Source organism: Aethalodelphis obliquidens, unplaced genomic scaffold, assembly GCF_003676395.1.
Source record: "Aethalodelphis obliquidens isolate GAN/ISIS:26980383/991018 unplaced genomic scaffold, ASM367639v1 scaffold10, whole genome shotgun sequence".
NCBI lineage: Eukaryota > Metazoa > Chordata > Mammalia > Artiodactyla > Delphinidae > Aethalodelphis > Aethalodelphis obliquidens.
In genome coordinates this window covers 28,608,024-28,752,202 of record NW_020837954.1, presented here as the reverse complement: position 1 = coordinate 28,752,202, position 144,179 = coordinate 28,608,024, and the positions used below count along the sequence as shown (strand labels likewise).

General features: G+C 40.7%; 5 protein-coding genes across 14 annotated transcripts in view; 2 read left to right on the top strand and 3 right to left on the bottom strand.

The window, feature by feature from the left end:
• The window catches only part of SAMD4A (sterile alpha motif domain containing 4A), a 240,408-nt gene extending 233,224 nt beyond the window's left edge, over positions 1-7,184 (bottom strand). Inside the window, exons 1-2 of one of the 6 annotated variants that reach the window (XM_027111287.1) lie at positions 6,876-7,184; positions 5,030-5,668 (exon numbers count right to left, since the gene is read on the bottom strand). In XM_027111287.1, the coding sequence (XP_026967088.1) occupies positions 5,030-5,225 (196 nt within the window). In that variant the 5' untranslated portion in view covers positions 5,226-5,668; positions 6,876-7,184. Of the gene's footprint in view, positions 1-5,029; positions 5,669-5,805; positions 6,019-6,271; positions 6,365-6,875 lie in introns of those variants that run through there. The other 5 variants (XM_027111290.1, XM_027111291.1, XM_027111292.1 and 2 more) reach the window with 5 other exon arrangements.
• Positions 7,185-27,599: 20,415 nt separating this feature from the next.
• CGRRF1 (cell growth regulator with ring finger domain 1) lies at positions 27,600-57,303 on the bottom strand. Of its 2 annotated transcripts, none has more exons than XM_027111285.1 (6): positions 57,072-57,303; positions 45,223-45,362; positions 36,002-36,179; positions 35,702-35,849; positions 29,398-29,505; positions 27,600-29,171 (listed from the first exon to the last, which is right to left on the bottom strand). In XM_027111285.1, the coding sequence occupies exons 1-6, from the start codon at positions 57,173-57,175 to the stop codon at positions 28,851-28,853; spliced, it is 999 nt and encodes a 332-aa protein (XP_026967086.1). In that variant the 5' UTR covers positions 57,176-57,303; the 3' UTR covers positions 27,600-28,850. The 2 variants fall into 2 exon arrangements, with proteins under 2 accessions (XP_026967086.1, XP_026967087.1); XM_027111286.1 differs by having other exon boundaries at positions 56,812-57,190.
• Positions 57,304-69,606: 12,303 nt separating this feature from the next.
• GMFB (glia maturation factor beta) lies at positions 69,607-84,372 on the top strand. 3 transcript variants are annotated; one of them, XR_003433645.1, is made up of 7 exons: positions 69,607-69,733; positions 74,093-74,189; positions 75,565-75,614; positions 76,518-76,567; positions 77,057-77,141; positions 78,181-78,254; positions 84,255-84,372. XR_003433645.1 is itself a non-coding variant. In XM_027111282.1 (7 exons), exons 1-7 carry the CDS (start codon positions 69,731-69,733, stop codon positions 79,895-79,897), a joined length of 432 nt encoding a protein of 143 aa, XP_026967083.1. In that variant the 5' UTR covers positions 69,608-69,730; the 3' UTR covers positions 79,898-83,554. The 3 variants fall into 3 exon arrangements, 2 of the variants coding, with proteins under 2 accessions (XP_026967083.1, XP_026967085.1); XM_027111282.1 differs by lacking the exon at positions 84,255-84,372 and adding an exon at positions 79,826-83,554 and having other exon boundaries at positions 69,608-69,733; positions 77,056-77,141; XM_027111284.1 differs by lacking the exon at positions 84,255-84,372 and adding an exon at positions 79,826-83,553 and having other exon boundaries at positions 69,609-69,733; positions 77,059-77,141.
• A 24,393-nt stretch (positions 84,373-108,765) lies between these two features.
• CNIH1 (cornichon family member 1) lies at positions 108,766-127,351 on the top strand. Its single transcript, XM_027111281.1, has 5 exons — positions 108,766-108,945; positions 114,064-114,132; positions 118,284-118,396; positions 119,480-119,623; positions 123,123-127,351. Exons 1-5 carry the CDS (start codon positions 108,865-108,867, stop codon positions 123,148-123,150), a joined length of 435 nt encoding a protein of 144 aa, XP_026967082.1. The 5' UTR covers positions 108,766-108,864; the 3' UTR covers positions 123,151-127,351.
• Positions 127,352-129,007: 1,656 nt separating this feature from the next.
• CDKN3 (cyclin dependent kinase inhibitor 3) lies at positions 129,008-143,590 on the bottom strand. 2 transcript variants are annotated; one of them, XM_027111280.1, is made up of 8 exons: positions 143,467-143,590; positions 141,013-141,095; positions 139,660-139,715; positions 139,121-139,165; positions 136,514-136,601; positions 132,520-132,551; positions 130,713-130,816; positions 129,008-129,248 (listed from the first exon to the last, which is right to left on the bottom strand). In XM_027111280.1, the coding sequence occupies exons 1-8, from the start codon at positions 143,473-143,475 to the stop codon at positions 129,162-129,164; spliced, it is 504 nt and encodes a 167-aa protein (XP_026967081.1). In that variant the 5' UTR covers positions 143,476-143,590; the 3' UTR covers positions 129,008-129,161. The 2 variants fall into 2 exon arrangements, with proteins under 2 accessions (XP_026967081.1, XP_026967080.1); XM_027111279.1 differs by having other exon boundaries at positions 136,514-136,736; positions 143,467-143,586.
• Between the last annotated feature and the right edge of the window lie 589 nt (positions 143,591-144,179).

Here is a 144,179-nt window from a genome sequence, read left to right as displayed (position 1 = left end):
TCCTTAAGAAACTAAAAATAGAACTACCATACGACCAGCAATCCCAGTACTGAGCACATACCGTAAGAAAACCATAATTCAAAAAGAGTCATGTACCACAATGTTCACTGCAGCTTTATTTACAACAGTCAGGACATGGAAGCAACCTAAGTTCCACTGACAGATGAATGGATAAAGAAGATGTGGCACATATATACAATGGAATATTACTCAGCCATAAAATGAAACAAAATTGAGTTATTTGTAGTGAAGTGGATGGACCTGGAGTCTGTCATACAGAGTGAAGTATGTCAGAAAGAAAAACAAATACAGTATGCTAACACATACATATGGAATCTAGGGGGAAAAAATGCTTCTGTAGAACCTAGGGGCAGGAGAGGAATAAAGACGCAGACATAGAGAATGGACTTGAGGACACGGGGAGGGGGAAGGGTAAGGTGGGACAAAGTGAGAGAGTGGCATGGACATATATACTACCAAATGTAAAGTAGATAGCTCGTGGGAAGCAGCCACATAGCATAGGGAGATCAGCTCGGTGCTTTGTGACCACCTAGAGGGGTGGGATAGTGAGGGTAGGAGGGAGACACAAGAGGGAGGAGATATGGGGATATATGTATATGTATAGCTGATTCACTTTGTTATAAAGCAGAAACTACCACACCATTGTAAAGTAATTATACTACAATAAAGATGTTAAAAAAAAAAGAAAAAAGAAAAAGCGAAAGAACGAACTACAAACAAGATCTTATCCAGGAAATATCATCAGGAAAGCCTATACTCTTCTGCTTTCCTTTTACTCAATTTATGATCTAAAAAATCAACTAAGGTATGGCATACCTATACCATGGAAACCAAAAACCATAAAAACATAGGACCCACATCTTTGCCCTCTAATGAGAGTAAATACACCCACAAGCCCTTTTCAATCTCCACAACTAATTTTGTCTTTAACACTACCATTTCAGATAATCCTTTCTCTTGTATTTAATTATGAGTAACAATCTCTTTGCCATTTATTTACTACAAACATACGCAGTTTCCCCACAAAATATGCACTGTTTTGTGAATTAATAAACTTGCGGATTCACTTGTGAATCTCCATTTATTACACTATCTCCACTGGAAAAAATATTTCAAGTTCAAATGACAAAAGTCCTAAACTAGTGCCACACAATCCATTTTTCTTTGAAGATTTCCAAGTAAACTCAGCAGGTTCCATCTTTAGGTATCAAATGACATTTTAGCACCAAAAACAGACAGCTACAAACTGAGACTGGCCAGAAATCTCAATGTTAACCTGGGCTGGTGGCTGAAGGGCACGTATCTAAGGTTATGAGCGTTCTGGAAACAAGCCTCTACTTTACAGAGCTGAGCATGACCAGTACCCACTGACCAAATCCGGAGTGAAACACACACACACACACACAACACACAAACAAATCCACAAGGACTAACTCAGCCATGTTCTTTGGATCTCAGATGACCACGAACCTGAGGCAAAGGATGAACCAGTGAACCACTAGAATCTCAGTAAATGCTAAATTTAAGAGAACAAAAAGTTAGTATCAAAATACATCCCATGGATCTCAAATAAACCATGTTTAATGTGAAGGATTATCTATTTAAAGTTAGTCCGGTAGAAAACAGAGCCAAGTTTGCACTATTAGTAATTTTTTGGTTGTTATACTGAGGTCAAGCCCCAGATATGAATTTCGTTCTCATGCACCAAGTTTTAAAATCTCTGAACACCAGAAGAAATACATGTTTGTTTAGTTGATGATTACAAAATAAAGTAAGTCACACATGATGATTCTGGTATAGGAAACCTCAGCCAGCCAATAAATGAGTCATTCTAAACAGCCTAGTTTTCTGAATGGGTAATAGCTTCACATGCCAAAAGAGCTCTGGAGGTTAATTACCTTGAGTGTTAATATTTCCAACGTTTATGGCATATTTCCCTCTCTTCTCAAAGAGTGTATTTAAAAATTTATCTTTTTTGGTAGTTCACTCTCATTAATGGTAAATAGCAATTACGGATTTATGTTATTACAAAGTAATGTCTGCAAGTCCGATTGAGGGTTCCTACCTTAATATTCCCAAACCTTCAGGGATTCTGTTCCCAACTCTCGTATCTAAAGTTATAATTTTTCTGTTTCTTTCCTAGTTGTCAAGCTGTCAGGGGTCACTTTTCACCATTGGTTACAGCAACTCCTCACCCCATTCTAAATGTGCTACCCCATATATTCTATGGATCATTTTTCAAATAAAATAAAGTTAGGATTGTTATCTAAAATAAGAGTAAGTTCTGAAAGAGCATCTGAAGCATTCTCCCAGACTTTATGCGATCTATTCCAATGCTGAGTAGGCATTTTTGCCCCTTGCCTGGTTCTTGGCTAGGTTCCAGATACGTAAGAGAGCTGTGCTCCAGACAGGCATTCTACGACAAATCTTGACGTTCCTTGTGATCCCTTAATGCAGAAGTAAACCAAACCATCACATGACCTCACTAATAAACTTCTGTCCTGGCCACATAACAAAAAGTGCAAAGTTTCCAAGGAAGCAAAATATCCAGGTTGAAAGATTAATCCAGAAACTGGAAAATGGTCCCTATCTTACATAAGGGTTATGGTTTCACATATCTACAGCATTTAGCATCATGAATAGGTAGGCATACTTACATAAGTATGGTTAAAAAAGATTTTTTGAGGGGAAAAATAACCAAATTATGTTGTTAAACTCATAGAAGTTCAATTTTTTTATTGGTTTATTAAAGTAAAAGATTTTTAAGCTAAGCAACTTCTTTTTAATTCCATACATCTAATGGCTTCACTTACTAAACAGATGGCTGCTATGTTGGGAAAAGTCTTCTCCTTTACTCAAAGGGAAAAAATGTTCCTCTAACATTTGAGTAACCTAAGGATTAATTATCATTGTTTTAAACAGCCCCTACAAGCAATGAGGTCAAGCATTCAACATAAATCACTGTACTTAAATTCTGTGCATTCTATAAAACGCAAAAGTTTACACAACCTTGCTTGTCAAACCTGAAAAAGCAAAATCAAGCAGGTGATCCAGGCTACCCTGTCACATTAAGAATGGAAGTACAGAAGTAGGGCTTCCCTGGTGGCACAGTGGTTGAGAGTCCACCTGCCGATGCAGGGGACACGGGTTCGTGCCCTGGTCCGGGAAGATCCCACATGCCACGGAGCGGCTGGGCCCGTGAGTCGTGGCTGCTGAGCCTGCGCGTCCGGAGCCTGTGCTCAGCAACGCGAGAGGCCACAATGGTGAGAAGCCCACGTACCGCAAAAAAAAAAAAAAAAAAAGAATGGAAGTAAAGAGGGACTTCCTGATGGTCCAGGGGTTAAGACTCCAAGCTCCCAGTGCAGGGCGCCGGGGTTCCATCCCTGGTCAGGGAACTAGATCCCGCATGCCACAACTAAATAAGATCCGGCACACGGCAACAAAGATCCCCCGTGAGGCAACTAAGACCGGCGCAGCCAAATAAATAAATAAATAAATATTTAAAAAAATAATAATAATAATGGAAGTAAAGAGAGCAGGTCATCAGTTACCCTAGTTATGTTTCCACACCCTTATGAAGGAGACTGGCCTTTCAGCTATTTATAAACACAGAACTGAAAGGGAAGGGGGCCCTGCCACTGCCACCCTTGTGAGTAACCAACAGGGTGGGCTGTTCGGCTCAGGCTGAATCCCAGTGGGACCCGTGGGATCTCCCTCAGGATGGCCCACCACACTAGGCAGCACCGGATCCTCTGGGTGCAGTCCTGTCTGGTCAGGAAAAGGGCTGTGAGGATTTCCAGCAGTCACTGCCAGCCTATGATTCTATATATGGAAACATCCCATCCTAGTGTTTCCAGCACCACGGGCACCACACCAGGGAGGAGGAGGGAGGAGCAGGCCAGCCCTCCTCTTGCTGTGCTGCCGGCACACTCACTTTCGTGTCTCCCAGGCCCTGCTGCCCTGGACTGGACCCTGTCATCAAATGGCAGCCCAGCCCTCTGCTGAGTCTTGCAGGCTGGCGGCTCTAACATGGAACAGCTGGAAGAGGACCCTGCATTCTTTTCTCTGTGTAAACACTGGGGGCTCTGTTCACCCTCCTGCTGCAGCATGAACTAAAGAATTTTCCCCATGCAACATTACAACCAACAGACCTTTCCCCATCCCCCATCCTCACCTCCCACCCCCAGGCCCGGATATAATTTCAGTCTGTCACCACCCATGCTGGCAAACAGCAAACTGCTGAACCTTTCAGTACATTCACTTTCTATGCTAGTCGAGGTGTCTGTAAATACACTAGCAGGGTAATAGGAAACAATTCTGTTATGCTCAATAAAGTTTCCTGACAAAAGCATTAATGACCCTGATTCATGCCTGCTCCCTATGAGACCCTTTCTACAAGATGTATATCAATATAAATAATGTCGTGATAGTTAAGTATAACCACGTAGTATACGAACTGCAAATATGTTAATAGTCTATAGCATCACCTACAAATTATTCTGAAGACAGAGCTCTAAAATTGGAATATCCGTGGGGAAAAATGAACACAAAATTGGATTTTCATGTATTCCTCATACAGCCTCATCAAAGCTTGTCTTCTGAAGGGCAGTCCCAGGCTTCTTCATGTGTTGCTGAAATCCAAAGAGCCACGTTGCCCAAAAGAAGAAAGGGGGGGGGGTAAGAGCCCAGAAAATCCAGACTCTACGTGACCTGACTTACTTATTTCCCAGGAAACTGCATGAGAGAAAAATCAATCATTCATGCTACCGTAGCTACCACATGGAATGGACTGAGGGAGTTGACAGTGGGCAAAAAAACGAAGCGGCCAGCGGAGGTTAGTGGGTGGCAGGGCCTGGGGCGGGGGCCGGTGGCGGGAGACGCCAAGGACTCAGGGGCCTCGAGGTTCTGTCGCCACGGACCAGCGGTCGGGGGGCGGGGCCAGGCCCGAGGCTGGGAAGGGGGGGAGGGCGTGGACAGGACAGCGGGACAGCGGCTGCCGCGCACTTACCGGGACTGTTGGCCTCGCCTTCTAGGACGTGCAGCTCGGTGCAGTCGGCCAGCGAGTGCTCCAGGCAGAGCTGGAGGAAGCGGGCCTGGGTCTGGCTCACGCGCTTGAGCAGCGACAGCAGTGCAACAGTCTGCTCGCACTCGTTCCAGCCCTTAAACCAGCCCGCCAGCACCCCGACCTGGTCGCGAAACATCATGGTTAGGGGGCGGCCCTCGGTCTACAAAGCCCCCTCCGAGCCCCAGCCCGCCCCGCCCGCCCCAAAGTTTGGCGGAGCCGCAGCCCAGCGGCCGCCGGAGACGCGTTCCCGTTCCAAGGTGGCTCTGGTGCCCGGACGCTGCAGGTACTGCCTCGGCTCCTGCCTCTCTCGTCTGGTTTCAGTTACGTTCTGGTGGTTCTGGCTGATTTCCCCAGAGATGATGACAGACAGTAGCACGGAAATGTTTGTTGTTGTTTTTTTTAAATAACGATTTAAAAAAAAATTTTTCCCCACAAGGCACACAAACTGAAGAATGCTCTTTCCCCCCTCCCCCGCCTTCTTCTCGCAGCTTCGGGATGGTGATTTCCGGCGTCCCGGGGTCTCTCCCCCGCTGGGCGGCAGCTCGGACCCTTCACACCCGCATTCCCGAGTGGCGATCACCACTGGAAGGAGAGAAAAGGCTGCAGTGAGACCTCGGCCGGCGAGGGAGCGCGCGCGGGAAACGAGTGCATTAGAGGGGGTGGAGGGGGGCGCCCCGCGGGGGGTTTGGTCCCCCAAATTCCGGCCGCCCCCTCCGCACCCGGATGCTGGAGAGGAGCTATTCCCGTTCTGGGAAAAGCAAGAAGCTTCCTTCCCAGGTACGTGAGGAGACCGCCCGGCTTCCTGTTGCTGCCGCTGCGAACGGCTAGTGCTCCCCACACACCCCACCCGGGGTGGCCTCGGGGACTGTGCCTGCAAACGCCCGCACCAGCAACAGATCTTTCTCGCGCAGAAAACTTGCAATGCGGCTGCGGAGGGGCGCGGGGGTGGGGGTGGGGGCTAATGCAAAGCAGAGGCGGAGGCAGCAGCAGCCCGAGTTCCTTCCTCCTCCTCCTCCTCCTCCTCTCCCGCCTCCTCCTCCGCCACCTCCTCCTCCCGGAGAAGCAGCCGAACGGCTGCAGCTCCATCTACAGCAACAGCCAGCATCTCCAACGCCAGGCGCCCCTCTGGATTTAGGCCGTGAGCAGCCGCGGCAACAGCTCGAGACAAAAATAAACTCTCCCCACCCAAAGCTCAGCGTCCAGCGGGCGGAGGCGCAGCCGGAGCCCCGGCTACCCCGCGCCGCGCCGCTCCAGCCCACCCAGGAGGTCTCCGAGGGCCTGCTTCGCCCTGAGCGATCAGATGTGTGCGTGCGTTTGCGTCTGTGTGTATGCGAGTGTGTACGCGTGTGTGTGCTGTAGGCATCCTGCCCCCGCTGCCGCCGCCTACGGGCGGGTCTGTCCGGTCCACCGCCTCGCCCGCGCGTCCCAGGCCGAAGGCAGCACGGCTATGGGCGAACGCCGAGCGCGGAGACAGCCGAGCCTACAGCACTGCCTCCCCCGGCGGGCAGGGCGGCTCCGCGGGAACTGCGGCTCCGCGCCGCCCGCACACGCCCCCGAAGCACCGCAAAGAAGAAAAGTTCGGTTTCGGGGGCTCCCCCAGTCCTAACCCTGTTCGGGTGGCAGCCAGCGGACGGCGAAGAGAGCCCAGCGACTCAGCCAGCCCTCGAGGGGCGGCTCGCTCCCAGCACCCCGTTTCCCGGCTCCCAGAACTTCGCGGCTCCCAGAACTTCTCCCCTCCGGGAAGGGGACCCAGTGACCCACTGGGGCAAAAGAGAGACAGGGCGCTCACCTGGGAGCGGCTCATCCTGGCTGCTCGCGGCCCCAAGCGCGGGTCCGGGACCGCAGCGGCTCTCAGCGAGGTTGGGGGCGCCCGGAGCGCGGGCTGCGGGCCATGCCGTCGGGGCGGGCGGCGCTGAGAGAGTGCGGCGCTGCGGGTCCGGGCCGCCGCCGCCGCCGCTCCTGCCGCCTCCAGTGTCGGCTCGCGGAGGACTGAGCCGCCCGAGCCGGAGCTCCCCACATGCTACTGATTAACATACACCATTACATCATGGGCTTGGCAGGGAGCGCCCGAGAAGGGGGGAGAGGAACCCGGGCGGCGGCGGCAGCGGCGGCAAGCGGGGGGAGTCGGGGGAGGATCCCCGGGCCCGGCCTGCGGCGGGGGTGGGGGGGCGGATTCCTAAGTGGGGACCAGAAAAGGGGAGGGGAGCGGAGAGGGAGGAGCCGGATGGCGCAAAGGGGTCGGGTTGGAGGAACGGCCTGGCGGAGGGAAGAAGTTTGGGGAAGGGGAGGGGTCCAAGTGAATGCCTGCCCTCTGCTGCTTGCGTGTTCCGGAGGGGCCGGGGCGCTCGAGACACCGGAGTGCGGGCCGGAGGGGACCCAGAGGGCGCTTGAGCGGGGACGGTGCTGCCACCGGCTGCTCGTCCTTGGGAATGTGGTTCGCCGACTCGGGTGACCACTCGGCCCAACTGGGGCCCGGGGGTGACAGAGACCTGGGGTCAAGGGCGCTGCAGGCGTGGACGGGTTCCGGGGGTCGAGGACGCGAAGGGCGGAGGAGGCCGAGGGGCGGTACGCAGTGCTGGAAGAGCCTGGACGCCGGAAGGCCCGGGTCCGAGAAGAGCGAGAAGTTCCCGGGTTACTCACCCCTCGCCTGGGTCGGACCTTGGATGCCCTTTGCTCCTGTGGGCGGCCTCGCCGCTAGCCCCACACCCCTCTCCGGCCTTGCTGTCCCCTGGGGAAGCCGCCTGACTTCTGGGGCCAGCCGGGGAGCTACACCTGGCGCGCGGGCTGCGGCTGCGGCTCCGGCTGCGGGCCTGGAGCGGAGAGGAGCGCCGCCCCAGGCGGCTGGGAGGCGGGCGAGGCCACCTGTCAGCGCGTCTGAGTCGCCGGGCTGGGCAGCCTTTATGTGGCCCTGCAGAGTGCACGAAGCCGAGGCCGGGCAGGGGGCTTCAGAGGTCCTCGCCGCGCACAAGAGGATGGGGGTGGAGGTGCAGCGCCGAGGCCATGCAGTTCAGGGAGGGCTGGGAAAGTGCCCTCGGGTAGTCTCGAAAGTAGAGGATTGGTTTAAAATAACCTAAAACCTAACAATCGCTGTGCCTTCTAATAGTAATCGAATATTCACAGGAGGACTTGATGACCAAATCCAGGCTGTCTCTGTGTTTTCAGTGAAAACAGTGAGCCCTGGAACATTTCTCCAGCAACTTGAGGCTTTCTTTATAAGAGTACTTCTGATAAGTTAGTGAAGCCTATGCTTCAAGTCCTGCCTCCCCTACTCTGGCTAATACAGGATTTCTGAAGATAAAGTATCTGAGATATTATTCCACTGATTTACCACTTCCTTCTTTAACTCCAGCATATGTTCCTGGATTTTCAATCATTTCTTCCTTCCGTCCTAAGTTACTGCACCGCTTAATTCCTGTGAAACATGTGACAGCACCTAACCATCTGTTGGGGTATTGAAAGGTCTTGTGGAGCTGCAAAAATATAGGTGTTACCATTAAAATAGACGGTGTGTGGATGGATAATTTTCTTAAGCTCATCATTAACCAGCCAGGAAAGGTATCTGCATAATTTAATGAATATTTTGCCCTAAAAAAATTCTAGAGTCAGTGTTTTAATTTTGTTTTGTTTTATTATTACAGAGGCAGGAAATCTTGAAATATTTTCTCCAAAACATTATTATCATTAGCTAGTACTTAGTAATAACTTCTATCAAGAAATGAGGAGAAGGTTTAGAGCATGGTCTATCTCAATATATACCTTGCTATCAACTGCAGCCAAAGCAGAAGTTCCCCACCTGGGGATTTTAGAAGCCTCCAAGAGTGATTTTTTAAAAGAAAGTGGGAAAAAAATCAGTTTCATTAACTTATTTATTGTCACCTGCAGTTTACTAAGCGAATAGTAAAACTAAGAAACAAAAACAACAAAACCTTGAGGCAAATTGAATTCTGCTTAAGCTGAAGAAAGAAAATACTGCCATCTACTGGAAAAGTGTACTTCTTACAGCAGCCTGTGACCTAAGAAAAGATCTTGATTTAGCTAATTTTTGAGCTATTTTTTAAAAAATACAAAGAGGAGCATGACTCATGAGTTGCCATCCTGCCTTGTTTTTGGGGTTCACAATACTTGTGATTTCCCTCACCTCTGGGCCTTTTCCCTGACTGGAAAGGGAGTGGAGATAAAACCCAGTGATGCTGCTTCACCATTCCTCACAGAGTGAAGTCAGGACTGAAGGAAGGAAAGTAATACTATCAACTAAATATATATGTTTGTCTAAATATGGACTTTCCTATTCCAAACTTTACCCAGTTTTTATGGATAATTAATAAGTGGCTTTGGGATTGACATGTACACACTGCTATATTTTAAATGGATAACCAATAAATTTTTTTGTAAAAAAAAAAGTGGCTAACAAGTACTAAATATCCACATGACTTGGAGTTTTAGAGCAAATTCTAACTTCCAAAGAACAGTTGATTAGGCAGTAATCTGGGAGGAATGGGATTTAGGTGAGCTAGAAGCATGGCTGGCAGGCAGGGAAACCATTTCTTGGTTAATGGAGACAAGCCCAGGTGCTTCTCCGTACTCTGTACACAGGAAAGGTGCAAAACCACTGATGAGCATGGAGGCAAGAGTAGGCTACTCAGGCCAAGATGTAGAGAAGGAATTGACTACGAAAAGATTACACTTCGGGGCTTCCCTTCCCTGGTGGCGCAGTGGTTAAGAATCCGCCTGCCAATGCAGGGCACACGGGTTCGAGCCCTGGTCCAGGAAGATACTGTATGCCGCGGAGCAACTAAGCCCGTGCGCCACAACTGCTGAGCCTGCGCTCTAGAGCCCACGAGCCACAACTACTAACGCCTGCGCGTCTAGAGCCTGTGCTCTGCAACAAGAGAAGCCACCGCAATGAGAAACCTGCGCACTGCAACGAAGAGTAGCCCCCACTCACCGCGAATAGAGAAAGCCCACGTGCAGCAATGGAGACCCAACGCAGCAATTAATTAATTAATTATTTTTTAAAAAGAAAAGATTAGACTTGGGTGACTGAACAGAAGTGCCCAGGAGTGAGGAAATTTGAAGACTGGTTGAAAGTGAGCCAAACTGGCATCTGCATCAGATAGAACTCTATCTGTGTAATATTTGCCACTGGGATCTAGTGTGCTTCCTGAAGAGCAGGCACAGCTACAGTAAAGTAGTTTCTGTGTTAAGAATATCATTTAAAAATAATTGTAATGCCTGCCCTCATAAGGTCTGAAAATAACTGGCACATTACTTGGCACATAGGAGGTACCTGATAAGTATTAGTTTTCCTTCTTTGTAGGTACAAATCAGAGTATGTTAATTTGCCTAATTTACATCTCGGGTCTGCCTCACATAGAAGCATGCTTTTTCATTCTTCAAAGACATGCCCTCTCAAAAACCAGGTAATAAGGCCGAGGACAGGATTGCCAGGGCTTGAATCAGGATTCAAGGGGATGAAGAGAGAGATGTGGAGGAAGAAACTGCAGAACTGGTGACAGATGGAATGTGGGAAGGCTAAATCAGGAGTCAGGTCTGCTAAGATAGCAACAGTGAAAGGCAAGCTGGGTGAGGCCCAGGAGCCATGGCTTAGGGAGACTAAACTTGAGTTCAGATCTCATTAGAAGAAGTTCAGAAATATCTCAGTGTTGGGAGGGGCACACATTCAGATAGGAAGCTGGTGTTCTGTTAGCCCAGGGCAGAGTGCTAATGGCTAGCACCAATTTCCTATACCCCTAGCACGTTTTTATACTGACCGGATCGTGACTGATAACCGGCCCAGGGTAAACCTGGCTGGGCAAGCCTCAGGGAAAGCACTGGGACTCCTGAGGAATCTGCTTTCACTTTTCACTGAAGTTCTTACCACTCTAAGGACAGTTTTCAAATTTTCTTCAGTTCCTCAATTTAGGGAATTTTTCCAGAAAAGAAAGACTTCTTAAACCCAGTTTTAGGTAAATAGAATGCCACTACCCAAAGGCCATAACAGGTGCGATTAGTTACTCTTCAGGAGTGAAACAAGAATATGAATTGGATGGGCATGTTGAATCCATAGGGAAAAGGTCTTTTTTTTAAATTTTGGTAAAATATGTATAACATAAAGTTTACCCTTTTCACCACTCTTAAGTCTAAAATTCAGTTGCATTAAGTACATTCACATTGTTGGTGCAACCATCACTAACTATCCATTTCCAGATCTTTTCCATCTTCCCAAACTGAACTTCTGGGCTTGTTAAACAATAAACCCCCATTCTTCCCTCCCCTCAGTCTCTGCTAACCACTATTCTAGAGTTTCTAGAGTCTCTGCTAAACACTATTCATAGAGTTTTGTCTCTATGAATTTGTCTGTTCTAGGTACCTCAGATAAGTGGACTCGTACAGTATTTATTGTCCTTTTGCGTCTAGCTTCTTTCACTTAGCATAACGTTTTCAAGGTTCATCCATATTACAGCATGTATCGGAATTTTATTCCTTTTTAAGGCTGGTTAATGTTACACGAAGAAAACTTTTGAGACGGCTTTCTCTAGCATGGAGTTAGATAAGAAAGGTGAACTCCAGTTTTTAGAACATTTAGTCAGGTACACTGTCTTTTTGACTGATTTCTAAAGAGTATAATCCAAACCAATTAACTGGTACTTAAATAAAATATAAATTCAAGCAATTGAACCACAATTTCAAACTCAAATGCAGATGGATTCACACTTTTTAAAAATAAGCAAATGTGTGAAATATTAAATTATAGTTTTTTATGGTAAAACAATTTATAAGGCGTCATAGATAAATTTTCAAATAAATACGGTCAAAAGGTTAAATGTAAGTGCTGCAAAACTACTCCTATTTATAGGATTTGTATAGGTCAGGATTACAAAAGTAGGAACTTAGACCTTTTAGAGGGATAAGTTGTCCCAGATTGGCATGAGAGAAAGAAAGTAAAAATTACTCATTGTAGAAATCATCAAATCCTAATTCTGATCTTTGTTGTTGATTAAAGGATTGCCAGTATCTTTTCCAGCTGAAAGTGCAATTGAAATGTGTCCACAGTTTTAAATAGCTGAAATTTTTAAATGTACAAGTCTAAAGTCATATTTCTATAATCTAAACAAAGATCAGACTCCCCTTCTCCAGTATTCTTTAAAGCAACCTCTGTGATGAGAATATTCCAAGACGGCTGGCACCAACAACTTTCTCTTTACCAGGTACTATTGTTGCATAGGATACATTAAATATTGATTAATCCCACATTTTTCCACATCCTTGGAATATCCCCATTCCGAAAGCTTATGAGAAACTGCCTGTTTATACATTGAAATTTTATTGCAAGATTTCTCAGAGCCTTCATTATGCTAATGTTCATTCTGCTCTCCTGGAGAGTACAGTATATGGCAGGTCCTAAAGTTACTTGAGCCCAGAACACATTCTTCCTAGGTCTTGTAGTATAGTGTTGCCTGGGATATGTTTTGGGAAATGCTAGGTGTGATAATGGGTTCAAGAAAAGCAATAAAAATAATGAAAGAATTTAAAATTGTACCCACAGTTCAATGTTGAAAAACCATGTGCTTTTCATACAATGTAGGAAGGTGACTAGTGATTAAGAGCACAAGCTTCAGGCAAAGCAAAACAAAGCAGAACTGGATTCAAATCCTAACTCTACCACGTAGTAGATGTGTGATACGGGCTATTTAACCTCAGTCGGTCTCAGTTTTCTGTCTACCATAGTAAATTGAGCCAGGTATATAGGAGATAAGATCTAATTGCTATCAATTAGAGTAGCCAGGAGAGAGACAACACCAATTATTTTATCAGAGGTCATGAATATAAAGAGTTGGTAACTGAAGAGTCGAAAGGAAAACATTAAGGTATCTCACAGGTAGCAACTGCAGGAAGCAGCTACCATCCACAGGGCTAGGGAAACAAAATGAAGTTGGAATTATAAAAACTTAGAAGTTTGGAGGACGGGCCCTCAGAGCTGGAACGCTCAGCCCTCTGAGGACGGGGTGTTGCTAGGCTGGGGCTGGCGTCCTGAGGTGGGGATGAGGAGGCAGGTTTGGCAAATGTTGGGACAACTGCAATCTGGATTCAACTGCTGCTCCTGGAATTAACCACCATTACCAAGGTAAAGAAGCGAGGCTCCGGTGGTGCTCACAGGAACAGGAAGCCAACATGAAGCCCACAGGAAACAGACAGGAAGGAGCAAATCCCTCCTTCCTGTCTTCCAGTTTCCCTCTATTGCTCCAGTTTGCAAAGCCTCGTAGGGAGCCCACTGGCAAAGCATAAATGTGGTTTGCGGAGTGTTACCCCAGCATCACAAAGCCGGTTGTAGAAGGGTGGGTTTGCAGCTGAGACGCAATAGCTTAACTGTTGGCACAAATACAAAGCGCTCAGAGCAAGGAAAGTATCTGACAGCTATTCCTCCTCCCCCAGCCTAACTGACTCAGTCCTATGCCTGGGGCGGATTTGCAGAATTTCCATAGGACCTAGCTACAGTAAAGAGAGAGGAGAGTAAATGACTGGAGGCTCAACTAAATAAATAAAACAAATAAGGTAGGCTTAACATCACAGCTCAAACTTCTAACAACTAAAACTGAACTCCTGGTTCTGCCCCCTTCCTCCCTCCCCAAGATGCATTCCCCCTCAGTCTTTGAAAATTGCAACATGGACAAGGTTACCTCCCTTCTTTGGCTCTCCAAGGTCTTCCCACTGCACAAAAGACTGTCCTGACTCCTGCCCATGACAACACTTGCCCTCTCTCCAGCCCCATCCACATTGCTCCTTCGCGTTTATTCACTTCAAGTCACATAGGCTTTTTCTCTCCCTCTACCACCCAAGCTCTTTTTTACTTTGTGCTTTTTGTTCCTTCCATCCAATATGCTGTGCCCAGCCTCTTTTTTTTTTAACATCTTTATTGTAGTATAATTGCTTTACAACGGTGTGTTAGTTTCTGCTTTATAACAAAGTGAATCAGCTATACATATATCCCCATATCTCCTCCCTCTTACATCTCCCTCCCACCCTCCCTATCCCACCCTTCTAGGTGGTCACAAAGCATCGAGCTGATCTCCCTGTGCTATGCGGCTGCTTCCCACTAGATATCTGTTTTACATCTGGTAGTGTATATATGTCCATGCCACTCTCTCACTTCGTCCCAGCTTACCCTTCCCCCTCCCGGTATCCCAAAAGTTCATTCTCTACTTCTGCGTCTTTATTCCTGTCCTGCCCCTAGGTTCTTCAGAACCATATTTTTTTTCTTTTTTTAGATTCCGTATATATGTGTCAGCATACAGTATTTTTCTCTTTCTGACTTACTTCACTCTGTATGACAGTCTCTAGGTCCATCCACCTCACTACAAATAACTCAATTTCGTTTCTGTTTATGGCTGAGTAATATTCCATTGTATATATGTGCCACATCTTCTTTATCCATTCATCTGTCAGTGGACACTTAGGTTGCTTCCATGTCCTGGCTATTGTAAATAGAGCTGCAATGAACATTGTGGTACATGACTCTTTCTGAATTATGGTTGTCTCAGGGTATATGCCCAGTAGTGGGATTGCTGGATCGTATGGTAGTTCTATTTTTAGTTTTTTAAGGAATCTCCATACTGTTCTCCATAGTGGCTGTATCAATTTACATTCCCACCAACAGTGCAAGAAGGTTCCTTTTTCTCCACACTCTCTCCAAAATTTATGGTTTGTAGATTTTTTGATGATGGCCATTCTGACTGGTGTGAGGTGATACTTCATTATAGTTTTGATTTGCATTTCTGTAATGATTAGTGATGTTGAGCATTCTTTCATGTGTTTGTTGGCAAACTGTATATCTTCTTTGGAGAAATGTCTATTTAGGTCTTCTCTCCATTTTTGGATTGGGTTGTTTGTTTTTTTGATATTGAGCTGCTTGTAAATTTTGGAGGTTGATCCTTTGTTGATTGATTCATTTGTAAATATTTTCTTCCATTCTGAGGTTGTCTTTTCGTCTTGTTTATGTTTGCTTTGCTGTGCAAAAGCTTTTAAGTTTCATTAGGTCCCATTTGTTTATTTTTGTTTTTATTTCCATTTCTCTAGGAGGTGGGTCAAAAAGGATCTTGCTGTGATTTACGTCATAAAGTGTTCGGCCTATGTTTTCCTCTAAGAGTTTTATAGTGTCTGGCCTTACATTTAGGTCTTTAATCCATTTTGAGTTTATTATTGTGTATGGTGTTAGGAAGTGTTCTAATTTCATTCCTTTACATGTAGCTGTCCAGTTTACCCAGCACCACTTATTGAAGAGACTGTCTTTGCTCCATTGTATATTCTTGCCACCTTTATCAAAAATAAGGTGACCATATGTGCATGGGTTTATCCCTGGGCTTTCTATCCTGTTCCATTGATCTATATTTCTGTTTTTGTGCCAGGACCATACTGTTTTGATTACTGCAGCTTTGTCGTATAGTCTGAAGTCAGGGAGCCTGATTCCTCCAGCTCCGTTTTTCTTTCCCAAGATTGCTTTGGCTATTCGGGGTCTTTTGTGTTTCCGTACAAATTATGAAATTTTTTGTTCTAGTTCTGTGAAAAAATGCCAGTGGTAGTTTGATAGGGATTGCATTGAATCTGTAGATTGCTTTGGGTAGTAGGGTCATTTTCACAATGTTGATTCTTCCAATCCAAGAACATGGTATATCTCTCCATCTCTTTGTATCATCTTTAATTTCTTTCATCAGTGTCTATAGTTTTCTACAAACAGGTCTTTTGTCTCCTTAGGTAGGTTTATTCCTAGGTATTGTATTCTTTTTGTTGCAGTGGTGTTTAAGGAGTGTTTCCTTAATTTCTCTGTCAGATTTTTCATCATTAGTGTATAGGAATGCAAGAGATTTCTGTGCATTAATTTTGTATCCTGCTACTTTAACAAATTCATTGATTATCTCTAGTAGTCTTCTGGTAGCATCTTTAGGATTCTCTGCGTATAATATCATGTCATTTGCAAACAGTGACAGCTTTACTTCTTCTTTTCCGATTAGCATTCCTTTTATTTCTTTTTCTTCTCTGATTGCTGTGGCTAAAACTTCCAGAACTATATTGAATAATAGTGGTGAGAGTGGGCATCCTTGTCTTTTTCCTGATCTTAGAGGAAAAGGTTTCCGCTTTTCACCATTGAGAATGATGTTGGCTTGGGTTTGTCATATATGGCCTTTATTATGTTGAGGTAAATTCCCTCTATGCCTACTTTCTGGAGGGTTTTTATCATAAATAGGTGTTGAATTTTGTCAAAAGCTTTTTCTGCATCTGTTGAGATGATCATATGGTTTTTCTCCTTCAATTTGTTAATGTGGTTTATCACATTGATTAATTTGCATATATTGAAGAATCCTTTCATTCCTGGGATAAACTCCACTTGATCATGGTGTATGATCCTTTTAATGTGCTGTTGGATTCTGTTTGCTACTATTTTGTTAGGGATTTTTGCATCTATGTTCATCAGTGATATTAGCCCGTAGTTTTCTTTGTGATATCTTTGTCTGGTTTTGGTATCAGGGTGATTGTGGCCTCTTAGAATGAGTTGGGGAGTGATCCTCCCTCTGCTATAATTTGGAAGAGTTTGAGAAGGATAGGTGTTAGCTCTTCTCTAAATGCTTGATATAATTCGCCTGTGAAGTCATCTGGTCCTGGTCTTTTTTTTTGTTGGAAGACTTTTAATCACAGTTTCAATTTCAGTGCTTGTGATTGGTCTGTTTATATTTTCTATTTCTTCCTGGTTCAGTCTCAGAAGGTTGTGCTTTTCTAAGAATTTGTCCATTTCTTTTTGGTTGTCCATTTTATTGGCATATAGTTGCTTGTAGTAATCTCTCATGATCCTTTGTATTTCTGCAGTGTCTGTTGTTACTTCTCCTTTTTCATTTCTAATTCTATTGATTTGAGTCTTCTCCCTTTTTTTCTTGATGAGTCTGGCTAATTGTTTATCAATTTTGTTTATCTTATCAAAGAACAAGCTTTTAGTTTTATTGATATTTGCTATCATTTCCTTCATTTCTTTTTCTTTTATTTCTCATCTGATCTTTATGATTTCTTTCCTCCGGCTAACTTTGGGTGTTTTTTGTTCTTCTTTCTCTAATTTATTTAGGTGTAAGGTTAGGTTGTTTATTAGAGATGTTTCTTGTTTCTTGAGGTAAGATTGTATTGCTTAGAACTGCTTAGAACTGCTTTTGCTGCATCCCATGGGTTTTGGGTCATCGTGTTTTCATTGTCATTTTTTTCTAGGTATTTTTTGATTCCCTCTTTGATTTCTTCAGTGATCTCTTGGTTATTAAGTAGTGTATTTTTTATGCTCCATGTTTTTGTATTTTTTTTACAGATTCTTTCCTGTAATTGATATCTAGTCTGATAACATTGTGGTCAGAAAAGATACTTGATATGATTTCAATTTTCTTAAATTTACCCAGGCTTGATTTGTGACCCAAGATATGATCTATCCTGGAGAATGTTCCATGAGCACTTGAGAAGAAAGTGTATTCTGTTGTTTTTGGATGGAATGTGCTATAAATATCAATTAAATCCATCTTGTTTAATGTATCATTTAAGGCGTTTGTCCTTATTTATATTCATTTTGGATGATATGTCCCTTGGTGAAAGTGGGGTGTTAAAGTCCCCTACTATGATTGTGTTACTGTCCATTTCCCCTTTTATGGCTGTTAGTATTTGCCTTATGTATTGATGTTCTCCTATGTTGGGTGCATAAATATTTACAATTCTTGTATCTTCTTCTTGGATTGATCCCTTGATCATTATGTAGTGTCCTTCTTTGTCTCTTCTAATAGTCTTTATTTTAAAGTCTATTTTGTCTGATATGAGAATTGCTACTCCAGCTTTCTTTTTTTTTTTTTAAATTAATTAATTTATTTATTTTTGGCTGTGTTGGGTCTTCATTTCTGTGCAAGGGCTTTCTCTAGTTGCGGTGAGCGGGGGCCACTCTTCATTGCGGTGTGCAGGCCTCTCACTGTCGCGGCCACTCCCATTGTGGAGCACAGGCTCCAGATGCGCAGGCTCAGTAGTTGTGGCTCACAGGCCCAGTTGCTCCACGGCATGTGGGACCTTCCCGAGCCAGGGATCGAACCCATGTCCCCTGCATTGGCAGGCGGATTCTCAACCACCGCACCACCAGGGAAGCCCTCCAGCTTTCTTTTGATTTCCATTTGCAAGGAATCTCTTTTTCCATCCCCTCACTTTCAGTCTGTATGTGTCCCTAGGTCTGAAGTGGGTCTCTTGTAGACAGCATAGATATGGGTCTTGTTTTTGTATCCATTCAGCCAGTTTATGTCTTTTAGTTAGAGCATTTAATCCATTTACATTTAAGGTAATTATTGATATTTATGTTCCTATTACCATTTTCTTAATTGTTTTGGGTTTGTTATAGTAGGTCTTTTCTTTCTCTTGTGTTTCCTGCCTAGAGAAGTTCATTTAGCAGTTGTTGTAAAGCTGGTTTGGTGGTGCTGAATTCTCTTAGCTTTTGCTTGTCTGTAAAGGTTTTAATTCCTCCGTCGAATCTGAATGAGATCCTTGCTCAGTAGAGTAATCTTGGTTGTAGGTTTTTCCCTTTCATCACTTTAAAAATGTCCTGCCACTCCCTTCTGGCTTGCAGAGTTTCTGCTGAAAGATCAGCTGTTAACCTTATGGGGATTCCCTTGTATGTTATTTGTTGCTTTTCCCTTGCTGCTTTTAATATGTTTTCTTTGTATTTAATTTTGATAGTTTGATTAATATGTGTCTTGGTGTGTTTCTCCTTGGATTTATCATGTATGGGACTCTCTGTGCTTCCTGGACTTGATTAACTATTTCCTTTCCCATATTAGGGAAGTTTTCAACTATAATCTCTTCAAATATTTTCTCAGTCCCTTTCTTTTTCTCTTCTTCTTCTGGCACCCCTATAATTCGGATGTTCGTGCATTTAGTGTTGTCCCAGAGTTCTCTGAGACTGTCCTCAATTCTTTTCATTCTTTTTTCTTTATTCTGCTCTGCAGTAGTGATTTCCACTGTTTTGTCTTCCTGGTCATGTATCCATTCTTCTGCCTCAGTTATTCTGGTACTGATTCCTTCTAGAGAATTTTTAATTACATTTATTGTGTTGTTCATCATTGTTTGTTTGCTCTTTAGTTCTTCTAGGTCCTTGTTAAACGTTTCTTGTATTTTCTCCATTCTATTTCCAAGTTTTGGATCATCTTTACTATCATTACTCAGAATTCCTTTTCAGGTAGACTGCCCATTTCCTCTTCATTTGTTTGGTCTGCTGGGTTTTTACATTGCTCTTTCATCTGCTGTGGGTTTCTCTGTCTTCTCATTTTGCTTATCTTACTGTGTTTGGGGTCTCCTTTTCACAGGCTGCAGGTTCATAGTTCTCATTGTTTTTGGTGTCTGCCCCCAGTGGCTAAGGTTGGTTCAGTGGGTTGTGTAGGCTTCCTGGTGGAGGGGACTGGCGCCTGTGTTCTGGTGGATGAGGCTGGATCTTGTCTTTCTGGTGGGCAGGACTGTGTCTGGTGTTGTGTTTTGGGGTGTCTGTGACCATATTATGATTTCAGGCAGTCTGTCTGCTAATAAGTGGGTTGTGTTCCTGTCTTGCTAGTTGCTTGGCATAGGGTGTTCAGCACTGTAGCTTGCTGGTAATTGAGTGGAGCTGGGTCTTAGTGTTGAGATGCAGATCTCTGGGAGAGCTTTTGCAATTTGATATTACATGGAGCCAGGAGGTCTCTGGTGGACCATTATCCTGAACTCAGCTCTCTCACCTCAGAGGCACAGGATGACACCCGGCCGAGCACCAAGACCCGGTAATCCACACGACTTAGAAGAAAAGGGAGAAATAAATACATAAATACATAAATAAATAAAAAAGTTATTTAAAAAATAATTATTAATAATTTTAAAAATTAAAATGTAATAAAAGAAAAGAAAAAAGCGAGCAACCAAACCAAAAAACAAATCCACCAATGATAACAGGTGCTAAAAACTATACTAAAACAAACAAACAAAAAACGGATGACAGAATCCTATGACAAATGGTAAAAGCAAAGCTATACAGACAAAATCACAAAAAGAAGCATAAACATACACACTCACAAAAAGAGAAAAAGGAAAAAATATATATTTATCTACATATTAAAAAAAAAGGAGGAAGAGAGCAACCAAATCAATAAACAAATCTACCCATGATAATAAACTCTAAATACTAAACTAAGATACACATAAAGCCAGTAACAAATTAGACGCAGAAAGCAAACCCCAAGTCTACAGTTGCTCCCAAAGTCCACTGCCTCAATTTTGGGATGATTCGTTGTCTATTCAGGTATTCCACAGATGCAGGATACATCAAGTTGATTGTGGAGATTTAATCTGCTGCTCCTGGGGCTGCTGGGAGAGATTTTCCTTTCTCTTCTTTGTTCGCACAGCTCCCAGGGTTCAGCTTTGGATTTGGCCCCGCCTCTGCGTGTAGGTCACCTGAGGGCATCTGTTCCCCGCCCAGACAGGACGGGGTTAAAGGAGCAGCTGATTCGGGGGCTCTGGCTCAGTCAGGTCGGGGGGAGGGAGGGGTACGGAATGTGGGGCAAGTCTGCGGCAGCAGAGGTCAGCGTGACATTACACCAGCCTGAGGCCGCCGTGTGTTCTCCCGGGGAAGTTGTCCCTGGATCACGGGACCCTGGCAGTGGCAGGCTGCACAGGCTCCCAGGAGGGGAGGTGTGGAGAGTGACCTGTGCTCGCACACAGGCTTCTTGGTGGCGGCAGCAGCAGCCTTAGCGTTTCATGCCCGTCTCTGGTGTCCGTGCTGATAGCCGCGGCTCGCGCCTATCTCTGGAGCTCGTTTAGGTGGTGCTCTTAATCCCCTCTCCTCACGCACCCCAAAACAACGGTCTCTTGCCTCTTAGGCAGGTCCAGACTTTTCCCCGGACTCCCTCCCGGCTAGCTGTGGTGCACTAGCCCCCTTCAGGCTGTGTTCACGCAGCCAACCCCAGTCCTCTCCCTGCGCTCTGACGGAAGCCTGAGCCTCAGCTCCCAGCCCCCGCCTGCCGCAGCGGGTGAGCAGACAAGCGTCTTGGGCTGGTGAGCGCTGGTCAGCACCGATCCTCTGTGCGGGAATCTCTCTGCTTTGCCCTCTGCACCCCTGTTGCTGAGCTCTCCTCCGTGGCTCCGAAGCTTCCCCCCTCCGCCACCCGCAGTCTCCCCCTGCAAAGGCGCTTCTTAGTGTGTGGAAACCTTTCCTCCTTCACAGCTCCCTCCTCGAGGTGCAGGTCCCATCCCTATTCTTTTGTCTCTGTTTTTTCTTTTTTCTTTCATCCTACCCAGGTACGTGGGGAGTTTCTTGCCTTTTGGGAAGTCTGAGGTTTTATGCCAGTGTTCAGTGTGTTCCGTAGGAGTTGTTCCACATGTAGATGTATTTCTGACGTATTTGTGGGGAGGAAGGTGATCTCCACGTCTTACTCCTCCACCATCTTGAAGGTCTCCCTGTGCCCAGGCTTTTGACAAGGCTTTTGTCCTCAACCCTCAGGGCTCGGCTCAATTGCAGGCTCTTCAGAGAGACCTCCACAGACACCGTCCTATCTAGTTACCTGCTAACTTGCTTTTTTCCTTCAGAGTATGCAGCATAAGCAGTATCATCTTATTTTTTTAATTTACTATTTATTGTTAGTCTCCTCCAGTCATCCAAGTGAGTTCCACAAGCGCAAAGATCTCACATGCCTTGTTCATCCTCTACCTCTAGCACCAAGCAGAGCAGCTGATCCATGTAAGACCTTCTAAGTATTTGTTGAATGAATGGATGGTGTTCTGGGTGTACAAACATGAATAAGACAGCGTCTTCCCAGTTTTCCTGACTCACTTTACCCAAGCCAGAAGCCTAAGAGCTATCCTGGACTCCTCCTCTCCATGATCCAATTTGATGAAGTCCTTTGGTCCTTATTGTTTCTCAGCTGGATTACTGTAATAGTATCTCGATCCTGATTTTTCCACATTTAGTCTTCCCCACATTTCAAACTCCAGACCATCTTCCAAACTTACATATCTATTTATAAGTGATAGTCATGTTCTCCAGCTAATCCAAGATTAGTAAAATGTGATTTCTCATGCAGATAAAAATAAACACGAGTTCCAATATTTTCCCCACATTCCACTTTGTAGACTGCTACATTCAAAGCACCTCCAATACTGACATTTCCAAAATGCATATCTGATTATATTGCTCTGTTTTAAATTACTGCAGCAATTCTTCAGTACCTTTAAGATTTGATCGTATGAATTTTATCCTTTGTTTTGTTAATATGGTGTGGCACATTGATAGATGTGCATCTGTTGAACCATCCTTGCATCCCTGGAAAAATTCCACTTGATCATGGTGTATGATTCTTTTAATGTATTGTTGAATTTGGTTTGCTAATATTTTGTTGAGGATTTCCACATGTAAAAGAATGAAGTTGAACCCCCTTCCTCACACCATATACAACATTTGACTCAAAATTGACTATAGACCTAAATGATAAAACCCTTAGAAAAAACATAAGAGTAAATCTTTGTGACCTTGAGTTAGGCAAAGCCTTCTTACGCATGACAACAAAAGTGCAGTAACGGAAGAAAAAATAGGTAAGTTGGACTTCGTCAATATTAAAAACTTTCATGCTTCAAAGTCACCACCAAGAAAGTGAAAAGACAGCCCGCAGAATGGGAGCAAATATTTGTAAATCATATATCTGCTAAAGGCTTTGTATCTAGAATACAAACACTTACAAATCAATAACAAAAAGTCTACTCGATTTTAAAATGGGTCAAAGATCTGAACAAATGGCTAATAAGCACATGAAAAGATGCTCCACATCATTAGGCAAGTGCAAATTAAAACCACAGTTACACTGTAGAATGGTAGTTGCCAGGGACTGGGGTGAGGGGGAAATAGGGAGTTGTTATTTAATGAGAGTAGAGTTTCAGTTTTGCAAGATGAAAAATTCTGGAGGTCTATTTTGCGACAGTGTGATGTACTTAATGCTACTAAACTATACATTTTTAAAGGGTTAGGATGGTAAACTTTATGTTATGTATTTTTTACCCAGTTAAAACATTTTGATACCACTTCACACCCACTAGGATGGCAATAATAAAAAACATAATAACAAGTGTTGGTGAGGATGTGGGAAAACTGGAACACTATACATTGCTGGTAAGAACATAAAATGGTGCAGCTGCTTTGAAAACAGTTGGGAAGTTCCTCAAAATGTTCATTGTAGAATTTTGATATGAACCAGCACTTCCACTTGTAGGTATATACCCAAGATTAATGAAAACATATGTCCATGTGAAAACTTGTAGCCAATGTCCACAGCAGCATTTTTCATAATAGCCAAAAAGTGAAAAAAATCTAAATGTCCATAAATTGATGAATGGATAAACACAGTGTGGTATACCTATGCAATGGAATATTATTTGGCAATAAAAAGAAATAAAATACTGATTTATGCTATAACATGGATGAACATTAAAAACATTATGCTAAGTAATGTTCCATGGCCAGTCAAAAAAGGCCACATACTGTGTGTGATTCCATTCCATGTAATGTCCAGGACAGGCAAATCTATACTATAAAGAAAGTAAATCGGTGGTTGCATAGGGTTGGGGAAACATGGCAGGGAGTGGGGGTGATGGCCAATGCACACAGGGTTTTTCGTGTGGGTAATCAAAATGTTCTAATATTGACTGTTGGTTGGAAAGCTTTGTGAGTACATTAAACCCTTGAATGGGGCAATTGTATTGATACGGTATTTAAACTATATCTCTATTAAGCTGTTAAAAAGGAAAAAAAAAGGCAAAAACAAAAAAGGCCATGCAGCTTTTGCCTTGTGCACTAAAAACACTTACTCTTGGAATCCTGAGCCCCCATTTAAGAAATGACTATCCTGAGGCCACCTGGCTGTGACAAAGTCCAAGCCACATGGAGAGGCCACAAGTTGTCCTAGCTTGGCCCGGCTTTCAAGTCATCACAGCCCAGGCACCAAATACGTAAATGAAGAGCCTTCAGATGATTTTAGTCCTCTGGACTTTGAGTCACTTTAGTCATTTGGGTCTTCCCAACTAAGGTCCCAGACAGGCCCATCCCTGCCATATCCGGTCCCAATACCTGACTACACAATCTGTGAGTATAATAAAATGGTGATGCTTTTATACAACTCCATTTTGGGATGGTTTGTAAAGCCCACGCTTCTGGTTTTCCTCCTACCTCACCGTCTACTTCTCAGTGTACTTGTTCCTCCCAATCTCCCTGAATGCTGGAGTATCCCCTCAGTCCATGGACCACTTCTATTCCTGTGCTCACGTCGTCGGTGATCTCATGCAGACTCATGGCCTTAAATGCCATGCTGCTGACATCGCATCAAGAAAAGATGAAATCTATCAGCCAGATCTTTCCCCTGAACTTCAGAGTACTATATTCACCTGCTTATTTGAGATCCCTACTTGGATTTCCAACCGGCATCCAAAATGGAACAAAAACAAAATTGCTCTTTTCCTCCAAACCTACCTTTTCCCAATTGTTTCCATCTCAGTAAATTGCACCTCTCAGCCTTGCAGTGGTTAAGGCGTCTTTGTCTAGATATACACAGCTCACTTCCTGGCCTTCTACAGGTCTCTATTATCCTCGTGAGGCCTTCCTTGACCATCGTATTTGAAGTAGAATCCTCACTTCCATCCTTCACATTTCCCGACTCATTCATCCCAGCTTTGATTTTCTCCATAGCACTTAATCTCCACCTGATATATGGTATTGCTTACTAATTTCTCTCTCTCTCTACTAGAATGTAAGGCCTATGAAGGCACGGGTTTTTGCCTATTTTTTTCTACTGCCGTATTCTCATGCCCACACAACGTGTAATGTCTTTGGCACTCGTTAATTTTTCAATTACTGAATGAATAATTAAATGAGTTCAGGGAGCAAACAGAGATGAGATCAATAACACAAGCAGTGTTGGCCTCAGAAGTATCAATATATATAATATACCTCCTCTTTGGAGGAAGAGAGAAAAGAATGTCTACTGGCTTTGAACATCTAAACAAAGCAGTAATGGTAATACCTGTCACACATAGAGCTTACTATATGCTATGCCCAGGCCTAAGCACTTCACATGTATTAACTGGTATAAAACTCAACAGCCTATAGTTAGGTTCTATTATCACTATTTTTCTAGATGAGGAAACTGATCAGAGTGAGTGAGGTTAAATAATTTGTCCAAGGGACAAGTGGCAGAGCTGGGAAAAAACCCAAGATATATGACTTTGGGGGTCTATCATCTTCACCTACCTTTTTGTGTGTGTGTGTGTGCGGTACGCGGGCCTCTCACCGTTGCGGCCTCTCCCGTTGCGGAGCACAGGCTCCGGATGCGCAGGCTCAGCGGCCATGGCTCACGGGCCCAGCCGCTCCGCGGCACGTGGGATCTCCCCGAACCGGGGCACGAAGTCGTGTCCCCTGCATCGGCAGGCGGACTCTCAACCACCGCACCACCAGCGAAGCCCTTCACCTACCTTTTGAAGGTTCTTTTCTGAAAGTGAGACAGCAGTGGTGGGGTACAAAACTTGACAAGAGTGGAAGAGAAATAGCTATTGGGAGTTCGGTAGGGGGTCCATTAGGAAAACAATAAAAGGATTGTTGAGCAGCAGTGAAGACCTGGAAGCAACTAAGCAGAGAGGCTTCATGGTGGACTCCATAAATTGGTTAGACCACTTGACCTTCTGTGGTAACAGCAGGAAAGAAACATAGTTGAGGTAAGCCAAGCGTGTGGGTTGCTGGGGCAGGTAGAGTGGAGAGGCCAAGAAAGCAAGGCAACATGGTAACACATTTGAAACAGTTGAGCCAGCAACCCAGGAGCAAGTTCATGAATTATTAGAATAGACTCAGGGACCCAGGAACTAGAGGTCATGATGACAAGAGAGAAACGATTCAGGAGAAATATAATATAGGGAGATATGAAAAGAGAGGGGAATTCAGTGCTCAAAATCTAGGTAATGGAGTTAGGGAATTATCCAGTGGAATAAGGGCCATCTGAGGCAGGAATGAGTAGAAGAGGCTGAAATCACCTCCACCGACCCTTCCTAAACCCCAGATTACCTATATCAATGCTACAAATTCCCACAAGCCAAGACAAAATTTCATTCCACAATTAATGAGGCTTAAAAAATACAATAGTCCCAGTGGGAGATAATTCACGATTATCTGTGATGTGATGAGATGATTTGTGTTGTGTCCTTAAGCAACAGTTTTTAAGTTCCTCCCCTAGAGCTGGTTTCGACATTAAGAACCCTCATAGGTACCAAGTTGGGAAGAAAGGGTCACTGAAGGAGGAGGTGGCTACTCACCTATCAGGTCTGCTTAATGTATCCCTGGTTGAGATTTTTGGAAAGTACCAACTACTCTACATAAAGCAAATGTTTTATCTAATGATCCATAAAATAAATAAAATGCTTTTGTAGATGTTCTCACAAGATGTCCCTTATTCACTGCTATTGGCAAATTCTGCCATAAGCCTCTAAGAGACACTGTACTTGTTTTTACTTGATTACTTACCAAATTCCTCATATTTATTACTACTGAGGTCAGGGAAAACAATTCCTTTAGTTGCAGCAAGGGGAGCTAAGGGCAAATCATCTTTAAGAGTTATGAAAAATAATGGGTGAATGGATAAATGAAATGTGGTATATACATATAATGGAATATTTTTCAGTCTTAAAAAGGCAGGAAATTCTGATACATGCTGCAACACAGAGGAACCTTGAAAACACTGTACTCAATGAAATAAGCCAGACACAAAAGGACAAATATTGTATGATTCCATGTATATGAAGTACCTAGAACAGTCAAATTCATAGAGACAGAAAGTAGAATGGTGGTTGCCCAGGAGCTGAAGGGAGGGGTAATGGGGAGTTACTGTTTGATGGGTATAGAGTTTCAGTCTGGGATGATGGAAAAATTCTGAAGATGGATACTGGTGGTGGTCACATAACAATGTGAAAGTACTTAATGCCACCAAACTGTATACTTAAGAATGGTTAAAATGGTAAATTTTATGTTATGTCTATTTTACTACAATAAAAAAAAGTTATGAAAAACGGAATAAGATTGCAGGTGGAAGCTATCTCAGATGAGAAAGCAACCATGTATCTAGGACAGTTTAGGTACACATAGATCTGTAAAGGGAAGCAGGATGGATAGGATGGGCAAAATGATCCCTGAGTATTCCCCCAACTGACCTACAAAGTGAATTTCCCAGAGGAACTGCTATACAGCTAGCCAACTGCAGCAGGGACTGTAGCATTTGACCACTCTGCTTCCAGGGACAGAATTAGAACAGGGCCTTAGGAATTACTAAGATAGGGATGTGCTTCTAATAAGCCATCAACGCTTCTGTTAGGGACAAATACTTGGAGGTCAGGAGCCTTGTCTGATTCTTTGTAGCCCAGACTCCCAAAAGGTATCTGGCCCCTAGAAGGTATTTAGTACATAGCTATTGAACATAGATGAAATTTGATTTGGTTTATAAAATGGAGAATAGGTAATGTCTTTTTGAGAGTGTTATATTTGATGGGAATGAAATAATAGTACATAAACACACTGATACAAAGATAAGGCATTATTCTTAACACAAACAGGACAAAGGAGGCTTGGAAATCTCCCTGCATGTCACAGTTTACTTGCCATGATCTAATTTCTTAGTGAGTGAGAGGTAATTTCCACTGAAGAAACAGGAAGCTCTGATTTACTTTTTTCTTCTTAGTCATCTTGGGAAAAGTGGGGAATGGGGCTTTTTTGACTATCAGGTTACTCAACTCTTAAGAGGATGTAACAAAGGATGAACAAAGTGATTTACTATTCAGAAGGACATGGGGTTTACTTAGAATAAAAAACACCCTAGAAAAAAAGAGTCACTTGTTTCTTTTAGTGATTTTTCTGGCTCTAAACCCCTTCACTTTTGATGGGTTCGTGTGCAGGAGGAACTCTAAGGTAAGGCATTGAGAGCCTCACACATCTTCCCTGGTAGGTCACATCCAGCTACTCTAATCATATTGGACAATACATTTAATTATCCAATAAATTTTATTATCCATGTTTTATATATCTGCTTCCTATAAGTGAGTATCATTTAAGTCTATGATACACTGAGAACAGTCAAGAATTGTTTCTTGCATTTATGATTTAAGAAGCTATATTTAAAGATTAAGACTTGTGTTTATGTGACTATAATTATAAGGAAAATTAGAAACCGAACAGCTGGATATTTATAAAAATGGATATTTCAGGAAAGGATTTAAAGTTAGAAGCCCTTTCCAACTCTTTTGTAAACCAGAGAACATACAATTATTTTAAGAAGGATTTCATTTTTACCCAACTGCATTTTAGATTTCATCAAAGGAAAAACATTCAGAAATCTTAAGACTTTTACTTCCTCGAATTTTAGATGGATTGCTTTTCAAAATTTTTCTAATCAACATTACGTGAAATCCTCTAGCTGATAAAAGGCCAAATGTTTACATTCTTCTCAAGAGGTTGAATGAATTTTTATGCATTGACCCAGAATGGGATTCCAGTATTTGCCATACTGAACAGCAAGGAATAATTAATTTTCACCATCCACGTACCGTACAAATATGAAGTTAAAATAGAATTTTCACTGACGGTTAACACTGTAGATTCCATGTTATGATTAGTTCCAAGAACACAAGAACACCGCATCTTCAGTGGGAAGTGTACTTCTCAGTTGTAACAACATCCTCAGAGACTTTTCAGTTTGTCTTTACCTTGCTCTTTTTGACTGCAAAGTGCAAAAGATTCTCGAACAAACTGCCTGCACATTGGGCACTGCTGAAAATACTTAACACAGCCATCACACAAGCACGTGTGTCTACATGGCAAGAGCACCCAGTTCACGGTCCCATTCTGGCAAACCACACAGTCCTTGCTATTCTCTTCTGGAGGCTCCATTTCACTTTCAGATAGTCCAGCCTTTTCCAGCAAACTTCGGTCTGTGTTTTTTTCCTCTGGAGAGGAACTGCTGGAGGGAGTGGAATTATTATTTGCCGACATGAAAAGTTGCTGAAAATCAAAGAAACACATGTAAAGATATTACAAATGACAATTACACTTCAAATCCGGGGGTCATAAGACGTGCTAAAAATTTATGAGCTAGCAAATCCAGTAACAAATAATAGCTAACTTCTATGATAACTAACTGAAAAATATTATCTCTTTATAGATAGTCATTCTTTGAAACTCTGCAAACAAAAAAGACAGAGGATAAAGACTAGAGGGTACAACTTACCTTAAGATCATGAAATTGACCTTGAGCCAGGAGTAAATATTGATACAATATTCTACAGGAGAGTTTATAAGTCTCATCAGGAATATGAATTACTGACACCATGGAAATCTAAGATAAAAATTGAACACCAGTCAGTACATACCTCCTTATATTATTTCACAGATATGTGAAAAATACTTCTCAAATAAAAATAAGAGGTTGATAAATTAGAAAACTTACAATAAGTTCCTTAAATCACAGTCACAAAAGAGGACCCAGTTACATATTTTTACCAGAATTATTTTATTTATACTCAAATTTACAAATTCAATGTTATTTCAGCAAAAATAGCAATTAGTTTTTATACAGCTGTATAAGTTGACTAAAATTTTCATATGGAAAAATAAAACATAAGAACAGCTAGGAAAGGGGCTTCCCTGGTGGCGCAGTGGTTAAGAATCCTCCTGCTAATGCGGGACACGGGTTCGAGCCCTGGTCCAGGAAGATCCCACATGCCACAGAGCAGCTAAGCCCGTGCGCCACAGCTACTGAGCCCGCGAGCCACAACTACTGTGCCTGCGCTCTAGAGCCCATAAGCCACAACTACTGAGCCCGCACACCACAACTACTGCACCCCACGCACCCAGAGATTGTGCTCCGCAACAAGAGAAGCCACCCCGAAGAAAAGCCCGCGCACTGCAACGAAGAGTAGCCCCTGCTCGTTTCAACGAGAGAAAGCCCATGTGGAGCAACAAAGACCCAATGCAGCCAAAAATGAATAAATAAAATTTAAAAAAAAGAATAGCTAGGGAAATATTGAAAAGAAAGCTATGAGAGGGACTAAGCTCAGTCAGATATTAAAGCATACTACAAAGCCTCTAAAATTAAAACAGTGTGGTACTGGCACATGAATAGACAGGTAGATGGAACAGAATAAACAGTCCAGAAACAGACATAACTATATATACAAATATGACAAAGGTAGCATCTCAAATCATTAAACAAAGAGAGCCTTCTTAATAAAAAGTATTGGGGCAACTGGATATCTGTTTGGAAAAATATAAAATTAGATGCATTCCTCATTCCATACATAAGAATAAACTCCAAAAGCATAAGAAATCTAATTGTGAAAAATAAAACTATACAAGTACTAGGAAAAACGTGAATTTCTTTTTAGTTTCAGTGTAGAAAAAGACTTTCGAACTATGACCCAAACCCAGAGGCAGATAAATTTGACAAACCTAACTACATAAAAATATAAAATTTGCATGACAAAAAGCACTATAAGCAAAGTCAAAAGACATATGACAAGCTGAAATATATATTCACAACGTATATCACAGACTAGGGGTTAATATCTCTAATTTATAAAGAACTTTTAAAAATTGAAGAAGAAGTGAATAAAAATCCTATAGAGAAATGGGCAAAAGACATGAACAGATAATATACAAAAAGATAAAAACATGGTCCTTAGCCATATTAAAAGATGTTCATTTCACTCACAATATGATAAATGAAAATTAAAACTTGACTGAGATATAATTTCTTTCTCATCAGGTTAACGAAAATTGAAAAGCTTGTCAGTACACTCTATGGAGAAGTCATCACTCTCATATACTGCTGGTGGAAATGTGTTAAAAAAAAAAAAAAAACAACTCCAAAGGTACAATTCCAATGGAGGGGAATTTGGCAGTATGTAACAGAAAGAAATGTATTTACTTAGCCTTCAACCACATAACCTCAACAATGTTAAAATACGGACACACAGGTTATTCAGTGCAAGATTATCTGTTATTGCAAAATACTGGAAACTACCTGAATGTCCAACCACAGGAGATTGGCTGAATAACTGTCATACATGGATACCCTACATACAATAAAGTGCTAGGCAGCTATAAGTGAAAAAAGCAAGAACATGTATAGTATATATAGGGTGCTACCTTTTGTGTAAGAAAGAAGGAAAAATAAGAAGAAACAGAAAGATATCTGTATTTTCTTATCATTACAATAAGAAACATAGGAAGGATAAACCAGAAAACAACTTGATTATCTGTACAAGAATTGGGGTGTATGAGAATGGGGGTAAGGGATGAAAGCAACATCTGAGTATACCACTTTATATAGTTTTTTGACTTTTGAGAGAACTAATCTGAGTAATTCATGGACACAGTTTTTGACTATAAGTTCTCAGTTTGGGGCAGGAAATAAGGAAAGGGCAGTTTGAGGACCAAAATAATCATATTCAGTAATGAATTATAAACCACTGGGGGAAAAAGGAATTCATGAGGCCATGAGGATAACAAATAGATAAACAAAGAGGTAAATCGGAGGACTCTTGCTTGTAATAGAATGCTGAGGGCTGACTGGAGGAGGGCTGGAGTTGGAAAATAATCCTTTTTTTTTTTTTTTTTTGCAGTACGCGGGCCTCTCACTGTTGTGGCCTCTCCCGTTGTGGAGCACAGACTCCGGACGCGCAGGCTCAGCGGCCATGGCTCACGGGCCCAGCCGCTCCACGGCATGTGGGATCTTCCCGGACCGGGGCACGAACCCATGTCCCCTGCATCGGCAGGCGGACTTTCAACCACTGCGCCACTAGGGAAGCCCTGGAAAATAATCATTTTGCAACCATCATGGTAAAGATGAAATCTGGTAAGAATCATTAATGGATATTAAATCCAGGGGGAAAGTTTACTAAAGAACAGGATATTTGTATGGTCTTAAAGTGCCTCCCCACACACTGCTTATTACTTGCAAGGGAGGGAAAAAAAAGGAAACAGTGGAAAATTGGATAACACCTTGACTGAGAGATCAAAATTTACATCACCAATGAGGGAAAAGAACCTCCCATTCTTCTACAGGCGATGCCCTGAAACGCACACATCATCACCTGCGTGGTACACTGGCTGAGAATGCTCAACTCCAATCTAATCATGATGAAACATCAGATAAAATGAGAAATGTTCTATTTTACAAAAACAGTGTGTGCATGTGACTCTATTCTTCAAAAATGCTAATGTCATAAAAGACAAAAGAAAGGCTATGGAAATGTTTCAGATTAAAGGAGGTTAAAGATACATGACAAATACAACATCTGACTCTAGACTAGAATCTGTACTGGAGGGGAAAACATGTTGTAAAGAATACTGTTAGACAGACTGACAAATTGGAATATATATTATAATAGATTAGATAAAATATTATATCAATGTTAGATTTATAAAGTAGATAACCATATTGTAGTTATACAAGAGAATATCCCCATTATTAGGAAAACACATTTGGGTGTTTTTGGGTGTATTTGGGTGTAAAGAATCATCATGTATACAACTTATTCTCAATTCATTAAAAATATATATATACACATACACCCATAAATATGTATGTGGGCAAATAGTGAAAATGGTGCAAATGTTAACAATTAACAATAGGAGATCAGGGTAAAGGGTATATGGATGTTCTTCTACTTTTTTATTTTTGCAAGTTTTTGAAATTATGTCCATAAAGAAAGTTAAAAAACAACAACAACAACCCTATTATGGTTGTAAACATACAAGATCCTTTACAGCCTTATAAGGATTTATTAATTTGGCAGTGACTTCAGAGGCTTTTAATAGTAAATCAAAACGACAGGATTGGTAAAAGATAGTAATGTTATCGCCCACTACTAACAATCCTGCCATTTAATTTAACATGAAAAGCCTCTGAAGCTACTATCATGCTAGTTATGAATATATATATATAGTTGTAGATTAACATTTGATATGGAAAAGATGTTTAAAACATACTATTAAATGAAAGCAGATCCCAAAATAGTATGGACAATTTGATCCCATTTTTGTTTTAAAATTACATACATAAAGGTCTAGAAAGATACAAATATTCACAGTGGTTATCTTTGGATGATAGAATACAGGTGATTTTCCTTTTTTCCCTTTTGGCTTATCTAGATTTTCTACTTCTATTTCCTGCCACAAACATGTATCATTTGAGTAGTACAGAAAATAAACTAGTATAATTTAGTAAAAATGAAAAAAAAAATTAAGTCAAGGTCTTGCAGTGACAATCCCTACTTTCCTTAACTACCTAAAATAACAAACTGGTTCCTAACTACACAATCTGAATGTAATTTATTACTGTTACAATAGGAGTGAGAGAGTTAAAAAATTTCTTTTTTAGATTTAGAATTTCTGACCCCAGATAAAATACTGAAAAACCAAATGCCCAATTTGCTTTTAAAATTAAGAACAGAGAACATTCATACAAAATATACTAATATGCTTTAGTGCCAGTGTTAGGCCCCACCTGAGAGATAAGAAAGCGAGAAGCAAGGATTAACAGGAAAAAAAGAAGGGAACCTACTCATAAGAACAGAAGATACAGAGAAGGACCCAGGCAGGGAGGTGTATACAAAGGACCTGAGAGCCAGGTACTTTGTCTGCCCTGTGGGAATAAGCCTCCCCCAACCACAGCCGGGCCAGTAGACTTCATTCCAGTTGCATCCAGTTGCATCTCAAATCATCAGATTTGAGAGCAAATCTTTCCCTGTTTAGAATGCCACTGAACTGTACACTGAAAAGTGGTTAAAATGGTCAACTTTATGTTATATGTATTTTACACCTCCCAACACCAAACACACACACACACACACACACACTCACTCTCTCTCTCTCTCTCTCTCTCTCACACTCCTTCTCTGTTTAGACTGAGGAGGAAAGTTAGAAAATAAGGAAGAGTCTGAGTACTCACGTTGACAAAGAGCACCAGCAGCGAGAGGGAAAGGAACCACAGGGGAAGCTGAGAGGAAGGTGACAGATCTGACCCTTTCTGTTTCGAATGAAAGGAAAGAAGTAGGGGAGCTTAGAAGAGATGGGGGACACAGTGGTGAGAGAAGGGCTATCTTGCCCAGGTAGGCAGAGTGAAGGACGGAAAGGCTGGACATATCAAACACCAACTTAATAGGTCTTATTTATCTTCAGTTGAAAAGAGTGGGAGGGCCAAAGGGAGGGAGAGGGGAGACAGCCAGAAGAGCTCTCCTATGGACTATTCAGGAGCTTGGCTGTGAGGCTCTATATGGCTCACTAACACTGCTTGGTATGACTTTTTTTTTTTCACTTATCAAATTTACTGAGCACCTACTGTGTTTCAGGCACTCTGTTAGGTTCTGGAAATACACTGCTGTTAATATGACGTTTATTTAGAAAAAACAAACTGACTTCAGCTCAATGGAACTTCAATTTGATAAAATTAACCCCGCTCCCCAAAAAACTACAGAGGCATAACTTATTGAGCAGGGTCTAGATCTCCCAGTTAGGGTGTACACCTTCCAAAGCTCAATGTGTGCTGGTTTTGGTGAGATACTCCTGTTAAAAACAAAGCATACTGCCACAGGACTACAAAGGCTCAGAATCGAGCCCTGCTTCCATCTCTTATTTCCTGAATGCCTGGGAGTTTTCTTTAGTCTCTTTCAGTGTCTATAAGACAGATGCCCTAACACACAAAGTTGTTGGAAGGAATAAATAAGTTAATGGTAGCGAATGTACTTTGTATATTACAAAGTGTCATAAAAATGTTACCATATATTTATTCATCAACATATCTATTTCATGCACTTCAGAAAAGTAGTAAATTGTGTATAAAGCCATTCTAATCATGATAGGATTTCACCAAAAGTTTACTTCACGTACAAGCTTCTACCATACTTATAGGAATGTCAGGCTCAGGACCTTTTAGACCTCTAACATGCTTTTGTCTTCCTAATTGGGATAAACTACCAGACTAAAGAAATAATTAGCACATAATGAGAAAAGGAGATTAAAATAATTACTGAAAATATAGGGACCAAACACATATAAGATGTAGGTGCAGCAGGGGCTATGATGGAACCAAGATGACTGCAAACATGCAAAGAAAAGAGTGGATACTGTCTTAAAATCAAGCCCTTCAGATCATTACAATGCTTATTTATTCAGTGCTAAAAATGCTAGGAATAAACATGCTTCCCAACAGACCTTTTTCTATGTGGCAAAAATGACAGAATATAGGATGATGAAATTAATGTAATTCAACTCTATCTTTCATTTTCTAAATAAAATCATATTCTTGCAATCCATATGGAAAAAAACAAGTCATGCTCTGAAGGAGCATTACACATATAAAACGCATACAAGTGTACTTCCCATGTATTCATTTTCCAAAAAAAATGTGTCCAGGCCAAATGTATATCCTCAGAAATTAAAATAAACCTTTTTCTATTTCACCAAATAATTAAGACCCATCATCCAAATCACTTAAAAGTTAATGTTTCCACAATTTTAAAATTACTTACAATATCATAAATTTCTCGGTTATCTTCATCAGCTAGGGTCAACAGTGCTACCAATGGATAGCGAGATCTGGGCACTGTACCAAAGTCTTCAATTTTAGTATCTTTTGGTAACTGGCAATATATTTCTTCTTTGCTGTCCTTTTTAATACTTTTTGAAGATGTAAAGAGAAATTGCCACTATAAGCAAAAATACAATATACCAAAGGGGATAAATAATAACTTAGTAACACTATTTTATCCATAAAAAGTCTAAGGTCTAAAATTTTCATGTGCTAATGGATATATCAGATAAAAGGATACAAATACTGCTCTTGATAGAGATATTCACTATACAGAGCATCTTCTAATGCTTGAGGAGTGTTTATTCGGAAGCAATGAAAGTGCTTCTTCAGAGCTTCATATAATTTTTGAACACTGCACCCCCAGTAGCAAGTAAGGAGGCTATCTTCAAGGCAATCTGTTGTCAAAGTTATGCCAGCTGTGGAAAACAAACGAGACAAAGAGAAGAAAATTACCTAATGCTATGTCTACTACAATTATACATAGCCAGTAACAAAAGCTTCCTTTTGGTTGCTGGCCAGGCTGACGGCAGTTAAAGGAACTCATTAAAGGGTATGTGCCTATAAATGAAGGAAATGGTCTCTAAAACAAAAGATATAAAAACTTCAATGTCTACACAATTTTAAAGCGCTGTCAGTAAACTCTAATTTACATTATTTCATATTTATTCTTGGAAGTTACAAAGATTTTTTTGATGACTTCAAGACTCTTTCCACATAAATTTAAAAAACTGAAATACAGTTCACTATTGATAACCTACCACTCTAATAGTGTATATAATCCTAACTACAAGAAGTAATAGAGCTGTCTCTAAAAGTGGATGCATACCACCCATGCGGTCCAGAAGATGATCAGTGGAGTAGGAAAAATATTAAGAAGAAATTGAGCCTTACTAACGTTAACATACTCATTGACAACACTGATATACTCTTGCTACACAGTTAACGTCCCATGTAATATGCAAAATATCCTAAGGAAAGAGTGGAGATTCCAAAACATGGAGGGTTTAATAGTGTTACCCTCATTCATTTGTTTGCTTTCAGTATAGTAAAATATATTACAATTTAAGTAAACCTGATTAAGTGGATATATAAGTTATAAAGTGGACATTCAAATTATCTTATATAGTTTTGCCTATTTACCTAACACTTACATAGGACTTACTATGCGCCACCTATATGATTTTTTCCCTTGCTCATTGCAGTTGTAGCAATATAATTTCAAGGGCAGCAGCATCCAATGTCTCATACTGCTGGCAGTGCAAGCTGCAACATCTAGTGCTCGGTGGCCATGGCATACTTACCAGAGCAAAAGGGCATGGTTTTGGTCATTGTTCCTGGCTGAACAGCCTTGGTCTCTGATTATGGCTCTCCAAACCTACGGGCAATTCTGTAAGCTACTCAATGTCCTTGGAGTCATTTCTGTTGTTTGCAAATAGGAATTTTTATTGATACATTATGTATTTTTTAAAAGGTGATCAAGAGTATGAGTTGGAAGGAGATACACAAACACAAGCAGATGCTCTACAGCAGGGGTCCCCAACCCTGGGCCGTGGATGGGCAGCAGTCTGCCGTAGCCTGTTAGGAACCAGGCCGCACAGCCGGAGATGAGCAGCAGGCGAGAGACAGAAGCTTCATCTGCCGCCCCCCATCGCTCGCGTTACCGCCTGAGCCATCCCCCCAACCCTGCCCCGTGGAAAAATTGTCTTCCATGAAACGGGTCCCTGGTGCCAAAAAGGTTGGGGACCGCTGCTCTACAGGACACCAAAAATTGAGCTTTACACTTTTCTTCTCACTATTCAGTAGTATGTATACAGAGTCTCAGATTCTGAACATGTACAGTAGCAGCAACGTAGAGCAATTTCTAATCATTGTTAAGCAAAAATCTTAATTGGCAGGAATTTCACATAGGTAATTGGAACAGAATTTGATTTCAAATTTTTAAATAATGCCCAACATCAGGTATTAATTCAAGAATGGAAAATTCAGTTAGTTATTTTTCTTGATTAACTATTGAATAGCTGAAGAGGAACACTCTATTAATACAAATTATATATATATATGTATATGTATACATATATGTTAAAATCACACATACTTTCCTCTATGTCACTAAAGAACCACAAAACATGAGGAAAGGAAAAAAAGTTGGACGTAGACAGGAAAAAATATAAAAGGCATATAAAAAAAAAAGTAGAAAAAGAAAAAAAAAGGAACCCAGAAAATGATTTCTTAATATTATTGTATTACTGGCAAAAATGCAAAAAAATGTGAAAAGATCTATGTTTAGAGCACTAGTTATAGCAAAATGCTGGAACCCACCCAAATATCTATCAATAAGGGATTAAATGAATAAAATATGGAATACTTTATTTTTGTTTAACATCTTTATTGGAGAATAACTGCTTTACAATGGTGTGTTAGTTTCTGCTTTATAACAAAGTGAATCAGCTATACATATACATATATCCCCATATCTCCTCCCTCTTGCATCTCCCTCCCATCCTCCCTATCGCACCCCTCTAGGTGGTCACAAAGCACCGAGCTGATCTCCCTGTGCTATGCAGCTGCTTCCCAATAGCTATCTATTTTACATTTGGTAGTGTATATCTGTCCATGCTACTCTCTCACTTCGTCCCAGCTTACCCTTCCCCCTCCCCGTGTCCTCAAGCACATTCTCTATGTCTGCATCTTTATTCCTGTCCTGCTCCTAGGTTCTTCAGAACCATTTTTTCTTTTTAGATTCTGTATGTATGTGTTAGCATACAGTATTTGTTTTGCTCTTTCTGACTTATTTCACTCTGTGTGACAGTCTCTAGGTCCATCCACCTCACTACAATAACTCAATTTCGTTTCTTTTTATGGCTGAGTAATATTCCATTGTATGTATGTACCACATCTTCTTTATCCATTCATCTGTCGATGGACGCTTAGGTTACTTCCATGTCCTGGCTACTGTAAATAGTGCTGCAATGAACTTTGTGGTACATGACTCTTTTTGAATTGTGGTTTTCTCAGGGTATATGCCCAGTAGTGGGATTGCTGCATCGTATGGTAGTCCTATTTTTAGTTTTTTAAGGAACCTCCGTACTGTTCTCCATAGTGGCTGTATCAATTTACATTCCCACCAACAGTGCAAGAGTGTTCCCTTTTCTCCACACCCTCTCCAGCATTTACTGTTTGTAGATTTTTTGATGATGGCCATTCTGGAATACTTTATAATGAAGTACTGTAACTCTTAAAAAAGAATTGAGCCATATCAAAATATCTGCATGTACTACCATGGAACAATCTTCAGAATATATTGTTACATGAAAAAAAACAAGGTGAAGGGAAGTATATATAGTATGTTACTGTTTATCTCACAGGAGAGAATATCTATATATATGGGTTTACTTACAGTAAAAAAAGAACAGTGGAAGGATAAACGTTAAAAAAGATATATAAAAACTCAACTTACAGAACATAGAAACCTACCCAGTGTGTTTGCTTTGTAAAAAGAATCAGAGTTCCAGCGGTTCAGAGCTGCATACAAGACTTGTGTACAGACTTTGTACATCTGACTACAATAGGGAGTGTCAGAGTCTACTCACCACTGGATATTATTCATACTTTAACATAATATGTCTCTGAAATTAATAAGTTAACAAAAAGAACTACAGAATCTATACAATTCTACTCCCTACAATCTTTCATAAACTCTTCCATTAACAGACTGACAAGAGAATGTCTCCCTTTAGTTCTTCCCACTTCTTTGCAAATAGAATTCCCATTCTTACATTTTCTTAATCTTCTATAATTCAGTGTGGACACAACGGCATCTTAGATCTGTTGATCTAACAGATCAATAACAGATCATTAACAATACTGGGACACAGCCATAAACCAGAAAATTCAGAAGCCAAATTAGGTGAGGCAGCATGGATGTGACCTCTCTCAACCTGCCCTTACGTGCCTAGCTGTAACAGCCAAGTAAAGCACAGCACAAGAGATAGCCTTGCAAAAAACTGGAAAAAAAAAAGGACTACAGTCAAATGAGTTGAGCCGTTAAAAAAGGAGAAACCCTAGGGCAGAAAAGCCACAAACCTTGAAGAAGCAGCCCTGAGAAAGAAGAACTATATACAAGGAGATCATGCATGAGGATAATAAAACCGGAGGGAGTACTGGGAGCTGAAAATTTTAGGTTGTAGGGAAGAGAGGTTCACAAATTCCTCCAAAAATGCTATGTGTGTCATCTTGCACAAGGGAGCTGTTTACAAAAGGACAGCAGAATTCCTGAACCACCACGGTTCTGCACATTTTAATCAGGAATGTTTTCTAAACAAGTTAGTTTTCTCTGTCCTATCTTGAAATTTGTTCTTCCTAAGTGCAAAATGTCAGAATGAACCCCTTATCTACCACTGGGGGAAAAAAAGGTCCTTAGTTCCCTTTAAGTCACTTCAACTCAACTAATATACCCTGAGTACTTACTTTTTTTAAAAAATAAATTTATTTATTTTATTTATTTATTTGGCTGTGTGGGGTATTTGTTGCTGTGCACAGGCTTTCTCTAGTTGCAGTGAGCGGGGGCTAGTCTTCATTGCGGTGCGCAGGCTTCTCACTGTGGTGGCTTCTCTTGTTGCAGAGCATGGGCTCTAGGCATGCGGGCTTCAGTAGTTGTGGCACATGGGCTCAGTAGTTGTGGCTCGCGGGCTCTAGAGCACAGGCTCAGTAGTTGTGGCGCACAGGCTTAGGTGCTCCGCGCCATGTTAGATCTTCCCAGATCAGGGCTCGAACCCGTGTCCCCTGCATTGGCAGGTTCTTTTCTTTTTCTTTTTGTTGTTTTGTTTTTGTTTTTCAGCAGTTTTATTATGATGTGCTTATAATGATTTTCTTTGTATTTATTCTACTTGGGGTTTGTAGTGTTTCTTGAGTCTGTGGCATCAGATCCTTTATCTGTTTTAGAAAATTCTTGGTTATTGTATTACTTTTACAACATTCTCTCTCAGCTTTCCTTCTGTAATTAATGGTGTGTGTGTGTGTGTGTGTGTGTGTGTGTGTGTGTATAATGCTCTTTTTTATCATTATTCCTGAAGTACAGTTCTTCAGAAATCCCTAACAAAAATCATCTGATACTTGTCAAATTCTCTATTCTTTGGAAGAATGGGACTCAGTATTTTGGTTCCACCTGTCCTAAGAAATTTCAAAAGCTCTGTTCAACTTCACAGCCTCTCAGCTACTGTTTTCTGCTCAGTTTCTCAGTCTCTTAATTACTCAATTATAAACAAAGAAAAACACCAAGCATCAGGCTAATGGCAGGTGGACTCTTAACCACTGAGCCAACAGGGAAGTCCCTGAGTACTTACTTTTAATGTCATTAAAGCTTCTACCCTGGGGACATGGAAGCATCATAAACCCACATATATTAAATAACAACAAAGCAATCCCAACAACCCACGCCTAGTAAACAGAGCTAAACAACTAAGATTAAAACTGATTCTCTGCTTTATTTTCAAGTAAATCAGGTCTCCAGATGTTCACCCTTCCTCCTCTATGTGCCAGGCATCTTAGGCAGTGAAAATAAAGACTTGCATTTTTAAACTACCTATCTACACATCAAATGAAATAACCTCTTACAATCTCACAATTATTGCTCAGAATATTATTTCAATGTTCTGGTTAGACACCTTCAATAACATCCGCCATTCCACAGTTTAAACAAATGAATTTTATTCTACTGAGTATAATTCCCAGCAAAACGTTCTTCTTATTTCCCCACAGAACATAGATAAAGAATGACATGCATTGCAAAACTACAATGAGGTACCACCTCACACCAGTCAGAATGGGCATCATTAAAAAGTCCACAAATAACAAATGCTAGAGAGGGTGTGGAGAAAAGGGAACCCTCTTACACTGTTGGTGGGAATGTAAGTTGCTGCAAGCACCATGGAAAACAGTATGGAGGCTCCTCAGAAAACTAAAAACAGAACTACCATATGATCCAGCAATCCCACTCCTGGGCATATATCCAGACAAACCTATAATTCAAAAAGATACATGTACCCTTATGTTCACAGCAGCACTATTCACAATAGCTAAGACAGGGAAACAACCTAAATGTCCATCAACAGATGAATGGATAACGAGGATGTATAGATATAGGATGGAATACTACTCAGCCATAAAAAAGAATGAAATAATGCCATTTGCAGCAACATGGATGGACCTAGAGATTATGATACTAAGTAAAGTAAGTCAGAAAGAGAAAGACAAATACCATATGATATCACTTATATGTGGAATCTAAAATACGACACAAATGAACCTATCAATGAAACAGAAACAGAATCACGGACATAGAGAACAGACTGGTGATTGCCAAGCGGGAGGGGGTTGGGGGAGGGATGGAGTGGGAGGTTGCAGTTAGCAGATATACGCTTTTATACATAGAATGGATAAACCTACTGTGCACAGAGAACTATATTCAATATCCTATGATAAACCATAATGGAAAAAAATATTTTAAAAAATGTTTATATATGTATAACTGAATCACCTTGCTGTACAGCAGTAATTAATACAACATGGTAAATCAACTATACTTCAATTAAAAAAAGAGGGACTTCCATGGTGGCGTAGTGGTTAAGAATCCGCCTGCCAATGCAGGGGATACGGGTTCAATCCCTGGTCTGGGAAGATCCCACATGCCGTGGAGCAACTAAGCCACAAGCCACAACTACTGAGCCTGTGTGCTGCAACTACTGAAGCCCTCACACTTAGAGTCCGTGCTCCGCAACAAGAGAAGCCACCACAACGAGAAGCCCGCGCACCACAACAAAGAGTAGCCCCCACTCGCCGCAACGAGAGAAAGCCCGTGTGCAGCAACGAAGACCCAACACAGCCAAAAATAAATCAATAAAATAAACAAATTTTTAAAAAAAGAATGACATGCATTAGTATTTGAAAAATTAAAATACTTCAGTAAGCATGCTACAAGTCTGCACACTTAAAATTTTTTTCACGTACTTCACTAATGCTACTGCTAGCATCTAGTGTGTTGGACATAGCAGAGAAGTCTTCTACTTACTGGGTATCTTTTCATTTGCTTCTAACATTTACAGGGTGGGCTCTATTTGAGACTTTTTCTGCATGAAAGACAGACTGATGGATTTCCTCACACATTCTAGCTCACAAGTGTCCTGTATTTGTTTGCTCATGATGTAACAATTCTTCTTTTTCAGTGTTTCCAGGTTTGTGGAACTGTGCTGCAGGAAGGACAGCTTTGTGCTGGTGGATTTTTTTTATTGGCAGTCCTGCTCAAAAGCCAGATGTGACATTATAGCAGGTCTAAGTACATGTCCATAGAGGTTAGCGATCAGGAAACCACCACAGTTCTGCACATCTTAATCAGGCATGTTTTCTAAACAAGTTAGTTTTCTCTGTCCTATCTTGAAATTTGTTATTCCTAAGTGCAAAATGTCAGAATGAACTGCTTATCCACCATGAGGGGGAAAAGAGGTCCTTAGTTTCCTTTAAGTCACAGGGTAATCATACAATATTTATAGGTAAGGAATAGGAAAAAGAAATTTTGTACTTTTTCAACGTAAATCAAGATTTACTTAAGGTTGGACTTCCCTTGTGGCACAGTGGTTAAGAATCCGCCTGCCAATGCAGGGGACACGGGTTCAAGCCCTGGTCTGGGAAGATCCCGTATGCCGTGGAGCAACTAAGCCCATGTACCACAACTACTGAGCCTGCACCCTACAGCACGTGAGCCACAACTACTGAGTCCGCGTGTCACAACTCTGAAGCCTGCACGCCTAGAGCCCGTGCTCTGCAGCAAGAGAAGCCACAGCAATGAGAAGCCCGCGCACCACAACGAAGAGTAGCCCCCGCTCACTGCAACTAGAGAAAGGCCCCTCACAGCAATGAAGACCCAACGCAGCCAAAAATAAAAAACAAATAAATGAATTAATTAATTAAAAAAAAAGATTTACTTAAGGTTGATAATCCCTGTTGACTATGTACACTGATGACAACTGATTCTAGAAGTTAGAGGCTGGAAGATGACTAGACAAGAAGGTCACAGGTGCCAAGGGAGAGGATGTCAAGAAGGAAGGCCTGGCCAACTCTGCTAAACACTGCAGAGAGAGCACTAACTCAGGCCAGAAATGCGTCCCCTGGATTTTACGACCTGGGGGGGACCAGAGGTGAGGGCTGAAGCAGTAATTAGTACAGGGATACAGCCAAAAATCAGACCGCAATCATCTGAGGCGTAAAAGGGAACGAGCTAAGAGGAGAAGGCAAATGCAAACCACTTTTAAGAAGCTTGGCTGCAAAGGGAGGAAGAGAAAGAGGATAGTGGCTAGAATAAGATGACAAGTTGAAGAAGTTTGGGGTTGTTTGTTTAGAAGGTACCAGAAATGTGAGCAAGTGTGAAAAATGATAGGGTCTTAGCCCAGAAATTCTTGTAGAGCTACAGAACTGTGTGGAGTACTGCCTACTCTATATCTCTACTTAACTGTCACAGAAGCATTTCAAAGTCACAATTTCAAAACTGAATTCATTACCTTTCTTCCAAAACCTGTTGCTCCTCCTGCACTCCTTACCTTGGCGATAGGATCTGTCTATGGAGGACCCACGCAAAGAACTTGAATTTTCCTTGACTATTCTCTCTTACCTGTCCCATCCTATGTTTTATGCATAACAAACGACTTATTGTTTCTCTAATGTATTATTCTGTTTATATCTCATTGCTGTGCTCGTGCTTCTCTCTCTACCTAGAATTTCTCCCAATCCCCAAAGATAAACACCTACTTATCTCAAAACTCTACTCACCAAAAAAAAAAAAGGGGGGGGGTGAGAAAAATAAGACAGAGGGAGACACACACACAGCACACTCCTCTTTACGAAGCTTTTCCTGTATATGCTTCCCCAAACTTAACCCTTTTCCTTCTTTCTTTTACTCCAGTGCTTCCTAGATGATCTTGCAGACAATTTATTTCCCCAAGTACAGAAATAAACAACCACCATTTATTATTACCATTTAATACCAAAATACCATAATTTCAGATGAAAAGATGGCTGTTCTTCAGAAGGGTAGCAACCTTACATTAGCTATACTTATACTACACTGCCTTACTTTTCTCACTGCACTGAAGAACAATGAAAATGGCACAGTGTCCTAACAGACTTCTCTTATTAACACCTGTAATACTTTATTTTTCTCATACAAATGCCTCTATTTACTAGTTGATAAGCTCCTTAGGAGCAAGGTTTGTGTATTATTAGTCTTTGTATCTCTGGTATGTAGCATAGCTCCTGGAACAGAATAGGGGCTCAATAAATGTTTGTTAAGTCTGAGGAAGAGAAAGCAGTAGAGAAAGAAAATTAAAGGGCTAAGCAGTAGAGAAAGAAAATTAAAGGGCTAATTAAAAGGCTATAGAAAGAGAGAAAAATCTTTGGAAAATAGCCACCAACTTGTAATTGAAGCTGAAGATGGACTGGTGATCTCTAAGCCAAAAGGATTCTTGACTTGTCTCATTTGCTTTTTGAAAACTCTTGTGTTGAACTGGGTCTCTTCCGAATTTCTCAGAATTACTGGAACATCCCAACCAAACCTGAAGAAAGGTAAAAATAAAATAAGACATAATTTTAATAAATATTGAAACTTTATATGTAAAGTTTGCTGTGCTTTATTAGTTATTTCTCTTAACATAAGTATCAGAAAAATAGATTCAGTTACTCAAAAGTTTACATTATATTGCAGAATTAATCCAAAACTAAGAGATATTAGAGGCCCCATAGAATTGCAATATATTGTTTGGCTGGCTGAATCAACATACTCTTGAAAACAGAGAGTTCTACTGTTAATTATTGTTGATTACAAAGGAGTGCCATGATTATAGATAAAATGAACCTAACACGGTAGCAAAAAGATAGAATTATTGAATTTTTTAAATGAAATGAAAAGCAAATACATATTTAATGTGCAGACTACTTGATATTATTTATGGGACAAGAGAACTTTTAAACACCAAATATAGCCCTTCATTAATATAACATATTCTCTACTTTTAAATTTCACGTAAAAATGTGATAATGAACAGACTTAGAGGGAAAATGGAAGGGATAAACTCAATTCCTTATAAAAGTAGAAAGCAGCTGAGTTTACCCAGTTTAAACAAAACAACTTAAAATGAAAACACATTAGTTAAACCAGGGGACTTTAGGTTAAGATAGCACAGTTAGATTCATGCTTTAATGCACTCTTTTCTCTCCACACACTTAGCAGTGATAGATGAAAAAAAAATAAAAAGAGAAATCAGAAGGACCGCACTGAAATGAGTAAACAAACAGCAGGTGTGTTTAAACAAAGCAATAGTACTGCTCAGCAATGAGAAGGAGTAAATTATTACCACAACCACATGGCTAAATCTCAAAAACAACATACTGTGCAAAAGAAGCCTTACATAAAAGAGTACATGCTCTATGACTCCACAATAGGAAATTCTAGAGCAAGCAGAACTAATTTATGGTAGAAATAAAATACAGAACAATGGTTCTTCTAGGGGTGCAGGAGTATGGACTGACTGGGAAAGGGCACAAAGAAACTTTCTCTGGTGATGGGAATGCTCTTACCTTGACTGAGGTTTGAGTCGTATAGATGATATGTTGGTAACACTTAAGATTTGTACATTTCACTGTATATAAATCTTACTTCAAAAGAAAAATACAAAGAAAAACAAATATTCAACTCTAGCTAAAAATATGCAATGCTTTAGTACTTAATGGATAAAGAGTATAACTTACTTTGAAGTAATCAAGAAATTAGCATGGATTGATGGGTAGATAGAGGAACAGATGGATGGACAGATATGTAATGAAGACATTATAGTGAAATGTTGATTGTAGAACTTAAGTGATGGGCATATGTGTGTTCACTATGTAATTCTTTTAAGTTTTCTGTATGTTTGAAAATTTTAATAATAAATTGTAATAAAAAAGAGACAGCTGGGTTAAAAGACAAATCTTTACGGATCTGAAAAGGAAAAGAAATACAAAGTAATGAGTAAGGCAGATGCCATGGTTTGATGGGTTCTGAGTCTGGCAGCGGGCCGTGGCAACTAAGCCTTCACACGGTAAGAGGGCTTACAGGTTGTCCACTCAAGACAAGGGCCAGAGCCAGGTTCACAACTTGAATCCAGGAGCTGGGTTAGGCTTATATCAATATGGGACAGAACTCTCATTATAAGACCTACTCCCTGATGAGGGGGTCTAGAAATCTGGTTAAACAAGCAAGGATGAGGACAAAGGAGGGGGGCAGGGGACTTCCACTAAAATTTAGGTTGCAAACTAAAATTTCAAAACACATGAATAAATCTAATGCTAAGAGAAAGCCAATAAAATTAACAAATGAAATAAAATTTCACTCTAAATGATTTTAATTTTATAGAACAGTTGGATAAGCCTGTTCTGTTCCTGCTTTAAAAAGCTGAAAAGCAAGCCTCTAACAGATCAAAGCATTCCAGGTAAGTTAACTGAATCCCAAAACAAAGTTCAGGAATATTTGTATGAATACAAAAACATCCAGCAACCAATAAGGTAAAATTCACAATGTTTAGCATCCAATAAAAAATTAACAGGCATGCAAAGAAGCAGGAAAATATAACCCATAATGAGCAGAGAAATGGTACAGATACTAGAATTAGTAAATAAGGATATCAAAATAATTTTTATAACTATATTCCATATGTCAAGAAAATAAGTAAAGATCAAGCATATAATACAGAGACATGGATGATATAAAAAAGATCCCAATCCATTTCTGAAGATGAAAAATATGTTTTGGGTGAAAAATACACTGGATGGGATTAGTAGCAGGTTAGATATTACAGAACAAAAGATTAGTAAATTTGAAGACATAGCAGCAGAAAGTATCCAATATGAAACACAAAGGAAAAAAAGGCTGCACAAAAGAACAAAACATCAGTGAGCTGAGGGACAAGTTCAAGCAGGCTAACATACATGTGACTGAAGTCTGCAGCGGAGGGGAAGAGAAAATACAGGAAAATTACAATACCACTCAGGAACATAAATGTAAAAATTCTTAACAAAATTTTGGCAAATTAAATCCAACAGTATATAAAAATATGTCGAGACCCAGCAAAGTTTATCTCGGGAATGCAAGGCTGGCTTAACATTACATTAAAAATGTAATGTAATTCACCACATTAACAAACTAAAAAAGAAAAACCATACAATCTTCTCAATACATGCAGAAAAACTGCTTGCTAAAATCCAATGTCTAGTCCTGATAAAAACTGTCGGCAAACCAGGAATGTAAAAAAAGAACTTACTCAACCTGATAAAGAGAGGCAATAAGAAAAAAAAGTACAGCTAACATCATACTTAATCAAAAACTGCTTTCTTCCTAAAGTCAGAAACAAGATACTTAATAGCCATGTATCCTTAAGCAATCACTCAACCTCTATGTAACTGTTTCCCCACCTGTAAATGTCTATAACAGGGCTTGGCACTATGTAAGTGCTTACAGTGATGATGATGATGGAGTGGACTTAGGGGCTGGAAGAGAGAAAACAGAAATCCAGTAACTTCTCCTCTTTGATTCTCAGAATCAATTACCCCACAGCTTTTGTCTCCACTGCTCACCATTGCCCCAGTGCCCTTTAGAGGTCAAGTCAGGCATACGGAGTGGTAGGACACAAGATATAACCTTCCTGTTACAGCCATAACACCTTCCCTTTCTTTCCTTCGTCCCTTGGAGTGAAAAAAAGCAAAGAAAAAAACACCACTCTATGCATACTCCTCATTATATTCCCTGGCCCTTTCCTCATTATTTAATTCTCCCTACCTCTCCCCACCCTTTTCTTTCTTTACCCATACTGCCTTACTCTTTATACCCACAGTACCAGCAGTAAAAACTAGAAGTTAGAGCTCATGGTGTTCATTTCTACTGTAGGTTCAAGTACTGTATTTCAGGTACTTTATAATGTTGTACCTAAAAATTTCAATTAAAGAATCCTTTAAGGCAGGGGTCCCCAACCCCTGGTACCGGTCAGAGGCCTGTTAGGAACTGGGCTGCACAGCAGGAGGTGAGCTGCGGGTGAGCGAAAGAAGCTTCATCTGCCGCTCCCCATCGCTCACATTACCGCCTGAGCCATCACCCCACCCCTCCCCGTCCGTGGAAAAACTGTCTTCCACAAAACCCGTCCCTGGTGCCAAAAAGGTTGGGGACTGCTGCTTTAAGGTACAGAAGCCAGAAACCACAAAAGGCAAGGCTTTGGGGAAATTTCTGGAAGCAGTCCATCGTGAGCATAAAATTCCTTTGTAAAATGCTTTTTATACTCCATAATATATTTGGTTTTAATATAAAAATATTATTTCTCCAAATCCTTACATAAAATCAATATTGTAGGAGGATATAACATATCTGCTCTGTGGCTTTGGATACACCTCAGAGTGAAACAAATAATTTGACATGTGCAGTGCTGCTTCTCTTTAAGCGTGCTTATCCAATACTCCTTGGCCCAGCATCACATCAACAGTTGGCAAAGCACATCTATTATTAAAAGAAATTCCTCTCTCGATTTTTATTTTTTTTGTGGTATGCGGGCCTCTCACTGTTGTGGCCTCTCCCGTTGCAGATCACAGGCTCCGGACGTGCAGGCTCAGCAGTCACGGCTCACGAGCCCAGCCACTCCACAGCATGTGGGATCTTCCTGGACCGGGGCACGAACCTGTGTCCCCTACATCGGCAGGCGGACTCTCAACCACTGCGCCACCAGGGAAGCCCTCTCTCGATTTTTAATTTCTCTGCCTCATGCTTAATCTTGGGTCTACATTTTCTAATATCCTAAGGTCCTTGATTTAACATCTTTTAAAGTTGTTATGAATCTTGCTCAATCTTTGGCCTTTTAATATTATATAACCTTTTTACTGTGAAGGATAACATACATATAAAAAGGTACACAAAGTACTTTTCTGAATAACAAAATAATTGTTATTCAGGTTAAGAACCAAAATAATATCCTCAGAAAGTCTCCTTGTGTCACCTCCCACATACTACCCCTTCCTTCTCTATCCTGATTTCAATTACTATAATTTAGTTTACCTGCTTTTGAACTTTCATATAAGTGGAAGCATGCTGTGTATACTTTTATTTCCTATTTTATCACATTATGTTGAAGATTCATTCTTGTATCTATACTTAGAGCATTTTTGTGGCTGTATAGTATTCTATTGTACAAACATGCCATAATGTGCTTACTCATTCTACTCTTAATGGACATTTAAGTTGTCCTCACATCTTGGCCATTATGAATAATGTTTATATGAACATTTTGTTCATATGCATTTCTGTTAGGAATGGAAATTCTCGGCCATAATGAATAATGTTTATATGAACATTTTCATAAGAGGCTCTCAATGCACATACATGTACATGCACTTCCGTTAGGAATGGAATTTCTCGGCCATAAGGTCTGTGCTTCTTCAACTTTGGAGGATAATCTTAACAACTGCTCTATGTGGTAGTATCAATTTACACTCCACCAGCAATGAATGAGGGTTCCCCTTGCTCCATATCCTTGTCAAAACATTATTAGATATCCTGGTAGGTGTGTGGTGGCACTGCATTATGGTTCTAATTTTTACTTTCCTGAATATTAATGAGGTTGAGCACTTTTTATGTTTATTGCTACTTGGATATCCTCTTTTGTGAAAGCCCTTTGAAATCCCTTCCCTGTTTTTCTACTGGTCTATTTTTCTTATTTATAGAAAATTCTTTATATGTTCTGAATACAAGCCCTTTATTGGATATATGTTCAGCTCTTCTACACTTTGCCTTTTCACGTACATAATAGTATGTTTTTGGTTTTTTGTTTGTTTTTTTACATAAATGGAGAATGCTTTTTTTGTGTGATTTATTTTTGGCTGTGTTGGGTCTTCGCTGCAGTGCGCGGGCTTCTCGTTGCAGTGGCTTCTCTTTGCTTCAGAGCATGGGCTCTAGGCACACGGGCTTCAGTAGTTGTGGCACGAGGGCTCAGTAGTTGTGGCTTGCAGGCTCTAGAGCATAGGCTCAGTAGTTGTGGCACACGGGCTTAGTTGCTCCGAGACATGTGGGATCTTCCCGGACCAGGGCTCAAACCCGTGTCCCCCGCATTGGCAGGCAGATTCTTAAGCACTGCGCCACCAGGGAAGTCCCATAATGGTATCTCTTGATGAACAGGGTTCTTAATTTTAACACAAAAGTTATTAACCTTTTCCTTTAAGGTTAATGTTTTTGCTCTTTGGCTTTTCATTACTGCCTTATGTGAATTATGGCCTAACACTGCTACACTTCTGAAACCATCTCAGACATTTTTGTATTCTTGTCCTCTTAGAGGAGTCAGCCAAGCATGGCTAGTGCAGCCAGCACTCAGTCAAGGCTCTGGGTCCTTATTTGACTTTGCCAGCCTTGCTCCCTTGATATCCTCATGCTTTGAAGGGAAAACAGGGGGTGAGGGGGATAGAGTTCACTGTGTAGCAGAGTGACATCACAGCCTGACAACACCTCTTGTCCTAAACATCACACTTAATGTAGTCTAAGATCATGTCAGCTGACACACTGATGACTCACGTTGAGCTTTCAGCCTAGAATAACCCTAAACCTTTTCACATAGCTGACCCATTGTGAACTTGCTCTTTTACACAAAAATCCACAACTTTCACAGTTTAAACGTATTTGATGTGGACCAATATTTCTATCTTTAATGTATTACTCAAAAGCCAATATGCAGAAATGATTTGGAATAAGGTTAAATGCTAGAGACTGTCTAAAGAGCAATCCATAATTGGTGCTGCCAAATGGTTCTATAAAATGTTAGTAAGTAGACTCTGTGATGTGTTTCTGGCCACCATCCTACATCTGGCCTTTTTCACATTTTTAGTCAAAAGCGTGAATAAAGACACTGATGCCCTGTGTATCAGATCATGGCTGATATGACATTAGAAGAAACAGTAAAATAGAAAACTGAGCAATTTTCTTTTCAATCAAATTCCATTTTTATCTTTTTCCACTCAAAGTCATTTTGGCAACTGTTAGCAATAGAATACCAACTAAATAAACGTTTCTTAACATTCATTACTTTCTCTTTTATATAAACTCAGCCTCCCACCCCTTTCTTTTCCATTAAGAGAATTTTCCATTCTCTTTACTGTTAAAATTTCATACTTAATCCTCCTGGAATTTTCTATAATTCTGTTTTTTTCCCATTTCTAAAGTGTTTGTTGCACTTGTTCATACTGCTTAAACTTCCAGCACAGCAGTAACCTGGGGACTTCCAATTCTGTCCAGACTTTTTCATATTGCCTGTACACTGTCTTACCCTGCACACACTTCCTAAGCTTCCACCCAGCAGCTCAATCAGAAGAACTGACCTCCTTTCCTTGTTGGAGTCTCACCGAGTCCCTCCTGAAAAAAATTTACTTTGAGGCTAAAGTGTCAAGCTCAGCAGTAAACAACTTTTATCACCCCTTCAGCCTTGAGTTCTAAAGTCAATTAGAAAACACACAGGCAGCTGTTAATCTGGGCGGGGGCGGCGATGAGGGGTAAGCTTCTCTCCTGTGCAGTCTCCCAAAGTTGGCCTCACTTGGCTAGTTGGATACTGAGATTGGATCAGGATATAAAAAACATTCTTGGGGGAATCCTTGGTAGAGGAGGAGGGTTGTTTCTGGGCAAACTGATGTGCTAACAGACTTCGAGTAAATTACTCAATCTCTAAAATTCTGTGCCTTTAATTGTAAAAAAGAAGGGTTAGAATAAGTTATCTTAAGGCCCTATTAAGGTTTGAAATGCCATTTCTAAGAGCTTTGTGTTTTCTTCTAGATTGTTCCAAGAAACTTCTTGCCAATAGAAGGGTCATATATTTTGTACCCTAAGCAAATACAAGATAACGCTATATTCTTTCCCTAAGAAGGAATCTGTACCTCATCACACATACACAACCTACTGCATTCGACAAGTAAGATGAGAAACAGTCAAGGTCAGTTTATCAGGAAGGGTTGGCAGGAGACAGCTATTTCGACACAAAGATTTTAATATACAGAACTATTAAAGTACTGGAGGACTGAAAAGCCAACAAGGGGACACTGAGGTACCCTAGCAAGAAGCAGTTATCCCTCCGAAGGCTAAGGAAACAAAAGGAAGAGTGGGGATTATTACAGTTTAGAAGCTGGGAGAAGGAATCCCCCAGAGCTGGACCCAGACTTTTCCAGTAGGAGTGCTGGCCAGCTGGTGATCATATTTCTGAAGGAGTGCAATAAGGCTGTTTCTAGATATGAGGAAAAACTGTAAACTAAAATAAACTGCTGCTACTCAGGCCTACTGTCACTGCCAGGGTGATGCCAGGGCTGCAGGAATGTAGACCAGGAAAAGGAAGCAAATGGTTAACAGGAAGTCCAACCTTATTAAATATAAAGCACCTCTGAGTCCAAGTTTCAGTCAACCAAGTATGAGTTAACACTTTAGAGTTAGAAATTTTTTTAGAATACACCCAGATAAATAAATGTAATCTGCTCTATTGTTACCTTCTATCCTCCTTGGCCTAACCTACTTACACTCCATTCTCACACACACTACCCAAATTCGCAATGATATAAATTAGCAAACTTTTGTAGTTCTTTTAGAGGCTAGGCTATTTCTGACTAGGTCAGATTTTTGTCCCTGTCCTGAGGAACATGAAGAGATCTGGGCCTCATGGCAAAAGGTAATAGAGGTACGTCTTGAGTATAAACACCCTTTGCAAAGCAACTGCCCTGGGAGAGGTTATTACAAGATCTTCAAGCAAGAGAAGCCTAGTTTTCTCAGACACGGAAAGCAGCCTGCTTCCACCAAGAAGGAAAGCTCAGAATGACTGGGGTTTCAAGATTCTCAGCTCTGTCCATTTAGATGTTGCCATTCCTAGTTTCAGGGAACTACTCTTTTCTAGTCAGTGTCCTAAATGAGACATTGACAAGGCTACGTAATTCTAATACCAGCACAAATAAATCTGTGTTCAATTTTTAGCTTTGTGGCATGAAGTAAAGTGCTATAAAACCATAAAAACTCTTGATTCTCTAAGACTTGATCTGAGAGTTTAAAGACATGAGCTTGTCATTTCCTTTCTGTTAAGTGTTAAGGCGCTTGGTCCCCCAAGGCACTTACTTCAGAAATCGTTTAATCACAATCACACAAAAGTAGTAAGTTGATTAATTATGAGGCCAACACATGCCATGGATTACTAGAATCTTATTTCCCATTGGTAAGGAGCTAAAGAAATGACCAAACCCAAATCACATCTTTGAAGGTCCCCCCCCACCCGCCAGGATCCCATTCTGAGTAACGATTTCTTATATATCAGTCCAGTCAAGAGACCAAAACCACACCAGTATTTTAACAGATAATTTAATGTAAAAAAATTGCTAAGCAGATGTTGAAGAACTGAAAAGGCAAAAAGGGTACACTAAGCATCAAAGAAGTAGTAACAGTGGGAAGCACCTATCACACCTAGGACAAGGAATAGAGCAAAGAGGATTACTACAGCTTAGAAATTTGGAGGAAAGACCCCCATGCACGTGGGACTCGGATCTGAGGAAGGGATATTGAAATCTTTAAGGGGGTTCAATAAGGCTGGTTCTAAGAGAGTGGAAAACTATAAACTGCGACCAACTGTTAATGCCAGGGTGAGGCACCATCACTATGGTGAGACAGAGGAAGACAAGAATCAAACAGAAAGCAGCAAGTCGTTTTGCCCTCCTCTAGCCTTCCACTCCCCTTCCCCTATAGGCAGGGCCTCATTGAGGCAGCGAGCTAGTAAAGAAGAAACGTGGTTTAGAGGTTCTGCCCCAGATTCATAGAGCAGAGTATATAAGGGTGGTATGAAGCCTAGAGATGACACTTTAATAATCTGCAGTCCAGAGGAAGCAGAGAGTAGCTGCAGAGTTAGGTTCACTGATTATTTGAAACCATTAAAGGATGTATATGGCATTTTGGTCTCCTTTCTGCACAGTGCCTGGTAAATAGCAAGAGCTTAATAAATGTAGCTAGTAGCGCTCACAGAAACCATCACACAGTTAAATAGAGATACCATACTTCCAGTTGCATGATTCTCTGCTATTGCCACTGGGATTCCAACAACCAGGTGCTCCTGTCTTTCTCCATTCCCACACAGTGCAAGTGGACAGCGGAAAAGTGGAAAGAAACGCAGAGCAGTACCGAGGTAAGAACCATGACAGAGAAAACAGATGACCAATTGAAATTATATTTGGGGAGGTTAAAAAAAATGACAAGCATAGTGAAAAAGCATAGTGGATTAATGGGTTTACCTTCTGCCTAGAGAACTATCAGATAGTTGATCTGATGAGATCTAGATGGTTTTCATTGTTTCTACTCAATGAATCTGTAGCCGTGGCTTAGGGCAGCAAATAAATACTAGTAAAAAGGTTATCTAGATGGGCAAAGCTAACCCAGATGGAGAGAATGGGTGGGTTAGGCTCAAGATAACTGGTTAGGCCCAAATCAGGATGGAAGTGAGTGGCACTTACATGGTCTTGTGTCCTCAGCAGTGCTTAGTTCAGACTTTTGAAAGTTCTACAATTACCTGGGTTTCCACCCCTTGTAAAAGTCATACTTAAATGGAGTGTTTAGATAATCATTAAGTTTTCAAACCAAGCCAGATTTGGCAGAGCCAGGATTTGACCTTAAGTCTGTCTGACCCCAAAGTCTGTCTCTTAACCACCACAAACATGAGGTTCCTAACTACCCTTCACCCACAGATGCCACCATCATTATCAGTATGGTCTTCACTTATTTTCCTCTTACCAGTACTAAAGATGGACATCTGAGATACCTAATTAGTTGAATTAGGCCGACTGAAAATTAATTTTAAAATAATTAGGCCTATTGAAAATTAAAATTTAAGGATATAATGTAATTATCAACTAGTTACTTATTTCCCTTAATGGAGGAAAATTACACTCTTGAAGACAATAACACTAACATTATAGTCAATAAAAGTCCTGTGTTAAGACAGCTTTTCTCACTTAGGCAACATCTTCCTAACTCCAATTACAAACTTTCTTGAAATGAACAATATCAAGAAAGTCTGATGGGTCAAGAATAACAAATTGTGTAAAACTGGTCTTATTCTTCCCCCACCAACCAACAAGGAATTTTATGATCTACTGCTGATAGGGTGGAAAGCAGTGTGAAAACATTAAAACTTTACTTAGTTCCTAAAGATGGCATATTTTTCAGAAATTGACCAGGGCTTGTGTCCTTTCTTTAACCTAATCACATATATGTGCTCAAAGGGTATTTTAAAACTCATTTTACACAGCCTGCTCTATTCGCTAGCATGTCTTCTCTGACCCTCTGCTCATGTATTCTCTGAAATGCTTTCTATTCTCTACTATACACCTTTAACTCCATTTATTTTTCAAAATACTCATTCTTCAAAATCCAGCTCATGTCTCTCTCCTCAATGGATGAGGCCTGTAAGATGGTTTCAAATAGCTGTATTTTTAAGGCTTGCCTAAACATGATACAATGGCATCTCCTCAAGAGAGAAATTTTAGAATTTCTGAGCTAGAATTGCTCAGGGATGAGCTAACAGTCTACTCTCCTTGTCTCCAATAGGCAAAGTGCCCTTACCCCTTACTGTAACTTATCTCTAAGGTCTCTTCCAGCTCTAAAATTATGTCTTTATGGTTCTATAGATCTAAATACTCCTTCAAAAGGTGTGAAATATGTGTAGAAACCATGAAACTCTCAAACGGTAACAGAGTTCAGTCAGTTATAACTTATACTGTAAGATCTGAGGCCAAGTGCTCAGTTCAGGTCAGAACAACAAGGATCAACTCGGTTTACTGTCCACGTCTGTGGACTGCACCGCGGATGACGGGTTCACTCGGGCACACAGTAGGCCCCAATTCCGGACAAAAGCCTGTTGTACAACCTCTCTATCCTAACACCAAGACCTGGCCCTTACTGGTTGCTTTATCGTCTAGAAACAAAGCTGGGTAAAATACCTCAATCAGGCACCACCCTCAGATGCGCGCAGCGACGGGGACCGGACGATGATGCGGAGCAGTGATGCAGGTGCGGTGTCCAGCTTGTTTTCCTCCCGGAGCCAGTCGGAGCCGTCGGAGTCCTCGGCACCGGCTCTCCGACAGCCCCAGGTGCCCCAATCCAGCAGCCACCCAGCTCCTCTGCCCCCAGTTGCCCGCCGCGACCCCACTCCCTGGCTGTCCGCCCCGTCGTCCCTTGCCCCTGGCCCTGGGGCACTTACCATCCCAACACCAGGCCGGTGGTCACGATGAAGCAGGTAAAGACCACCGCGATGTAGAAAAGCGGCGAGTACTCGTAGAGCGTTACTAGAAATACCGCAGCCATCAGGGTCTCCTAAGCTGAGCCGGACTCCAGCCGCTGAGCCCAGTATAGCCCAGCCGGGCCCTCTCGGCCAGGGTAAAAGCCACTACGGTGCCCCGGAGCGGACAAACTTTGTAGATCCGCACTAGCCTGGAGCTCCGGCAGACTAGTTAGGGGTAACCTCGCGGGCTGCAGGAGCCTGCGTGCCAATCACGAGGCGGCCTACAGGGCTCGCCCCGCCCCTCCCGCTCCCGTCCAGGGTTATTGGCTTCGCAGAGGGGCGGGGCCGCGACTCGCACCGCCCCTGGCTCACGGGCTTGGTGTCCAGCGAGCGACTTGTTTCGTGTTCTGCCACAGCGGTACGCGCTTGTCTGCGGCAAAGTCTGAATAGATGTTGGTGCCAACCCCGCCCAAGACTCAGGTAGTGTTTTCTGATGCCAGAGAGAGGAGGCACAGTCCGAAATCCACGTCACAGAGTCAAAATCCTGAGATCCTGCCTATTAGATCTGAGGCGGTTGTGGGAGGAAGAGGGCGGCTGCATCTACAAAGTAAAATAACCCCACACCTACTCTTGTTTTATGTACAAAACTTACAAATAGGCACTGTACGAAACACCAAAAAGAGTCTCACAAGCAGTTTATAGGAGCCTTGTCAGCCTTTTCAAGTTGGATATAATGCTAGAGGAAAATTAGCATTGGGTGTCAAGATTCTCAGAAATAAATCAACTGTCCTCCCATATCCCTTTCTTTTTTTCCTCCCCTATACCCCTCAAATTAGAATTAGATATTTGAATATTTTTTGCATTAATTTTCACTTTAATAATAATTTTAAATATATATTATGTGTATGTGTATATATGTGCATATATATACATATATACAGTTGACCCTTGAACAAACGCAGGTTTGAACTGCACAAGGTCCATTTATAGGTGGATATTTTTCAATAGTAAATACTATAGTACTACACAGTCTGTGGTTGGTTGAATCCGTGGTTGAGGTATCGCAGATACCAACTAAAGTTATACCCGTTTCTCTCAACACTTCCACTGAGATCTCATGGGTTTGCGTTTGGTCCCAAGGCCACACCTAGCTGCCACGGAGTCAGGGAAACGCAGCATCCCCGCTACAGATCAGGGATTTGTTACCACGGAAGAAAGGGACAGAGGACCTAGAGATAGATAACTAGTAGTCCCTCCACACTCCCAAATCACCAGTAAAATTACTGCTGGAGGAAGATGAGCTAAATTTGTCCTGTGGCTTTACCTATCCTTTGGTGAATGACAACATATTGGGTATTCTCTGGAGTAGTGCTGTGTGAGAAGCTTGGTTCAACAGCATAATTTTTTAAATTAATTAATTAATTTGTTTATTTTTGGCTGCATTGGGTCTTCGTTGCTGCTCACGGGCTTTCTCTAGTTGCGGCGAGCGGGGGCTACTCTTCGTTGCGGTGCGTGGGCTTCTCATTGCGGAGGCTTCTCTTGTCCAACAACGTAATTTTTTTTTTTTTTTTTCTGTACGCGGGCCTCTTACTGTTGTGGCCTCTCCCGTTGCGGAGCACAGGCTCCGGACGCGCAGGCTCAGCGGCCATGGCTCACGGGCCCAGCCGCTCTGCGGCATGTGGGATCTTCCCGGACCGGGGCACGAACCCGTGTCCCCTGCATCAGCAGGAGGACTCTCAACCACTGCGCCACCAGGGAAGCCCTGGACATTTTTTTTATTATTATTAAAAACAACACTGCAGTGATATTCTTAAAGCTAAATCATTTCCTTGGGATAAATTTCCAGAGGTGGAACTTTTGGTTCAAAAAGTATGTATGTCTTAAGCCTTTGAAGAAACACCGTTCTCCAGAAATGTTGTACCAATTTATGTTCCCTCCCTTTTATCCTCGGTTTTGTCATCATTTGATATTGTCACTTAACAAAATCTTGGCTAATGTGAAAGGCAATTTTATTTCAATAAACAATGAAGAATTTTCATAATGGAAACAAAAATGTAAGGAGTTCCAAGTGAAAGTGGTATATTAAACATATGCCTATAAGTTTGCTCTCTCCCAAAACTCCACTAAAACTACATCAAAGGGATTTTAAAAGTAAATCAACAAAAACAAGAACAGGAAATAAAATAACGGCAGCAACATATTGGAAGATGGAAAACAGCTGAACAAGGATAATTCACTAGCCAGGCTATTAAAGCCAAATCCCAAACCAGCAGTGGAGAAATAGACCCAACCTGACTCACACCAAAGAATTCTCAGAAAAAAGAACAGGAACTGACACAAATTTAAGACAAGCCCTTATTTTCCACTTGGATAACTGCTACAACCATTGAAACTTGTAACATTATTTCCAACATAGATTCTTTCTAGTACACTCTACACAGTGCTGGCAACATTTTTTTAACACACATATATATTTTTAAACACGTCTTATTTCACTCCACTGCCAAAACTTCTTGGTTGTCATGCTATATGTCCTTGAGAATGAAGTTCCAATTTCCTTATTTAGCATATCCATCTCTCCATGACCCAGCTCCCACTTACCTCTTACTTATTCATTCAGAAAATGTTTATTGAGGGTCAGATATGTGCCAGACACTGTAGAAAACAGTAGGGATACAATAATAAGCAAAAAGTGACACATCTCTGTTCTCATGGAGTTTATCATCTAATGGAAAAGACAAACATTAACCAAAGAATCTTGAACAAAATATAAAGGCAAAATTATAACTGCTATTAAAAATAGGCACATGGAGCTATGAGAGTAAATAATGGGGAAATGGGGAATATAAGGAAGATCAAGGAAGGCTTCCCTAAAGAACAGATGGTTGACCTGAGAGCTGATGGAAAGAGGTTTACCAGGCAAAGGGACAGGATGGGACAAAAAGCATTTAGGTCAGAAGCTACAGCATGTGCAAAGGCCCTGTGGTGGGAAAATCATAGCATACCTGAGAGAATGAAAGGCCAGCATGGAGAGGGAGGAGGAACATGCTATGAGATGAAAATGGAGACATAGGTAGGGCCCAGATCATACATGAGTCTTGCCATTTTAACTACTCAAATAACCTAAGAGCAATGAGAAGCCTCTGATATGACTGAAGAAGAGAGTTTTATGGACTGAATTGTGTCCCCTCCTCAAAATTCGTATGTTGAGGCCTTAACCCTGCAATGTGACTGTATTTGAAGATAGGGCTTTTAAGTAAGTAATGAAGGTTAAGTGAAGTCATAATGGTGGGATCCTAATCTAATAGGACTGGTGTACTTATTTAAAAAAAAAAAAAGACAAGACACCAGAGATTGCTCTCTGTGTACACGTGTGTACAGAGAAAAGGCCATATGAGAACACAGCAAGAAAGCAGCTGTCTAAAAACCATGGAAGAGAATTCTCTCCCGAAAGACTGCTGGCACCTTGATGTTGGGCTTCTGGCCTCCAGAACTATGAGAAAATTTCTATTGTTTTAGCCACCCAGTCTGTGGTATTCTATTATGGCAGCCCAGGCAAATTAATATAGGGAGTGACATTCTATTTGCATTTTATTTTATTTTATTTATTTAGTTTTTTTGCGGTACGCGGGCCTCTCACTGCTGTGGCCTCTCCCACTGTGGAGCACAGGCTCCAGACACGCAGGATCAGTGGCCATGGCTTACAGACCCAGCTGCTCCGCGGCATGTGGGATCTTCCCGGACCGGGGCATGAACCCGTGTCCCCTGCATTGGCAGGCAGACTATCAACCACTGCGCCAACAGGGAAGCCCCTATTTGCATTTTAAATCAATTACTTTAGCTATTGTGTAGAAAACTTATTGGAAGGAGGCTGGGATGGATATAAGTGAATATGGAGATACCAATTAATAGATTCTTTCAAAAGTCCAGAGAAGAAATATTGGTAACTCTGATTAGGAAAGTGATGAGGACTTGCAGCAAAGTGGATTATTAGTTAGAAGTGATTTCAATTGTGAGTGACTAAATAAATAAATAAAAACAGTATCTTACTTGAGATAGAAGTTTATTTCTCTTTCAGGTGAAAGTCCAGAAGTAGGTAATGCAGGACTGATACAGTGCTTCACAGTGCAAGGGACCCAGGCTTCTATTTTGCTCCACTATGTGTAGCCCCCATTCCTAAGGTCACCTCATGGTCCAAGATACCTGCTGCAGCTCCAGCCACCATGTCCAGATTCCTGCTAGCAAGAGGGAGGAAAAAGAGGAAGAATGAGACACCATTTCAATTTAAGGAAACTCTAAGGATATATGACACATTCTGTTGGCCAAAATTTAACTGGAAGGGAGGCTGGAAAATACAGTCTTTGTTCAGGGTGGCTGTGTGTCCAGCTAAAACTAGAAGGCTCTATTACTTACAGAAGGAGGAAACAGTTTGAAGGAGAGAACTCTTGTCACAGAAGAAGTATACAGGACCTAATGATGCATTGGACATGGGGCATGAGAGTAGCAGGAGTTGAAGTTTCTGGCTTCTTCTACCAGTTGAGTGGATGTGGCTGTCATTCACTGAAATTAGACCCTAAATCTCCAATCTCTCACCACTCATCCCTGTTCCTCTTCTCTCATTCCCTCCAAATACAAATCTTAGACCTATGGAATTACCAGTCTTCTAAAATACATTAGAGATGCAGGTATGTGAGGCCTGAAGCACATATCATTTGGGGGGCCCGTTCTAGGAGGGTGAATACATAATCACAAACAGTATTAACTGTAAGGCCTTGAAAGGGGCCTATGCAAGCAAGTGGCCCCCAAACTTAAACGTCATTCACTTTAGGGTGCTTTAAGCCTCACCTTTACTTTATGTATCACCAAGAAAAAAAATTGTAAGATGCCACGATTGCTAGGTGCATCCTGATTTCAGAGAAGTTAAAGTGTTGGGAGGAAATGAATTTTGAAATCAGTGAAAGAAAATATTTGCAGATTTCAGAATTGGCCATTGTATTAGTCAGGGTTCTCCAGAGAGGGAGGGAGAGAAGGAGAGGGAGAGAGGGATTCCCACAGTCAGTTCAGCCGTCTATAAGCTGGAGGGCCAGCCAAGCTGGTGGAGTAATTCCTGTCCAAGTCTGAAGGCCTGAGAACCAGGGGAGTCAATGGTATAAATCCTAGCGCAAGGGCAGAAGACCACTGTGCCAGCTCAAGCAGGCAATCAGGAAGAAAAAGGGGGCGGGATGGGGGGCGATATCCTTCCTCTGCCTTTTGTTCTCTTCAGGCCCTCAACGGATTGGATGATGCCCACCCACATTGGGGAGGGATATCTACTTTGCCAAGTGCACTGATTCAGTGCTCTTCTCATCCAGAGACACCCTCACAGACACACTCAGAAGTAATGTTTAATCTGAGCAATACGTGGAGAAGTCAACACATCAAATTAGTCATCACAGCTCTGTACATATGCTCTTCCCTTTGCCTGAAAAGCCCTTCTTCTTTCCTCTTCCCTCTCCCGGCGATCTTTTAGCCATTCTTTTTTTTTTTTTTTTTTTTTTTTTTTGCGGTACGTGGGCCTCTCACTCTTGTGGCCTCTCCCATTGTGGAGCACAGGCTCCGGATGCGCAGGCTCAGCGGGCATGGCTCACGGGCCCAGCCTCTCCGCAGCATGTGGGATCCTCCCGGACCGGGGCACGAACCCGTGTCCCCTGCATCGGCAGGCAGACTCTCAACCACTGCGCCACCAGGGAAGCCCCTAACTGCCCCTTTTGAGTAGCTGGTCTCTTTCAGGAAAATTCTTAGTCTCTCCTCCCTCTTCTCTTGCTTCTCCCTAAGATGGTATTCAATTGTACAGAGTATTCGTGTGATCTCATGGTAGGGCTGGGAAAACAAGGCCTCAGTTTGCACACCTTTGAGTCCTCAGTAAGGTGATGCAGGTTTCATCTGGCCTTTTGTGGCAACGGGCTAGCAACCACTCCTGAGATCCAGGGTTCTAGCCCTTTATCTCTGGTTGTAAAGCCCTCAAGCACTAGCTTAGCTGGTTCACCAGACTGTTCACCATTTCCAGTGGTAGTTCCTTAGGGAACTATGAATGTGTAGCTCCTCCAGCTTGTACCCTGCAGGCCACTGAGCACCTCAAGATACCAAACTAGGCCCCCTCTGCCATTGAACACTGTTGCTCCTGAGTCATATTCAAGGAGGCGCAAAGCTAAATGCAAGGCCTCTCCTCCTTTCTCATAGGAAAAGTGGACTGCCCATACCAATCTCCTCCTGCTTTCCTACAACCCCTCCCCACCCCCCATTCTGAAACTTCAGCCGGGGAGCCCTGCCAGAACAGGCTGGCTATGGCTGCCTGTCATACTTCCCCAAGCCCTTTCTTTTTTTTAATTTTATTTATTTTTGGCCGCGTTGGGTCTTCGTTGCTGCGCACAGGCTTTCTCTAGTTGCGGCGAGCGGGGGCTACTCTCCGTTGCAGTGCGCGGGCTTCTCATTGCGGTGGCTTCTCTTGTTGTGGCGCATGGGCTCTAGGCATGTGGGCTTCAGTAGTTGTGGCTCGTGGGATTCAGTAGTTGTGGCACATGGGCTGTAAAGTACAGGCTCAGTAGTTGTGGCGCACGGGCTTAGTTGCTCTGTGGCATGTGGAATCTTCCCGGACCAGGGCTCGAACCCATGTCCCCTGCATTGGCAGGCAGATTCTTAACCACTGCACCACCAGGGAAGCCCCCCCAAGCCCCTTCTTCTTCCCACGCTGCTCCAGATCGGAAGGGAGACTTTCTCTCCTTCCTACCCTCAGCAGGTACTTTCCTTATGTCATAGCCTCAGTTTTCTCTACCATATGGCGTATATCAAATGCCACTTTTAATTTTGCCAGGGTCTGGATTTTCAAATGTTAATGGAGCTTTACAGTTTTATAAAACCTTTCTCCCTTGGTAGTGTCTGGCTTTTTCAAGACTACTGTGTTTCTTCGGATTCAAAAATCCTATCGTAGTAGTCAAAAGCTGCTTGCTTTCTTTTGCATTCCTGACATCATGGTTCTGTTTATCCTTTGAGGCTAATAGATACTTCTGGGTGACCAAGGAGAAGGTCTCATTAGAAATGCTAAAAATATTAACATGTTTTTAAAAATTATTTCTTTTATACATTTTTCTTGGAGCTGCCAATCCCTTCATTCATTTTATATGGACTTTCTATCTCGCACATTATTTCCTGGAAGGTCAAATTTATCTCTGTTTTGGAGACACCAAGAGGAATGATAAGCATCATGACTTTGAGTTTCAAACTTTGAGACAATCCCTGCACAACAGAATTGAATGAATGTGCCATTTCGGTGTGATCTCATAGATGACAGGAACTGTGAAACATCTTATAGTCCTTTGGCAGAACCTAACCTTTTGTAGCCCGTCAAACTTCCAAGTCCCTCTAGTAAAAAAAAAACTTTCATGGTCTTCGATGTTGGGCTTTTGGCATCTGTATGTACTAAGTGTTAGGAGCCCACCTGAAGCCTGCTCCAACTGAGCCGACACTGATGACTAACGTGGTGCTTAGTCTGTGGCCCAAAGCTTAAGGCATTCACCTAGAACAGCCATTCTCAACTGGGGGTGAATCCTCACCTTTGGGCCCTGACACCATTTGACAATGTCTGGCCACATTTTGGTTGAGGGGCTACTAGTGGCTAGTGGGTAGAGGACAGGGTTGCTGCCAAACATTCCCCAATGCCCAGCACAGCCTACCCACCACAGGGAATTATCCAACTCCATATGTCAATATTTCTGAAGCTGAGAAGCCCTTATACAGAAAATTCTTAGTAGTTCTGGGCACTTCTCACCAAATCACTGTTTCCACTTTGGTCCAGGCCATGTATTCCCTGGATTACTACAATAGTTTCCTGGCTGGTTTCCTTGCTTCTCTATTTCCCACAGTTGGTTCTTTTTTTTTTTTTTTTACTTTTTAAAAATTCAATTTTTAATTTAAATACAGAAAAATTCATGATGTCCGGTGTACAGTTCCTATCACCACAACCAGGATACAGAATGGCAGCTCAATTTTCAACATCTTCACTATGCTGTTTGTGTCTGTTCGTCACATGAGCTACTCTGGACTTAATCTGAGTCTCGGCAGTGGTTTATATGGTAGTTAAGCTCTCAAAGTCTTTGCCGTGCTCCTGGGGGTGTGTTCTGCACATGTGGAACTTGGGTATGTGCCCAGTGTCAATCCCAGTCTCTCCTCTTCAGGATTTCCTCTACACCCTCTGACTCCCAGAGACCCCTTTCTCCGTTCTTCTGGCCTGAAAGATGGGGAGCTTCCAGATATTTGCCCTCTACACTGCTGGGTCAGTCTGCATGACTGAGCCTGTCCTTCAGCTAAAGTGACAAAAGAAAAGGGAGGAAAAAAATAACTGGGATACCGCCATCAATTTTTGTATAACAGGGACCTTTTTCCAAATTCCTCTATGCAGAAAAATGGATTTTCTCTCCTGGTTTTAGGTGCTTGAGCCCCTGCCCTGCTGTAACAGTGCCAACTTGATTGGTGTTGCCCTCAGGGCAGGGCTAGGAGAAAAAAAGGGAGTTTCCTTCCACACTCTCCTTTCCCAGGGGCCCCTTTTCGCCATCCCCAGGCTAGAAGGAAGGGTTCCTTTTGGAGGTTTTGCTGTCTCTGCTTCGCTGATTCAGACCACTCTCAAGTCAGGCAGTAAAGGAGGAAAAAGAACTAGAAAACTTACCAGCACAATACCAGTCATTTGTCAAGTTCTATGTTCCTGCTGTGTAAGGCCTAAAATTAAGGTGTAATATTATGTGTTGCCTTGATATCTGGTGAAATCGGGAATGACCTAACTGTGAGTTTCTATCCCCACTCCTCTCCCACGGACAAGGTCCCCTACCCAAACAACCCTCCTTATCAAGGGGACCAGGCACGGTGCCTGCTTATCCCTGAGTACCGGGTTTCAGTTTCCTTCCAGCTCCTGGAATTATTCAAATAAGCCAGTCACATCCTCCCGCAGGACCAGGGGGCACCTCACCCTCTTGATGCTACAAAGCCTGCCTCCCACAGCCTCTAGTTGTTCACTCTGTTCCCCAGGGCATGGCACTTGGTGTTCCCCTCCCCCAGACTGTGAGTATATGTGACTAAAAAACTGCTGTCAATTTCACCTGTCCAGTATTGGGTGTTGTGTGTTCAGCCATCTCCATAATCCTAGGGAGAGAATCCCTCCCTCACAGACAGGATAAAGAAGAGGTGATCAAAACACTTCCTTTCTCAATCCACTAGCTATTTTGCTATTATTTACTCTTCAGAGTCCTCTGGTAGTTGTTTTTCATATTCTCTCCAGAGCTTTTAGTTGTAATCAGTGGGAGAGAAAGACTGCAACTTACTTACTCCATCTTGGCTGGCTCTGGAAGTCACTTTATCCCTACAGTCTAACACAACAGAAGGATCCTTTTAGAAGGACACTGAAATCAGAATGGTTCTGCTAGGGGCTTCCCTGGTGGCACAGTGCTTAAGAATCCGCCTGCCAATGCAGGGGACACGGGTTCGAGCTCTGGTCCGGGAAGATCCCACATGCCACGGAGCAACTAAACCCGCGCGCCACAACTACTGACCCTGTGCTCTAGAGCCCGCAAGCCACACCTACTGAAGCCTGCATGCCTCAAGCCCGTGCTCTGCAACAAGAGAAGCCACCGCAATGAAGACTAGCCCCAGCTCACCGCAACTAGAGAAAGCCTGCGCGCAGCAACGAAGACCCAAAGCAGCCAAAAATAAATAGATTAAAAATATAAATTAATTTTAAAAAATTGTTAAAAAGAATGATTCTGCTAAAATTCATAACAGGTCACGTCACTCCCCTGCTCAGTCTCTCCAAGGGCACGTCCTTGTGATGATTTACAAGGCTGTACAGAATCCAGCCCTCTAATCCCTCTGACCACACCTACAACTCACTCCAGTTATTGGACTGCTGTTTTGTCCCCTGTAACAACATGCATGCTTCTGCCTCAGGGCCTTTACAGTGCTATTCCCTCTGTGTGGGATGTTCCTCCCACACAGGGATAGCAACATGCTTAATCCCCACAGTTTCAAATCTTTGTTCAAACATGACCTTCCTAGTGAAGACTAGGGCGACTTCCCTATTTAAAATAAAAATCCCTCATACACTGCACTCCCAATCTCCCTTTTCCAATTCTTTCCCCCAGCACAGATCACCTTCTAACTTATAATATTTACTAATTTACTGTGCTATTGTCTGTTACCTCCCCCCCCCCCCCCCCATTAGAATGTTAGTTCTAGAATGGTAGGGATTTTAGTGTGTTTTGGATCTTGGCACCAGGACAGAGCCAATGGGTCCTCAATAACTATTTGTTGCATGAATGAATATGTAAATAATAGAAACACTTTAGCATGGCTGCCAATACAGAGAATGGAGGACTTAGAAAAATTCAGACCAGAAAAGATTATTCTAATTCTGATCTTCCCTCGATTTTTAATTAGAATACTCCTTTCCTTTCGACCCTGATCTTGTCTTGACATCAAATGCTTCCCTGAGATAAAACACATTTCAGTGACCTCAACACAGCTTAGTATTTATAGGTTCTTGAGTTTTTACTAGGGGCTACCCAGGCAGAAAAGTGCTAGAATACAGTTTGAACTTTTCCCCCTCAGAATAACCCAAGCCCGAACAGCATTCCCAAACCTCATTTAAAATAGATGTAATTTTTTTGCCTGGTTCAAAGAATATTCTACAGACTGAGTTCAAGTAAAATTTCTGTACATAGTCTATATTCATTTTACACCTCCCACATAATAAAATAAATCATATTTTCATCACTGTCCTTTTCTTGTCAGTGTACTACTCTGCCCAACCTCTCTGGGTCTAACATGAGACCAGCCCATTTCATAGCCATTAACATTTAGGAAACATTAAAAGAACAACATAAGGGCTTCCCTGGTGACGCAGTGGTTCAGAGTCCGCCTGCCGATGCAGGGGACACGGGTTCGTGCCCCGGTCCGGGAAGATCCCACACGCCGCGGAGCGGCTGGGCCCGTGAGCCATGGCCGCTGAACTTGCGCGTCCGGAGCCTGTGCTCCACCACGGGAGAGGCCACAGCAGTGAGAGGCCCGCGTACCGCAAAAGAACAACATGAAAGAGGAAAACAATGACTTTACTATTTACCAGGCGAAATGTCATGTATCTAAATGTTAATTTTCTCACTTTTTTCTCCAATTCCTCCTGTACGTAGAGAGAAGAGATGGGAAAAGATGGGGGTGGGGGAGAATCTTTGTTAAAGTCTAATATAACGGCGCTTCCCTGGTGGCGCAGTGGTTGAGAATCTGCCTGCCAATGCAGGGGACACAGGTTCGAGCCCTGGTCTGGGAGGATCCCACATGCTGGGGAGCAACTGGGCCCATGAGACACAACTACTGAGCCTGCGCGTCTGGAGCCTGTGCTCTGCAACAAGAGAGGCCACGACAGTGAGAGGCCCGCGCACCGCGATGAAGAGTGGCTCCCGCTCGCCGCAAAAGTCTAAAATACCTGTTCATGGACCAGTAAAAATCATTTTCTCTTCCACCATTTCTTATATGGTACTACATGTCAAATTTACCAGTTCCCTTGTCATGGTAAAAAATATTGGGGCTGGGGGGCAGATCACTAAGAGAATGTAGTTGAGCTGTGGAACTTCTTATAGCTAATCCTTCTAGTTTTCTAACTTATGAGAAAACATAGGTATTGTATCAAATTAATTTATATATTTTGAATTCTGATTTAATGCTACTTATTAACATGCTAACAATTCATTAAATTTAATATTAAACACAAACTTTAAAAATTCTAGTAATTCAGTCTAATACTAATGAAGAAGGATGTAAGTGGGAGCATGTTCTGGAACTTTCTTTTTCTTTGCTTCTTTCACTCTTTCGGCAAATATGAATTGAGCATCTACTATGGATGGGGCATCATGCTAGCAGCTGGGGATAAGCTGTAAATACCGTGAGACCTTGCCTCAGGCAGCTTCTTTCATTGAAGGCACCTGTATGCATTCTGAGTTCGAACCTTACTTCTTCTCAACTACTTTCCCCACCACATTCAAAAGTAAACTTGCTCCAGTAAGTCGGCACCTCCTACAGAAACTTCTTAATGTGCGATTAGACAACGGCTCTAGATGAGAGCACTCATCTAGACATCAATCATCATTCAATCATACTTCAATAAATAAACACCATTGAGAAAAGAAATGTATTAATCAAGTCCCAGAAGCTGGTGGGAGTCTGGGGTAGGGTTTCGGAAAGGGTGGGAGGGAAGCCAGGGTTAACGCACACATTTACCACTGAAATCGTTGACTTAATCATGTCACCAGGAAATTGATCTCAGAGGAAAGTTAAAAGGAAGCAAAAACTGGCTTGAGTTTTAAGAGTGTATTTTGGCACGGTCGCCCACTCCCAATCAGACAGGGCATCCTCCCTTACGGTGGCTGAAGAGCAAGCGGGCGCTCGCGTTTCGGCTAATTTTGAGCCGCGCAGCCCGCCGTCCACCGTCACGTGCCGGCCTGCCGCTGCCGCGTAGCTTGGTGGGGGCGGCTCTGCCTGGCGCCGGGCAGGAAGGGAGGCGGCTGTCGTGCCATTCTTAAAGGGACCCGAGGGAAGGCGAAAGGCTGCTGACGGCCGGAAGGAAAATGGTGAGTTGCTGCCGGGGAGGGTGGGGGCCGGCCGGAGGGCTGGGCCAGCCCGCCGGGCTTTCCTGTTTGCCAGAACCGGTCTCGGCGGGCAGCGCCCGGGGTGGGTCGGCGCCGCTTCCGGCCCGGCTGCTGGTGGGTACCCCCAGTCTGAGTCTTGGCCTCCGCCCGCGGACGCTGCCGCCTCGCCTAAGGGCAGCATCCTCCTGCCGGGCCCGGGGTCGAATCGCCCAGCGGGCTTGGCGACTAGGGTGCGACCAGCGCGGGTGGGTGATTCTCACCGGGTCCTTCTGGATGGAAGGTTTTAGCTGCTGCTGCGCTGAAGGGTCGGAGGGGCCGTGGGTCTGGCCCAGCCGAGGGCTCCCCCAAACGCCGGCTTTTCTCCCAGGGCCCGGGCCAGGCCCAAAGGGCCGGCGGACGCCGAGCACTTTCGGCCTGGCCGCCTTTGCGGGGAAGGGCTCGCGAATTCTTACTCCATTCTCTCGGCCTCGCCTTAGTTTCTTTTTCCTCCTTCCCCTGGCCTGCCTCTAAGGATTTCTCTTTATCCATGCTTTCTTCGAGTTATGGTAGTTGGAAATCTTTTGACCCAGTGCTTTGACCCTTGGCCTTAAAGTAACTGTCAAAATCTTAGTTTTGCGCGGTCTGGGGGTTTTGGCTTCCGTCTCGTATGGGTTAGACCCCGCGCTCAAAAATAAAGTGTAGAATTAAATTAGTTACCCAACGAGGATCTCCTGCATCTTTCCCATCGGGTTTTAAAATATGCTTCTCGTGTCTTTAATTACAAGCAAAACACAAAACTCCCACTGTTCTATTCTCTGACCTCCCACTCATTGCTCAACCCACTTCCATCGAATAGATCTTGTCTTGGTCACTAAATCCAAGGGACTCACTCTTCAATTCTCACGTTTCCTGACCTTTCAGCTGCATTCTGGGTGTTGATCACGCTCCCCTCTTTGAAGCATTTTCTTCCCTTATGTTTCCCCCTTGGCTTCTAGGATACAGAACTGGTTTTTCTCCTACGTCGTCTCCTGTTGTTGGTCTGTCTGTCTCCCATGCATTTCTCCTATCCTGTAGATCACAAGTAGGAGTCCTAGGCTCCATCCTAATGCTTCATTTAACATTCTGTATTTTTTTCTCCTTCGTTTCTTACCTGCACTCATAGCTTCAATTACCACTTACCTATATGTAGATGACTTGTGAATTTGTAGTGCAGACCTTGCTTCTGAGATCCAGCACAGATATTTATATCCCACTATTTAGTTAACATCCCCTGGGAAGCTTTTCCCCTCTTGAGTGCCTCAAAGCCCCCTCAGTTTGTCCAAAATAGAACTCATCTCTTTCCCCCCAAACCTGGTGTTCCTCAGTGTTCCTTAACTTAGTGAAAGGTAGCACTGTTTAAGTCTTACACAAGCCAAAAAGCTTAGGAGTCACCTTTTTTACCGATCCACCCCTCCCAGTATTGTCTGTCACCAGCTCCTTTGTGGTGGTTAAGTGTGGGCTAAAGTCAGGCTGTCTGGCTTGAGTCCTGGCTCCCCTAGTTGCATAACTTTGGGGAATATACTTAACCTCTCTAAATCTTATTAATAAGTTTATTGCAAATTGGGTGTACTATAATACCCATCTAATGGGATTGTTTTGAGGATGAAGAGAGATCCATGTAAATTACATAGCACAGTGTTTTCTCATAGCCTTTAATACACGTTAACAATTATTAACAGAATTCACCTGCTTCTCTTTGTCCTCATCAGTCTGTCTAAGCTACTTTTCGTCTCTCACCTGGACTAGGCTTGTCAGTTAACTAGTCTTGGTCTATTCATCCAGGTGCACTGCCTGTTTCCTGCATGCAATCTGATCACTTTCCCTGTCACCACCTACTTAAAACACCTTAGTGGCTTCCCTTTGCTCATAGGATAGAGACCAAAATACTTAGTATAACCCACTGGGCCCTATGTGGTCCAGCCCCTGCCAGCCTCCTCTTGTACGTGTTACAGCTCGTTCTCTGTGCTTGAGTCACACTGGCCTTTCGTTATCTTAGATGTGCTGTGCTCACGTTAATCAAAGGGCCTTTACATAGGCAGTTTTGGTCCTTTAGATGCCTTTTTCAGGCAAGTCTCCTGTAACCATGCTGTTGTCCACTAGTCATAAGTTCTCATAGCATCAAGTTTCTCTCCTTTCCAGCTCTTATCCTAGGTACAAACAAATGTATATTTTTTTACCTGATGATTTTTATGTACGTCTGTTTTCTAATAGACTTTATAAGCTCCTTGAGGGGCCCATAGTTTTAATCTATTTATCTTATATCATTGTATCCCCAGCACTTAGCACGTGCTAACACTCATTAAATGTTCATTGTGTGGATTATCCAATAGATGACCACTTGAGTTCAACTCTCCACTTTGTATGTTAATATTTACCATACAGTGTTGTTTTCGGGGTGTTATACTGATTTTTAAATGCTTCTGTTGACTGGAAGCATTAGAGTTGGCTGAGCCGTGGTCCTTTTTCTTGTAGGAAGGAATTTTTGGCCTTATTAAGGTATTGGGAGGGGTGAAAATGAAAAAAAAAGCAATATAGATTAAATCACAGCATGTTTTTCACTTGGTTTACTATTCTTAGAGTGTCAGGATTGCACAGGCAGCTCTGGGTATCAGAACTGTAAGATAAGACTCATGACAAATTGCTCTTTGCCTACAAAAATCTAAAGTATTTATTAGTTTCTACTAAAGGGTTCTATCTTTGGTTGATGAAAGATTGGAAATTCTAGTTTTCTGATTTATATCTCTTTCTTGAAAGATAGGAAAAAATAGACTAGGCTTGAATACTGCATTCAGGAAGCTCCATATGACTTAGCATTTCTTTCTCTAAAGAGAAGTAAAAGGATGGACATACATGACTCCTACAGGAACCTAATTTATTGGATAATATGTATTGGTGGGATGTACTTTCTAATTGTATAAATAGCACATCCTATGGTATATCATAACTTATATGTTACCAATGTTATGAATTTAAAGGACAACTTAAAATTGATAGCTATTTACTGTTGTAACATATGCTCTTATTTACCCAACACAGGATGAAAAAGCAGGCTTTTCTTAAATTTTCCTTTTAACTTAAAATTTGAAGCCTTAATTCTTTCGGATTGTAATGAGACATGTATTTGGCATTGGTCTCAAAACACTTATAATTTTCTGAAGAAGTGGGTGGTGGGGGGAGACCCATATATGGAGAGACCAAAGAATGTGGACCTTGTTTGGAACCTGACTCAATCAAACTCACTGTTAAAAAAGAAAAAAAAAAAATTAAAACAATAGGGAAATTTGAACTTTGAACTCTACTTGAATAATTCACTGGAATTATTATTAGTTTTTTTTTTAGGTGAGATAATGTTATTGTCGTTATGTTTTTAATGGCACATACTGTCATTTTATTAATACATATTAAAATATTTATAGTTAAAATGACTTTGGGCCTTTCCTATATGACGGTCCATGGGGGCAGTATTGAGGTTTTTGGATGAAATAAGATTAGCTATGTGTTGATTATGGTTGAAGCTGAGTGTTAAGTGCATAGGATTTCACTATACTATTCTCTACTTTTGTATGTGTTCAAAGTTTACACATTAAAGAAAAAGATTTCCATCCACATGCTTGCAATCAATAGTGCATTTGTACCACTAAAAGAAGAGTGCTTTTGATAATTTCCTTGCCAGATTTCTGGAGAAGAGTTTCTAATATTTATTCATAATTTATAAAAGGTTCTTTGAGTGTTTATATTTGTTTCATCTGGTTTTGCTTTCATAATTCTTAATAGCTCCTTTTTTTTGATCCATGTAGTCATTTAATTAAGATATAAAATGTAATCGGTCTTTTATGGTTTATTTTTCATAACTTTTGCTTCTTTTTATTTTTTCATAGTTGTGAGACTCAAAAATGAACTAAGGCCTTATTAACTCTAAGTGTAATAAGATGATTTTCCTGTTCTTGCTGCATAGTGCAAAAATATTATACTTTCTAACAGCAATGATCCTTGACTTTTCCCTTATTCTTCCCTTCCTCTACAGTTCTGATGAAATTGCACATTATTATGTGTCTAGTTCTTTGAGATATTTAGTAGCCAAAGAGAAAGTATACCCTACATATAAGATGAACAAATGTGTATAATTTAATAACGTAGATACAAAGCTTGGTAGATTTAAAAGCTCTTTAAGTGTTCATGTGTTTCACATTAATACTTTCACATAATTATGACATTTGTAGGTGTCAGTATACCTTCATAAAGGTATTAGGTTTTATAACTTTAACATGTACATATGTATATTGAAGTCATGGCATTTGATAACATGATTTTTGTCTTTTCTAGAGTGAGTCTTTGGTAGTTTGTGATGTTGCTGAAGATTTAGTGGAAAAGCTGAGAAAGTTTCGTTTTCGCAAAGAGACGAACAATGCTGCCATTATAAGTAAGCTAAAAACGATTGTCTCCGTTACATGGTCTTAGTTTGGAGTTTGGCTTTATCCTATAGCTACATCGAATAACCTGAACCTTTAGAAAGTTACCTCCTCCAGTTTTAATTCCCCCCCCCACCAGCCCCCATCTGTTAGGTCACTTTAAAAAGTAGCAGCTACAGAGGCAGAGTGTCCTGCCTCCGCCCTCAGCTGCCTACACAGCTCTGGAGAAGATGATCATCTTCTTGGTCACTTGGTCATTTGTAGTGACCCATCCAACTCCATCCTTTAACTTCTCAGGGGACTAAAAATAGCCTGGCCATTAATCCTCAGACAGACATCTTTGCCTACACCTAAAGTGGTACAGTTCAGCATTATGTTCAAAGTGATTTGAGGTCTTAATTCAATTGTAGACTTGAACTCTAGTTTCATGGAGAATACTTTTAAGTGTCACTGACTTTTGACAGTAGAAAGAATGATTTGTATATTGCCTCTTCCACTGTGAACTGTATGTGATGTTATGCAGATTTCTTTTATATTCTTAGGTAATATTTAATATGTGGGTAGTGATTTAGAAAGATAAAGGAAGAATGAGGGGGTGAGAATGTAAAACTCTATATACTGTTAACAGGTGCATCTGGCAGATGTGAATTAATGAGGTGGTGACAGCTTGTTGAATTATGGTTCTTTTACAAACAAATACTACAACGTAGGCATACAGTTCATTAAAGTGACAATGTGCGTCAGTGCCACTTTGCCACAAAGAGTAAAGCTATTTGAGATCATATTGTGTCTCACAGGATTTACTATGAAATTAGTGCAAAATAAAAAATTAGATAACTTTTCAGAGTAATGGAAAAGAATATAGGCATAGATTATCTAAACGTATTTCAGTTTGGCTTTGGGCTCTGTTGCATGTATTTTAATAGAGATATCACTACTATTTGGTAATTCACTTTCTCAGAATACTCATACTGCACCGTGAAATCCTGACTCTGAAGAAGCTGGGAATCTGGCGGTTGTTCTGTCCTGACCCTTGGTCCACGTTTTGCTTGCAATTCTAACCATGTGCAATAAACCAGTCTCAGTCACAATGACCTTTTCAGACCTTTTCTTATCATCTAGGAAGTGCATTTGAGTTACGAAGTTCTTCATATACACAGTAAATGTAAGGAGTTGACATAAAGTTCTAAATTAGCAAATTAGGTGCTAGGAATTCTGGGTAAAAGCTTTTAAATGCTGACTGCTTGTAGAGTCAAGCTTGTGTTTTATGCTTGTGTTTCTTCCTGTTTTAATTTTGGATACCAAAAAAAGGGCTAGGACTCTGTGGGTTGGGTAGATCAAGTCACATCAGAATCACAGTTTACTCATACTATATTTTTATTTTAGTGAAAATTGATAAGGATAAACGCCTGGTGGTGCTGGATGAAGAGCTTGAGGTTTGTTGGATCAGCTAAATATAGTTTTATCATTAAGCAATTATTATTGCCCAAAAGATGCTATATTAGTTACAGTTACTTCTAAAGCGAGTTCTAAACCTTTAGACATGATCATTATGCATGAAAAGCATGTGCTAATTATTGTGTAGTGCATTGTCTTGGTAATATAATCACCTTCCATAAAACATTAATGAAATCCAGGGTAATAAGTAGTAGAAGTTAGGGCTATATGTCTGGGAAAAACTGAATCAACTTTTTTTTTTGTTGTACGCGGGCCTCTCACTGCTGCGGCCTCTCCCGTCGCGGAGCACAGGCTCCGGACGCGCAGGCTCAGTGGCCATGGCTCACGGGCCCAGCCGCTTTGCGGCGTGTGGGATCCTCCCGGACCGGGGCACGAACCCATGTCCCCTGTATCGGCAGGTGGACTCCCAACCACTGCGCCACCAGGGAAGCCCCAAAACTGAATCAGCTTTATAACTTGCTTCTAGATTGGTTGGCCAGTAATTAAAAAGTAAAGCCCTTTAACCTAAGTATTTAGTTTGTCAAGTAACTAATTTAGAGTGAAAAGAAATTAACTTTTTTCCCCTAAATCAGATATTGTTGTTGCTCTGAGGAGTTGGCTTATCTCACTATTTCCTGACAATTGGAACATGAGCATAGACTACTCTGCCTCTCAGCCCCATGTTTAGTTAATACACAGAGCTAAACTGAGTGGGCTGGAGTAGGCTTTCATTGCACTGAGGTTTTAACAACCTCAGCTTATGTACAATTTAGTAAAATAAAATTTTATGTTGTGGTATAAGGTTATGAATTTATACCTATTAGTAGAATAGGTGCTTGGTATATCTCTTAAGAATTTATGGGTAAGAAAATGTTTAAAAGTTGTTTTCTTTATGGTTCCAGGGCATTTCACCAGATGAACTTAAAGATGAACTACCTGAACGACAACCTCGATATCCTTTTCTTAGTGCTTTAGAAAGATTTGTTTTTTTAAGTGGTCACCATTTTATTTATGAAGTTCATTTGTTCAACTTCTAAAAGACATATTTTACACAATTTTGTTCTACACCATGATCATGACCAAATTATTCAATAAAATGTATGCTCATATTGGAAAAGAACCAAAAAATTAATATTATTTTTTAAAAGTTCCTTTTATTATTACATGTTTATAATAAAAATTGAGAAAGAGAAAAAATCCACATTAAATCTATACTTTTAATAAATTTATTTGTGAGAGAGTATAAGATGTTATAACTTTTGGCGGGGGGCCCATTTATAATTTTGTGGAAAGATAATGAATAATGAAGGTGTGGCCTAAATGGATAGGATAGAAATTTGCCACCCACTAGCTCCCCTGGTGCGTGTTTTCTTTCAGAACTTTGTTGATAAGTACTTGTCTCAAACAGAGCAGTAATTTTAGTTTCCTTAACTTGAGAAAAACCTTCATTGTATATAGTTATAAGTATCAACATGATGATGGAAGAGTTTCATACCCTCTGTGCTTTATTTTCTCCAGTCCTGTTGGTAAGTGAATTTCTTTAAAAAGTGCATATTTGGCTCTGATCAAATTAAACCATTTTTATACTAGACAAATTTTATGCTCGTTTTAAGGAGGAAAAGTGTTGAATAACCTAAATTGCAGTATGTGCGCACGCCCATACACACATGAATGCATCCCTAAAAGGATGTTACTATAAAGCATCATCTCTTGGAACTTGCTTTTCTTAGGATAGATTCCTAGAAGTGTAGTTAGGTCAAATTGTACAGATGTTTTAAGGAATTGATTTTAAGGAAAATGTAATGACATTTTAAAATATCAAAAGTACATTTTCTTCTGTATTTTAATTTTATTTATAAGTATGTGAACTATGTGTATGATTATGATATATATTTGGTGTTTATTTTTAAAATAGTACTTACCAGTGATATGCCTATAATCTTGAAAATAGTCCCAGAGTAGCTTACATTGGATATTAAAATGGCTTATTGGTATTTAAAGTATCCATTATCACCAGAACTCCCACTGCCACCACCATTCAAGCCCACAATAAAGTTTCTGCTCACTGAACTCCTCCCTGAACTTTATTATTTCTATCATTTATGTAGCACTTAAAATATACTGCAGTCTATTTTTTAATTAATACGTAAACAGACCGTAACCTTTTTTCAGAGTCAGTCTCCTGACACTACTGACCCAACAGCATCCCCAAACCTATATGTATTAGGCCTTTGTAAAATTCATCTTGATATTTACCGTCAAAACTAAGTGCCGAAATGTTTTAAAGTATTTGCAAGGCTCTAAAAGTCAAGATCTTTAGAGATCTAGCCTCATTTATTTTTGCTGACCTAAAGCCTTGTTCATTAGTAATATAGCTGTTTCTCTTTGTGCAGGCAGTATGCAGTGTAAGACTCAAAATACAGCCTTTACACATTTAGACAGAAGTTTTTGTAAACTTGATAGCATAGGAAATCCTAAATGTGTCATTTTTATAAAGTAAATAATGAAAACTCATCACTCTTTCAAAATTTAAGTCTCATTTCTACTCTGATCTGTCTCTTCCAGGATGTAAGCCTGAACAACAGATGATGTATGCTGGGAGTAAGAATAAGCTAGTCCAAACAGCTGAACTCACCAAGGTGGCATTTATATTTGACTAACTTGTTGAGACAATTTTTTCCCTTTGTAAATAGAGCAATACCCAAGTAATCTGAAGAGTTAAGTATTTCTTTATGTAGGTGAAAGTTATTTAGAACAGAGCAGTAAACTAGAGCTTTTTATTAGTTGGAAATAGAATGATAGAAGTCTTTAACCAAAAGTGTGTTTTCAGAATGAAAATTATAAGTTGATTACAAGAACTCATATTCAAAACATAGGCAGCTTTAGAAAACTACTCAATCTATTGAGAATTTTTCATCTTCCATAATGTAATTTCTAGTAGATAAATGCAGCATTTGAAGCTTCTCTGGGCCCTTTACCATAGACTAAATGAACCAAATTCTGTGCAGGAATTCCATGCTATGCAGTTAACTGTATTGTTTCCAAATCTAAAATTAAAATTTTAAGAATACGTATTAGCTTTATTAAATTAGAACATTCTGTTTCATATGAGACACCTGCTTCAAGATTTAACATGTTCCCATTGTTTTATGGCATTTTTGAAGGTTAAAGGTAAGAGTGGTACTTGCTTTCAAACTTTATTTAACTTCCATGCATTAGTTTGAGTTGAAAAAGTATATACATTTAACATTTTGAAATAGAATTTTACATCACTGGAATGGTATTAAATAATATTTCCTTTCAGTTTTTATTTTAAGGAGAGCAGGGTTTTCCCCTTGGGTGCTTAATTATCAACCCAGGTGATGTTTTTAAGTGCCCTCTGCTTTTTCCCTTTAGCCCACATGATTGTCATTGATACCACCAACTTATAGACACTACGTATCCTCATTTGTACCACGGGAATATGCTGGAGTTGCTCTAAGGGGATTGGGTGGTTAGGAAGGAGCTCTGTTAACAGGCTCATGTCTGCTCTAATCCTAGGCCTGCCCTAAAGTGCTGGAATTAAGGCATTACAATTTACAAGTTACTTTTACAAATAATCTGATTGAATCCTCACCACAGCTCTGTAAGTTGATGGTGAAACTCCTGTTCTTATCTGGGAAAACTGAGGTTCAGAGGATGAATGACTTGCCTAGGGTTGTATATTAGTACATTTCAGAGCTAGGATTCAAACTTTCATCTGGCCTCAAATGCCATCCTTTCTGCTCTATTACATTGTCTTACACAAATTGTCTTTTTATAGCCGTTATACTTTCTGGGCCTGTGTGTGTTCAGATTCTGGCTAGAGATTTGTGGCTGTGGACCACTAATCTATCCTTATAAAAAGAGCTGTATTCCCTCCACCTGTGAAGGATCAGCACCTGCTCTTCCAGTTCCTAACTGGATTGATTTTAAGTGTGTATACTTGGCTCTCTCTTTTAGTGGATAATATTTACAGAACTACTCTTTTAGAACATTTGTAGATTTGTGCTTTTAAGAGTTTTGATTTTATGCTGTCTTGATTGCTAAACTTTGGTAACTGAGGCCCTAGCACTTAAAGAAACGTAAAGGTATATCTAATTTACACAGATTAAGTCATGACCAACATGAAAGGAAGGAGAATTTGGTATTTAATACTCAAATATACAAAATATTTGATTTTTTTCTTAAGGTATTTGAAATAAGAAATACCGAAGACCTAACTGAAGAATGGTTACGTGAGAAACTTGGATTTTTCCACTAATGTGAACTTCTGTGTTTCTAAAGTATTTATGTATTAACCTGACCATACTGGAACCAGACATAAATACTTATTTATGCCTAAAAATGCACTGTTATTTACAGTCTGTTACCTGCAGTAAAGAAAAATTCTTCATTTGTTCAAAGTTTGAACAAAGGGGAAATCATCTTCATAGTAATGAAACTTTGTAAAGTGTTTCCTTATATTTGTAATTGTTAGGTGGACTACTTCTCTCCAGGGACTTTTTGCACTCTTGTGACTAATTTCTACAACTTATGGTTCAGAATTTGTTACTATTTACAGACACCATTGGAAAGTGGGTATTAGATTGTGATAGACAACAGTTGCCTCCTTTTGACAAATACTGGATATAGCAGTTTATATATGAAAATAGCATATTATCACTTGTCAAATCTTTGAAATCAATTTGGGATAAAAGACTTGAGTGACCCAATTTTGAGCCATGAATAATAACTTACTATAGTATAATCTGCATTACAAGCATTTTTTTCATCAATTCCATGCCTTCTTAATTTTCTGTATCCTTTTAATCAAGTCCAGAAACTTTTCATCAATTGCTTGTTCTTAAGGTCTGGAAGTTAGATTTTATAATAAAGTTATGACTATTAGGTTCTCTTCTTATGGAAAATAGCATTTTAGTCTTAGAAATTGATGGATTGTAACTAATTAAGGGCCTCATTCCTGGTTGTGTCATTTCTAGATAGTTTTGAATCTACGTTAATAACACTTTATTTATAAAGCACCTCTTAATGTCCTGTGAATGCTCGTTATTTTACATGTGTTAATACTGTGCCTTTGTTAGCTTTACATTTAGTTTAAGACTTATACGCTCTGCCAGTATTCCAGATTTGGTGAAATTAATACTTTTGTGAAGGGTCCAAGTAAAACAATTTTCTAATATGTGTATCTGGAATTTGTAATAAAATCAACTTGATATTTTAAAAATTCCAACTATCTACTTGCATTGGTGAATATATGGCAGTTGAGAGTTATAATTTGGGGCATATTTGTGATTAGTTTTGTGCCATAGGAAAAAAAATGGTTATCTTAAAACCTTGGCCATAGTTAATAACATTAACACATCAATAGAAATCTCATCTTACATCCTAAATGTCAGAAGATACTCTAAACTGGACACCTGTCTTGTTAGATGATGGTATCCTTGGCATTATTAAAGCAAGGATTCTGATATATAGTGTACTTTAAAAACATATGAGTAACTGTTTAAGATTATCTTGACATTAATTTGACAAAAGGTCTTGAGACTCTAAAGACTACCCAGATTTGGTGAGTGAATTCTTTTATTAAGAATATCTTAATCATTTCAAAACTAGCAAAGGCTTTTTTTTTAATGTTGGCGTATCTCCCATTCATATGTGCTTTGCATTTTTTTAAGCTTTCTGTGCCAACTTTAATAAAGAGGTGAAGATAGTTGGAATTTTCACAATATTGAATCTTCTATTCCAACACTGTTTGGCTTCACTAATCTAAAAAACAGGAAGCAATAGGAAGTTAGTTGGAGATGAGGAAGTGCTAGAGGGGGTATTTGTTTTGGTTAATGAATGGGAAGGGTTCTTTATTCCAGTTTCCTGAGAGAGAGAACGTCACCCAGGATGTTTAAGAATTCTTTAAACAGCTATTTTGATATTGGAGAATAATGCTTATAATTCTGCAGAAATGCAAATGTAATCCAAGTGACTGGACACTTCTTCTAATGTTTTTGAATGAAGGAAATGAGATTTTGTTTCATCAGGTTCGCAGCAATAAGAGAATCTAGGGCTGCAAGAATGTATTTTTTAGTGAGGTTCCTTATTTTGTCTTGCATGTTTTAGGTGTTTTTTTTTAAATTTAATTGGAAGGTCCTCCATAATGTCAGATAATATTGACCTCCATACACAGAACTCTTAGCTCCCCTGTTCTCTAACAGGGACAAAGAGCTGTGATAAACCATGCTTTTTTGAGCTTGTCTGACTCCTTATCGATAACATGTATTTTTGCAAGACAATAGATGAGGTTAGGGGATCAGTAGAACATTTTTTTCACTTCCTTGGTCCTATAGGGAGAGTTATAGATTCCTTGTCCTAGAGTGTTCTCTGTTTTTTATATATATTTCCCTTTCATCTAACCAAATTTTGCATTGTTCTTTTTGAGTATATTTCCTATTCAATCTCTTTTTCTGCCTTCTCCCTAATAGTAACTCCAGATTTTGTAATTCCAGTTTTTACATTCCATTTCTGGTACAGCCATTCCCATTCAGCCTTCAAACTTCATCTTTCCTTTTTGGCAGCAGCTTTTTTCCTGGGAACCTCCTTCATGGTCTTCTAAGTCACCATTAGTTTTGAAATTGTTGGCCTTGTATAAGTTCTGCATAGCATCTAATGTTGTCAAAATAGAACTGACTCGTAATCACAGCATGTTTTTTAGTATGATTTTTGTGGCAACATAAATGACATATGAAGCAAACTGTTCTCAGGTGACTATGCTGAAATTCCAAAATGTCAAAGAGTTTTGAATAGTATTCACTTTGTTCTGGTATTGAAGCAATTATGTTAGGAAAAAAGTTGTTTGGCTGTTTTTGTTTAATTGACTTCTAAAATAAATGTTCAAATTGTCTATTTCTAAAAAGTTTACTAAATGCCTAGTGCAGTTAAACATACTCTTGTTTAAGAGGGTGTTGCTGAATTTTGTATTGTCATTACTAAATGATCTTTGTAGCAAAATGTCAGCACTTTTCTCTCCCTTTTTGTCTCCTATTTTCAGGAGTCGAACGTAGCCATAAACTGTATCCTGGTCTGACACTTTAAAAATTTTCCAGTTAAAGGAGTTTATTGCCAAATTAAATTTGGCTGTCTTTGTTCCCCACTCATATAGATAGTAAGGAAGGGGTTCTTAAAAATATGTCTGGACTACCTTAAAACACGAGCAATGTCATTAATCCATAATGTGGACTAGTGATGAAAAGATATTTTCATAAGAGTTTAAATGCTGACATTTGGTGGAAGGTAGAGAGTAACTCGTAATCTATCAATTCAAATATTCTTAGTATGGTTGCTTTCCCTGTTTGTTCAATAGACTGATAATACTGGAACCTACAGAATTTGAGCCTTTACAACTTATGTGAAGAAGTGTCTCAAACATTTCTGGACGAATCTTATTTTGTATTTCTGGAACAATGTAACTCTTTTAGGCCACTTAACATCAGTGCTCCCAAGTTGAATATTCTTGAGAAATTTGTTTCTTATTATGCCATTTGACATTTCAAATCAGTGATCATCTCCCTATGATATTTAAAACAACTACATTAAGGTTGTGATAGAAACTGTGTTTTCTTGCTTTTTGGAGTATAGTTCATACACGTGTAATTACTTGAATATTGTTTGAGATCACTAACATGCCAGGGTAGTTCCCACTGATTTAGGTGGTCCGATGTAATCTCATTCAGGAGGCTTGAAACATTAATGGTTTAGTCTTGTGAATTTTAACAGTTTCCTGTCATCGTTTAACAAAATCAACAGCTGGCACAACTTCTGAAGCTGTGGTTTCAGTCTGTGCGAGTTCATATTGCATGTTTATTTTGGACAGTCTTCTGTTAAGCATGGTGCTTGTACTGGTTTAAATAAAATGTTAACATGAAAAGACTTATAGCTTTTCATTGTTTACTTGCCTCCTTTCCCTTTTGTTGTTATTTACTATTACCTGCCTGGCTCACTTGTGGCATCTGTGTGAACCACACAGATTCAGTTGTTTACTTTATCTGGAAAAACTGAGAGGCAAAATAAGTGGATCAGTTGGCGAAAGTAGGAACGGGGGAGGGAAAATATAACGAGATTATAAAAATTTCTAAAACTTGGTCTGATACTAAAATGGTTTGTTTGTAGGGGCAGAGGGCATTATTTCAAATGATGAACACTTGCTTTCAAAGGGAAGACTAAGTTAGAGGGTCTGTGTATTTTGTAAGAAATCAAATTAAATTGAAGGATCTTTTATTGAATATAGTTTATCACCATTTATTAAACGTCCGTTAAAGACCCATTCTGCCTATATCACAGACTGTTGTCCGTGGTTTGTGTGTCGTGGGTATCTATTGAATGAATACAAGTCAACAGTACTTAACATAGTATTTACACTTTACCATATACTTCTTGTGATTGACTATGTAGTAGTCACAGTTGGTTTACCGTTGTGAAAGGAGCTGTTTTTGCCTTCCTATATTCAAGAATCTCACAAGGAGAGTTGGCCAGAGGAAACATCTTCCTTATTTCTCAAATTTAGCCACTTAGCTACTCAGACGGCCAGCTCCTAAATTTTTTCACCTTCATTGTCTTTTTGTCCTTTTCAGTTTTCAGCATCAAAAAGCATTCCTGGGCTTCCCTGGTGGCGCAGTGGTTGAGAGTCCGCCTGCCGATGCAGGGGACACGGGTTCGTGCCCCGGTCCGGGAGGATCCCACATGCCACGGAGCGGCTGGGCCCATGAGTCATGGCCGCTGAGCCTGCGCGTCAGGAGCCTGTGCTCTGCAGCGGGAGAGGCCACAGCGGTGAGAGGCCCGCGTACCGCAAAAAAAAAAAAAAAGTATTTCTAATCACTTACCCTCACAGTGAGGGCCCACTCTCATTTGCATGAGGGCACACCCTGAGTGGATGCTCTCTCCTTGTGCGGTATATTTTTAGCTATGTTGGGAAGCCAGTTAGAGGAAAGATCTTATCGCTGAGCATCAGGGAGCTCTCTCATCCTTTGCTTGAGATCTGCGCCTAGCCTACATGAAAAGCTCCCTGCTGAGGTAACCCTCTCTTCCAATTACAGGAAAGAAAAAGCGGAATGTCTAGGTTGCATCCAAAAGCCACCTTGTGCTGCCCCGACAAAGCAGGGGAAAGGCCGTGTATGTGTGTGTGTGTGTGTGTCAGCGAGTGGGGGTAGGAGTGGGGATGGGGACGTGGGGGGGGCGGTGGATTCTAGACACTGTTACCTACACAATTAAGTATAGATTCTGTTACCCTGGAATTAAGTCCTGCTGTATTGTGACCTATTCCTTACCTGTAATGGATGGCGGATCCCAATACACCACAGACCTTTGTTAGGTAGAAATACCCCTGCCACTGCTCCTTGCTGAAGGGGCAAGCCTTTAGGCAGCCATGGTTTGTCCCACATGGCTGTACTCCTGTCTGCAGCTCCCTCCCCATCGTCAGTACACACAGGATCTCTCCCAAGGGCCACCAGCCTCTAAGATGTTGCCTAACTGGTACCAAAAACTGAGCTGGGCCAATTGCTTTCCCGGTGTCCGTCTTGTTACTTTATAAAGAGGTACAATTCAATTATAGTTCAATTCCTGATAGTGGGACGATGATCTCATTCTCTTGAATGAGGCCATTAGCAGTGGGAGCTGAACTTGGAAGAACACTGTTAGATGGAGAAGAGGCCAAGTGCAACCTACAGAGCAGAGGGAAAGAAGATGCCAGCTGGGGAGGTATAGAATGAAGCAGGTGTGCAGTGAGCAGCTGAATCATGTTAAAGATGGAGCCCTGAATTGAAGGGCCACCCTCCTGGCTTCTAGGTTCCTAGGGCCTCCTTTGATCCAGGGCCACTCTTCAGAGTCCCCCTCGTTCTGAGGCCTGGTTGGTTGGTCAGCTTTTTCTGCGTTCCTCTGCGTGTCTATCCTTACTAGAAACTCTCCATTACTTAAGTCAATATGGACATGTCTGTTCACTTGCATAAAATACCTAACCCCAGTTCTACCTCTGGTTTCATCTGCCCCTATTCCCTACATTTACACCATCTCCAGCCCAACTTTTATACAAACATGCCCTGGCCCTGTCCCCCACCAACAGAAACACCTCTTCCCCATGCTGCTGCTGCCTGCCAAAACCAGTGATCTTCAAAAAGCATCTCAAATGCCGTTTAAACCATGAAGTCTGCTGTTTGTTGGACTAAATATAGCATCTTCTTAAAACACACACACACACACACACACAAACTTTATGGCCAGGAGCCCATTGCCCAGGTGCACCCTCAGGACAAAACAACCAACCCCCCCAACCCCCCGCAGTCCCCATGGGGCCAGTTCTTTCCAGCTCTGTGGCTGTCTCCATCCCTTGAGACCTGGTAACTGGCTTTGACTGAAACAATCTCTGCTTGATGGCAGTATGGCTCCATAAATGCCAACTAAGTGCCTAACCCTAAGCAAAAGGTAGAAAAGGTCTACCACTCAGAGAAATCCTGTGACATTTTTGGTTACCTCTTCTCTTGTCTCTGGAGGAATTCTCTGGCTCCGTAGCTTTTCTGGTCGCTCTTAAGAATTATGGAATTATGCTCAGTTTTTCAGGTAATACAAATTCCAGTCTAGCCTAATGTCAGAACTTCAACATCTTACTTTCTTTAAAGCTCCCTCCCTCCCTCCCATCTCCCCTTCCTCTACTCTGCCTCCTTCAAGCTTGTTCCAGGCTGGGAAACCCACTGTGTGACGTGGGGTGTGGCCTGTCCCGCATTATTGCCCTGCTTCGCTCCTCCATTCACTAGGTGTTTTTGGGCCCTTGGAGACTGGAGGAAATGGGCAACATAAGGGAGAAGGAAAAGACTAATTAACCTGGTACAGATGTAACCTGGAGTTGGTGCCCTCTGGCGTGGTCAGTGTCAAATACCAACTTTTTTCCCCCATGGAATGATTTCATGGGTTTCTTGCCAATTCCCCCAGTGGGGGCTTTGGCTGCAAGACCCTTGACTTGGTCATGCCCCCTATGGCTGGTGACTTTACAACCATCCCTCCCAGCTCTTGGCTTCTAGCAGTCAACTCTGGTACCCTCCCTTTGTTTCTCCAGTCTGGCATTTTGAGCAGGGCCTGCAAGAAACACGTGTCTTTGCCTTGCTGCTGTCAGGGACTGTACAACTCTCTCGTTCTGCCATCAGGGTCAGCTCTCAGATCTAGCCCTGCGTACCTCTCTGATCTCATTTTGTCCTATTCTAGCCCACTACACCTGAGGCAAGCTGCCTTATTTTTGTTCCTCCAACAGTAAGCTCAGTCTTTCTCACTAGCTGTAGCTTCTTCCTGGGAAGATTGCCCGCTCTCCCCTCTGCACACCCCTCATCCCTTCCCCTGCAATATTCCTGTGGCTGGCTCCTGTATTCTGAACTGAGCTTAAATGGTGCCGCTCAGAGGCTTTCCTATCATCCTTCCTAAGGTGGCAACACATTGATACTCACGTCCCATCTGTTATCATTCTCTGCATAGCACTTAACCACCATCTGATATTTTTCTAATTTATGTAACTGGTCTGATGAAGGATTCTCAAACGGAATATTATAACAAATTTTGGGTTGTTTTTTAAAAAACTGTTACCTCTGTTCCTTGTCAAACCTCTCTTTTTCCCTCTGGTTAGAAAGCTTCCTTAATGATATATTTCCATAACATGTCAGTTGCTTATTTGTTAAAAGTGCCTTTTCTGTTACTAAGATTCCGTTCTGTTCCTTTTAAAAATTCCGTCTCAGATTTGATTCAGACCTTTTCTCCCCCTCAGCACAGGCTAAACTTGTGGCTGGCGGTGGTGGGGAGCACCCGTCCTCAGTCCCCTTGCACTGCCTTTCTCACTTATCCCCCTGGCTTGGGGATGGGGAAGAAGGAGACAGAAAAGGTGTTAGCTAATGCACCTGCCCAGGGCAAGCTGCCTCTGTTCTCCTAGAGGGGTTCTTTCTTTGAGCATCCATCCCGTGCTGCTGGTGAGTAGGTTGCTTACTTCTGGTTGTCATTGCTTCTTTATTTAACACCAACTGGCTGTGGTTCCAAGAGTGGGACAAGTATTCAAACAATGATTCTTTCCTACGGGTCATCTTTTGGATTTTAGATGTCTTTGGGGGGTTTCTTCATGATTACTCTTTCTACAAATTTTGTTTTACTGGATTAATAAGTATCATTTCCCCCCATTTTCTTAGTTTTTAATGTATTCATTGCTATTTTTTGCCCAAATACCCCAAGAGATTAATAAAAGGCCTAGAGCAATTCTTCCCAATACTTCAGCATATAGGAAAAGCTGTCAGTTCCCTTCTTCTCCTTGGAGCCCTACTTCCCCGCCTCCCATCTTCCCTCTAGATCTGCACACACACTGGATGCTCTGTAGGTATGAGGCCAGATGTCATCCTGAAGTTTCCCCCTCTTGCTTCTTAGCTGGAGCCCCTCGGTTGGATCCCATGTATTCCCTGTCTTGTTAACTCATGACGTTGAGGCTCACGGCACATGGGAGGAGAGCTTTTGTGTTTCTGAAAATGTTTTTCCTCCATACTCACAGTTAATTTGTGGTTTGGCTGGTGTGCCAGATAGTTTTGGTTTGCTTCTCCAGACCCACTCTCTGTCCTTCTCCACCCTGGTCTGTGCCCTCAAGGAGGCTGATGTTTAGAAACTATATCAACTGGCTCCTTTGCCTTCTGATTTCTTTTTGATTTCAGCCAATCTCTAAGAAGGATAGGGGGTGAGGATAGGGTATTTATTCCCTCCATCACTCCATTAGGGCTTCCTCCACAGGCTGTGGCCCTCTACTGAAAGTCATTCCTGCACTCAAGGTAGTTCTCTCTACATGATCTGCTTTTTCTGAATCCTGGTAACCACCACCTCCTCTTCATCCTTGGGCCTGGTGATGGGAACAGCAAAGCTTTGAGGACTCCAGCATCCCTTCCCACTCTTTAATATTAGCCCTTTTTCAAAACCTCCTCAACTTATTTGAATTTAGAGTGGCATCTCTTTTCTGGGTATTAAATTCTAGGATGGATCAATTTCCCTCAGAATTTTAAGGTCATTGCTCCTCCACCTTCTACCTTCAATGTGCTGTTAAGAAGTCTGATGGGGCTTCCCTGGTGGCGCAGTGGTTGAGAGTCCACCTGCCGATGCAGGGGACACGGGTTCGTGCCCCGGTCTGGGAAGATCCCACATGCCGCAGAGCGGCTGGGCCCGTGAGCCGTGGCCGCTGAGCCTGCGCGTCCGGAGCCTGTGCTCCGCAACGGGAGAGGCCACAACAGTGAGAGGCCCGCGTACCGCAAAAAGAAGTCTGATGCCCGTTGGACTCCAATTCTTTCATAAATTACATTCTTCTCCTCTCAGGAAGCTTTTGGGATCTTCTTATTTCTGGTGTTGTGAAATGTCTCTGTGATGCAACTCGGTATGGATCTGGTTTCATTCATTGTGCTAGATATCTGATGGACCATTTGAATCTGGGGATTCATATTCTTCAATTTGAGGAAAATTATTTCCCATTATTTATTTGGTACAAATTAGGTACAGGCTTAATTTATATGATACATACACAATCATAGTTGTCAGCAATATTTGTATTTGTATAATACTGATATTTTCTCTTTAAACATGTTTTCTATTCTAGAGAAGAATCTCCAAACAAAATCTCACCATGACTTAATTTCAGTACTAGCTCTTCATGTAGTTTGTAGATATGAGCTTTTATTTTATTTTATTTATTTATTTTTTGGGTGTGTTGGATCTTCTCTGGGTGCACGGGCTTTCTCTAGTTGCGGTGTGTGGGGGCTACTCTTTGTTGCGATGCACGGGCTTCTCATTGTGGTGGCTTCTCTTGTGGAGCATGGGTTTTAGGTGTGCGGGCTTCAGTAGTTGTGGCATGTGGGCTCAGTAGTTGTGGTGCACGGGCTTAGTTGCTCCATGGCATGTGGGATCTTCCCAGACCAGGGATCAAACCCACATTCCCTGCATTGGCAGGCGGATTCTTAACCACTGTGCCACCAGGGAAGTCCCTGGATATGAGCTTTTAAATTGTGAATGTTCTGTTCTGTGTGGCATGTTTTACTTATACAGTTGTAATAGGAGGTGTTGATTAATAGGAGGTTGTTGTCCTTGCTCTATGATCAACTAAACTAGAGCTATAAGACTACAAATGCCAATGAGTTAACTTCTATCTGGAGATTTTCTAAAAGGTGGCAAGGCTATTCTAATGCTTTCTTTCTCCCTTGAATTGCCCTTATCATCTCATCTAAGCCCAGGAACCAAGGATTGGTGGCTCTTCTCCAGTTTCATCTGCATTATCTCTTAACATGCAAGTACCTTTCTTTTTCTGAGATCTCCAAAGTTTGCCATTGTTCCCAGGCTGCCTGGAAGTGATATCCTTGACCACCTGTAAACCTGGAACCCTGTAAGTCTAGAACAAACTCCAGATCAGTTCCCAGTGAGGAATATGAAGTGGATTCCATAGTCCCATTAAAAGATAAACAGAGGCACGTTAAAATTGACAAGCGTTTATTTGAGCAAACAGTGATTCAAATCAGGCAGCACCAAACTGGAAGTGATTAGGAGCTTTCTAAGGGAAAGGCTTTTATAGAATAGAGGCTGAAGCAAAGCAAGGAAATTATTTGACTGGTTATACATACTTAAGCAATTGCCTTATTTGGAAGAGCCTAGCTAACTGTTTGAGACTGGTTGTTCTAGCCAGAGCAACTAGGCAAGAAAAAGAAATAAAATGCATCCAAATTGGAAAGGAAGAAGTAAAACTGTCTCTGTTTGCAGATGATATGAACTTAAACATAGAAAACCCTAAAGACTCTACAAAAAAACTGTTAGAACTAATGAAGGAATTCAGTAAAATTGCAGGATACAAAACCAAGATACAAAATTCAGTTGTATTTCAATTCACTAAAAACAAACTATCTAAAAAAAAGAAAACAACCCCATTTACAGTAGCATCAAAAACAACAGAATACTTAGGAATAAATTTAACCAAGGGGGTAAAAGATCTGTCCACTGAAAACTATTAAGACATTGATGAAAGAAATTGAAGAAGACACAAGTAAATGGAAACATATCCCATGTTCATGGATCAGAAGAATTAATATTGTTAAAATGTCCATACTACCCAAAGACATCTATGGATTTAATGCAATCTCTATCAAAATTCCAACAGTATTTTTCATAGAAATAGAAATAAAAACAATCCTAAAACTCATATAGAGCTACAAAAGACTCCAAATAGCCAAAGCAATCCTGAGAAAGAAGAACAAAGTTGGTGGCATCACATTCCTTATTTCAGACTTTATCACTAAGCCATAGTATTCAAAATAGTATCGTACCAGCGTAAAAACAGACACATAGACCAATGGAACAGAATCAAGAGCCCAGAAATAAACCCATGCATATACAGTCAACTAATATTTGACAAGGGAGCCAAAAATACTCAGTGAGGACAGGATAGTTTCTTCAATAAATTGTGTTGGGAAAACTGGATATTCACATGCAAAAGAATGAAATTGGACCCCTATCTTACACCACTCACAAAATTAACTCAAAATGGATTAAAGACTTAAATGTAAGACCTGAAACTATAAAACTCCTAGAAGAAAACATAGAGAAAAAGCTCCTTGACATTGGCTCTTGACAACAATTTTTTGGATATGACACCAAAAGTGGAAGCAACAAAAGCAAAAATAAACAAGAGGAACTACATCAAGCTAAAAGCTTCTGCACAGCAAAAGAAACAATCAGCAAAATGAAATGGCAACCTACAGAATGGGAGAAAATATTTGCAAACCATCTATCTGAGAAGGGATTAATAACCAATATATATATTAATAACCAATATAAGGAACTCATACAACTCAGTAGCAAAAAACCTCAAACAATTCTATTAAAAATTGGGCAAAGGACTTGAAAGACATTTCTCCCAAGAAGACACGCAAATGGCCAATAGGTACAAGAAAATATGCTCAACATTACTAATCATCTGGGAAATGTAGATCAAAACCACAATGAGATATGACCTTGTACCTGTTAGAATGGCTATCATCAAAAAGACAGAGATAACAAGCATTGTCAAGGAAGTGGAAAAAAGGGAACCCTTCTGTAATGGTGGTGGAAATGTAAATAGGTATAGCTACTATGGAAAACAGTATGGAGGTTCCTCAAAAAATTAAAAGTAGAACTACTGTAAGATTCAGCAATCCTACTTCTGTGTATTTATCCAAAGGGAATGAAACTACTTTCCTAAAGAGATACCTACATCCCCCTGTTCATTGCACCATTATTTATAATAGCCAAGACATGGAAACCACCAAAGTGTCCATTGATGGATGAAAGGATAAAGAAAATGTCACACACACACAAACACATACACAGAGTAATATTATTCAGCCATAAAAAAGAAGGAAATTCTATCTTTTGCAACAATAGGAATGGCCCTTGAGGGCATTATGCTAAGTGAAGCAAGTCAGACAGAGAAAGACAAATACTGTATGATCTCACTTATGTGTGGAATCTAAAACAGATGAATTCATAGAAATAGAGAGTAGAAAGGTAGTTGCCAAGGGCTGGGGGTGGGGTGCTGATGGAGCGAACTGGGAGATGCTGATCAAACGATACCAGCTACAAGCTATAAGATGACTAAGTTCTGGGGATCTAATGTACAGCACGGTGACTGTAATTAACAGTACTGTATTATGTACTTGAATGTATTGATATATTGTTGTACTGTTAAGAGAGTAAATCTTAAATGTTATCACCACACCAAAAGAATGGTAATTATGTGAGGTGATAAAGGTGTTAACTAACCTTACTGTGATAATCACTTTGCAATATATGTGTATCAAATCATCATGTTGTACACCTTAAACTTACATATAAGTCAATAATATCTCAATAAAGCTGGAAAAAGCATTTTAATATATATTAGTTTCCTTTCAATCATTTCCCATGTATTTAAAAAAGATAATTGTATATGGTATGTATCCAATTTCATGAGTAATGTAATTATACATTCTCCATTTAAAAAGGAACTATTTATAAACATAATTAGATAATTTTATAATATTTTTCTTAGTGCATATGTCACGGTTTACATAACAATTCTTTTATTATTGGGTATTTTGGTGGTTTCCAATACTATTGCTAGAGATATTTTTGTGCAAAAGGCTTTTCCATGTTTTGGATGATTTTCAAGAGGGTTATTATACTGAGAAGCTATGGACAAGGGAGGCTTGCTGATACCAAATACTTTCATTTATTTAAAGTACTACCTAATTTGATTTACCAAAATGGTAATCTTTATTTTTAAATTGGCTTTTTCTTTGATTACTAGAGAGAGTTTATTTTCTCATATGTTTGTTAATCAACTGCAACTGTAAACTGTGTGACCCTACCCTTTGTCCATTTATCAGCTGGGGGTTTAGAGTTCATTTTTAGAGAGATTTCAGTGTACTTATTCATCCTTTGTCTTTTTTTTTAAACAGAGTATTTCAGTTTTCTTCTTTACTTTGGTGTATTTTTATATATTGAAAATTTTATTTATTTTGTAATTGACTGTTGATTGGGTGGGTTTGTGTGTGTGTGTGTGTGTGTGTGTGTAAGATGTAACAGACTGGTTTTAGTTTAAAAAGTATACCCATGCCCGGAGATCTGACAATGCTATGCGTTCCTTTATTTTAAATGGCTAACCTTGAATTTACCTAATTATATGGTATCAAGAGAGAATTAAATTATTAATGTACCTCGACAAAGGTTTTAACATCATGAAAAATATTTTTTCCGATAATTTGGGATGCCTTCTTTAAAAAGCATTCAATTATTATGTGGAATTGTGTCTTTTTCTGGAATAATTATTCTAAGATATTGATATATTTGTTGATTTTTGTGCCTCAATCATACTTATAATTATTACTGCTTTGTAAAATGTTTTCAAATCTCATAAAGCTAATTTCTTTTCAGTTTTCTTTGTTTTCAAATATTTATTTGGTATTTTCAAGTATTAAGGTGAATTTTAAAATAACGTTCGAAATCTCATTTTGATTACAATCGTGGTAACATAAATTAATTTGGGAGAAAATGACATCTTTTTAAACTTCAATCAAGGAAAATCTTTCCGTTAGCTCTTTTATTTTTCTCAGTGAAGTGGTATCAAATTTTTTTTTCCATACTGGTGGCACACATTCCTTGTTGAAGCTGCTGGGTATTCATTTTAATCCATCTCTAGTCATGGGATTAATCGTGAGACTCCTCCCAACTGCTCCCAGTCAGAAGTACCTGACCCAGGGATGGTTGAAGAGGTGAGTGTCATTGAGACTGGAATATGGCCCAGGAACTGGAAGTACCTAGCTTGACCTGCAAGACTGAATTTTCTGGTTTTCATGTCAAATGCAGAAGTTTGTTGATCTTCTTCCATTAGGGTAACAAAGCACCTCTCTGCCTGTTGCTGCAGTTGAACTGCCTGACCATGGACTCTATTAGCCTTTTCTCAATCTCACCACTTTGGCTTTTGCTCAAAACCAGTTAGACTTCCCTTTACTCATGGGTCATCTTAGTCCTTCCTGCCTCATAGCCACTCACATTATGAATTCAGATTCAGTTCCTATTACAACCTTTTTGGCTTGGGGGTGGTAGCGGCTCCTGGCTATTTCGGGCTGCAGTGTACTGCACGCCCCCTTGTTAGTTTCCTTCAGCCCTGCCCACAGCACTGCAAACAGCCCAGTGCACTGCAATGTGGTGCGTGCCCAGGCTGGCACCTGCCCCAGCCTGGCCTGGCCAGGATGCGCCCAGCTTCTAAAGGACAGTCCTTATATCCTTGGATGTGAGAGGTGGAATCTCATTTCTGTTCTACTCACCTGGGGCTCTCTCTGAGAAACAAATGGAGCTGGTCCAATAGAACTGGAGGAAAATGAGTTCTTTTAAAGTTGTAAACCTGGGACTTCCTTGGTGGCACAGTGGTTACGAATCGCCTGCCAAGGGCTTCCCTGGTGGCGCAGTGGTTGAGAGTCCGCCTGCTGATGCAGGGGACATGGGTTCGTGCCCCGGTCCGGGAAGATCCCACATGCCGCGGAGCGGCTAGGCCCGTGAGCCATTGCCGCTGAGCCTGCGCATCCGGAGTCTGTGCTCCGCAATGGGAGAGGCCACAACAGTGAGAGGACAGCGTACCACAAAAAAGAAAGAGAAAAAGAGAAAAAAGAAAAAAATAGAACTGCCTGCCAATGCAGGAGACACAGGGTCGAGCCATGGTCCGGTAAGATCCCACATGCCTAAGAGCAGCTAAGCCCGTGCGCCACAACTACTGAGCCTGCGAGCCACAACTACTAAAGCCCGCATGCCTAGAGCCCGTGCTCCGCAACAAGAGAAGCCACCGTAATGAGAAGACTACGCACTGCAACAAAGAGCAGCCCGGGCTCACCGCAACTAGAGAAAACCTGCGCGCAGCCCGCGTGCAGCAACGAAGACCCAACGCAGCCAAAAATAAATGAAAAAAAAAGACATTTTAAAATAAATAAATAAAGTTATATACTTGTTACTTTAAAAAAAAAATTAAAGGGACTTCCCTGGTGGTCCAGTGGTAAAGATTCTGCCCTCCGGTGCAGGGGACGCAGGGTCGATCCCTGGTCAGGGAACTAAGATCTCACATGCCGCGGGGCAACTAAGCCCGTGTGCCACAACTACTGAGCTCCCAGTCCTCAATAAGAGAGGGAAAACCTGCACACCACAACTAGAGAGAAGCCCATGCGCCACAACGTATGATCCCGCATGCATCAATGAAGATCCCAGGTGCTGCAACTAAGACCCGATGCAGCAAAAAAAAAAAAAAAAAAGTTTCTAATGAGAAAAGTATATAAAGATCTTAAGAGGGTACAGTTTAAAGATTAACCACAAAAGAGCGTAAAATTCAAAGATTAACAAATGATAAAGCAGATACGCATGCACTCATTATCCAGCCTAATCACCACGTGTAGAAGCCCTGAGAATGGTGCTCCACGCTAGCTAAACAGCACTCGCATGCACCACAACTTGCTGTGTTATATCTGCAAGTTTGCTTTTTCTTTTCCTGTTTTCTGAGCCAGTGGAGTTACTAGACTCCCAACGTCAGGTTCTGTGGTGTTTCAGGTTCTAATGAGGTTGGCTTAGGATGACATGAACAATAGATACGACAGCAGCCAAGCAGTGAACATATTGAACTTTTGACTTATTGAGTTTGAATAACTTCCCATTCTTGTTTAGGAAGAGAAGCAGGCTCCTGTGGGGAAACCAGCTTCTTTACTTCTGCTTAGACATGGTTTTGATCAACTCATTCTTGTGCTGTTTATGGTTCCAGCTTTTACCCTGGGTTCTGTTGACTGCTTTCTCTTTAGTGTCTCTCCACTTGTGGCCTTGCCCCCGGTTGCTGAGTGTCCTTGTATATCTCATATTCACACTCCCAGAGACACAGGTTCTGTGTGATACCCTTGGGGATGTGGTTCTGGGAGGGCGGAGCAGCTCCCAGGCAGCAGTACCTGGCTCCTCTACTTCTCAGTCTATCCTTAGGATAAACTTCCCTAAACCCATGACACCTGGACATGACTCTGTTCCTTGCAACCCCAATGGGCCTGAATAACCACTCACAGATCCAATTGGCAGAATATCCAGTAAAGGAAATTTGAGACTGAAACACAGGGGGTGTTCCAATTACAACCTCAGAAAGTCACACCTAAAGAAGATCAAGCGCTCCCCGGCACTAAAAGGTGGCTAAGTAATTTCTTGAAATAATTATGGTGTTTTTCTCTCGTATTTCCTTCTCCCCCTACACTGTGAAGGTGGCTAGGCGGTTTAGGCTTCCATGCCTCGGGGATTTTTGCAGACAGGACAGAAAGAAGAAAGCCATTTGAAGCCAACCACTCTCCTTGCCCTTTATGAGAGCCCTAATTGCACTGAAGAGACTCTTCCAGGTGTCCCAGAAGGGGAGGGTGATGTGTGAAGGTTTTGAGGGTCCAGGAGAGAAAGAAGAGAGGATAGCTAATCAGTCTCCTAAAGTAGAAAGGGATGAGAAGCCTGTGAGTCTTGCACAGCTGTGGGAAGCTAGCATCTAGGCACTGGTCTGCTCAACCAGGACAACATCCCCAAGTGGACCACACAGACCCTATCTCTCAGGGAGTTTGAATGTGAGATACACAAGGACACTTGGCAACGGATGGCAAGGCCACAAATGGAGAGACACTAGGGAGAAAGTAGTCAACAGAACGTAGGAGTGGAGATCTGTGCCCTGTTCCGTGGGCCCTGGGGAGGTGCTGACATAATAGAAAGGGTGACCTTAGGGTGCGTGTGGGGGGACCAGAGTTTCCAAACTTGGCAATGATTCTAATACCTGCCAGTTCTGCCTCTGTGACCACATACATTTCCAAGACTCTAGTGTGACACTGGGAAGGGGGATCCCCAATAATACCTGGTACACAATCTTTCACGAATTCAGTGGAAGCAGAACTGGAGTTAGAATTAAGTGTTTTAAAAACAATAAAGAACATAGCACCTTCTCTATGACCCAGCAATTTCACTAATATTTACCTAAGAGAAATGAAAATATATGCCCCCAAGAAAAGACTTGTACAAGAATGTATATAGCATATTTATCTGTAATAGCTCCAGAATGGAAATAACCCAGATGTCCTTCAATAAGAGGATGGATAAACAAATTGTGATGTATTCACATGATGGAATATTACAGATCAATAAAAAGGAACGGACTACTAATACAGCAACAACATGGATGAATCTCAGAAACATGCTGAAAGAATCCAGACATAAGAATACATACTGTACTGGAGAACGGACTTGAGGATATGGGGAGGGGGAAGGGTGAGCTGTGACAGGGCGAGAGAGAGGCATGGACATATATACACTACCAAACGTAAGGTAGATAGCTAGTGGGAAGCAGCCGCATGGCACAGGGATATCGGCTCGGTGTTTTGTGACCGCCTGGAGGGGTGGGATAGGGAGGGTGGGAGGGAGGGAGATGCAAGAGGGAAGAGATATGGGAACATATGTATATGTATAACTGATTCACTTTGTTATAAAGCAGAAACTAACACACCATTGTAAAGCAATTATACCCCAATAAACATGTTAAAAAAAAAAGAATACATACTGTATAATTTTAATGATAAGGTGCTCTAGGTAAGACAAATCTAATCTGTAGACAGAAAACAGATCAGTGGTGGCCTTGGGCTAGGCATTGGGAAGGGGCACAGTGGAACTTTTTTGGGGTGTTGTAAATGTGGAACGCACTGATTATGGGTGGTTACCTGAGTGTATAATTTTGTCTAAATTCATTGACTGTGCACTTAAAATGGGGATATTTTATTTTATGTAAATCATACTTTAATAAAGTTGATTTTAAAAATGAATGAGGGACTTCCCTGGTGGTGCAGTTGTTAAGAATCTGCCTGCCAATGCAGGGGACACGGGTTTGATCTCTGGTCTGGGAAGATCCCACATGCCGCGGAGCAATGAAGCCCGTGTGCCACAACTACTGAGCCTGCAGACCACAACTACTGAGCCCATGTGCAACAACTGCTGAAGCCCACGCACCTAGAGCATGTGCTCTGCAACAAGAGAAGCTACTGCAATGAGAAGCCCGTGCACCACAACAAAGAGTAGACCCCGCTCGCCACAGCTAGAGAAAGCCCGCGCACAGCAACAAAGACCCAATGCAGCCAAAAAAGAAGGAACTCCTGTGGAAGAGTCTCAAAGAAAACCCCCAAATATTGTGCTGAGCCGAAACAGCCAGACACAAAGAATACATATCACAGGATTCCATTTAATGAAGTTCAAGAACAGATGAAGCTAATCTATGTTACTAGGAAGCAGGACGGTTGTTGCCTATGGGGGTGGGCCATGAGGGAACTTTGTGAGGTGATGGCCAAGTTCTCTGTCTTGTTTGCGGGTGGTCGTTACATGTGTGCATGCATGTACTGAAACTCCTTATACACTTAAGATCTGTGTTTTTCACCATTTAAAAATTTTACCTTCATGTGGCTTTATAAAAAAAAGACACACATTAGAAAAAGAATACCAGTAAAGAGAGATTTTGCACACATGAGATTGTTGAGTCATTTTTGTACATTGATTCCTCTCATAATGGTTGTATAACAGGCACTCCTAGGGCAAAGGGCAAGGTGGATAACACAGCCACCTGATGTGAGAAACCACATCCTGCTGGACAGCCTGATGCTGTCTATTTGTATATAGGGACTTCCCTGGCGGTCCAGTGGTTAAGACTCTGGGCTTCCACTGCAGCGGGTGTGGGTTCGATCCCTGGTCGGGGAACTAAGATGTGGAGCAGTCAAAAAAAAAAAAGATTGTATGCAGCCTTAACCCAATGATTTAGAAATGTATGTGGTAAACAGAAAATAACACGAACAGCCATCAGCTCTGCCCCATACAGAGCAGCTGGGAGTCAGACATCATTCTGGTGGGCAGGAGCTGCCTTTCCCTAAAACCTTGGGCTGGGGAAGGGCTCCTCCTTGAAGCACATGGGATGAGGGTCATGAACCCTTGAACAAACTCTGAACTCTGCCAACAAGAAAGAAGTGGGAGTGGCAACCAATACTTTCTGCTATACCTCCCATTCTTCTCAGCTCCACGGCTATTCTTCCAAGGCTTACATCTCAGACACATGTCCAGATCCAGGTGCCACCCACAATCACCGGGTGAAATTGATTTTCCCCCGAATATGCAAACCTCTTCTGGAACATTGGGAACCGCTGGCCTACCATTTTCTGTGCTCATTACTCAACGTAAGGTCCCAGGTCCTCCCAAAACATCATAGGTTCCTTATGGTATATGTCATCTGGATGACATGTTCTCCTCTTGCTCCATGCCTGTGGGAGACCTTGAGTTGGTTGAGGACAAATTCACAGTAGTGTTGGGACTCTCCCTTTATGTTACTACGATGTCTTTTTTTTTTTTTTTTTGCGGTACGCGAAACGGCCTTTCCCGTTGCGGAGCACAGGCTCCGGACGCGCAGGCTCAGCAGCCATGGCTCACAGGTGCAGCCGCTCCGCGGCACGTGGAATCCGCCCGGACCGGGGCACGAACCCGTGTCCCCTGCATCGGCAGGCGGACTCTCAACTACTGCGCCACCACGGAAGCCCTTCCATGGTGTCTTTGAGGAGCCTATTCATTCCCTCTTCACAGAGAGGGTGCGTGGTTTACCAGCCTCCTGGGCCAAAGAAAGAGGAACGTCTTCTCGGCAGGGACTGAATGTGGTGCCGAGCGGAGTGGTGAGCATCGCTCCCACTTGGAAGATGGATGTGTGAAGACGACCTGCTGTCGAATGGCAGTTCTCAACAGACACCAACGGAAAGGAAAATTGAGCTCAGCTGCCAGGCGCTCGCTTGAGTTTGGCAAGGCGGTGCTGGTTCCCAGGGAAGCTTGCAGCCTGCTTGAGCTCACGTTCTCCTGACTGCTCAGCACCTCCTCTTCCCTCTTCCTCAAGCACTGGCTTTCTTCATCTAGTCTAAGGGGCTGGAAAGTTCTCTCAGGTGTGTATCTGAACTTTCTGGATCCAATTCTTAGACTATATGCTTTGTATTTGTGGGCTTTGTTTTCCAGCTCTCTGGTGGCTGACCTCCGCCTGTCTGGGCTGAGGGCATGGGAGTAGAGGCAAACTGATGGGAAGACAACTTGAACAAAGGAAATTTGAGTGGGGGAAGAAGAGAAGGGGGGGGAGAGGGAGTGAGTGAGCGAGCATAAGATTAATATTTCTTTGCAATATCATCCAGCCCCATCCATATATGTAACTAGAAGCAGGAACTTAATTCACCATCGACTACAAGATTACTCCCACGGGCTAAAAAGGGTTAATGCAACTTCTTAAATTTACTGAGAATTGTTTGCACTTTCTGCTCATAATGGACCTCCAAAATGTCAAGTAAACCCATTCTTTTCCTCGACGACTGCCTTGTCTATGGTTGGTTCATCTAATTAGCCATTTGCCCTCATTAAAATCTGTGTATTTTCTAACTGATTACAGTTGTGTAATATTGTCTGAAGCAGTGCTGTCCAACAGAACTTTCCGCGATGATGGAAATAGTCTTTAACTACGTTGTCCAATAGGGTAGCCAGAAGCCACATGAGGCTATTGAGCACTGGAAATATGGCTAGTGGAGCTGAGGAACCAAATTTTAAATTTTATTTAATTTTAATCAATTTAAACAGCCACGCGTGACTAACGGCTCCTGTATTAGACTACACAGGTCTAAAATTTACCTGCGTGCTCTGGTAAAATGTAAAGGGGGCTTCACACTGCCCCAGCCTCTGAGCGAATCAGTCAGCATTCTATGTGACGTAGAATAAACCTTGTCGAGACACCTAAAATGCTACCCTTGAATGAAGTTCAAAATTTCTCTCGCCCATTTTTTCTACTTTCTCAGGTGAGTCGTCCCTTCTAGAGCTGAGGGTGGGTCCTCGGGAGGCAGTTCCCCTTTGTGTGATAAGGTGCTGGACATAGTTACCAGGCAAGGGAAAGATACATTTCAAGTATTGACCTGAAATAGATTGCCAGATGTTTCTCCAGCAAAGATGGGTTTATTCCAGATCAGTAGAGAACTGCGATTCGGGATCTGCATCCACATGCAAGTCCCCAAAATGGCAAGGGAGGAAGAAGAACACTTTTATAGAGGGGCAAAGGAAGTTGGGAGGACTATGGCAAACAAAGAGCCCATGACTTTATTTTTATTTATTTATTTTGCAGTACACGGGCCTGTCACTGTTGTGGCCTCTCCCGTCGCGGAGCACAGGCTCTGGATGCGCAGGCTCAGCGGCCATGGCTCACGGGCCCAGCCACTCCGCGACATGTGGGATCTTCCCGGACCGGGGCATGAACCCATGTCCCCTGCATCAGCAGGCGGACTCTCAACAACTGCGCCACCAGGGAAGTCCCAGAGCCCATGGCTTTTAATTGTTTGAGTCCTTGCCAGGAAAGAGGAGGAGTCTTTCATCTTCCTTTTGGGCTCTGCTGTTATCACAGGGCATGAGAGCTCCCTTGCTGGTCTCCCAACCCTATTTAATTCAGGTTTCTGTTTATTAATTTTTTACACAAATGAAGCTGGAGAGGAGCTTGTTGCCAAAAGGTAGGACCTCGAGGTATATGGTGATGAAACATTATTTTCCAAAGTGTAGATGGGATTCATTCATAAGGTGGCTGGATCTCATGGTCTGGCTGGGACAATTCCACGTAAACTCTTGTTTCCCCCGACATCAGGAAACTGCCTCTGCCCTCATTAGATCATGAGTTCCCCTGGACAAATATTGCCCAATGCTGTATTTTGCCATGCTTCTATGGCCTGTAGTACTGTATATGTCTTCTTTGATGCCTTCCTTTCTGTCACCACTGCATACAGTCAACCAAGTCCTACTGAGCTTATCTCCTAAATATTATCAAATACATTCACTCCTTTTCCTCCCAGCTTCCACAGCTTTAGTCAGAGCCACAGCAACTTTTGCCTGGATCATTGCTATGGGCTCCTTGCTTCCAGTCTCATGCTTCTCTAATGGGGGTCATCGCGTCCAGTTGAGCAGTTTGTATACTGCAAAAGGTGGCTGGCCAAGGAGGTTAGTGGGGCTGAAGTATCGCCTGCATTCTTGTGCACGGGTACAGGAGCTCTGTTTATCTGGAGAGAGTACCTTTGTAATTTGCACAAAGGTGCCACATAATCCTCATGGCTATCCAATATAGTAGCCACTAGCCACCTGTGGCTCTTTAAATTTTTTTTTAATAAATTTATTTATTTTATTTATTTTAATTTTTGGCTGCATTGGGTCTTTGTGCTGTGTGCGGGCTTTCTCTGGTTGCGGTGAGCGGGTCTACTCTTTGTTGCGGTGCACGGGCTTCTCATTGCAGTGGCTTCTCTTGTTGCGGAGCACGGGCTCTAGGCACGCGGGCTTCAGTAGTTGTGGCAAGTGGGCTCATTATTTGTGGCATGTGGGCCTTAGAGCACAGGATCAGTAGTTGTGGCGCACGGGCTTAGTTGCTCCGTGGCCTGTGGGATCTTCCCGGGCCAGGGCTCGAACCCATGTTCCCTGCATTAGCAGGCAGATTCTTAATCACTGTGCCACCAGGGAAGCCCTGGCTCTTTAAATTTTAATTAATTAAAATAAGTAGAATTTAAAGTTCAATTTCTCAGTCATACTAGCCACATTGCAAGTGCTCAATAGGCACAAGTGGCTATTGGCTACTATATTGAACAGTGCTGATAAAGAAAATCTCCACCATTGCAGAAAGTTCTGTCTGACAGCACTGGATAGACTGCTTCTAAACCATTCTCTATACAGTTTGCTGGTGTGAGCGATCTTTAGCACAAAGCTAAACATGTCTCTCTCTTGCTTAAGAGCCTTCAGTGATATCCATTTCCATCAGCAGCGATCATTTAGCAGGTGGTGAACCAATTTTGTGGGTGACAACCAACATTAAAAACAAGACAGCAGGGAAAAGCAACAAATAACATACAAGAGAATCACCCTAAGGTTAACACCTGATCTTTCAGCAGAAACTCTGCAAGCCAGAAGGGAGTGGCAGGACATATTTAAAGTGATGAAAGGGAAAAACCTACAACCAAGATTACTGTACCCAGCAAGGATCTCATTCAGATTTCATGGAGGAATTAAAACCTTTACAGACAAGCGAAAGCTAAGAGAATTCAGCACCACCAAACCAGCTTTACATCAACTGCTAAAGGAACTTCTCTAGGCAGGAAACACAAGAGAAGGAAAAGACCTACTACAACAAACTCAAAACAATTAAGAAAATGATAATAGGATCATACATATTGATAACTACCTTAAATGTAAATGGATTAAATGCTCCAACCAAAAGACATAAACTGGCTGAATGCATACAAAAACAAGACCCGTATATATGCTGTCTACAAGAGACCACTTCAGACCTAGGGACACATACAAACTGAAAGTGAGGGGATGGAAAAAGAGATTCCTGGCAAATGGAAATCAAAAGAAAGCTGGAGTAGCAATTCTCATATCAGACAAAATAGACTTTAAAATAAAGACTATTACAAGAGACAAAGAAGGACACTACATAATGGTCAAGGGATCAATCCAAGATGAAGATAAAACAATTGTAAATATTTATGCACCCAACATAGGAGAACCTCAATATATAAGGCAAATGCTAACAGCCATAAAAGGGGAAATCGACAGTAACACAATCATAGTAGGGGACTTTAACATCACACTTTCACCAATGGACAGATCATCCAAAATGAATATAAATAAGGACAAACGCTTTAAATGATACATTAAACAAGATGGACTTAATTGATATTTCTAGCACATTCCATCCAAAAACAACAGAATACACTTTCTTCTCAAGTGCTCATGGAACATTCTCCAGGATAGATCATATCTTGGGACACAAATCAAGCCTTGGTAAATTTAAGAAAATTGAAATCGTATCAAGTGTCTTTTCCGACCACAACGTTATGAGTTTAGATATTGATTACAGGAAAGAATCTGTAAAAAATACAAATACATGGAGGTTAAACAATACACTACTAAATATCCAAGAGATCACTGAAGAAACCAAAGAGGAAATCAAAAAATACCTAGAAACAAATGACAATGGAGACACGATGACCTAAAACCTATGGAATGCAGCAACAGCAGTTCTAAGAGGGGAATTTATAGCAATACAAGCCTACCTCAAGAAACAAGAAACATCTCAAATAAACAACTGAACCTTACACCTAAAGCAACTAGAGAAAGAAGAACAAAAATCCCCCAAAGTTAGCAGAAGGAAAGAAATCATAAAGATCATGTCAGAAATAAATGAAAAAGAAATGAAGGAAACAATAGCAAAGATCAATAAAACTAAAAGCTGGTTCTTTCAGAAGATAAACAAAATTGATAAACCATTAGCCAGACTCATCAGGAAAACAAGGGAGAAGACTCAAATCAATAGAATTAGAAATTAAAAAGGAGAAGTAACAACGGACACTGCAGAAATACAAAGGATCATGAGAGATTACTACAAACAACTATATGCCAATAAAATGGATAACCTGGAAGAAATGGACAAATTCTTAGAAAAACACAACTTTCCGAGGCTGAACCAGGAAGAAATAGAAAATAAAAAGAGATCAATCACAAGCACTGAAATTGAAACTGTGATTAAAACTCTTCCAACAAACAAAAGCCCAGGACCAGATGGCTTCACAGGCAAATTCTATGAAACATTTAGAGAAGAGCTAACACCTATCCTTCTCAAACTCTTCCAAAATATAGCAGAGGGAGGAACACTCCCAAACTCATTCTACGAGGCCACAATCACCCTGATACCAAAACCAGACAAAGATGTCACAAAGAAAGAAAACTACCAGTTTCACTGTATCACTGACGAACATAGATGCAAAAATCCTCAACAAAATACTAGCAAACAGAATCCAACAGCACATTAAAAGGATCATACACCATGATCAAGTGGAGTTTATCCCAGGAATGCAAGGATTCCTCAATATACACAAATCAATCAATGCGATACACCACATTAACAAACTGAAGGAGAAAAACCATATGATCATCTCAGTAGATGCAGAGAAAGCTTTTGACAAAATTCAACACCCATTTATGATAAAAACCCTGCAGAAAGTAGGCATAGAGGGAACTTACCTCAACATAATAAAGGCCATATATGACAAACCCACAGCCAACATCATTCTCAATGGTGAAAATGGAAACCATTTCCACTAAGATCAGGAACAAGACAAGGTTGTCCACTCTCACCACTATTATTAAACATAGTTTTGGAAGCTTTAGACACAGCAATCAGAGAAGAAAAAGAAATAAAAGGAATCCAAACTGGAAAAGAAGAAGTAAAGCTGTCACTGTTTGCAGATGACATGATACTATACATAGAGAATCCTAAAGATGCTACCAGAAAATTATTAGAGATCATCAATGAATTTTGTAAAGTAGCAGGATAAAAAATTAATGCACAGAAATCTCTTGCATTCCTATACACTAACAATGAAAAATCTGAAACAGAAATTAAGGAAACACTCCCATTTACCACTGCAACCAAAAGAATAAAGTACCTAGGAATAAACCTACCTAAGGAGACAAAAGACCTGTATGCAGAAAACTTTAAGACACTGATGAAAGAAATTAAAGATGATATGAACAGATGGAGAGATATATCATGTTCTTGGATTGGAAGAATCAATATTGTGAAAATGACTCTACTACCCAAAGCAATCTACAGATTCAATGCAATCCGTATCAAACTACCAATGGCATTTTTCACAGAACTAGAACAAAAATTTTCACAATTTGTATGGAAACACAAAAGACCCTGAATAGCCAAAGCAATCTTGAGAAAGGAAAATGGACTGGAGGAATCAGGCTCCCTGACTTCAGACAATACTGCAAAGCTATAGTAATCAAGACAGTATGATACTAGCCCAAAAACAGAAATATAGATCAATGGAACAGGATAGAAAGCCCAGAGATAAACCCATGCACATATGGTCACTTTATCTTTGATAAAGAAGGCAAATATACAATGGAGAAAAGACAGCCTCTTCAATAAGTGGTGCTGGGAAAACTGGACAGCTACATGTAACAGAATGAAATTAGAACACTCCCTAACTCCATACACAAAAATAAGCTCAAAATGGATTAAAGACAAAATTTAAGGCCAGACACTATCAAACTCTTAGAGGAAAACATAGGCAGAACACTCTATGACATAAATCACAGCAAGATCCTTTTTGACCCACCTCCTAGAGAAATGGAAATAAGAACAAAAATAAACAAATGGGACCTAATGAAACTTAAAAGCTTTTGCCTAGCAAAGGGAACCATAAACAAGACGAAAAGGCAACTCTCAGAATGGGAGAAAATGTTTGCAAATGAAGCAACTGACAAAGGATTAATCTCCAAAATATACAAGCAGCTCATGCAGCTCAATATCAAAAAACCAAACAACCCAATCCAAAAATGGGCAGAAGACCTAAATAGACATTTCTCCAAAAAAGATATACAGACTGCCAACAAACACATGAAAGGATGCTGAACATCACTAATCATTAGAGAAATGCAAATCAAAACTACAGTGAGGTATCACCTCACACCAGTCAGAATGGCCATCATCAAAAAATCTACAAACAATAAATGCTGGAGAGGGTGTGGAGAAAAGGGAACTTTCTTGCACTGCTGGTGGGAATGTAAATTGATACAGCCACTATGGAGAACAGTATGGAGGTTCCTTAAGAAACTAAAAATAGAACTACCATACGACCAGCAATCCCACTACTGGGCATATACCCTGAGAAAACCATAATTCAAAAAGAGTCATGTACCACAATGTTCATTGAAGCTCTGTTTACAATAGCCAGGACATGGAAGCAACCTAAGTGTCCATCGACAGATGAATGGATCAATAAGATGTGGCACATATATACAATGAACTATTACTCAGCCATAAAAAGAAATGAAATTGAGTTATTTGTAGTGAGGTGGATGGACATAGAGTCTGTCTTACAGAGTGAAGTAAGTCAGAAAGAGAAAAACAAATACCGTATGCTAACATATATATGGAATCTAAGAAAAAAAAAAAGTTTCTGAAGAACCTAGAGTCAGGACAGGAATAACGACACTGATGTAGAGTATGGATTTTAGGACACCCGGAGGGGGAAGGGGAAGCTGGGACCAAGTGAGAGAGTGGCATGCACATATGTACACTACCAAATGTAAAACAGATAGCTAGTGGGAAGCAGCAGCATAGCACAGGGAGATCAGCTTGGTGCTTTGTGTCCACCTAGAGGGGTGGGATAGGGAGGGTCGGAGGGAGATACAAGAGGGAGGAGATATGGGGATATATGTATATGTATAGCTGATACAGTTTGTTATACAGCAGAAACTAACACCCCATTGTAAAGCAATTATACTCCAATAAAGATGTTAAAAAAACAAATAAAAACCACCTAAGAATAAAAGAAAAGAAACAAACAAAAAAACCCTCCAGAAACAAGACAGCAAAAAAGAATAGAAGGGCAAGTACTCATGGATATTTAGTTTTGTGAAATTTTTGTTTGTTATATATGTATTTCTTTGTCTCTGTATCCAGATGTCCATGTCTCTATAATTCCAAGTGTGTATGATGTTCTGCTGTGTTGCAATGAAAAAGTCTAATTGTGTGTGGTGGGCAAAAGAGATTGAAAAACATGGGCTTATGGGATATGAAGTCTGGGCTCCTTAACCAGGCATATAAGGCCCTCTATGATGTAAACCCTTGATGACCCCTAACTCTCAGCACTGTCTTGTCCACTAATTTAGAACTGTTTAGGTGGTTTCACCTAAGACACCGAAATTTTTTTCTTTCTTTCATCTCTGTGCCTTTGCTCACGTTGAACCTTCTGACTGGACGGCTGATCCTACCTGGCTGATCTTTGCCTGGACAACTTCTACTCATGTAAGCCTCAGTTTAAAAAACATCTATTCCAGGGCTTCCCTGGTGGCGCAGTGGTTGAGAGTCTGCCTGCCGATGCAGGGGACACGGGTTCGTGCCCTGGTCCGGGAAGATCCCACATGCCGCGGAGCGGCTGGGCCCCTGAGCCATGGCCGTTGAGCCTGTGCGTCTGGAGCCTGTGCTCCGCAACGGGAGAAGCCACAGCAGTGAGAGGCCCGCGTATCGCAAAAAAACAAAAACAAAAACAAAACATCTATTCCAGGAATCCTTCCCTGAACGCCCCAGGGTGGGCTCGGCGCCCTGCTCTGACCTGTCATAACATGCTGCAGACTTCCGTTAACAGGGTAATAATGCTGTAATGATTTATTTACGTATTCATTTCCAGCACTATACTAACTTCTTTCCGTGCTAGTACTATTTTACTCACCTTTGTATCTCAAAGGAGAAGCACAAAAACCTGGAACATACTGGCACTCAGTCAATGAATATTTGTTCAAAGAATAAAGGAGCGAAGTAGGCAAGATAAATTAATCCTCTATGCAGACAATACAATTGCATGGCGGACTCCGGCCACCGGAGGGCGCCTTGCACCCGGGCTGGTGCGCAGGCGTGCTGGGAGGGCTGGCGCCCCCGCGGCGGCAGCGGCGGCGGTGTGGGTTGTGGTCGCGGGAAGTGAATGGTTTTACCCAGAGGGCTCTGCGCCGCCTTTCTCCGCTGGCGCCGGCGCTGCTCCCTGCTCCTCCTCCCCGGCCATGGCGTTCACGTTCGCGGCCTTCTGCTACATGCTGGCCCTGCTGCTCTCCGCCGCACTCATCTTCTTCGCCATTTGGCATGTGAGTAGCCGGGGCCTGGGATAGAAGGGCGAGGTGGCGGCGCAGCCTCTTTTCGCCCCGGGCCCGTGGTCTGGGCGGCCACGGCCCTCGGAGGTCCGCACGCCCGGGAATGGGTCCAGGCCGGGGCGGTGCCGGCCGCGCGGCCAGGGCCCTGCGCGCCCTCGGTCCGCGAACCGGGGGCTGCAGGTCCAGGAGGAGCCGAGGCGTCCGGCGGCTGGCTGGCTGCGCCCGCTGTGTCCCGGCGCAGGCCGCGCGCGCTGCTACTCCTCCCTCGCCGGGTGGGGCGGCCGCGGTCCTAGCGGGCCCTGCGGGACAGCGCTTCGCTGGCCGGCGCCGCATCCCCGCGTTCCCTCGTCCCTCGGGAGGATGTCAAGGCGCAGAGGGGCGTGCTACGTGCTGAGCCGGAGTGAAGTTTGCCGAAATATTATTTAATGCAGATTGCCTTTGTTTTCTGGTGTCCACAGGAGTGTGGCCCAAATGAGGTAGTTATAACCTACTTGAGATAAATTTCCAGCTGTACTTTTCAGGCACTTGTTGGGTGCTCTTCAGGTAGAATCATCGCCCCGCCCCCCGCCCCCGGCATTGTCTCCTGGTGAACTTTGATGCCGGTTGAATTGATTACTTTGTTGACCGTTATCTCCGAACTTTCCCCCTAAATCATACTTTGACCGACAGGTTTCTCGAGAGACTTCCTAGCCACCTCTGTGTTCGGAGTAGCTTGATTTAGTAGAGGTGGTTTTAATTCGATTTTGAAAATGCTCAGAAACCTTACGCTTCTCTAGGATAATTTTTTTTTTTTCTCTTTTACTCACATCATGTTGCAGGACAGAAGCACATCCTTACTGGCCCCTGTAAGGAACAAGTTAAGTTCCCTGTGAAATACAAGAGATTTTAAAGGATTCCTGTTTCTCTAACACAAAATTAGAAGCAGCCTTTTGGACATCAGCATTCATTAAAAATTTATCTTATTTTTGCTCTGCCCTCCATATTCTAGTACCTTCTGGAATATTGGTCTTAGTTTGAATGATTGGGTATGTTCACTCTTATGTAAATTTTCAGTAAGATTTCATCATGCCCATAGCAGGGATTTGTTGTGGAACATACAGAGGCAGAGTGATTTACGTGGTAGCAGTGTCTTGTGGGGAAAAAAAAAAAAACTCAAATCCATTCCCTTTTGCTAAGGAGTGTAATTACATTTATAATTATTTGAAACCCAACTGCTTGTGTAGTGGGGGAATGCTTATGTAGGCTGCTCCCTCAGAATGCTTTGTCGGTAGGAACCCATAACTTGAAGAGCATTTTGGGCTCTTTGGTGGAATAAAGACAATAAGTAAAGATAATTTGGGATGCAAACTAGCTCTGCCTTAGTAAGCCTCTGATGAAACTGAAATGTGTGGTTCCCTGCCATTTGTAGATGAGGATTTAATCACTTCCTGCTTGATGGGCACTCTGTTTTCTGAGTTGATGAGGATTCTTAGAAGAGAGCTGTGAATGGCTTACATTTTGAACTAGATTGTGTTTTGCTAAGAAAACCTGAACTGCACTTTAAAGAAAAAAATGGGTAATTTAAATCAATATGTATTTGGGTAATTTAAATGAATATGTGTTTGGGTGAAGTAGATGATTTTAAGTCCTGTTACAGAATTAAAAATTTGTTTGTACTCCACAGATTAGTGGAGAGCTTATACCCTTAGGGATTTCTAGTAGTTCAGAGGATTGTGCATCCTTTGGGGAAAAAAAAGAAAATTCTAAATAAAGATATAGTTTTAATTTTTCTGTTAACTATGTAACCTTCAGTTTCTTTTTTTTAACTTTTCTTTTTTTATTTTTAATTTTTTAAAAATAATTTATTTTTGGCTGCATTGGGTCTTCATTGCTGCACGCAGGCTTTCTCTAGTTGCAGCGAGCGGGGGCTACTCTCCGTTGTGGTGCGCAGGCTTCTCATTACGGTGGCTTCTCTTGTTGCAGAGCATGGGTTCTAGGCACGGGGGCTCAGTAGTCATGGAGCACAGGCTTAGTTGCTCTGCAACATCTGGGATATTCCCAGACCAGGGCTTGAACCTGTGTCTCCTGCATTAGGCAGGTGGATTCTTAACCACTGCCCCACCAGGGAGGTCCCCAGTTTATTTTCTTAGGTCATTTTAAGTATCTGTCAGAAGACGCATCTGGAAATTTCAAGTATAAATTCAGAAAATCCAGTTTATGTTAATTGTTGTACGGAGAATTTTTTTATGCTGATGGTTACGTCTGTCAGTTTAGTCCTAAATCATGTGATTGATGCTTTTTGGAGAATAGAGTTGGGAGCATCGGTTTGTTTGAAAGCTCAAAATGCAGAAGTCATTCCGCAAAGATGTGCATCGAATTTGAAGGTATCCTGAATTGTGTAGTTTGCTATCTTTAGGGATTTTTGTTTGTTTGTTTGTTTTGTTTTTGCACTTTTTTGGAAAACTTTGTGAATGCCCTTGTCCAGACCCACAGTCACAGAAGATTTGAAAACCACTAGTTTAAGAATCTTTTCAGAAGAGTTTTGACAACTCTAGCTTATAGCACTCAAACAGAAACCCATTCAGCAACATACGCATTAAAAGATCCTTTGAAATCACCTGAAGAAACCGTGCAGTGGGAAAAAAGTTAAAGCACAAGTTTCGTACTCTGCTAGTAAATTGGATCTTGTTATAGGGAAGTAATTGTATTTGCGATCACAGTCCTTGTCTTAAATGTTATTACTAAAATGCATTGGGAATATATCACAGTTAATGTCAGGTAATTAACTGATTATATCCATAAATAATCAGAAATTAGTATCTTCTATTTGTACATTTATATTTTTAACATTTATATGTGTTAGGGGTCATTAGCAAAGGAAAATGCCTTTTGGCGAGTTCTGTACTTTTTTTTTAAGCATAGGACTAGTTTTTCCTTTTTCCCCCCTTTCATTCAGTAAATATTTGTTTTTAATATTTATTTGGCTGCATCAGGTCTTAGTTGCGGCAGGCGGGATCTTGGTTTCGGCTTGCGGGGTCTTTCGTTGAAGCGTGCGGGCTCAGTAGTTGTGGCACATGGGCTCCAGAGCATGCAGGCTCAGTAGTTGAAGCCCGGGGCACATGGGATCTTAGTTCTCTGACCAGGGATCGAACCTGTATCCCCTGCATTGGAAGGCGGATTCTTAACCACTGGACCACCGGGGTAGTCCCATTCAGTAAGTATTGATTGAACACTTATATAGGTGCCAGGCACTATTTTAAGCCCTGCGACATAGCAGTGAACACAGGAAAAATCTTTGCTCTCATGGAGCTTACATTTTAATGTTTAATTATTTTCCTTCTATTTCTACTTTCATTAAAATTTTTATTAGGCCAGGTTGGTAATTTTATAAAATTCTAGAAATTAAAAAACTCATCTTTTTATGAAGCTAACAATTTTAACAGGGTAAGCCAGTATATTAAAAGCTAGAAATATATGACTTCAGTGATTACTGGTAATATTGAGTAGCACTGTCTCACATATAAAAATACTAGTCCTAGACCACCAGAGCAAGGGCAGATTAAATTCTTTGTCCCCTGGGCGACTGGTGGCAGCAACTAAAATAGCTCCCCCATAAATTTGGGGCGTTTGGCTTCTTACTTTGACACAAAGTGGTGTGTCACCCCTATTTGATTTTTAGTGCATTTTGACTTTGAAGTTCTGTGTTCAGTGACCTTAAATGTTAAAGCCACATTTCTTCTCAGAGTGTGGACAGAAACATTCTTGATTCTTGTTTTTTTTAATGGTATGATATAAAATTTTTATTTATTTACTTATATTAAAGTATAGTTGATTTACTCTTGCCATGCCTTTTATTTGTTTATTATTTATTGGCCACGCCACACGGCATGTGGGATCTTAGTTCTCCGACCAGGGATGGAACTGTGTCCCCTGCGGTGGAAGCATGGAGTCTTAACCCCTGGACCGCCAGGAAAGTCCTTGCAATGCATTTTAAGTGGATGAGATCTTTCTTCCCTTATCATATTTATAACTGTTTCACTCATCACACCATGAGAAGCTGGCCTTACCTGGGCTTTACCCTTCTTCAGTCTTTAGTTTGGTGATCAAATGAAAGGACCTGCATGTGGTAGGAATATACAGAGGACATGAAAGGAGGTCAGATTGATCATTTTTGCGGTGCCCTTAAACAGGCCTGCTCTTGCCTATGTGGTGCCTTAAGGTGAATTAGAATAAGATGCCTCTTGAGGCAGAGGATTAGAAAAGTCCTCCCTCCTGAATAGCCCCTGGTGCAGAGCCCATGCCAGGGTGCTTGGCAGCAGAAGCGTGCGTGGCATTGTGCCCTCACCTGGCCTTTTGTTCTGTGCAGAAACTGCAGTACTGTATGCGGTGGTCCTGGCTGTGAAGTTTAATATTCTCTTAGTGTTCCTCTATTCTGAGGCTATTTCTTGAATTTCCAAATCGAAGCAGGACCATTAAATGTATGTGTTTAGGTACAAATGGGAACAAATTGAAGCATACAAGTCCATTGCTAGTGTCCCGCTGAACACTGTGACAAAGGGAGGGACATGCACAGATGATTAAAAACACTTCACCCTGAGGGGCACACAGTCTAGTGGGGGGACACAAACCTGAACTTAAATCCTCTCCTCCAGTATGAGAAATGCCAGGCTGATAGCGTTATAAAGCCTTGTTCTATGTGGAGATTAGACAGGCGTGCAATTATTTCTGCCCAAGGGAGTTAGGGAGACCTACAGGGAGGAGTTGACATAGGAAGAATGTTTGTTTAGGATAAAGAGGAGCTTCTGTAAATAGTTATGGCTGGGGGAAAGACTATTTCAAGCAGAGAAGATAACTTTAGTGGAGGCAGTGAAAAAATTGAAAACTGAAGGTATTTATCACAGTGATATCAGATCATTTTAATGATAACAATATACAAGTGTTTTCGGTTCTTTGAATGTGATTCTAGTTATTTATTAATTACCATATATTGAGCTTACTGTAAACTGGTACATATAAAGTTGCTACACCTGTGCTTTTGTCCTATTAACTTTATTCAGTTATTGTTTGATGGGGCAGGTTTATTGCTGCTTTTTATTAAAGTGAGAGATCCTAACTATCTTATTTTTATTTTAGATTATAGCATTTGATGAGCTGAAGACTGATTACAAGAATCCTATAGACCAGTGTAATACCCTGAATCCTGTAAGTTATAATATAGGCTATTTCTCTAGATTTTTAAACTGTTTTTGCTTTTAACTTGATATAATTTGAAAATGGCCAATATTCTCAGTAGCATGATAAATTTGTACTTTTTGAAGTAGGCAGAATTTTAAAAAATATTCTTTTTCCTGTCCTGCTTGACTATTCTATTATTAATCTGCTGGTGATCTTGTCAGCTGTCATACTAACATTCTTCCAATCTGCTTTTTACATTGTCGGCCAAAGACAGTTGAAAAGGTCAAAAAGATTAAAAGAGTCAAAATTGCATTAAAGGTGTGTACTTCTTTTTAGTTTAATGTTTTAATGCTACATTCATTTCATGGGGAGGGTTAGGGCATTTGTATTTGTAAACTGTTCTGTTCAGTGTGCTTGTTCATATGCCTGTTGAGGTTTATGATTTCATGAAATTTCATATTTTATGCAAATGTTTGCTTGCTGGCCCAGTCAAGTAGGGAAAGCTGTTAAATGCTCATGCATTTAAAAAAATGTTATAGCCATAGGCACTTCGATATTAAATTATTAGGTGCAGTGTTTGAAAGTTGGTTAACATGAAATGACTTTAATAGGTGAGATTATTCTTTTGTGGTAACTTACTCTGAGGTAATCTGTAGGTGGAGTCTTTAGTACCATATCTATTTTTATCTTTGGTTTTGTCTATTCTGGAATTTATTTATTCTTTCAGCAGCTGTTTATTTAGAGCCTTTTAGGTGGATAGCTCTGTTCTTAGGCTCTGGAATTTTGCAGTAAGGCTTACCTTTGGATTCATGCTGTCAGAATTTTGTGGATAACAATTTGTATACAAATGTCTACATAGTTATTTCTAGTATATATCCACTCTAAGTTTCTAAAGCAGACCTGTCTAACACTAAGTTCTGAGCTCTTCTGGATTTAGTTATAATGTGGCCCCATCGTGCTTAGGGGTTTTATATATATATTTGACTTCATTTAGTTTACAGGAAGATTCTCCTTTAGGCTGTAGGTTTGATTTTTGCCTAACTGGTCAGAAACTGAAAGGTTTTTTGTAAGAAAGCAGTGAGTATGTCTTCAGGAAATAGAATGTAATAATTCATCTTTAAACATTAATGAAGATGAAAACATGTATAGACTTTAGCTATGTAAAATTGTAAAGCCCTAGCATGCTAGAGGGATTTTATTTAGAAAGGGTCTATAAAGTTGGTTTGCTACTTTTATCATTGTTTCCTAGATAAATAGCCATGATGGAATAGATTCCTGGTTTGTCTTTAAAGAACTGCTACAGTAAGACTTGATGTAGGTACAATTAAAAGTATTAACTTGCTGTTTCTCTACTCTTATGAAGCAAAATGTGAGCTGAATCGGCTTTTTCACTGGGAAGTAATAATGTTCATTGTAAAACATCTTAACTTACTGTTTAAACTAATTGTTACCAAGAAATTAAGAAACTGAAATTTCTCCTTTTGATGGCTATGTATTAATAGTATTCTATCTTCTTTGGCTTTTCATTACTTCAAATAACCAAATGATGATGAAGATGATAATAGCTGAAATCAGATGAGGGCTTTCCTGGGTGCCAGGCTCTGTGCTAAGCATCTTTACCTGGGTTTTTTCATTCAGTTTTCATGACAATCCTAGGAGGTGAGTATATTATACTCATGAATAGGAGAGTAAACTGAGGCTTAGTGAGGTTCAGGCACTTTGCCCAGGGTCACACAGCTAACATAGAGTCAGAATTCAAACCCAGACAGCCTGATTTTTTTAGGTTTAGATTCTTGTATTTTCCTAATTTACCATAAACTTAAGAGGGACTAATTTCATTTTAAAATATAGAGTGTGATTTTTGGCTTTTTTTTAATGGAAAGAAATTCTCACTTTGTGCTTGGGACATCCTAATGCTGCAGTGGGTTGGAAGGAACTTTCTATACCAGCACAAGTTGTGTTTTGGATAGGGTGCCGATAATTGGCTTAATAGCAGTGCATCTGACAGTTTTCCCTATTGAAAATTTGTTTTGACAATTCTGCCAAAGTATGGGGGAAGACAAATACCATTATATTTAAAAATGTGAACCTTAACTACAGAATATTATGATTTGCATGTTTAAGTACTATCATTTCAGCCATATTTGCATGTGGTGTTTATGGATACTAGTTTTTGTGTAAATGTGGGTTCCTAAATGGAATCATTTTGTGCCACTAATGGGGAAATTTCGTCATTAAAGAATGATTGAAGAGGACTGGTCTTCATGAGAGATGCATAGTAAAAGTATCTGGACTGTTTTGAGGAGAAGGGAGGGAGTGTGGCATTTGTTTCATATTAAAACTGGTAGAGGGCTTCCCTGGTGGCGCAGTGGTTGGGAGTCCGCCTGCCGATGCAGGGGACGCGGGTTCGTGCCCCGGTCCGGGAAGATCCCATATGCCGTGGAGCGACTGGGCCCGTGCGTCCGGAGCCTGTGCTCTGCAACGGGAGAGGCCACGGCAGTGAGGGGCCCCCGTACCGCAAAAACAAAACGAAACAAGACAAAACAAAAGACTGGTAGAGTTGCAGATTATCTTTATTATCACTCTTATTAAAGAATATTGTTTAAGAGCAGTAGGGATCATGCTTTCAAAATCATTTTCTCCCCATACCCTAGTCTGGAAAACTTGGATGATGATTTGTATTGTTAGATCACTTGGTTTTAGAGGGCCAAAATAGGCTCATTATATTTTAAAGAAAACTCTTGTAATTTAAACTAGTATTATAAACAGCAGCTTTAGTGGAACTCCTAATAAAATGTAGTATATATTTTTCTTGGTTTGTCCTGCTTGTAGTCTTTGTGTTCCAAAGATTTTCCTATGGATATTTTCTTGCAGATGTTTAACTTTGATCTTAATTAAATGCTGACTTAATGGGCCATGTTATTTACATGTTTATATGTATGTGCAGAGTTTATCTTGTTATTATATTACTTAAATTTGTAGAAAATATCTGGTTAGTGGTATAGATTAATTGGTTTTACTGGAATTTTATTTAAAATAGTATTAATTAAAAACTTTGCTTTACAGCTTTGAATGGGAAAAGTAATTTGGGAGTACTAGAAAATGGACTTGAATAAGTAATATATTATTTCTACAGCTATAGTTTCCCCTCAGGAAAGATCTGATGGGACAGTGCAGCACATTTGAGAAACTGGCTTTGCAGCTGTGACTTGTAGGAAGCTCTTTGGCTGAAACTTGAAATGAAAGGTTTTGGTATTTATGTTTAACAGAGTCATTAGGCTGAAATCTGTAGGATGAGAAAGATAATTTAAAGTAAAGCATGAACTCTTGGTCATTTTATAAAAAGCATTTTGCTTGAACTAATTTTTCCTCACTTAATACTACCTGCTATCAAAAGATGCATTTTGAGTTCTGAGCTCCTACTGGTCTGCTGTGTTTGTAGCCCTTCATTGGAGAAAGCAGGCTGAAAGAAATAGGAAGCCCTTGTAGGAATGGGAGCTCAGGAACCGGGAGAATTCCAATTTCATGGTTCAGATCTTAGTCTTTTCCCTCCTACATTGCAGAAAGCACATCGTTTGCATCTGTGCGTATTAATGTTCTTTCCCCCCGACTGTGCTGAGATTATTGGCTGTTGGCTTTCCATTGAAAAATTACTTTTGTGGTAATGTGATGTGGTTTGCTAAATATTGTATATGTAACATCCCTGGTTTCTGTTTAAAGGCTTAAAAACACTAATGTGTAAACTTCTAAAGGGGAGTTTTGTTTTTGTGGATTTTTTTATATCATGTTGCATGTGATCAGATATTTCATTTTTGTATTTTCATCATTCTTGAATGGTGGAAAGAAAAAATATTCTGAGTGATTAGCAAATAACTGTGTTTGAACAATCTGGGTGGTAACTTTGTATAATTTAACCTGTGGCTCTAAAAGTTTGGGTTTTAAATTTTAAGTTATATCTTATTCTTTTAGTGCAAGCTATATCCTCTGGTCAGTTGGCATATAATCCTGCTTTTGTTCAAAAGCTTAATATGGAAATAAAACTCAGTAGCATCTTTCATTTCTGATTCTAGGAAAACAGTGATTTTTCATTATTGAAACTTAGTTGCCACCTGCTTTCCAAATTAGCAGTTGATTTAATGCCAAGGCATTTTGATAACTGGCTTGTGTTTTTCTTCCAGCTTGTCCTTCCAGAGTACCTCATCCATGCTTTCTTCTGTGTCATGTTTCTTTGTGCAGCAGAGTGGCTTACACTGGGTCTCAATATGCCCCTCTTGGCATATCATATTTGGAGGTAATATTTAGATACACTTCTAATACTTTTCCTAATTAAATTTTAATTATACTATGGTTGATATGGTTATCTTACATGCTAGTCACCTAAACGAAATTAGTTAGCATTTATTTTTAAAACCACATGGATGCACAAATAACTGTGTTAATACCTCTTATGGAGCTTATGTTATTATTCTTTAAAGGGTTTTTTTTAAAAGTGAGGTATAACTTACATACGATAATGTGTGCACGTCTAAAGTGTACAGCTCAGTGGATTTTTACATATGGATACACTTGTGAAACTACCACCCAGATCAAGATATACAGCACTTCCAGCCCCCAGAAGAGTCCCTTGTGTCCCATTCCAATCAGTTAGCCCTGTACTTTCATAGGAGAACCAGTGATCTCTTGCAGCTTAGATTAGTTTTGTCCATCTTTGAACTTCATATAAATCAGATTGTACAGTGTGTGTCTAACTTCTTTCTCCACGTTTACTTTATGACTTTAAATTTGGTTATTTATAAAAGATTCATATTTCATAACTTCTAAATGTTATATCTCATTTATATAGCATTAGAGTGTTTTGTTTTAGATAGGCATGTCAAAATCTCATTGCCCTTGATTTTAGGAAATACATATGGAAGAAGTATTTAGGAGTAAAGTGGTTTCACATCTGTAACTGGCTCTGAAATGGCTCAGAAAAAAATGTATGTGTATTTAGAGAGAGAACAGAAAAGAGAAGGACAAAGCTGTGTGGTAAATGTGAACATTTGGAATATCTTGGTGAAGTGTTCTTCATGTTAAAATAAAAAGTCGAAAGAAAAAATTGTATTTCCTTTTTACAGTTATTCTTAATCTTCTTGGATTTCTGAAAGTGTAGAGGAGACCAGATATGACTTGTTTAACCACCTTGTTCTCTGTAGGGGCTCCAGTTTTAAAATTAAGATGATAAAAGGAAAGAACTCCACCTAGAACTAAAAGTATGCTTCCCAATGTGGACCACCTCTCATTGTAACAAATACTATTTGAGAAGAAGAATGCTCCTTTCCATCCTGAAGGTTAGCTTCCATTCTGAGTGGCTAATCAACTGTGTTTATTACAGGTATATGAGTAGACCAGTGATGAGTGGACCAGGACTCTATGACCCTACAACCATCATGAATGCAGATATTCTAGCATATTGTCAGAAAGAAGGATGGTGCAAATTAGCTTTTTATCTTCTAGCATTTTTTTACTACCTATATGGGTAAGTTTAAAAAACAAAACGAAAATATGATTTCACTTTGCTGCCGGAAACATTTGCAGGCATTATGGTCTGAACACCTTAAAATCCACTTGAAGAATAACTCATGTCTTGAACGGTGGTACTGAAAACGGCACAGTGCACACCAGCAAATTCACACACATTGAATAAACTGGTACTTGTCAAGGCAGCCAACTGATGTGCAGTCAGAGGCAGAATGTTGGGTCAGGGATGCTGCTTCCAAAGTCTCAGACAGTCAGTGAAGGACAGTCCTCATTCTCCATGGCAGAGCAAGAGGATATGGCTGTGTGTGTTTGCAAAAAAGTTTCTGCTTGGCTTCAGTGTCTGTCTCAAGATTATGTTTAATTTTTTCTTTATCATTTTCATAAACTGTATGCTCTACCCTTTGTTTTCTGGTTTGCATGATCCGAATGGGATGGAGGAAAGAAAAGTTCTATCATATAGGATGCTGCAGTTATTTATTTTTAAAATTATTTATTTATTTTTTGGCTGCATCGGGTCTTAGTTGTGGCACACAGGATCTTCGTTATGGCACGTGGGCTTCTCTCTAGCTGTGGTGCGTGGGCTCCAAAGTGCAAGGGCTCTGTAGTTTGTGGCAAGCGGGCTCTCTATTTGAGGCACGCAGGCTTAGTTGTGGCGCGCGGGCTTAGTTGCCCCAAGGCATGTGGGATCTTAGTTCCCCCACCAGGGATTGAACCCGCATCCCCTGCATTGGAAGGCAGATTCTTAACCACTGGACCACCAGGGAAGTCCCGATGCTACAGTTATTGATTTTCCTCCCTTTATACAGTGATGGACTCATATTGTCATTCCTCTAGGTCAGGGTTTCTTGACCTTGGCACTGTGATATTTTGGGCAGGATAAATCTTTGTTGTGAGGAGCTGTCCTGGGCATTGTAGGATGTTTAGCAGCATCCCTGGCCTCTGCCCACTAGATGCCAGTAGCTTCCCCCTGTCCCAGTCATAATAACCAGAAATGTCTCTAGATGTTTGCCAGATGCCCTCTGTGGGGCAAAATCAGCCCTGGTTGAGAGGCACTGTTCTAGGTGTACTGTAGGTGGAGGAAAACAGCTGCTTATTAAAACTGGAAATGGACACGGGCGAGTGTGGAGTTATAATTTTTCTTTAAGCTTTATAAATACATTTTCCCATTTTTTATTGATAAATATTCAACTGGAGAGGAATTTCTACCTGATTGTCAAAATATGAATAAAATTAGTTTTATTAGATGAAATTTTGGCAGTAATTAAGTTTCTCTTCCCTCTCCTTTTTGTTACTTGAAAACTTGCTTATTTCTTGTTTACATCATACTAGTTTCCGTTATGGAAAAGGGTGAAGTGCTAGACTTAAATTTATGGAAAATGTATTTTTATGATTTTAGATGTTATATTTGTGAAAATGAGTGTCCGTTAGTACACCTAGAGACGTTCATACCTGAAACAAAGATAGTGAAAAAGTTCTGAAAAGTGAAATTCCATGTGTCCTTTTAATTTCTGTTAATTTTCAGTTTTTAGTTTCTATAATAAGTGTCTGGAACAGTGCTGGCATATAGTAGGCACTTAAAACATATTTGTTGAAAGAAGGAAAATAAATGAATGCTTGAATAAATGATAAAATTGGAGATGTAGAGTTGTGGGAAAATGTTCACCAGGAGATGGTGGCACTACATCATTCATTTGTTTTAAATTGTCTGTCAACACACATGCATACACACACGAATCCAGGCGGGAGGCCCAGCCAACACAGTGCCTTGATTGAGGAGAAAGAGAAGGGCAGACACCCAGTCTGGGGGTCATATCAGCCACGAGCCCCCATAAGAGCAGCAAACTAAGTCTCAGACCTATCGATGGAGTAGGGTATCACCCCCACCTGAAAGGCCTTTCTGAGAAGAGCCAGGGACAGCCAGCTGTCGGCAGGAGGAGAATGGAAACAATCACCCAGATTGCGAGAGCCCACAAGTCCACTCTGTCTCCGTCATCTGTCCTCAGGCCGAGCACCAAGACCATTGACCCATTGGGCCCCCTCCCAGGCTGTCTGTGAACCTCTGTGAGCCCAGCCCTTACGATGAAGCCCATTGTCTGTCTTTAAAAAGCAATAGTAGGGACTTCCCTGGCAGTCCAGTGGTTAAGCCTGCGCTTCCACTGCAGGGAGCACAGGTTTGATCCCTGGTCGAGGAACTAAGATCCCACATGCCAGGTAACGGGGCCAGAAAAAAAAAGCAATAGTAATGGATAAACATCATATTTAATCTGTGGTCCATCCAGACAATGGAATATTATTCAGAGATTAAAAGAAATGATCTATCAAGTCATGAAAATACATGGAAGAAACTTAAATGCATGTTGCTAAGTGAAAGAAGCCAGTCTGAAAAGGCTACAGATTGTCTGATTCCAAATATATGATATTCTGGAAAAGGCAACACTATGGAGACAGTAAAAATATCAGTGGTCACCAGGGGTTAGCAGGGAGAGAGGGATGAATAGACAGAGCACAGATAATTTTTAGGGCAGTGAAACTATTCTGTATGATACTGTAAGGGTGGGTACGTTTGCCAAGCAAATATATGTTTGTCAAAACCTGTAGAATGTACAACAGCCAGTGAACCTTAATGTAAACACTGGACTCTAGTTAATAATGATGTATCAATATTGGTTCAGTTGTAACAAGCATACCACACTAATGTAAGATGCCAGTAATAAGGGAAACTGTGTCTGTATGTATGTCTGTGTGCTGGGATCGGGAGGTCCATGAGAGGTCTCTTTACTTGCAGCTCAATTTTTCTGTAAACCTAACACTGCTCTTTTAAAAAGTCTATTAATTAAATAATGATAACAAAAAATAAATAGTCTGTCAAGTTTGCTCACCTCCTTGCTTTGTATTTCCGTTTAGACACACATGCTTTTGAACCATGCCTCTCCCACCTTGCCCTTCATGTAGGATCAAATGGTTATTACTTTTTATTTTGCTTGTTGGTCCCCTTTTCCTTTTTAACCTTGCTCCTATTGCCTAGAGCCTTTCTCTAATGGGAAAGTTCCTTGATTGATCATTTCTGTCTGTAAAATGGGGATAATGGTACCTACCCTACCTCCTAGGACTTAACAGAAGGCCTGGCATGAAGTGAGCCCTTGGAGATGCTCACTCCTATTCTTAGACATAGCTGTGGAGCAGTGTGCTGTTTAGATTGCTTCTCTAAGCTCTGGTCCCTATTAAGCTTTCAGCTGTGCTGTTCTACTTGCTAAAATTGGAAAGGAAATAGGGGACAACTACAGCACATGCACTGAGCCAATCCTACCTTAGGCAAAAGTCCATAAATGCAGATTAAAATCATACTGTGAACTTGTCATTCATCGGTCTTTCCATTTTCTGTGATGGTGTGATATCACAAACTAGTTTGCTATATAAAGCAGACTCAACTTTTTGGTGCTCTTAGTTTTTATAATTAGGAATGTTTGAGTTAATAATAGCCTTTTTCTTCTTTTCAGCATGATCTATGTTTTGGTGAGCTCTTAGAACAACACTCAGAAGAACTGGTCCAGTTAAGTGCATGCAAAAACCCACCAAACGAAGGGATTCTATCCAGCAAGATCCTGTTTCCAAGAGTAGCCTATGGAATCTGATCAGTTACTTTAAAAAATGACTCCTTATTTTTTAAATGTTTCCACATTTTTTGCTTGTGGAAAGACTGTTTTCATATGTTATACTCGGATAAAGAATTTAAATGGAATTACGTATAAATTAATATAAAATGATACCTCTGGTGTTGACAGGTTTGAACTTGCACTCCTTAAGGAACAGCCATAATCCCTTGAATGACTGCATTAATTATTGACTATCCTTAGTCCATTGGAAACTTTTGTTTATAGAAGTTGTAGGGCTCATTTTGGTTTTATTGAAATGCCATTTAATTATAAATTAGCTGTAGATATCAGGTGCTTCTGATGAATTGAAAATATATATCTGACCTGTGGAAACTTCATGGGTTTCCTCATCTATCATGTAGGTGATTATATATGGATGCATTAAAAAAATGAGTGGGATTTTTTTCCCTTTGACTTGAAATATTATCCCTGTATATTGCATGAATGAGAGATTTCCCATATTTCCACCAGAGTAATATACTTGCTTTAATTCTTAAGCATAAGTGAACATGATACAAAAATATATGCTGACTTACTTGTGAAGAATGCATTTAAAGCTATTTTAAATGTGTTTTAATTTGTGAGACATTACTTATTAAGAAATTGGTTATTATACTTAGTGCTCTAATCTGGTGGTAAAGATATTCTTAAAAGAGTTTGCAAGTACTTTAGATTTTCAAAACTGAATGAGAGAGAACATTGTATAACCGTCCTGCTGTTCCTTTAGTGCAATACAATAAAACTCTGAAATGAAGACTTATTTTCAGTGCATTGTTTTAAAGATTACAAATAGCTATTCTTAAACTTGCTTATTCCAAATAAAGACATATCACTGTCAATTTTTTAAAAAGATAGTAGAGTATTACATTGTTTTTTTAATACCATGCTTGGATCTAAAAAGGAAGATTTTTAAATGGTTAAGAACATTACCTTCTTTTGTCACTTGACAAGATTCATAAACACTGATGGCACAGCATCATCATTTTTCTTACCAATTAAAAACAATTATTGTGAAACTTAAAATGTTTAAAATATTTTTTTCCTTTTTGAAACAGCATATTTTAAGGTAAAATGACTTATAAGTTTGGTTTTTTTGCTGCTGCTTGTAAGGCAGGTAAAATAATTATGGCTTGCATGTTTCCGTAAGCATTCTTGTGCTTTATTTGGGATGAGGAAGTTAAGGCAATTGAAAATAGTCTTAAGTGGTTCAAAGTTTCTTCAAGGATCAAAGAAAGAAAACCATAGGCAGAAATTCCACATTAATGATCAAGGGAGTTTATGGATGTGTTTGTGGAAGTCTTACTCTAAGTACCCCTTGAATTAGATGCTGTACTGTTTTATTCTCTACTAGTGAAAAAAAATGCCTCTCCACCTTTGGGAGAGTGGCTGTTACTGTTTTGAGATTGGGTAATGAGGGTGAATATGTTGAAGAAGAGGATGTAGAACCAGAAGAGTGAGGAGAGTCCAACCATTTCATAATGAGAGACGCTTTAAAGACCTTGTCTTTTGTAGTCTGGAGCACGCTTCGAGGGATCATCAGTTCATGTGGTAAATTGTTTACTGAGCCCTTACCAGGCACTGAAGACTCATGATCTGAGTATAAGCAATAATTCAGTTTCTAATCCACCCAGTTGTACCAGCTTGCACTCATTTTTCTTTCTTGTTCACGAGAACTTTTGATCATGAGAGACTTGGCCAAGTCTTCTGTACTTCACATAGGTTTCCTGGGGCAGTTAATTTTGTATTCCTGTCAAAGCATTTTCATGAGCCCTTGCTGTCTCTCAGCAAACACCACTTTCCTTTATAAATGAACATACCTTTAATAATGTATTCCACAATACTCTCCAGGATTAATGCAAGGTTTACTGGTTGTAATTTGTGGAAGCCACCTTTTCATGCTTCAAAAATTAGATATGTAGTCCTTAGCTGATTCCTCAAAGATGACTGACAATTGAGGTTCACCCATCTCAGTGGTAGATTGTTAGTTCCTAGGCATGTGATTTGGTACCTGGATGCTCTCATAATATCTACTCATCTTTACCTTTTCCAGTGTTTTATGAAATTAAGTCACTTACCAAGAGAAAGCAGAAATATAATATTTGCATTTGACAGTATCCCACTTGTTCTTTCCCTTGCTCTGAGTTTGCTTTGTTCCCCCCATTAATCTGGTTTGGGTGGCCCTAGCCATATTTCTATTTTTCCTGCATGCCCAGCTGAAACGTAGTTAGCCTGGCTTTGTAATCCTTTCCAGCTTTAGTCAGACTGCACCCTGTGTAGCCACAGCTGTTTATTTAGGAATTCTTTTTTCCCTTGTTACAATTACTTTTGCTATTGTGTGATTTATCTTTAAGAGCGTTCCACCTCTCTGAAACCATTAGTGTAACACACTGTGGTTTTTATCTGTATCAGCAACTCCTTGCTGTTGGTACAGATTCTCCTGCATTAAAAATCTTACGTAACAAATGTAGTCTGTTTAGCAGTTATTCTACTTGGTAACAATACTATATCATGCCAACATGTCCTATTAGTGTTAAGGAGGTATGGGGTAGAAACTTAACTTGAATGTCTGAATCTGAATTTTATTAATAATGTTTGACGATTTTCACAGTATTTAACTGATAGTACCCACTCCCTATCCCAGGATAGAGGAGAGTTGGGTCACAGGCTGTACATAAACTGCTAATTTGTTTGAAGTTTGAATTACTTTTCATGGGAAGGGGGTAGTGATAGGAAATGACCAGATGATCCACTTTTGAGACATACCAGGTATTACTGAAGCATTTGAGAAGCCTCATGGATTACACCATGAATTGCGAGACCTACCAGTCAAGTTTAGATACCCAGGTAATGGTCTTACACAAAGCAGCAGAGTGCATGGCAGTTTGTAGTATGTGTCTTTTAAAGCCTGTTCAGTATTTTCCAGCTTGAGGACCACTTATGTTAATAGCTCTCATCTTCTCTGCAGATCAACAACATATTTTGAAAATATTTCAGATAATTGCATAGAAAGGAAATGAGATATAGATACACTTTGAAACTAGCAAATTATTTTCCTTGATATAACACTTCTCTTTTCCTCCAATTATATATATTTATGAACAGTGTTCATGGAATATTATTGCCATAGTACTAAGAATGACTTCTGTGGATTTCTTCTTACACCCTGGAGGAGGGGGGGCTTTCATTTCAGGTATGGCTATAGCATAGCAGCATCAAGCCCATTAAAATAATCTATTTAAAAGTTTTCATCTAAGTTACTTATTTAAAATGTGCATCTCTCAATAATCAGTTGTACAGTATAATTGGAAATCAGAAGTTCTGACAGCCGAAATATTTTAAAACAACACTCTTTTCAAAGGGGAAAGATAGTAATGTTGAATAATTTAAGCTCTTTTGTTCAAACCAGTCATTGATCTGGTCAGACCAGCAGCTAACGAGTCTCTGGCACTAGTGTTATAGCTTAGCAGATGGTTCTGAACTAATACTCTGGGGCGATGCTAAGTGAGAAAATGGGGTTCTGTTTCTGGATATGTTGAATAGCTTTCTTAGAACAATTTTACTTTGATTAAAATTAATGGTTTTAAAGCTAAATGTCTAAGAGGAGTAAACAACTCTGCTGCTTGTTCTGCTTGTTTTTGGAAAATAGTATTAACCACCTAAGGTGATCTGGGGGATTGGAGTGAAGGTTTTACCCTACTTTAGTTTCATTGATGCACATTGTGGAAGATGTAGAGAACATCTTGACGTGGAAAAGAATGAATAAGTCAATGTTCATTGTACAGTGCTTTCCTAAATTTCTTTGGTTATCATGTTCTTATATTCTGGAGAAGAAAAATGTCTTAAATAATAAATTGATGACTAGGTAGATCTTAAAACTACTAAGGGAAACACAGAATATAGTTAGCCATCTGTGCTCATGGTTTGTTAGATTTAAAATCTAAGTTAACCTTAATGGTGCTGTCCACCATCCAAAGACCTGTACGCCATGTACAGCCCTTATGTCGTCCTGCCTTCTTAGAGCTTGCTTGCTTGATTTTGCTTTTGTATATTTAATAAAAACTGTCTCAAATGTTTCCTTGTGTAGTTTGTGGATAACAGTTGAGTTTGTGTTGATTCTATTTCAGCAACTAACTGGCTTGTGTATGACCAGGATTCTAGCTGGTCTCTCTGTCTCCCCTCCCCCATTGTTTTGAGGGCTGTCCTGCAGATTAACCAGAGAAAATGCTTTTCCAAGAATGTTGGAATTACATGTTATTAAACTTAATTGGATAATTATATTTGAGTAGTGACATCCCATGTTTCTTTGTTATGGAATAATTGATGTTTTTCCTTATACCTAGTATTAAAATAGTTTAGTCAAGCATTTTAAATGCGGAACGCTTAACCAGCACTTGTAGTGGAAATTGAGATACGTGCACTTTGAAAATTCAGTTGATTATTAAAGGATTTGATTAGTCCATGCCAATACTTATCTTCCATTTTCTTAAGTATTCATGAGTAAGCTATATGTTTATATTGGGAGAAAGCTAATATAAGATTTGGTAATGTCAATTTCAATGACTGTTTAAAGTTTAACGGAATATTGTGATTTTTAAACTGTATTTGGTTATAATACCAAAATCATGAGGAAGGTCAGTCTATTATTACAGCCTGTACTTTAAAAAAAATAAATAACTTGCTAGCTATAACTTTTGGCATTTATTACCTTGGGTAAGAAATCCCTAGGGATATGCAATTCTCCCACCTTCCTTCATAGTCTTATAAAACCTTAAGTTCTAGAAACACTGTGTATATAAAAGTATTAAAACATTGATTTTATATTATGGTACATGCTGGCTCTCTGGTCTGAAGTTCCCAAATAGCACCAGTAATTGTTTTATTCTCTAATGAAATTAAAGTAGTCCATCAGAGCAAGAAGAATGACAGAGTAAGACTTTGGGTAATTATATGATTATTTAAAATTAAGGGTTGATGTAGTGAAATTTGCTTTGTCTTGTGTGGAAGTGCCTCTGACTGTTGGTCACGTTTGTGACTACCAGTAGCCAAGAGAGCCATGGCACTCTGCAGCAGTGAAACCACTGAGGTCTCTTAACTTTGACTCACTGTATGATCCTTGTCTACAAATGACTACTTTTGGTAGCTCAACATGGAATTTAAAGACAAAAAGACATGTTCAGTAGCATAGAGTGAAGTGAAGGAGTGGGAGACTGGAGACTTAATCTGTAGATAAGTGCTTTTATAAAATAAATGTGGAGGAGGGAGTAAATTCATTCTGTGTAGTTCCTAGGGTGAAAAAATGAATGCTGTAAAAACAGAGCAGCTGTCTGAACCAACTGGAAGATTCCAGCAAATGCTGGATAAACACCTGTTGGGATGATCTGTATTGGGAGGGAGGTGACGAGGTGATTCAAAGGATCCCTCACAATTCTGTATGTCTATGAAGTAGAGAAAACAGTGGGAGAAATTTCAGAGGAATAGAGGGTAAGAGTTATTTAAATAATTTTAGCATGGCTACTCATACCAATTTTCATATGTATTACTATGTCATATGCTACCCAGTAGTTACTGATAATATGAGGTAAGAGTGTGGTAAAAAATAAAAATATATTTTTCCATATGCTTTTTTCAGCATTGCTTCCAGGTAAAATATATCAGAGCAGCTAGTGATTTTTAAAAGGAATATTGTATACCAGTTTTTCTATCTCCTATAAGAGATGAAAGAGACACAATGAAATTTGTCAATAAAAGCTTTAAGAATATCTGCACATATACATCTACATTCATTACATTCCATTTGATAACAATAGTAGTTTCATTTCAATGCGAATGTTAGAGAACTCAAATTTCTGCTATGGTCATATATATATGCTATTTGAAATTCTTTTATCTAGATACAGATCTTGATAGTGAATCTCTCGATGATAGGTGTGCAGCTAGTTTGTCCCGGAACTCATGAAGATAATTATATTGCTGAAAAAAGTAAAGATATATTGAAATACATTGTAGAAAGCTGATTACCAGAGTAGTCATACTAGTCGGAATCGGGAATCAAAAAAATACTTGATAAAAACAGTTCTACATCCTTTTGTGTAAGGAGGTATTTCTATCTTGAGGAAGTTGTATCTTTCAATAAAGCTACATATAGTGTGAAAAACTTGTTTTAAAAATCTCTAAAAATTAGGAGGTAGCATGAAATAACGGCAGTGTTTTATAAATCTTTAAAATCCTTTCTCCCTTTACTGGCAGGAGGAAGTAAGATTAAAAACACACGAAGATATTCTTTTCGCTAACGCATTTTCCCCTGGGGAGTAAGTACAGGGGAGAGGGCACTTTCTGCAGCAGTTAACGGCAGCGTATCCAAGAAAATCTATTTCTTAATTTACAGAGCCTTAGTTTTCTGCTTTTGGTGATGATAAAATCCATTTGGAACAATTTTCATAGTAGATAATATTAAAATATTAAATTAAAATAAAATCACTGATCTTAACAGATAAGCAAAATAAAATCTTTAAATAATTCATTTGGAGTTTTAATAGCTGCCCAGAGGATATTCTCGCTCTGCCAAGAATCTCATTTTGTATTACTGTTCAGAAATTGAAATTGCATACTGCTAACTTACCTCAGCACAGAGATGGAAAAAGCACGTTTGCCCCAGAATGCTGAGGTGATAATTAATATGGGCTTAATTCTCTCTACGATTAAAGATGTAAAACACGCATATACATATGTTTGACCATGTATTCTGTTTCGTGTCAAAGAGACACTTGGGAACATGTTGATAATAAAGATAATAAAGGGAGCTGCTTCTCTGTTTTCAGAACCTGCTCCTCAGACTTCGTCCTAAAGTTGAGACTGGGTAATTGGGAAAGGAAGGCAAGTTAGCTTTACAGATCTACAAATCAATAATATCCTTGGGGCTTTGCTACTGCAGTGTTTTGGTGTTAAATAGAAAGTTAATGTGAAAGATGTCACTTAGGTTATCCACAGCAAAGGGTAATTAGCATGGTTTTACTTTGTTTTCCTATTATAGTCATTCGTCTATCTTTGTTAATTGTTTTGGTGATACAGTAATAGGATCTTCATGAGATCTTTTTGGTCAAAAATATACCCAGGAAACTACCAAGTTTATAGTAACTGCCTCATTTTTCCAGGTGAGAGGATCCATTCCCAGAACAGAATGGGCAAAAACTGAACAGTAGTGGATCTTGAAAGAGTAAACTGGAAAGTTCAAATTTTTCATTATTTTGTTTGAAAAACTGAACTTTTTCAGACATCCAGGTTATACTTAAATGTAAATTTTTAAAAAGTCAAAATATAAACAGGTGATACATGAATAATAAAGTGCTTTGGATTTTCATTACCCTTTTGGTGAGGTGTTACACTGTGACGGTCTGCCCCTGACCACAGCCTCACGAGAATGGTCACCCTCCTTACCTTTATGGTCTGTATTGCTCCAGAGCCTCTCAGGTCCCTCAGGCTGTCGATGGCTTGCTGCGGTGATATTGTGTCAGACAGGTATAGGAGGAGACAAGCGGCTACTAAATAGAACACGAGACAAAAATTGTGTGCTACGTGTAATATATATTCTTATAGTATATTATAAAGTAATGATATGCTTATACTTCAGACTTCTGTTCGTGCAGAAGACTGAGTTTGGGAAATGAATTAAAAGACTGAGGACTTCTAGTATGTGTTTTTGACAAATTATGATTTTAAATGACTGTGGTTGGATTAAAATTTAACACTGGCTTCATTCTTTTTAAACAGCTTTATTGAGTTATTATAATTCACATCCCATACAATTCATTCATTTAAAGTGCACAATTTAGTGGATTTTAGTGTATTCGCAGTTAAATGCAGCCGCCACCACAGTCAGTTTTAGAACATTTTCATCACCTCAGAAAGAAACCCTGTATACTTTTGTTATCATCCCTCTATCACCCATCACCCCTCCCCTAAGCAACCACTAATTTACTTTGTCTTTATGGATTTGCCTGTTCTAGACATTTCATGTATATGGAATCATACGTGGTCTTTCGCGACTAGCTTCTTTCACTTAGCATAATGTGTTCAAGATTCGTACATATTGTGGCACATATCAGTACTTCATTCCTTTTTATGGGTGAATAATATTCCATTGTATGGCTATACATTTTGTTTATCCATTTGTCAGCTGATGGACATTTAGGTTGTTTCCATTTTTTGGCTATTATGAATAATGTGGCTATGAGTGTTAGTGCACAGGTTTTGTCTGGACCTGTTTTCATTTCTTTGGGGTATATGCCTAGGAGTGAAATTGCTGGGTCGTATGGTCACTCTGTGTGTAACTGTTTGAGGAAGTACTGCCTGGCTGTTTTCCAAAGCAGCTGCACCTTTTTCACTCCCACCAGCAGTGTATTTAGGTTCCAGTTTCTCTACAGCCTCTCCAAAGCTTGTTCTCCATTTTTTGGATAACAGCCATCCTAATATTAGGGTGTTAGGTGGTATCTCACTGTGGTTTTGATTTGCATTTCTCTGAGGACTAAGATGTTGAGCATTTTTCCATGCGCTTATTGGTCATTTTTATATTTTGTTTGGAGAAATGTTTATTCATATCCTTTGCCCATTTTTAAATTTTTTAATTGTCTTTTTACTATTGAGTTGTAAGAGTTCTTTATATAGTCTGGGTAAGTCCTTTATCAGATATATGGTTTTGCAAATATTTTTTTCCCCATTCTGTGGGTTGTCTTTTCATTTTGATAATGTCTTTGAAACACAAAACTTTGTAATTTTGATATTGTCCAACACTAAAAGGAATAACTGTTACTCCCACTGTGGTATTTCATTAGCTGTTTCCCCCCCAATACATTTTTTAAAAGTTTAAAGTTAACATATATAACCTTGTTTTTATGCTTATATTACCCATGGATATTATTTAGAAGTTACTGTCAATATCTTAACACCTGCAAAGGGAGAACATTAGAAAACAAAACAAAACAAAACACAAGAATGCAGGTGCTAAGACCTGTAAATTATGTTTTGTAGAATCCTCCAAAACGATGCTGAAAATACCTCTGACTCCCACCCAGGCTTTCTAGGGAACACCAAATTTAGGGCTTTAAATAATCCTTTGGGTCTTAGCAGATATATATTGTGTTTCGTCTCATTTTCATACAAAGTGAGCATATGGCCCAGAAACACGAGTTTTCGTACTTCGAGGTAAAAAACAACAACAACTGAATAATAGAAATATATTTCTTACCAAGACAGGATCTCCCAAGTCCTCCATAACAGCTGAAAGGGAAGTACAGTTTTGAAGTTTGTACATTTTCATTCCATCCCAACAATTACAACCGGAGACTTGCTCTTTCTGCCTTCTATTTCTACTCTAATGCCTAGCACAGTGCCTTGTACCCAGAGATTAATAAATATTTTTGAATAAATCAATCAAGAGCAAAGTGTGCTTATTTGTTTGTTGGGAGGTATTCCGTACACCTATAAGGGACAAAGAAGGCAGGGCCTTTTTATTGACCTCTTTAAACATCTGAGGAGTGGAACGTGTTACTAAACTGATAGAAATCAGACTACTTTTACCAACTGCCACTTAATTTTTCTCTAAACAAAACCTTAGTGGTTATGGGACAGGTCCGTATGATAATTCTTCATTCATCTAGAAACAGTAAAGAGGCAGTGTATCCTAGAGGTTTAAAGCCTGGGCTCTGGAGCCTCACCGCCTGGGGTTGAATCCTGAATCTGTCACTTATTAGATGTGTGAACCTAAGTTATTTAACCTCTCTGGGCCTCAGCCTTTTCACCTATAAGATGGGGCCGGCAACAGTACCTATGTCACAGTGAGGGCTGAAAGAGAACATTTGTAAAGCTCACAACAGAGCTTGGCACAGAGTAAGAGGTAAATGAACGTTAGCTGCTATTACGTAGCATTGTGAAGAAATGAGCAGTTCTGTATAACTGGATTTTCTGGAAAAACAAGGACTGATTCTTAAGCAATAAAACCATTCATCAGTTTCAAAGATCCTAAAAAAGTGCATTCCATACTTCCTAACTTTCTCAGAGGGTGTACTGATCCTAATTTAGTGCTGACAACTCATCATGAGCATCAGTTACTGTGGTGTATTTGTAGATGGAGCTGTAGATACATGTCTTGTGATAGGATGTGAAACAGAGGACCAAACAGGTACTGACCCCTGTATAACTGATGAACTTGCTTTCTACAAAGTGTCCCAGCTGTAGGCCTGTTTCAGAGATGAGGCTCTACTGTATAAAGGTAGAGAGAGGTAGAACATTTTAGTGGCTTTCTGCGAGATTAAGATGTACCACTTTTGGGACTTCCCTGGTGGCGCAGTGGTTGAGAATCCGCCTGCCAATGCAGGGGACGCAGGTTCGAGCCCTGGCCCGGGAAGATCCCACATGGCGCGGAGCAACTAAGCCCGTGCAGCACAACTACTGAGCCTGCGCTCTAGAGCCCACGAGCCACAACTACTGAAGCCCGCGCGCTTAGAGCCCGTGCTCTGCAACAATAGAAGCCACCGCAATGAGAAGCCCCGCACCGCAACGAAGAGTAGCCCCCGCTCACCAAAACTAGAGAAAGCCCACGCGCAGCAATGAAGACCCAACACAGCCAAAAAAAAAAAAAGAAAAGAAAAAGATTACTTTATATCTTGCTAGCTTTATCTTTACTCCCGTTTGATTGATTCCTACTCATCCTTCAAAACCTAGCTCAAATTTCAACTTCTGAAATGCCTCTGTGCCCCCATAGAAACCACTGCCATCCTGTGTACTGCCTCGTATACACCTGTTTTGAGTATTATTACACTTACATGATAGTGGTGTTGGCTGTGGGTTCCTTGAGAGTGGCGACTGTGTCTAGAGTGTGTGTTTTATATTCACAATGTTTCATACACAGTAGGTGCTATGGGTTGAACTGTGCCCCCCCCCCGTTGTACCTAATTTCTGGTACTGTGCATGTGACCTTATTTGAAAATAGGGTCTTTGCAGATATAATCAAGTTAAGATGAGGTCATTAGGGTGGGTCCTAATCCAATATGACTGGTGTCCTTTTAATAGGAAACACCATATGAAAACACAGACACACAGGGAGAATCATGTGATGACAGAGGCAGAGGGGGGTGATGCAGCCATGAGCCAAAGAATGCCACGGATTGCCGGCCACCACCAGAAGCTAGGAAAAAGTGAGGAAGGACTCTATCCACGTTTTCTGACTGAAGATAGCCCTGCTGACACCTTGATTTTGGACTTCTAGCCACTAGAACTGGGTGGCAATAAACTTCTGTTTTTTAAGCGACCCGGTCTGTGGTCCTTTGTTACAACAGCCGCAGGAAATGATGTAACAAAATAGGCGAGCAGTGTTCACTGACTTTATAAAGGAACAAAAATGTCCAGGGAGGACAGACAACAGAACAGGGAAAAAAATGTACCAGACCCTGTTTCTGAGGGATAAACTCTAGAGCTGTTTAGCAGTGTGGGCACCCAAAGATAGTAGAAAGGATAGAAAATCATCTTTGTCCAAACAAACATTAGTCGCTGTAGGGACACCTTTGAAAGCTCTAGGACAATGAAAATTTCCAGTCATCAGATGCTTTATTTTATGGGCGCCTGAAGCATTTGACATATGCAGGATTGCCCATCCACCTTTCCATTCTGTTTGTATTCAAACACCAGAGCATTTGGTTTGCTAGAACTTGCTAGAGTAGATTTTGTTAAGCTTTTCTAAACTGAGCTAGTTTGATCTGTGGTAATCTTTCAGTAGAGGCTGCTTTCAAAGATGCGTTTGAAACAAAATCTCAGAATTGGTTTGAAAATGGGTTCAAAACCTGTAAAGTATTTTTCACTGGCTCCATCTAACCACCTAATGCTATTTTACTTAGAGTTATCAGAAAATGTAGCACAGGCAACTATTTATTCTAAAATTTTGCTTCTACAATTAGTACTAGATGAGAGATGATGTGTTTCTATAACATTTGGGAACTGTAGGATGTAGGATGGCTTCTAGTTCTTTTTCCCCTACTTTGCAGGTGATAGTTCTCTATATCAGAGTTTACTTTGGTCACAAACAGATATGTGTCCCCTTGTACTGGTTGGTTTGCTTTCAGAACATGAGCTACTGGCATGAAGCCCTGGAGCTCTTGATCTAAGGAGAGAGAAGCTGGCTGGGCTTGCCCTTCTCCAAGGTGCCTGAGACTACTGAGTTATTTGGTAGTCTGTATACTTTCTAGCTCAAAGCAATGACCTTAGAGCTTTTGAGGTATTACACTACTTAATGCTCTATCTTGCTCCAGAAAGGATTAAGAAGATTAGGATGTAAAAAAACAAACAAAGAAACATCCCCCAAACCGAAAAAACAAAAAAAAAACCCAATAAGCACAAAGACCTATGTTTAGTAAATGATGAGTTCTCTTTGCTCTTCACAAATACCTCCTCACATATTAGAATAAGTCTATAGTTTCCTCCTTGTGGCTGGCTCCCCTCTGCTCTGTGGGTCTCACTTCTGGTATAACTAACGTTCCTTTCCACGGTACCACTTAGCGTCTTTCCAATGCTACTGTCTACTGCTGATTGTCACTTTCTTCTTCCTTTCTCCAAGCTACTTTTTTCCTTTCTTCTCATTTTTTCCCCCTTAATCCATTTTCTTTTGTTTTAAACTTTCATACCAGCAGCTTATTTACAGCCACTGACAAACGATGAGAGTCCCTCTTTCATTCAGGTAGCAAATTCATATCATCAAATACAATTTTCAAGTCCTGTTTTTAGGATTGCTCATTGCTTAGGGATAATTCCTTTGCTAATTTTTTAAAAATGGAGTTTCTTGCTGTTGGAAGAAACTAAACAACTGAAAGGCCGACCAGTAGGTATGGTGTTACATAACAGGAATGATGCCCTCACCTTTTTGGGAAGGAGAGGGTCCCAAAATCATGAGTAAAGGTCTAAGACAAAAGGAAAGAAAGCGAAAAAAAAAAAAAAAAAAAAGCCGGTTACCCTATCCTAAACATTTCCTAATCTACTCATCTATTGTCCTTACTCTTCAAAAGTAATAATGGCAAATATCTGAGTGCTTGCTCTGTGCCAGGCATGGTGCTAGTACTTTTCATGTATTATCTCCTTTTGATCCTTGCAACAAACTATAAGGTAGGTAATAACTGCATAAGGATGCAATAATTTGAGAAATCATTTTGACTGGGACATTTTTCATGTAATATATGGAGAAAAGGAAAACATACTGTATTAAGGTTTTTCGGTTATTTTTAAGGCAGATTTCAAGCTCCTCCATTATGTCACAGCAGCTGGCTATGTCAGGAGTCCCTCCATCTGGAATCGGATGATGATGAGTGATAATTCCATACTGATGGTAGAGGCCCACAAGGTTTGGAACTCTATATTTTGACAGTTCCCCTCTGGTGCAGAAAACAAATATGTCTTGTATACCATAGCTCTTTAGTTCTTCTGCCAATAGACCAAGATACACAAGGACACACATGGACAAAACATTACAAATTTAAATACAGTCGGGAGGGAAAATATGGAGTTAAGTTCCTTAAGCCAAACAAACTAAGTAAATGACAAGTGATAACCTCTGAAGTGCTCATTGATAATCTAAAACAATACTGATCTGTCTTCAAACTAGGGTAAAAACCAAGTCACTAAGCACAAAATAGTAATTAGAAACATCTGAACCAAAAGGTTATTAAAATGAAACCTGACTTTATAAGTCAAAATGTTTTTTTACTGGATTGTAAGACATCCATTATATTGCTGTTTTGAAAAAAAATTTTTTTTACAATAAATACTGCTTTAAAATAAATTGTAAAAACACCTACTATTTCAAAATAAGAAGGAATGATAGCACACTTTTTCCCATTTTCTTCTCACCAAATCAATGGTGTTTGCTGTGTACAAGTCTCTGTTATTTTGTTTTAGCCTAAGCACTGTATATAAAATCTCCTGCATAGCCATGGTGCCAGAGCTCTTGTATTCTCACCTATATTTGCACTGTACCACACCATCATGTATTTAATTTTAGGGACTACGTTTCTAGGAAATAAAGCATTAGCTGTATGAAAATTATGTGACTTAGCGAATTTCAGTATAATGATATGAACCAAGCGAGAGTACTGCAGGCCATTCTGTTCACTGGAGCTTCCTTAGGGCAATATTCACTACAGAGCATTTGGTTCATAATGAATAATTCTGACTCATCTGGTTCCCCTTTTTCTCTCCCCACCCACTAAATCCTAGGACATTTAGCTATTTAAGTACAAAGTACTTTTTATCATGAAACTCTAAACCTGTACTTGAAATATGGCTAGTCCAAATTGAGATGTATTGTAAATGTAAAATACGTATCTGATTTCAAAGACCAAGTACCAAAAAACTATCTCAATAATTTGTTTTATACTTAAAACCCATTGAAACGATACTATTTAGCCTATATGAGGTTAAATCAAGTATATTACTAAAATTAATTTTACCCGTTTTTACTTTTTTAATGTGGCCCCTAGAAAATGTCAAAAGTACATATATTGCCTCTATTTGTGGCTCCCAATATGTTTCTGTTGGACAGTGCTCCTCTAGATAACACTATTAAGCTTTTGTACTTGTAAAAGGGTTTAACTTGTAGTTGACATCCATAACCATTTTTAAGAGAGTAGGTAAATTTCCTATTTGCCTCTTGCACGCATTGAATAATTTCTATTATACAGTAGATTTCAACTTTCCCAGAAAGGACTCTGAGGATGGACACAGGAAGTGCTGCCAGGAGAGTCTAGGTCTCCCCCTTCAGACACTGTCATCTGTTTTGTATATTGGATTCCATTTAAGATTTCATTGGAAGAAAAAAAGGTTTGGTAAAAAATTGGAAACTCCTTTTACAGAAGAGACTAAATGAATAGGGCTTTCCAAAATGTGCAAGACTGGTTCTTGAACCAATGATTTCAATGATATTTTGCTTATAACTGAATGTTCTCCAAATGGAAATTTCCTACCATGGTGAGTATCTCTAGAGCAGAAAATCTTTACAAATACTGCAAGGGTCAACTAATCTATTAGTCTTTTCTGGTAGGTAAATTAAAGAAAGTATATTAGCAAATTGATATTCTAGGATAACTAGGACAGAATTTTAAGATTTATAAAATCTATAGTGGTCAGAATCAAACAATATATACATTTTTGTATTGGTTTATTATAAGGACATTGGTAGGACTATCAGGCTTGAGATATTCCAGGCCAACCAGAATAAAATATTTTGGAAGTCTAAATTTGTTAGTATCGTACAATATACAAATTCCAAATTGGGACAGATTATCGGGATATTTGTAGGATTATTAGACTTGAGGCTAAGAGCATCCTTGGGCATGTAGAGATAAGACCCTATTCCATCTTTTCCACCTAGACACTGGTTCTGTAAATTTTCTATGTGGGATGGACAATTTCAATACTACCTCTGGGTTCCCAGCTCAGGCTTAATTTCCAGTATCACAGTCAAGTCTGCAAAGAACAGTATGTTCAAAGATCTGGGCAGTGCAATATCAGCTTTCTATTTACATACTTTTCCCCCTCCAACTTATACATTATAACTCAAATGCAGTTTTTATGTATAGAACTACAAAAATCAGTGAAAAGCAACACTATGTTTAGTAAATGATGAGTCTTCTTTGCCCTTCACAAATACCTATTCACATATTAGAATAAGTCTATAGCTTGAAACTTTATGAAATACCAAACATTTTTTTGGAAAATTCAGGAGAGACTACAGTTTGTTCTTTTTGACAAAGATTTTTAGTATTATTTTTTAAGAACCTATTAAGATGGTTCTGTCATATTACACCTACCTGTATCTTTTTGGATATTTCTTCTAACACCTTTAAATTTACAACCTGTAATAGTAACAAGGCAAGTGCAAGAGTCAGTTTCTGGTCATAAATAACAAGTATATTAAACACATATATAGCTACTGTAGAAAGTCATTACACATGATCATTTATATGCTTCAATTCCATTCTGAATGGGAATTTAAATTTCTTATATTCTTAGGAATATAATTCCAGGGATTCATAGATCCCAGCTGAAGGAACTCTTAATCCAAGGATTCTTTATTCTGTGTCCTTTCTGTAACAGGTAGCTGGCTGTAGTCCTTAGCCTCACATTGTACCCCTGTGTTACATTTTATAAGATAGGTAAATCAGAAATGTAGAACTGTGAATGTGGATGTGGAAGGGTTGAAGAGTGGGTCTACGTTCCTTTCTCTGTAGCCCACCAAGAGGGTTTCCAGAACTGAGTTCCTATGCTGATAGTCTGTGAAATTCTCTTACTGCTCAGTACAGAGAATTATATAAAAAATAATTTCTAATACATCAATAGTGTCACCTACCTGGAAGAGCACATAAACCAAGAAATTGAGAACAGTTCACTCGTGACAGGGGTAGCCTGAAAGGAATAAAACTTTGTCAAGTTTAGTTCAATTTAAAGTTATAGATGGACATTTATACAAACGTGTGTGCCTGCCACTAAATGAAGGTGTTTTAAAGTTTTACAGCAGTCACAAAACAAAAATTCATAGTTAAATATCAATGTATTGGTCACAAAAAGGCTTAGAAAGACTAGGAGTTTTAAAATAGGAACTTATCATTTGCTTTGTTGCAATTTAAGTCTTAAAAGTGGCAAGCTAATTTAAACTAACTTAAAGATAGTAATGCCTAGGTTGCTTACAGCTAGTATAAAGTGTACTTAAGTTATCCTGTGGTTTGTTACCTGAGATATTTTGTGTTAGTAACCTTAGGAAATAAGCTGGAAAATGACCATCTGGCGATTTCATCTTCAGCATTCATTCAAAATTACTATTTTAAGATTTCTTTATAGGACTTCCTTAAACAGATACAATTTCATAGAATAAAAACCACTGGCTACCTATTCTTTGTTGTAATGGATTTTGGTTAAAATGAAATAATTTCAAGAAATCCTATTCCCAGTTTGCAGTGCCTGGGGACAAAGCGGGCAGAGGCTCACCTTGTCTGCAAAACAGAAGATGAATTTAGAGGAAAATATGGGGCATTGTATAAATACCACCTGACTTTGAAAATTAGATGAGTTTTTGAGTTTGAAGGCGGCTTAGAAGGGGAAATGAAAGTTAATTGCTATTTGATGGCAGAACAAAAGAACTATAGGGACAACACTTTTTTTCTCTTCCTACAGCAGGGTCAGTGCTTAAAGAGAGAGATTATTACACTTGCAGCGATTGTAGAGAATCTGCTGTAACCGTAAGTCACTGCCAAAATTCAGAAGTTGATTTTATACAAAAACATTTGTTTTTGTTATTGTATCTATGGTGATGTGGCTTTCATCTTAAACAGGGTCTGCTGATAGATGCATTATTGTGGCAAGTAGTTCTAGGACTGGAATAAATGATAACATAGGTTATCTCATCCTATGTTTGGTACACTATTCTTTTGTTGTAAAAGAATAAGAAGGTTTTGGTACTAAATGGGAGCTCATTCAAATCTTAACTCCTTGTTTCTACTATGGTTTTCTCAATGTATAAGGAAGGAACTCCCACCACTCCCCTTACCCCCCCCCCAAAAAGCTTTATTCTACCATAGATAAGAAAGATAAGAATTATATAATCAGCAGAGGAGAATCATTTTCAATATGCAGACTAAATTCTACAAAGATTATTATGTACACATCAAATATTTTAGCTCGTCATTGATCAGAAAGGTTAACATACCATGATATCTGAATTGGAGTCTGTTCGTCTTCAATAGGCTCTTCGTCTGATGAGTCAAACTCACTTGTTTGCAATGAACTAGGCTTCAAAAGAAATCAGTTATGTTAAATAACTTTAAAGAATATTTACATATAGTTTTAGTATAGCTGATCCTTGCTTAAAGACAAACTGATGCATATTTGCAATTTACTCAAACCTGGAATATCAGAGAGATCAGCGATATCAATAATAAGCTATTGCTGTTTACTGTCCTATTAATAATTACAGCCCCATGTAGTGGAAAGAGTGTTGGATTGGGAACCAAGAAACCTGTCTTCCGGTCCTGGCTCTGCCACTTACTGTATAAACTTGGACAAGCGATGTCAGTTTCTACTGGATCTCAGTTTTCCAAAACTATAAAGTGAGATTTATTCATTCATTCATTCACAAACATTTCTTGGACACCTTCATTTGCCAAGCTCTGGAGATGCAAAGATCCATAAAATAAACAGCCTGCCTTCAGTATAATTGGAGAGACAATGTGTAAATAGATTCAAAAAAGTTAGAAGTGCTAAAATGGCACTATGCCCTTCAGAGCAGGCAAGGGAGTGACTGACTGCTTAGGCAGCTGGAGAAAGCTTCACAGAGGAGAGATCCATTAGTTGGGTTTTGATGGATGAGCAGGAGGTTTTTAAGCAGATAGAGAAGTTAAGGCAATTAAGGCAAAAAGAGAAAGGGCTTTGTACAGTATATTCCCTTGGTGTCCGCGGGGGGTGGGGGGGATTGGTTGGTTCCAGGACCTCTCCCCCCACCGCGGGTTCCAAAATTCCCAGATGCTCAACTCCCTTACATAAAACGGACCAACATGGGACAGCTGGTCCTCTGCATCCACGGACACCGAGAGCTGACTGTATCCAGGAACTGTGACATCAGAGCAGAGAAGAGGAAGCTAAAGAAGTAGTTTTCTCTACCCCATTTCTCAATAAATAACCCCCAAACAGCCTAGCAATTTGGTTGGTGGGTGGGTGGGAGTACAGGTGGAATAACATGTCCCTAACTTTGTGAATCACTGGACTAGAGAGACTGAGATGAACTTTGTGTGCTGATCTAAGGAGTTGAAAATCACGTGGGAAGCATTTCTACATGGAAGATGTGTTACAGGACCAATAAAAAACACACCTTTCTTCTACTTCCTAGTTGGAACCAACTGAGGGATGAGACACTGGAGAGGCAAATGGAGATCAATATATCAGTTTTATTACTGACTGTCAGGTGGAGGATGGAGGATGTGGCTTTAAAGCTGAGGTCAAGTGGGCTTGTCAATTCTTCACTCCAGAATTGGACTTATCCACCCAGGCACAGGCAGTGATGGACAACCCGTGGCTCCCCTGTGGCAGAGAGCACCCCAGATAGTACTCTCTGCAAAGAGAAGGGAAGGAACACAGCTACTTGTGTTCAGTTCCTCCCAAACTCAGGGATCAGATCACTCACTCTTCCCCTTCTGGGGATAAGTGTAGAAAAGAGGCCAGGAGTGAAGGAGAGCTGATGTCCCTCCACATGGAAATATGGGGATTAGCAAGTGTAACTGCCTAATGTCTTTTCTAGCTCTGAAGCTATATTCTATTCTATAATGGTCTTATTTGTAACTACCAGATCACTTTACAGAGCCAATTTAGGCCATGGATTTGAGTTGCTTTGGATCTATCCGTGTTATTATTATCAACTCAACTCAAATGGAGCCCCTTCAACAGGTTGTTAGCTCTGTTGGTAGGTGATGTGAGTCAGGTGGGGCTTCAGATCCTTAAGCCTGTGTTTTCTTTCTTTAAGGCAGTTTTGATGATTCAAGAGTTTCAGTTTGCGTGGCCCATTCACTCAGGCTCTCCCAGTCAGCTTTACAAATCCTAACAGAGTTGGATGTTTCCGCTTCCCCAAGCCCAGAGATTCTTAACTCCAGGGAAAGGGACGCAGTGCCAGGTGGCCCCGTGGAATGGTGGCCGTGGTGACACACCCACAAGCTGGAGGGGTGTTAATCATCTTCCAGGAAGTTTTCCCCGTCCGCGGAGAGGACTGCTCCCCAGGGGGCCCAGGGCATCCCAGGATATGCTTTGGGGCTGGGGTATCAGGCTGAATGATGCACGGAGACACTTAAGCTCTCTATGCCTCAGTTCCTTCGTAAAAGGGGGCTCAGCCCTCTCTGGCAGGGCTGTCGTGAGGCTTAGGAGACCCTGCATGCGACAGCTCACAGCCCACGACAGGCGCACGGCGAATGTCTGTCTTCCCCTCGCCCGCCTCCGACCCTATTCCTTCGCTGCCATCCTTCTTGCAGGTTCCGGGAAGCGTCACCTCCCCTTCCCTGGACGGTTACTGCGCGAGTCGTGTTGCGACCAGGCTGGGGCTGTCCCCGGGCTCAGTAAGTCGCATCGGGGCCGCTCCCATCCCTGCGGCTCGGTTCCTCCAATCCCCGTCCCCACTCACCGGCTTCATAGCTGGCCGCCAGACAACCAGACCGGCCTCCTCCTACCTCGGGCAGCACCAGCGTTTCAACCTCCGCCCCGCGCCCTCTGCCCCTCAGCTCAGCTCACTGGTTCATCCTTCTGTGAGGTGGGGCGAGGCTTCTTCTTGGAACCAATCGGACACTCCCCCTGTTTCTTACTCCGCCCCCGGTGCCCAGGCTCGACCTCTAACCGCTCATTGGTTCCTACGGGGCCTTTGAAACACGCGCCGGAGGAGGACCCTGCTGAGTGTTGATTGGCTGGGAGGGCGCCCTCCTCCCCCCGGTTGGGAGCGGGGTGGGGCGGGGAGAGGGGCGGAGCGATATCTTCTAAAGGCCGCCACAACGCTGTGGGGATGTTGGAAAGCGGTACTTTCTCGAGGCAGGATCCGAAGTGGTACCAGGGTAGGGAATTTTGTTTGTTCTTTTAAATTATTTTTTAAGGGCATGATGGGAAGCATTGACCTGGAGCATCTTGTGAAAACACACCACATCCTGTAGACTTTATAATTGTGGTCATATCTAGTCATATAAATATTATGGGAACCGCCAAAAATCCAGAATATAAGCATACCTTATCAAACGTAGTATGTTTGATATCTTATATTCCTTACCATTTCAGGATATATACAGGTTGGGATGTAGATCAACCTTCCTGTTAACAAAATATCAATGAAATAGTATGTTATGAAGAGGA

Coding starts and splice junctions, on each gene's coding strand:
- CGRRF1 (XM_027111285.1), bottom strand. CDS start 57,175: ATGGCTGCGGTATTTCTAGTAACGCTCTACGAGTACTCGCCGCTTTTC. Junction 45,363..57,071: donor ACCGGCCTGGTGTTGGGATG/GTAAGTGCCCCA, acceptor ACCTTTCTTCAG/GTTTGGTTGGGATGTTCCAG. Junction 29,172..29,397: donor GTCAATTTCATGATCTTAAG/GTAAGTTGTACC, acceptor TTTGATTTTCAG/CAACTTTTCATGTCGGCAAA.
- GMFB (XM_027111282.1), top strand. Junction 77,142..78,180: donor TATTTTCTCCAGTCCTGTTG/GTAAGTGAATTT, acceptor TGTCTCTTCCAG/GATGTAAGCCTGAACAACAG. Junction 78,255..79,825: donor AAACAGCTGAACTCACCAAG/GTGGCATTTATA, acceptor TTTTTTCTTAAG/GTATTTGAAATAAGAAATAC.
- CNIH1 (XM_027111281.1), top strand. CDS start 108,865: ATGGCGTTCACGTTCGCGGCCTTCTGCTACATGCTGGCCCTGCTGCTC. Junction 114,133..118,283: donor AGTGTAATACCCTGAATCCT/GTAAGTTATAAT, acceptor TTTTTCTTCCAG/CTTGTCCTTCCAGAGTACCT. Junction 118,397..119,479: donor TTGGCATATCATATTTGGAG/GTAATATTTAGA, acceptor TGTTTATTACAG/GTATATGAGTAGACCAGTGA.
- CDKN3 (XM_027111279.1), bottom strand. Junction 132,552..136,513: donor AACCGAAAAACCTTAATACA/GTATGTTTTCCT, acceptor CTTCCCTTTCAG/CTGTTATGGAGGACTTGGGA. Junction 130,817..132,519: donor ACTTGGGAGATCCTGTCTTG/GTAAGAAATATA, acceptor TGTTCTATTTAG/TAGCCGCTTGTCTCCTCCTA.